This window comes from Vanessa atalanta, chromosome Z (assembly GCF_905147765.1).
Source record: "Vanessa atalanta chromosome Z, ilVanAtal1.2, whole genome shotgun sequence".
NCBI classification, from domain to species: domain Eukaryota; kingdom Metazoa; phylum Arthropoda; class Insecta; order Lepidoptera; family Nymphalidae; genus Vanessa; species Vanessa atalanta.
The window spans coordinates 6,929,332-7,031,510 of NC_061902.1; the positions used below are offsets into that span (position 1 = coordinate 6,929,332).

The 102,179-nt window shown below is 31.9% G+C and overlaps 6 protein-coding genes across 9 annotated transcripts; 3 read left to right on the top strand and 3 right to left on the bottom strand.

Moving 5' to 3' along the window:
• Positions 1 to 358: 358 nt before the first annotated feature.
• LOC125075901 (ER degradation-enhancing alpha-mannosidase-like protein 3) lies at positions 359 to 14,891 on the bottom strand. The gene is made up of 10 exons (XM_047687750.1): positions 14,630 to 14,891; positions 13,725 to 13,871; positions 8,048 to 8,200; positions 7,549 to 7,702; positions 5,229 to 5,398; positions 4,676 to 4,897; positions 3,996 to 4,161; positions 2,665 to 3,053; positions 2,063 to 2,264; positions 359 to 1,475 (listed from the first exon to the last, which is right to left on the bottom strand). The coding sequence occupies exons 1-10, from the start codon at positions 14,743 to 14,745 to the stop codon at positions 627 to 629; spliced, it is 2,568 nt and encodes an 855-aa protein (XP_047543706.1). The 5' UTR covers positions 14,746 to 14,891; the 3' UTR covers positions 359 to 626.
• Positions 14,892 to 28,364: 13,473 nt separating this feature from the next.
• Positions 28,365 to 40,637, top strand: LOC125075775 (FK506-binding protein 5-like). The gene is made up of 9 exons (XM_047687516.1): positions 28,365 to 28,626; positions 29,199 to 29,724; positions 33,089 to 34,130; positions 34,708 to 35,453; positions 35,617 to 35,874; positions 36,058 to 36,320; positions 36,613 to 36,733; positions 36,843 to 37,139; positions 38,671 to 40,637. Exons 2-8 carry the CDS (start codon positions 29,233 to 29,235, stop codon positions 37,137 to 37,139), a joined length of 3,219 nt encoding a protein of 1,072 aa, XP_047543472.1. The 5' UTR covers positions 28,365 to 28,626; positions 29,199 to 29,232; the 3' UTR covers positions 38,671 to 40,637.
• A 1,953-nt stretch (positions 40,638 to 42,590) lies between these two features.
• Positions 42,591 to 47,004, top strand: LOC125076075. Its single transcript, XM_047688023.1, has 3 exons — positions 42,591 to 42,837; positions 45,884 to 45,935; positions 46,046 to 47,004. Exons 1-3 carry the CDS (start codon positions 42,742 to 42,744, stop codon positions 46,591 to 46,593), a joined length of 696 nt encoding a protein of 231 aa, XP_047543979.1. The 5' UTR covers positions 42,591 to 42,741; the 3' UTR covers positions 46,594 to 47,004.
• Positions 47,005 to 50,061: 3,057 nt separating this feature from the next.
• On the bottom strand, positions 50,062 to 56,463 carry LOC125076037 (sodium/potassium/calcium exchanger 4-like). The gene is made up of 11 exons (XM_047687972.1): positions 56,145 to 56,463; positions 55,815 to 55,942; positions 55,194 to 55,296; positions 53,764 to 53,951; positions 53,292 to 53,439; positions 53,119 to 53,223; positions 52,886 to 52,996; positions 52,220 to 52,435; positions 51,177 to 51,278; positions 50,702 to 50,823; positions 50,062 to 50,459 (listed from the first exon to the last, which is right to left on the bottom strand). The coding sequence occupies exons 1-11, from the start codon at positions 56,287 to 56,289 to the stop codon at positions 50,244 to 50,246; spliced, it is 1,584 nt and encodes a 527-aa protein (XP_047543928.1). The 5' UTR covers positions 56,290 to 56,463; the 3' UTR covers positions 50,062 to 50,243.
• Positions 56,464 to 63,745: 7,282 nt separating this feature from the next.
• LOC125076038 (sodium/potassium/calcium exchanger 4) lies at positions 63,746 to 81,100 on the top strand. 4 transcript variants are annotated; one of them, XM_047687973.1, is made up of 10 exons: positions 63,746 to 63,937; positions 76,748 to 76,930; positions 77,900 to 78,087; positions 78,665 to 78,851; positions 78,928 to 79,002; positions 79,122 to 79,399; positions 79,682 to 79,844; positions 79,926 to 80,027; positions 80,135 to 80,256; positions 80,570 to 81,100. In XM_047687973.1, exons 1-10 carry the CDS (start codon positions 63,919 to 63,921, stop codon positions 80,795 to 80,797), a joined length of 1,545 nt encoding a protein of 514 aa, XP_047543929.1. In that variant the 5' UTR covers positions 63,746 to 63,918; the 3' UTR covers positions 80,798 to 81,100. The 4 variants fall into 4 exon arrangements, with proteins under 4 accessions (XP_047543929.1, XP_047543932.1, XP_047543930.1 ...); XM_047687976.1 differs by lacking the exon at positions 63,746 to 63,937 and adding an exon at positions 63,987 to 64,170; XM_047687974.1 differs by lacking the exon at positions 63,746 to 63,937 and adding an exon at positions 64,157 to 64,216.
• A 1,458-nt stretch (positions 81,101 to 82,558) lies between these two features.
• LOC125075867 (sodium-coupled monocarboxylate transporter 1-like) lies at positions 82,559 to 101,100 on the bottom strand. The gene is made up of 13 exons (XM_047687685.1): positions 100,895 to 101,100; positions 97,556 to 97,715; positions 95,575 to 95,692; positions 95,219 to 95,286; positions 93,293 to 93,447; positions 92,513 to 92,653; positions 91,317 to 91,535; positions 89,881 to 90,008; positions 85,200 to 85,342; positions 84,573 to 84,754; positions 84,030 to 84,150; positions 83,322 to 83,465; positions 82,559 to 82,651 (listed from the first exon to the last, which is right to left on the bottom strand). Exons 1-13 carry the CDS (start codon positions 101,074 to 101,076, stop codon positions 82,592 to 82,594), a joined length of 1,821 nt encoding a protein of 606 aa, XP_047543641.1. The 5' UTR covers positions 101,077 to 101,100; the 3' UTR covers positions 82,559 to 82,591.
• Between the last annotated feature and the right edge of the window lie 1,079 nt (positions 101,101 to 102,179).

Below are 102,179 nucleotides of genomic sequence, written 5' to 3' on the forward strand. Positions count from 1 at the left end.
AGCATGCGACGTTCCAATAACGACAACAAATACATGAATATGTAAGATGCACGCTCCCCGAATGCGTTTCTACAGACTAAAGAAAAGAGACATTTAAGCGTAAAGTTACATCCAGCTACATCGTCGACTATTTAAATTAAACTGAGCCTTAATATAACATTTCTGGTATATTAATCGATATAATATGATTTACTTTTAAGCTAACAGACGTTTTATAGACATCTGTTATTTATATATAATCTTTTATTTATAGATCATATTATTTAAATATTTTACATATCAATAGATGTATCAACATTCAAAGATAATAAATAAATACAGATTGATACTTTTTTAATATAAACTTTTCTTAATTAAATATTTTTACTTAAAAATTTATTTCAAATATTTCTACTTAATAATTTATGACATCATGAGTATTCATTAGTCATTTGACGTCTTCAATATATAATGTTATATATGATACAAACCCATGTAGACTGCATATACATAAAAAATCGTGGCTGAGTCGTTGTACAAGGCACGAAATCTCCTCAACGTATACCTTACATAATATGTACAATTTTATACAATAAACTTTGTCAATTTATATACAAAACATCCTTGTACAGAGCCCTCGGGTCGGGTCAGATATCACCAAATTTGTTTGTATTGGGAGGAGTCGTGTATACGTCGACAGTTTCGCTGCTACGTTCGTCTTCGTCGCAGCCGTTCGTGCAAACCTTGTGACTACGAACTTCTTCGTTCACAAATTTATTATCTTTGGATACTAACAAATCCTTCGGTTCCTCACTACAAGATTTTTGCGACGTTGCTTCGTTTGACAATGATAGTTCGAATTGGGCGACAATTTGGCTAAGTACTTTCTTGAGATGGTCGAACGATTCCTTGTCGCTTGGTACAGCATCGGTAACTGGTTCACAGTTTCCATTGTCACAACCAACCTCGTACTGCTGTTTAAGAGACCTCAGCTCACCTACAGTAACGACAAGCTCAGGATTCTGCTGCATGGAAGCTGTTAAGTACAAGCCTTCTCGCGAGAAAAGAAAAATGGCGGGAATTTCGATGTCGTCTTTGCCGTCGCCGGACATGGCGAAAAGAGCCGTCGTCTCATGAGAGGAACCTTTAACATTGTCCAATATAATAGCAAGCGTAGCGCCAGCTTCTTGAATGTATCGAACTTTCTGAGCGAATGTGCAGTCACCTCGCGTTGCTATAACGAACTTTCCTGCTACATCCTTACTATTCTCGATGGCGGTGCAAGCGTCTATCGGTATTGCGAAAGCTGGATTTCCTGAATACATAGTAGATCCCGTTAGATCTTTGCCAAAGTGTCCCGGTCCAGCTGGGAATATTTTATTGTTGATCTTAATACCGGCGGCTACTACGCCATTTTCGGTATCGCTTAGTGAATTAAACTTTGACATCTCACGCATGAAATTCAGGCCCTCTGCTGCGTCTTTAGCTGATTTCGCCTAAAACATTAAACAAGTACACTTAAACTATTGCAAAAGTACGCTGATTACAAACATGTGCTACGTAGTAGCATCCAACGAATTTGGAAAGATGTTTAAAATACTACTAGGTTTGTAATGTGTATGTATGGTTAAACACAACCTTTGTTTGACCATACATACCTCCTCACAACACCCATTCAATCATAATTAACATGATATACGCGACATCTTAATGTACTGATTAACGGAAGTAGCAACAATCATATAAATTTGCTAAGGCATCCTATCCTTTTTTTTAGGAGAAGGTTTGTGTATATTCCAGCACGCTACTCCAATACGGGTTGGTGAATACACATGTGGCAGAATTTATTTGAAATTAGATGCAGGTTTCCTCGCGATGTTTTCCTTCACCGCCGAACACGAGATGAATTATAAAAACAAATTAAGCACATAAAAATTTAGTGGTTCTTGCCTGGGTTTGAACCCACAATCATCGATTAAGATGTACCCGATTTAACCACTGGGTTATCTCGGCTTACATATATCTGTATATATCATCTTATAGTTGAGCTATTGTTTATCGTCATTATTTAAAATTAACTGACCGTGTTAACTGTATAGAGCAACTGCACTCTGCCATCTGGCAATGTAAGTACGGATATGCCCATGTCGGATAGTGCGTGTATCTGTCGCGGGTCGTTTAGGGGTCGGAGTCTCGCGGGCGGTCTCGCAGCTTTAGACCCAAGCATCTGTCTCATAGGCTGACGAACCTTCTCAGCCACAAGAGATGCTGTGTTCGGACATGTTCTGAAATCAGTTCGTTTTATTAAATAACTATATTGCGATTTGCATTTCCAACGGATATATTTTTTTAGCGTTTCTATCCAACCTTACTCTTATATATTTTCATACGTACTTCTTTGAATGCTGTAATTTTGATAAATAGTTTAGCTAAAGTTATGCTGTATCAAAACGAATTTTTAAAATAGTAACTATAGAAATTTACTCATTTTCCATATAAATTTTGTGAATCTAACAAATTTTATCAGCTTTCAATTAGAAAGTGAATCTGACCTGAGTTTTACGATCTACTAGCCAGGCGATGGTAATACTTTTTTGATATCATAAACCTAGCATGAGCGCTATTTAAAAGCGAAAAAAAAATAATCAGCAGTCACTTTCGACACCAATCTGAAATAATTTATACCGTTTATATTTATCGTCGTCTTCGTCGTCAATCTTTATAGTCATATAGGATCCATTCTTCCCATCTGTGGCCAGAGATAGCGGCAAGAAATGGGCCTCGGTGGTGAGAACGTAGTCTTCTAATTTCACTGGCAAGTCTTTGTCCTCTCCGAACAGCATGTATAAGTACTTGAACGTCTCGGCGATTACGAACGAATCCATTCTATCTTCGTGCACTCTAGTTCTTACGTCGTTGACCGCGGCGTAACCGCAGGGCACCTTCGTATGAACTTGAAGTGCTCTCAGGACCGTTTTACCGACTTGTAGGTAATGATCGTCTCCAGTTGCGCGGTGAAGAAAATAAGTTGATTCTAGGAACTCTGGACGGAGTGGGTGTTGACCCCAGTGGACCTAAATACCATATTATATTATAGAGGTATGTTTTAAAGAATTACTTTTCATTTAATAAGAATTTTGCTAATGAACATATTTCCTCATAGTCTTACATTATATCAGCATAGATTACAATATTGCTGTCCAGTCTTATTCTGTAAGAAGAAACTCGAAAAAGAACACGAACGTGCAATGAATGTGATATTATGTCATTGACAACAATAATTATAAAATTTAAAGGATACACGTATCAAAATTGAGTATCAGCGTATCAAATCAGTTGTCAACATTTCACAACTGGTTTACGAGTGTATGGACCGCGGGCTGTTATACTTGTAACACATGTATGTCGTCACAATACTTGTAATGTTTTTTTTTAAATGTGCGTAGCTGCTCAATTCTTTCTTCATATATTTTGCTATTGTATATGAGAACTGATTTTTTTTTTAAATTAAAAGCGTGTAACATAAATATATCTTTGTGTAATTATTTGTAATATAATCACTATGACAGTTCCGTAAAATACACGATAGTTTCATAGATTATATTTGACTTGAAGAACATTAAAAACCATTTGTAAATATCATAAATATTAGCTGGTACATATAACATAGGAACACAAATTGATAAGAAGAATCAATTAACACTAAAGTTTCTTGGTGGTAGGGCTTTTTGCAAGCCCGTCTGGGTAGGTACCACCCACTCATAAGATATTCTACCGCCAAATAGAAGTGCGAGTGAGCCAGTGTAACTACAGTCACAAGGGACGTAACATCTTAGTTCCCAAGGTTGGTGGCGCATTGGTTATGTAAAGAATGGTGAACATTTCTTACAGCACCATTGTCTATGGGCGGTGGTGACCACTTACCATCAGGTGACCCATTTGATCGTCCGCCTACCGTCATGATAAAAAAAATTCATAGTGATATCCAATAAAAATTTGAAATCTAATTTTAGTACCTGGAAGTCAGAAGTAAATGCCTCCGGTATGAACGTATGCCTTTGCATCACTTGATACAACATTTCATGTGTTTCAACAGCTGGACGTACGTCACCAAGTAAAACCTGCAGCCCCGGCCAGAAGGCGAGTAAGGCGTCCATGAAATTACGCGATTGAAGGTGTGGTCTGGAAGCAGTAAGCACATTTTAAATAGTAACTTTGCTATAAGCGACTACATTTTAATTGAATTTTTGAAAGGAATCTGTGAATGGCTTTTCAGCATTTTTTGCGTACAAGTGTTACGTACAGTTTTTGAAATACTGTCTTTAACCATATTTACTAATCAGGCACTCATTTCTCGTCTACAAATAATCTGATACAAGTCGTACTAACTTTCCTTTGTTGCCATTTTGTTGATCAATTTTTTCTGAAGATAAAACCAAGAACACAATCATTATACTTACCGTGTTTTATTCCCTAAATGAATAACTGGATTTCATTAAATATTTTAACGAACTCTTAGTGGTTGGTTATTCATAGCAGATTGTAAATAGTTTTGAAGAAAGTTTTTTTATATATTAAATCAACAATATTTTTTAACATAGTTGCTTTAGAGTAGAGAGTTAACAATAAAATGAAATATAATAAAATGCCAATTTCCAAAATACAACTCTCGTATTCAGGCGTATACTAATCTTACCTATGCATATGAACAGCCAGCATAATGGGACCCCTACTTATGTATTTCATGACAGCATTGTAGTGTCTGATAAATCTGGCCAGGTATTTTTCGTCTCCGAGAAGGATGTAGGCTTTGAGGCAGTATTCATAGTAAGAATCGATGCCTGCTCCGACACCTGAATCCTTCCTTACCCAGTCTCCGTTGTGAATATTTATAACTGTGCCCATCAGATCCGAAGTCCTAAAAATTTGTATAGGAGTATAAAGTACAAATGTAAATTATATAGAGTATGTATAATTTTTTTTTTTTTTATTTTGAAATCATTTTTGATGCTGATTTGATGAATAATATTTTTATACTTTAAAAGCTTTTATACTTTTTTTTAAATAATATTGTAGTAAATATTACTATCTATTCTCAAATAGACTCACAAAGGCCTTAAGTTATCGGCGTGCATTAGTGTGAGTGACTAATTGTAATTGTGAGAGATGCTTTGAGTAAGCAGATCTATTCTATATTAGGACTCAAGTGATACTACTTCATGTGTTTGTAAATACAATATTACTAATACCTATGCCGAATTTTCCATAGTCGATCCATAGCCTTGTGAGCCTTCTGTTCGAATACAGGATTACCACTTAGACGGGATAAGGCCGCCATTTCTAGGATCATCGTACCAGCGCACGCGGTACATGTCTCTCGCGACTCCGACAAACCGCGAATACCGTGTCGTAGGTTTATCTACAAATATTCAATATCTATGAAACATCTGCAAATAACACTTAGTACACAGATTTTGATACTGGATGCTCTTCCTGCCTTGTAGAACAGATTTTTGTATATTATAACCATGCAATTACGTAAGATATACAAAAAGTTTGTATGTAGTAACATTTTGCATTGCTTAGGATGATGTCTGTAAAAGTGTTCATTTATTATGAGCGTGAGTGTATGTTATGTATTTTTTTCACTTAAAACTTTACTACATATGTTATTTATTTATTTGAAACACCATCGGCATATACACAAAAACAATTCAATCAAAAGTACACGGACCAATTCAGTGTGATACACCACTACAGGTATTTACAGCACTATTGAATTACAATAAAAAGTAATACACTCTTAAATTAATAATAATAATAATAAAAGAAACTAAACAAGCATAAACTTAGGCAAAAGATACGGTTTAAGGCTTTTATGTTGTTCATAAATCTTAAATAAAATAAAACTAGCGACACGCCCTAGCTGCGCTCAGTTAAAATTTATTAATACAGATAATTATATGATATAAATCATTATAATTTAAATCAATCGGGAATAATGTAGATTTGAATTGGATCATAGGTCCGGAGATTACCCCCTTTATATTATTAGTTAATAAAGGCGACCCGTTTCACTTATAACTGTACTTTACATAGTCGAATAAGAGATTACTAATATCTAAATAAGAATAAGATTACTAATAATTAAATGGTATAAGTCATAAGGATAAAATGTACATTAATTGAACAGCGCCATCCGGTAATTGTTATTAATAATAATTATTTTTGAGTAATATATTTATGAAACCTTACTTTATTTAAAAAATCAGAGAATGATATTGTGTACCGAAATTAATTTATAAGATTAGATTGACTACTAAATCAATACTTTCACTTTGTATTTATATCTGGGTTCTGGTAAATAAAACAGTCATCCTAACTCAACGTTCGGTTAAGAAATGTTATAAGAACTAGACATGTGTCTGATATATCGAAACTAATCTAAGATCGGATGTCGTCGTTTTCACCGCATCTACAAAGATATGAATATCGTTTTGGTATGTCAAAGCATTCAAAGTACGATAGCATTAAACTCATGAAATATTCGTTCTATCTCTCTTCAACTTAACAGTAACCCAACTGTGAGAAAGAGATGGAGCGAAAGTTAAACCGATTTAGATATCACATTCATCTCTTTCTTACATATCGTACTATGCAAAGTTAAACAAAGACAGGGCGACATCTGAAATCGGTTGTCAACACCGATATTTAATCCAAATATCCGTTACACAACCGATGTTACAAAATTCGGATATCGCCCAAGCCTAATAAGAACCAACTAATGGATATGTTTGTTAAGCTTTAACCTTTTAAAACGCGAGTTGGTCACCCGTATGGTCACAATGAACCAATGAAAGCATTCTCAAGCGTTTTACTTTTAATTTGTACATACATATATTAATCATTTTGATATATTAGATGTAAAATTAGTCACGTAATAATGAGATAAACTAAAGGTCTTTGCCTACCAACGAAAAATAAATTTAGTACTCATAAACAATATTCGTTATTCAAAAAATCTCTTTTGTATAGTCACGGTACAGTATTGAATTAAGTTTAAAGCTACCACCGGTTCCGAATGTTATGAGTTATAGGTAGATTCTCTACCGAGAATAACCGGTAAGATACACAGCAGTTACTCTTTTCCACCATTTTAATTTACGGCAAACAAATGGAGGTATATTTAGCCTGCTAGGAAATCAACTTCACGCTTTTTATCGTTTATTACGTGATATGCCTTATTTGACAATTATTTTTTGACAAAAGATTTAAATTTAGGGCATTTTAAAAATTACTGGTAATCTGTTCCGATTTCGTATGGATGTTGTATCGTCGTATGCATTGTATAAGGTAAAATATTTTAATTTAATAAGGATTACTGAGCACATTACAATATAATTAAGGAAATCAAATGATAATTTTGTTCCATCGTTAACAATTGTTCCAATAATAAGTTTAAATGAAAATAAATTGTCCAATTACAGAAGAATTAAATTATTTTTCCCTAGAATGTACCAATCCATAGAAATTAAAAATTACATTCGAATGTATTTCTTGTGTACTCACTCTTCCATGCGGAATTCCAGTGGAAGTATTGAACGCTGGTAGCAGTCGCCGACCTAGATCTTCGGCCATTGCTAACAATTCACCGCCGTACCATTCCAAAACGGGAACATCGCCTTTCAGTGCTTCAGCTAACACATGAGCTGACAGTAACCCTCTGAAAATGAAACAAATTGTAAAGTAAATGCGCCATCTTTTGACAGGAAGATTTGATCTTATTCCACCACGTGATCCAATACGTGAATACAGTATACTACACCTGCCGGTATAACCCAGATATTTTCTTTCGCCGCGGAGAACGAGATGAATTATTATAAATACAAATTAAGCACAGGAAAATTCATAGATGCTTGCCCGGACCACCTCAGACCACCTCAGTTTCATATAAGTTAAATCACGCCAGTTAAATACGTCAATTTGATAAAATAGATTTTAAAAGGACATCTAAAGAACGGGAACTGGTAAAACTGGATGCTCAAAGTTAAACCGTTATGCGACCTACCCAAGCATCCGAATGTTTGTTTCGAATACGGACACGACAATGTCATGGTCGAATGTAACGTCGTTGATCACCAGCTTGATTGCTCGACTGAATTCGGCAAAGTCACCCATCACGACCAATGTGTCTAAGCTGTCGACGAGCGTCAATGAAAAGCTGGAAAAGAAACATTTATTATATTTACGAATACAAAAAATTAGATCTAATATATAATCACATTTCGTGATGATAGAAACGTATTAATGTAATACTTATTTATCATTTATTACCTTTGAATAATATACATATAAATTTAATTTCGTTTCAACGGGAAAAGGCCAATGCCAGCAATTGGCCACCATTTGAGAAGTAGTTATTTTTCATTTTTATTCATTTTGTTTAATACTGTTCTCCTTATTGTTATATAAATACGTTCTACGATATACGGGGTTATCAAAAAAACAATTAATTTCATATCTAGATTTTTCTTGAACCATGAAAATAAATCGTTATCGCAACTTTCACATAACAAACATATTTTTTTAAAACATTTATAACATAATAAAAGTAGAATATAAACAATAATTTCATTTGAAAAAAAAAAACATAAATATAATATATAATATGATCAATAAATGTATAAATATTAAGTTGTATACGAGAAAAATTGCATTTGTTTTAATTATTACGCGAAAATGCATTTTCAACGAAAAAAGCCGAACTGGCAAATTTCTTCATCTCCGCAATGTGCCACAAACATTGATAACCAAGATGGTTGTCCCTTGTGCTTGTAGCTATACTCGCTCAATCATCCTTTATATCCAAACAGAGCAAAACTAAGTATTGGTGCTTGGTGGTTGAAGACATGAATGGGTGGTACCTACCCAGGGAGGCTTGCACAAAGCCTGATGCACAAATTTTAATGATTAAATAAATAAGTCGGTTGGTCACAGAGTCTCGGTATCCAGAAGCAATAATCAATTTACGATTAAGTCTTTAAAAAAGAGAAGTGTTTATAGTGGATAAAGAGTTATGGTACCTTAAAGCGTATTCAGTTTTTCCTGGTTGTCTAAAGGGGAAAAGGTATCAAAGTGTTTATTAAGAGAATTCAAATCTAAATACTTATCTTACTTCCCAATATATTTTAAAATCTTCAGACACCAGTGGGACTTTGATATGCAATGGAGGACTGAATATAGCTCCGCTGAGTCTACAGGTTTCGTTGCATCGATTTCGTAGATTTATTTAAGGAGACTTTTGTCCGATGGATTGTTTGCATTTGGTTTTGGCTCTATTTAGCTACAACTTTGCCACTCGAATTTATTGGGTCAACCAGGGAGGAGGGAGATATTTTAATTAGATACATCGAAGATGTACGTTGCTATCAAACAAATCAGTGAGAAATAAATTGCATAGTGCTAATTTGTCCTCGATAGTATTATGATGATGGAATACCAGTCAATATCAACGAGCTCAATTAAAAAAACGATTATTTGAAGCAATGTCTTATAACAACTGTAGGCTTATATGGGCCAATTTTATATGATAAATATCAGGTCGTGTAGGTTACCACTAAGAAATAAGCCCATAGAATAAATGGATAAAATTATAAGTATATATTTTAACATATACGTTGTATTATTATATAAGTCTTACTATTCGGAAAAGCCTACACGGTTATACTGTATATGTACATCACCTACATTTATTGTTCTGACTAAATTATTGGAGTAAACATTCGAATAGTACTATTGACATCATAATTAATGGTTTCCGATAAAAAAATCTATCGGTCACACATTACCGGTAGTTCTGTAAGCAAATAAGGCGGCGATGCACCCAAGGTGCATAAAAAAATGGTCGTTTTTAAATTTTGAGCCAACAAAATCTGTTTCCAATAAATAACGTAATGTTTTGTAGGAAAAAAGGACGCTTTTTTTATATTGTTAGGGAGGCAATATTAGTCTGGTTGATTTTTCTTTCACCTGCCATCAATTAAGGTAGAAGCACGATATATAACGTCCTACAACATACCTGTCAATCCGACCTAACGCAAAACAGCTCTAAATATAGAGACTGTAAGACGTTTTATCCAATTTTGATTTACTCATCTATTGGTGGCAAGAACGATTCGTATTATGATCGTGACGGCATACGGCATGACGCTGTCTTATACCGTCATGTTCCCCCCGCCACTGTTTATTCCCTTGTTTGTGCATACCCACCATAATACATACTTCATTGCTTAACATAATAATAAGAAAATATGTTTATTTTACTAAATAAACTTTGTTTTTATTGTATTATTTATTGGTTTTCAGTAATTATAAACAGTTTCCTCAATTCCATCAATTATTATATTTCACCAGTGACGGGCACATTTTTTAGTTAATTTGCGTGTGCTGATATAAATTCATGAAAAACTCATCAAAAGACAATACGCATTTACAATTTAACATCTTTCAAATAATCTGATTCAAGGTCTTAACCGAGTAAAGTTTTTAATTTCATCATTCAATTGCAGTTCTGTTGACCTACTTTGTGTTTTTATAGTTACCCGAACGTTGTATTTGCACAGTTATGTCTGTTGTTGCCTTTTTTATTTTATTATTGGTTTTAATTATATAATTATGAGAAAGTATGCTACTTTGTTATTATATATTTTTGTGATTTAGTTATTATTTAAAAATAAAAATTAATTATTTTTTAAAAATTCACGACTGTTCCTTTTTATATTAATTGCAATTTTAACAACAAAATGTTAACGAATACAGAAAATAATTACTAAAATATTAAAACGATGTTTTGACTTGTTTTCAGTCAGTGTTATCATGTCAATATTACAACTAAATATAAATATTATAATATATGTTCTCTATATTCATTTATGATGAAAAACATTAAAACAATATTATGCAATAAAGATAACATGAAAATGTAAGAAAAGCGTAAAACTTATTCATATGAGTCGCACATGTCCAAGAAATGCTGGACAGGCGAACACCTAGAAATTATGATAATTATTTGGATCGGATATCGGCGGGAGATACGAAACAATATATTAAAAATAATTTGAATTCTGCATCCATAAGAGACATTTAGCTGTGGTCAAAGGGATTTAAAAAAACAGCAATTAACGTTCACACAAAAGAAGTACGTATGAAATTAGTCAGGTCAGTTTCAGCCGTTAGGTGTTAACCGAGCAATAGAGTAAGACATTTGTTGTGACATTTCAAGGGCAATATCGAAATCCAACAATCTGGATAAAAGTTTAAGTAGTCTCGATTTTTGTCGTAAAGTGGGTTTTTTGATAACTGTCTGTTTACCAAAAAGTTTTCAGCCAAAATCAAAACCGTAGAATTTCAATGTTGGTGCATACAAAGCTAAAGTCAGCGAAGCTGTCTGTTATCCAAAACCAGACTGTTTGAACAAAACTGTTTGAGCACCTGCACTTCTGACTTCTATCTCTTTCCTCGAGTTTGAAAACCACGCATGGGTGATGCCATTGTGGTATCATTTTGAGGAACAAGATAACAATTTATTGAAAGGGTATTCAAAATGAAGAAGGATATAGTCTATAATCATCTTAACATTGTTTCACTACATATGTATGTTAGGTAATTATTATTTTTAAAACAATTCATAATGTTTTACTTTTGTGGGAACTTATAAAACCCTTTTATTCATTCTATTCTTATAATATTTCGACCACATATATAATTGCTTTGTAATCTAGAATTTACAATTTGAGTTATCTTATCTTTTATCTTTTTTTACTTTTCCAATTTCGTGGTCACGGATTGATTTGTTTTAGAACATATTTTGTTTAATTAATTAATTAAGATTAAAAATGTATGTAAATGTATGTCAAATCATAGCGACAACTAAAGAGATGATTTTTTATTTATTAAGCACTAACTTTCATTTCAAATTAATAACAAGACAATATTTTCATTACAACTTTTCCCTTTTAAAATTTGTTCCAATTTATAATTAATCGAATTGGTCACTCGGAACTTGGAGCCCAGTTTTCCATCAACTGTCTAATTATATACAAAATACATATTGTTAATTACCTATAATGAGAATGAGTAAATCAAATACAGGAGAATTCCTTTTTGTTAAATATGTAAATTCAAATTTTTTTTAAACAACTCATAACTGCAATTTGCAACTTGGTATCGAATGATCACCAAGTCCCTATCTTTTCTATCAATTACGTTTCATTATATGTACACTTTTTTAATATAAAATTAGCCTAAAGAATCACCAATTTGAGATATATTGTATAATGATCTAACATAACTCCTGATCTTCCTGTCTGGAGACAATCATAGTATATCGGTCTGGGACCAGATTCTATTGATTTAAATTTTCTAAATGAATTAGTTCGTCGGTTACCTTTCTTTTTTTTATTCTTAACTATATACTTTTAGGTAAATTATTACATGTGTCAGTTCTTGCATGCTTGTTAATGAACTTTTTAGAATTACTATATATTAAATTTTATGATATTAATTACATATAATAACCAGTTTGAACCAGTTTTTTTTTTTTTAAACTAAATTTTAACAAATTTTAAACAAAAGCCACAGTTTCAAAATTTAATATTTACTTTAGATTATACTCTTTAAAGATTGTAGAAACTATATAGTATTTACAAGACTTAATTGGTTACAAGCTGTGATGATTCAACACTTTTACTGATAAGGTAGTAAAAAGTTTAATTACAGTTATTATTATTTTGTTATAATAAAAATTGAATCATAGGAAATATTTACATAAACATAATATTTAAAAAAATACTTTATATGACGCCTGAAGCCTGAGATGTTATGTAAGTATATTTCTAGAAGACGAATAATTATTTTATTATTTTTTTTTAAGCATCTAAATATAAAGTAAAGCCTTGTGCTTATGCTTTGACTGCATGGTACATAGACATGGTATGTACCATGCAGTCAAAGTGTCCGGTTGGAAATGTTATACAGCTATGTAAAGGCATTTTAAGAAGGTAAGTATCTTATTCCACTATCCTTTTGTAGATGTCCATGAGTCATTGAATGAATATGTGGCAGTTTTTCTACAGGCACATGCAGATTTCTTTATGTCTTTCACCATCAAGCATCAAATTAATCATAAATTAAATGTAAAAATTTAGTATGGCTTGCCTATTGTTATAGCCAATCATGGATTTAGATTCACTTGCTCTTCCCCACCACTCGGTTAAAAAAATAATAATCTTTACAATTATAATTGGTATAAAATCATACTATAATACCTAAGTTTCTTATAAGACAAAAGGAAAGAGAAAACTTGCTATTATTTATCTGAGACGGCATATAAAATTTACTAATATGCTGTTGTACCAAAAGAGACCCAAAGGATTTTATCTAATGTAAATACACTATTTTACTTGAATCAGAATACAGTTTTCCTTTAGATATAGCATAGGAAAGCTATAGCTTATTACTTATTATCAAAGAAGTAGAGATAAACAAACCTTAGTTTTACATATTCCATATGATTTGCTTACAAAACATAGTTAACAATTTTGATGACCTTTAAAACACCATCTTTAGGCTTTCGAGCATCAACCAATGATATCATTTTGATGTCAGAGTTGTTTATGTGTGATTCTTGTGATGGCAATAGTAGAATACTTGACCAAAAAAACAAATCAGTATGTTTTGTAACTTACTTTCCAAGTACATCGTCCATATCCCCACGGCTCGGAGTAACACCTCTCCATCTTCCTTTGCAGCTTAGGGGCATTAATTCATCAGCTGGGTATGCATTATCCATATATGCGTCATATGCATGATAGAACATCTGACGTGATTCCTCTCTATATAAAATAAAAAAAAAAGTGAGAACATGAATAATAATATAAATTTAGTAAAATCATAGAACATAATAAGTAGGGCACTTGAAATAAACATAAAAGCATAACTAAGTATGAAACAACATAAATAATATGTAGCATTTGTATGTGCGTGTGAATATTAAGAAAGATAAAAGAATTAGATTAGATTAATAATGTACGATTTATTAAGTATTAGTACTTAGCATGTCAAAAATAGGTATCAAATTAATTTAATGAAAGCAATTTTCATTTATATTTTAACTAAACAGCATAAGATGCATGATAGCAGTAAAATCCACCTACTGTTATAAAATTCATATATGTAACACATATTTTCTTTCTTTTAAAAATAGCAAAAAGTATTTAAAAAAAAGGAATTATTGATTTACATAATTTCATTTCTTGAATAATCTATTTCAATTAGATATATGGTAAAGGATCATACTTTTTTAACTCGAAGCCAACAATTTCAGGGGAAAATTAATACAACAAATGCTTAGACATAATTATATGTCATTTAGGGCAAAAATTTTCCTATATTACGTGTGCATCACGTCAGATTGCATTATTGTATAAAAAAAACAATAGAAAAGGCTATATATAAAATAATATTTAAGAAGTTATAGATTTTACATTGAGCACGAGATGAATTATCCAGGAATATGCAAGTAAACTTTGGCACAAAATGGCAAAGGAAATATCGTAATATTTATTAAAATAAAATTACATAAAAAATCTACCTCAAGCTTATTCTCTCTGTCTTCGACATATGCGACGAAGCCTCTTCATCAGTCTTAACGTATATAATCGCAAATATAAAAACTAATAAAATACTATAACATGGCATTTTCTCCATATCACTTTATTTTCAAATGACTAGTTTCCTAACTTAAATTCACACAATATAAAAAGATTTCGATATTGACATGAAATAAACTTAGGTATAACAAATTCGTCTTTAAAAAAAAATAAGTTTCACATCGCAAAACGATAAGAATAAAATATAAAACAAAACAGTATTATTCGTTTCAACACAATATTTTATACTATCTATACTCTCATATTTGTTGTACAGATAACAAAAATAAAACGTCATCAGGTCAATAATAATTTCGAATGAATGTTACCATGTCTTACTTTCACTTTACCCTATATTTATGTATTGTATAAAATATAACGATAATTTATACCATCATTATAATATGATAATGAAAAATCATAAATATAGGCTATCGGTAAAATATTTGTCTTTAATAATTTGTTCAAATTATTGTCGTATTTATAATCATAATATACATAAACATGTATTTTAAATCCTTCAAATAAAACATATGTCCCATTTTTAATACAAAATAGAACAAAAAGATCAAAGTAGAATATTATTTTTTATTCTAATGTGAACCATTAATTTTGAAATTCCTGGATATTTTGCTTATGGATTAAATTGGATTTAGTATCGCTCATTTACACGTGATATCTATATAATGTCAAAATAACTTTTAATAATTATATTAAGAAAACAATTATGATGTAATTTGAAGAACAAAAGTGCAAATACGGTTGTTATTTGATAATCGATATGTTGATAATATTGTAACTATTGTAAAGGATGAATTAAGACTTAAAAGACAACCAAATTAGTGCTTTTTGCTGTTTTTGTACGTTGGAATTGGAACGTTATTGGTCCTGTAACAGATTAAATACAAAACGGACAGAATATGAATTATATGCATTTTAAGAGCTTTAAATACCTATTAATATGAAATGACGTGTTTCAAATTGATTTGCGAAGGAATTTTTCCTGTGATTATTTGCGACTAATTATTGTAGTAGTATTATTTAGAATATGGCTGAGACGCGATTCTATCCCTTGCCATAAAAAAAATATTATTCCACAAGTTATGCGAACTTATTTTTAAATATAAATAAAAAATAAAATCATTAAAATCAAAATATTGTATATTATAATATTTTATATAAATATTTGAATAAAATTTATTCAAATAGGCTTTTAAAAGCAGTCTTGAATCGTCATTTTACAGAACTATATTAAGCAAAGCTACCACCGTGCACCGGTTCGAAATGTAGATTCTACCGAAAAGATCCGGCAAGAAATTCAGTAGTTACTCTTTTCTAATTTTTGAGATACATTATGTTAGTTAATTATAACTAATTATGTTAAATCATATTTTTATAATAATACATTCAGTAAGTATTAGCTCCACGCTTTTTATCATCTATATACTCTTGTGTTGAATAGTAGGTATGCTTAATTTAATAGTGTTTTTTTTAACAAATGATTTGAATGTATGCATCGGCAAAATTAAAAATATGTGAGGGTTTTTATTATAAAAACGAACACCTTGCTCTAAGAAGGCTTTATTGACTATGTGGAGTCGGAAACATGGCGTAATAAGCCTATTCTGACGTCTCGTATTCATACAATGATTATCACTGATTCTATCGAAGTTATCAATGTTCAACATCTCGAAGGGAAGCTTTAGTTCCGATATTATAAACAGATTCAATATTAGTAGCGTTAACCCAAAGATTACTATGAAAATAATCAAAATACACTACATGAACGATATCATAACTGTTAGGCGTCTAACCCTTCTAAGCGGTTATGCTGCAGAGCTGTCTTGATGTTAGGGGCGGTAAATGAGGATTCCACTGAAGTTAAGAATTAAATGTTATTAATAAAATTATCGTAATTTCGGTCACATCAAGATAGTTACTATTTACGAGATACTATATTATAATTTTGTGATTTTTTCCCGTAAAAATAGTAGTATGTAATAGTAAATCTTTGAGAAGTGCTATTTCCGCATCTCTTGTCGTCATATCGTAATGGACGAGAAATTGAATTAAATTATTGTTTTCAAATATTTTTCTTAAATATATATATATATACATATACTTTCAGTATAGAAATAGGCCTGTAATTACTGGGATCGCTTCTTCCAGTCTTAAGAAGTGATTAAACTTTAAAACAATTTACAAGTTAGGAAATAAAATCGTATACAAATTATTTTTAAAAATTACTCCATATACGGAGCAATTATATATATGATTTTATTCATGAATTTTACTGAAATAACCCATATGTCTTTATTTTTTTTTAATCATTATATTGAGTGCTTTAAATACCATTATGATATTTATTGCAGAGACTATTTCAATAGAAAAATCAATAACACATTTATTAACAATATTATCATCTATTATATTATCTATTATCATAGATAATAATAAAATTCAAAAATTAAAATGAAAGCATTAGCATTAGCAGCCCGTAAATGTCCCACTGCTGGGATCAAGGCCTCCTCTCCTTTGAGGAGAAGGTTTGGAGCATATTCCACCACGCTGCTTCTATGCGGGTTGGCGGAATACACATGTGGCAGAATTTCGTTGAAATTAGCCACATGCAGGTTTCCTCACGATGTTTTCCTTCACCGCCTAGTACGAGATGAATTATAAACACAAATTAAGCACATGAAATTTCAGTGGTGCCTGCCTGGGTTTGAACCCGAAATCATCGGTTAAGATGCACGCGTTCTAACCTCTGGGCCATCTCGACTCTAACTATCTCGACTAGAGTCGAGAAAATGAAAATTACATGTAAATTATTTTTACTTAATCTCTAAAAACAAGGGGTTTTTAGAGATTTTATATAAAAATAAGAATTAATTAAAATTCAGCAGAAGTTAAAAATATGATAGGTACATTCAATTTGCTTGGCCAATCCGCTTGCGCATCAAAAACTGACAATATTAGGCAAACCAAACATTGACCATTAACAAAATTACGATTGTAAGTGTTTTAAATCTACTATATCTAGATCTCCTTCCTCAATAGCATGGTGATCAAAGATCATAGAAGTAACTACGGCAACAACTATCGTTGCGTTAACGTATCTTATTTCCGTTTCTGTCGTCCAAAATGGTATTTTAAGGATGAAATAAAAAAAAACTATTCATCTCATTTTAAACTCTGACCAAAAATAATTATCTGTCAATCAACAGGCTAATAAACAGCGCATTCGATCATTCATCCTTTGTAGAGTTCCCTAAGTCTACATAGTCCAGTTTATAGTAGACAGTTTATGTACTATATAGCTAAAGCTGATGGTGATGAAACATATATTTAAATATCTATATAACTAAAATATTTAATAATTACTAATACTTTATTTCAGTACTATCCCGAAAAACGATGAAAAATATAATTTGATTAATAATATTCCGTCAGAGAACACACGGCTGACACAACTATTTATATATTTTATATGAACATGTGTGTGTCATACATTTTTGAAATTTCAAATACCTTCCTATCTTACTATTTCACACCCGTACGCTTTGACAACAAAAAAATAAGAAAATAATTCTGAAAATAAATAATAATGACATTAATAATTGTAACGCCTTGCAATATTCTAAGCCAGGCCGAGTCGAATCGAGTCCAACCAAGCCAAGACAAGCCAAAGCTACGTCACGACAATTAGTGCTGGAATTGTCCGCCAAGCCCGCCCGTGTTCTATTCTATTTTGTTTTGAGTTTATTTTTTTATTTTACTTTAGACAGTGTAATAACGTATTAATTTCAAATAAACCCATCAAACATACGATTCCTTCCCTTATTAAAATCAAAACTTAACTCTTTACTAAATCCGTACATATTTTTCTTTTATAATAACGTTGTCATTTTAATGTTAAATATTTGATTGTTATCAAAAGGATCAGATAGAGTCTATTATCAAAATATTATAATACTCAGAACATCAGAGTGGGATCAGACGACTTAGTCGCGATTGTATAATATTTATTAACGTAAACAAACGTCTAAGGTTATTCTTACTATCGTGTTTATGCTGAAGTAACTATGCGTATGAAAGCAATATATGCAGGGTTATTGGAAATTCATTGTATTCCTGTTAAAAGGTGATAGGAGTGACTATTTGCAATATTTTTAGCCTTTTTTCTATAAAAATGTATTAAAAACAAAAAAACAACCGTTATAAAACTTTTCTTGCAGGTTGTTTTAAAAACATTACAGTTTTCTTAGCTCTCCAAAAATGTATAACAACTAGGAACTTATACCAAAGCAACCGAAAACAACGATGGTAGAAATTCGTATTCGAACAAAACTTAAATTCGCTCTTTGAATGTCTCGCAAATATGTGTTAAAATTATTGCAAATAGTCACCACTATCATCTCCTAGCGGGAATACTTCGAATAACCAACACCACCTGTATATACATATATCTATACTTATAAAATAAGATGTCCTACCTGACTGATTAATCAACGCCATGCGTAAACTATTAAAATTAGGGCCATGAAATTTGGTGAGTAGGATCGTTTTATTGAGTAAACACCCACTAAAGAAGGATTTTTGGAAATTCTATTATTTTAAGGGGGTGACATAGGGGTTGAAAGTTTATATGGAAGTCGTCACTTTCGAAGTTAGAAGGATGAAATTTTATTTGTGTGCTCCTGATTCAATATGTAGATACGTTTTTAAGCGTTTCTGGATATTCTTTCCTAAGGGATGAAATACACGCCAATGTGGTATATAAATAGATCTTAAATTAACGTAATATTTTAAGTATTACGCTATTAAAATATATTCCACTTCCACGCGAGCAACGCCGCAGGCAACAGCTAAATACATACATTTAAAATAAGTAAAATTATCATTGGAAATTGAAAATCATTAATGAAATATCTTCATTCATCTATTTCCTGTTCCTCAGACGTGTGACTTATTTTGTCTGTAAATTATGTATTGTGCGCGAAAGATGGCCTTGTCCACTTTCATATCGCGCTATAAAATTATTTACAAAACAATTATAATTAGAATCGGGTATTATTTTCTGACATCGTATTAGCTTTATATATATTTTGATATACGTGCGAGTAATGTCTTTCGTAACTATAATTCTTTCGAAAAACAATAGTAATGATTATCTAATAAAAACATGGTCATTACTGGGTTGTGTAAATCTTAAAAAGCGAATGGTTTCTCCATAAACTTAATATGAAATATGCATCGATTGTTTTGTTGTATTAGTAATTAGAATTATGATTACAAAACACGTTTAATTAAGTATAATTATTAAGATTTTTAGCGAGAAGCGCGGAGATGAGTGTCCACTTCTTCGCTTACCGCGTAGAGCTTCGCCGAAACAAGAGCGGAGGGAAGCACGGGAGAACACGCAACCGTATTATAAGTATATGTAGATCGGATGTTTTAGTGTGTAACGAAAAACTGATCCCCTAAAAATTTTAAATTAACTTAAATTATAGCGGTTTGGATAACTATCAGTTAGTTTTGTCTGTCTGAAAAAAAATAATAAATCTTAAAGTTAAAACATAATATTATAACACGAATGCTTTACTTTGGTTTAATAAGAAGGAAAGTGCCGAGGCTAACTAAGGAAATAGTGTTCAGGGTATGAGTTGCCCAAATGGCCTTGAAGTCGGCTATGTCCGAACATTGGCTGTTTTTCGACATCTTGAACTTTCGTTTGAAACGGTCAACCGGTTTTTAACGGTCTTTGGTTTTCTGTGATTTTGAAGTACTGTTCCGAAATTAAAATGTCGTAGCCTGGCCAGCAATGGGAGATTCATAGATATCCAACAGTGGAAACTTTAGACTTGATTAATTGAAACAATTAACTATTGACAGGTTTTTGCAATAAAAGGTATAATCGTCGATACGTCGAAAATGCATTATTAAATTATTTAACTAGTGATCCCCTCTTTTTAGGTTTCGGTAGCTCAAAAGGAAAAAGCGAAAACCTTATAGGATGACTTCGTTCAATAGTCTGTCCGTCTGGCTGTCAAAACCCTTTACCTCGGGAACGCGTTAAGGTATCGTGTTGAAATTAAAATAATATACTCAGGGCCAGAGTTTCTCGAAGCTGTCAAAAATTCAAACACTTAAAATAGCGTAAAAAAAAGATACGGCCGTTTATGCCCATAAAACATAAATTTCGACACTCACAAGGGAATCTACTACACTATGAAATTTGGCAAGTAATATCATCTTATACTACAAGTATATGGAAAAATCTGAAAACTATACATTTGCAGAGCTGTGTTAAGCTATGCTGGGGCCCTTGGTACTAATGAATTTGGGGGCCTTTTGGTAGATATTTACTACCATGTACAAATAATTTGCTTATAGCCAGGCCTTAAGTATAATTTCAAATAAACGATGTGGTAATTTTCGTAAATTCGTAGAATTCTGATTGGTTGTACAATCTTAAGGATATAGTATATCTATTTATATCATGAGCAGAGCTCATGCAATATAGCAAGAGATGAAAGCACCTCTATAGCTTTCTATTTTTAAAATCTATCGAATATTAAATAAATATCAAATAAATGTTTTCATTTATCCTGTATATAATACCTACTTTTTTTCTTATTCCGAGACTACGTAGTCTATTTTAGAAAGCGTTATTTAGGATTATATTAAAGGATTTTAACCGAAGAAAGTTTAAACATACGCAAGCACAACAGGGTTTCATGTTCACCTGTATGCGTCGGATGAAATTCAGCCACATGTGTGTCCACGAACTTGAGCTTCGTAGTCGATTTAGCTTCAATCCTTCATAGGCCCCGTCTCTTAGGCCTTAGTCCCTGCTTGAGTCATTTACAGGCACCGCATAATGCACATTTTACTTTGTTCATATGCTACTATCGAACGGTTTATCGTTTCTAAGATTGAGTTGAAACTTTATAGGGAGCTATTGTTGACGCATGTCTATGTAAGTTTCTGACAAAATATCAAAACAAACTGCTGGTATAAGAACTAATTCATTAAAAAAGAGCCGTTAGGTTTATTTACAATCTCTGAGATCGAGACTCACTTTAGCCTTTTAACAAAGGTAGTATGCTTTACATTACATTTATATTAGTAGCCTGTAAATTTCCCTCTGCTGGGCTAAGGCCTCCTCTCCCTTTGAGGAGAAGGTTTGGAGCATATTCCACCACGATGTTTTCCTTCACCGCCGAGAATTATAAACACAAATTAAGCACATAGAAATTCAGTGGAGCTTGCCTGGGCTTGAACCCAAAATCATCGGTTAAGATGCACTCGTTCTAATCACTGGGCAATCTCAGCTCGGTAGTATGCTTACGGTGGAATAATCAGTTGGTATACCTGCAGCAATGTTTTATATATTCATAATAATATTAATTATTTCGGTAGAAACATTGTAAATACGCAAGTAACACAAGGTTTCCGTCACCTTACAGTCAATTTATTCCTTAGGCAAGGTTTGCTTCTGTAAAAATTATCCTCAAATAAATTTAGATCATTAGCTTATTTTACCTAATTACTTTACAACATTTTGCCATTTAATAAATTTAAATCACGAATTAAGAATACTTTGATTAATAAGGCTTATTACTCCATAAAGAGTGATAAAAAGTGTAAAGTAAATATTTGTTGATCTCCATACAGGAAGAATAATATTTTTAATTTATTTAATTATCTATGTAACTCGTTTGTCGGAATAGAGTAACAACTTATAATAGTAACTTTCCGGTTCTTCTCTTTATTCTAAGTCAGTGGTAGTTTGACAATGATAATTCAAAAGAGCCTACTTGAATAAGGTATATTTTGATTTGATTTTGAACTTACATATCATATATGTCGTATATGCATGAGTTTAATACTATACTAAAAGTTTTTACGCCGTTTTTTTACTGATAGATGTGACTTGTGTAGATACCACAAGGATTAATAATTTTTCAAAGAGCGATTTGTTCTGTCCACACTATTTACTTCTTATTTATCGCACTTAGAGTCGTATCATCAACATCTGAAGCAGTTTTTTTCAATGTACATATATTATAGGTATCAACTGAGGAGACTCACCGGATGACAAGTGACTACCACTGCCTATGGGCATTTGGAACCACGGGGGTGACTTGCAGGTGCGTTGCCGGCTTTTGATTAGTGGGTAGTAAAAAACCAGATTTATGCGTTATAATGAACATTTTATTTTCGTAATAAAAAAGTATAATCTTATATACTAATTGCGTAAGCTGATTTTTCCCAGTGATTATGGAACAAAAATATTATGAGGTGATATATTTATATGCACGATAGGTCCACATAAAAAATCGATTACGGTCTCATTTTGAAGAACTCCAGTCGTAGATGTGAAGAAAAATAAAGAGGATTCTTGATTATAATTTATTAAATCCTTACAATTTATTAAAGAATTAATTTTAGAGAACGGAAAAAGTACTGGTCGATTATAGAGAACTAATGTATTTGACATTAAAAATGTAATTTAAGAATGGTTTCATTAGTTTACAATGAAATGAAATCAAAACAAAACCCGTCATAGGTTTTGAAATACCTAAAACATCTTCGGAACGTCATCAACGGAAACTGATAAACATACTTATACACATACGGGCTGAAATGATTTACCCTCTGTAGTCGGTTTCCGTTAAACAAGTTATATGTTTTTTTCTATAAAATAATACTATTTTTTCTTTGCGTATATCTTAAATATTTTTATGATTTTTTATTGAAATAAATAATCTAATTGAAAGATTATAAAATCGTATTGAGTTGCCAACAAATACTGTTAGATGCTACACAGACTTGTGGTGATCAACGTCATAAGGAGGTTGACCGTTTACATAATACGCACATAATAAGGTGCGAATTACCTTCGTCATATAAAGAAAAGAAAAAAATTAAGAACAATCTATTTTTAAAAACTTTTAAGAATTTATTCGATAAAAGAATGACCAAATAAAAGTATAACATTGTTATTAAAAATATATTGACAAAGATATTAAAGACTACTTAATTATATTTATAATTATGTCACAATATAAAAGAAAAAACTCTCCCAAAATGTTTCATCTATGAATGAGTTTTGAAGCTTATTCTACCACGCTGTTATCCTTAACTGCCGAGCACGATATTAATAAAATTATAAACACAAATGCACTTGCAAACCCCTTCGGAATCCTGAGTTCTTTCGTGATAAATCTTAAAGTGAACTTGTCAATTATTTTCCTATCTAAAATCAACGATTTAAATCTTTGTAGTAGAGAAGTAATTGAAAAATACAGAAAAGGAGGCTTGTTATGTTACGCCAAATTTAAGCCAAATTAAATGTTCGCTTTTAGCCTACTCTCAACTGCGTCAAACTCTCCTAAATAACAATCCTGGATTTGAGGTTCTTTCTAACTTCGATAAATGTTGCACAAACAAGTGCAAAAAAAGATATCTTACTTATGTACTAAACAAATTGGTTCTGCCTGGTTTTCGCTAACACCTCAAATAATAAAAGAATAGGCATTAAAGGTAGGTATATAAGTAAACGTATATAAAAATAGTTTTTTAATAAATATGTGTAGGCGATTCCTAGCGACTTTTAGGCTATTAAGTAACAATCTCCTTTTGAAAAATTGTTAGGAGTTGAGTTATTGTTTAGAGAAAAAATAGGAAAGATCTTTTATTTCTCAATTTACATGGATACGCTCAAAGTAAAATCTATTCAACAAAATTGATCACACTTGATTGTGTGTGATCCACACACACAATCAAGTGTGAACTAGGAAAATTCCTAGTCCTACCTATGACCTATCCAATAAAAAGAATTAAGTACTGCAATGGGATTACAATAGGCGAAGATATCGCGAGTTTATACACACAGCAAGATGTAAAAGCAACAGATTTTTTTTCAATAATTCCAATAACTATTTCACTCTATACCAAACTATTTTTTTTTTAATTTACATAGGACCTCTGCCAATGTAACTTATTAATAGAAATAAGAATTATCAAAATCGGCGTACAATCGGTGAAGATTGTACCGACATATGCAAAAAATATAAATAAACCCTAATTGGTAACTGTTTTTTATCGGTCTAAACCAATGGTCTAAACACGAAAATCTCATATAATATTATGACAATGTTGTTATAATCGGGAAACCTGGCAACGGACGGGACGTGTCAATAGACCTGACAATAAGGACGTCTAGCGGACATTGGGACACCTGACAACGTTAAAAACAGACACAATAAACATGTTAACAATTATACCTACCTTCGATCACCTTACATTCATATTAATTTGTAAAATTAAGAAAATCGTATTACGTAATTGGATTTCTTGCCATAGTCGTGTGGAATGCAAACAAAATCTTTCTCTATGTGATACAAAAAAAAAAAGTTTGACATATTATTTCTGGAATTAAACTTGTATTAAGTTTAATTTAATTTCTAAGTTTGCATTGTATTAGTTTAAACGACATTTTTTATTTATTTTTTAGTTTTATAAGCAAAAGTAATTGACTCCATTCAATTTACGATGACTTTCATACTTACGTCGACTTGTAATCGAAGTTGCATAATGCGTAAATTCATTTGTAATGAATTTACGACATTTAATACAAAAATATGTTATAGGAAACAATACTACATAAAACTACATACATAGTACATACAAAACAATTTTGCTAAAATATAATTTAATTAGCTAGATAGATATTTTCAAAATAAGTCAATATTATTAATATGATGACGTTTATTCGTGCTTTAATTACAATACGTTCTCCTTTTGAAAAATTCTTTTCACTTTAAAATCCAGTTTCAACAATAACAGATTAAATGAGCTTTATACCTTACGCAATATTACCTCGAGCAATTTTTTTTTATTAAATCTAGTTTATGAAGTCTCTGGTTAGTGTATATACAATGTCTACATCGTCAAACATACACTTTTAAATTTGTGCTGTTTTTTTTGTTAAAATTTAAAGGTAGAATTAATTTGATTATTTATAACGTTACAAGTTCGAGGGTCGTACCAACTTAGATGGTTATGTTTATTTCGTGGTCAGAAATCACTTATTTATTTTCCCTTATGCCTTCCTGTTATATAAATTAAAAACAAAAAAATGTCACACCGAACGCCTTTCTATATTATAATTTTTTTTCAAACAAGTTTTACTGGCTCCTGAACATAAATGGTGAAATTAAAAAGTAAAATTTTATTTTATAGGTATATTTATAAATTAGGTACCTTACGTAAAATTTATAAATGAAATTTTCAAACCTAAAACTGAATAAATTTATTAATATATACTTTTTTTGTTGATATTAACAGTGTACAGCCTGCAAATGTTATTCCTTCTGTTTTAGGTTTGACAAAACACCTAAAGCGAATATTACTAGAAAAATATTTTCGAATTATAGCCACCTACCTAGAGCCTCTATGCAGTCTATACAAGTACAGAAACTGTAAGTTCTAACTATCACTACGAGAAAATCCCATATCATTCAGATAAATCATTTTATGTAATGTCCAAGTCAGCACAGCTAGTGAAAGAAAGAAAAGTACCTATCAAAAAAAAAATTCAAAATTCTTAGTTACAAAAAGAATATTATATATATAGGCCAGTCAATAAAGCCCGTTAAGGTCAAGTAATTAGTATCATTATGATTTTTTGATATGCGGTTTCGGACGTTAAAATAATAACAAATTAAAATTTTGAACCCTCTGGGGTGAACGCTGGGGGGTTGAGAGGGTGAAAAGCGTTTCTGCTTAAAACTTTGTGAAAAAAATTGTTAGATGGTTGAAAATTGGACAGAAGGTGTTAATAATTATAACTTACCTTGTATATTAAAATTTCAACCTTTTTTGTTTAGTGCAAAAAAAAATTATTAACAAAAAAGAATGTTTTTTGAACAGTGGTAAAAACTTGTTTAAGCGGGTTGAAATGTTTATAGAAAGTTGTTAATTATTAAGCCCTTTAAAATATAGAATCCCTGCCGAATTTAGTTACGCGATAATAATAAAATTAATTGCGCTCTTTTATTTTATATTTAAGTATAATAATGTCAAGCATAGGAATTTAGAAAGAGTCTGAAATTATAAAAGTCTGATATTTAAGGAACTAATAAATTTAAATATAAGTATTTGAAAAGTTTATAGAATGTAAATTAAATAGTATTGATGTTTTTAATATTGACTGTGTGTCTGTCTATACCTACCCACTTTATTCGTTATTTCATGTAATTGTTCGGGGATTAGATTTTCCTCCACTTTGCGTTTAAAACCCAGATAAGACCCAAATACAACATTCGTGAAATACTCAACATTATAATTAATAAATAAAAAATGCCACTATAATTAGTTTTGCCTGGCTTGCAGTTAATATTATTGAACGAACTTAATGAATTAAATCTATTACCTATATATTATAAAACATACTAAACATGGTATGGAAACATAAGAAAATATGGACACATAAGGTAATAAGTACAAGCAAGAATAATTCATAAATGTTCGGAATTTAATTATAGTTCCTGAACACTGAACTTGAAAATTGAACAAAATATATTGAAGTATATGATTCGCTATATATTTATCTCACTTTAAGTTTTTCTGCAATTAAGATAGTAATTATAAAAAATGACTACTTTTGCCATGCAAATCTCTTTACCAATATGTCGATATGTCGATAAAGTAACTAAGTAGTACTTATAGGTAATAAGTAGGTACGTTAAGATCTTAAAGGTGGTATAAAAACTCATACATACATTTTCCTACAAGTGAAACACATATACGTTATTTTTTTATATGATCTATAATAACCTTGGGCTTTTCTGTACAGAGGTCCAAATTTGAAAATTTAGGTCATTGAAATAGTAGCTCTTAAGTATATGTAAATAAGAACTATTTGCTTTGGTGTATTTCAATTAGTATAGCTGTATTTACTATACATACATAATATATGTTTTTCTGTCAGGCTTGCCCTGCCAGATAAGCATACCTATTCATAGAGTCTGAGTATAGAATTTGTATCTTTCTCTTTTTAGCAAACTAAACTAATATAAGGTAGAGTGAGAGGCACGGTTATGAATATTTGGTATTCGATATTTTAATACGTAATAGCCTACGCCCTAATTTTGGCACCTAATTTTTGAAATATATTAATATCAATGTATAAGACTAAGTTGACAAACCTAGATATTTAATTTTCATTAATATAAATCTGTGTGTGTAATCATAATACAGCAAAGTAAAATTATAACTTATTAATAATGAACTCAATTGCGATTTATTTGCTTATAGTTATGATTTTATTCCATCTCTGAGAAAATATGTGTCATTGTCATATGTATTAATTTTTGTTGAGAACTGTTTCCATTCCCAATATGATATCATAATCCTTTCATATTGTAGCTTGAAATTATTTTAATAATTTAGTCGTTGCCGCCTTTTCTTGTTTCAAAAAAGTATTTTTTATTTTTTTAATTTGAACATTGAATAAACGTAACAACCAAACCGTAAAGTTGTGAATCAGATATTAATTAATTTTTTTTATGAAATAAATATATTACTCTAAAATAGAAAATTATTTTCGATTTTGGCTGGAAGTCACGTGACTGACTTGACTCATCGCCGCCATATTGCGTTTGTGCTGTGGCGAGGGATAATGTCGCACTGTCCCTGATTTTTTAAATATTTATAATATTATTAAGTAGATCGACCTGATTGTTTGCAAAGTGAAGTTATAAGATTCCTTAGTGTTGTGTGTATTTTAACATTTAAATGACTTTTGGTGTTCGCTTATTTTGAAAAGTAAAATCGCCCTGGGTAATACCATTGAAATAACCAAGTTACTAGTGAACGTCGAACGAGTACCAGAAAAGTGTCAGCCACAGAACGGAGACTGGATGAGGTAGTGATTATCCTCTTTGGTTACTTTTATTTTACAGAAAGATATTCTAGTCATTATTTTAAAATAACTTGTAAACTTCATCTAAATACCGGCGTTGATTGTTTACTTTTACGAAAGTATAAAAAACTTATTGTATCGAATTGTTCTGTATAAAATATTTTCATGATGAATTTAAATATGATATTATAAACAGATCTAGTAACAGCTTTAAAAATAATTACGTTAAATCAGTTTGACAAAATTTTGAGCGAAAGTTTTTTCGTAACCTTCTGTTTGTTTTGTTTATGTGACGAATGTAAATAGTGAGATAATAAGTATTAAGACATTCATTTGTGTGGAAACCGATCATGATGATGTGACCTTTGAAGTCATATGCAAAGACGTGTACACGTAGCTCTACATAGTTGTACCATGGAACCGCCATTTTGATTGCTAGCGCCTTGCCAGGGGAGAGGGGACGGCGGGAGGGGGCGGTCTTCACTATAAAAAAATGTGACGCTCAGTTATTTGGTATCACTTCATGACCATCATTTTATTAAAAACATAACCTTATTGAATGATTGTTTTGACAGGTGCTTGCCACATGGAATGTAGCTTGGTATCAACATGAATGGGGGAGTGAATGGAATGATGGAGGAGTCAAAGGAAGTCTCTAACAATGACTCTCAAGAAGACTCAAAAGAGGTCAAAATAGATACCTCTGAAGAGGCTGATCCAGATAATAGCCAATGTGAAACGGTTGATTCAGATAGAACTTATCATGTAGACAGTGGTAATGAGCCTGCAGATAATTCAATCGCTGGTATAACTGAAAATACTAACAGTCTCTGCAGCGTTGAAAATGAACTTGATGAATATTCTACAGAAACTGCATCGTTACCTACACTACAGGAAAATAGCAGTACGAAATCCTTAACAAACCACTGTAGCAACAGCAATGAATCATTTGTAGACACTTTAGACAGTCAGTCCAAATCAGAAATCATGCCTGAACAAGAGAATTGCTTAACAACTCAACAAAATTTTAGTAATGATTTTAAAAATGACTGCTCTAGGGTTTTTGATGAAAACAGTAGTAAAATGGTTTCCAATAATGGGGTAAGTGAACAGTTCTATAATGTTTACTTAAGTTTTGTTTTATTTTGTATAATATTAAAATTAAAACAATGCAGGTATGATGACACCAAATTTCGTGTACTCTATGTATAAGAATTAGGTTTGAATGTGATGTTGTAAGTTGTTTACTTGGTAATGTATATTGAAATTGATATCATGAAGTACAAAACCGTCATAAGGTCAGTGTTCAGGATTCTCTTGTAAATGATAATTGTTAGATCCAAATAACTTACCGATTCCAATATTATAAAAAATCCTATCATATAAACAGAAATCAACAATTTCACTATGAATAGTAATGTAATGCTAAAATCAACTGTATCATTCAAAAACTAATAAGTTTTTTAGGGATTCCATACAAAAAAAAAAAACTTGGTAATTTTACCTTAATACATTTTTAGTATACTGAATGATTTGTGTCAGATATTTTTAAACTTTATCTTAATAATATAATAAACAACATACCTACCTTAACACATGCTATAACAACATATTATTGATGAATATCTACCTATTTGTTGGACAATGTATTTTACTTAAAGAATTTACTTTCATTTAAAGGTACCTTATTTAAGGTTTCTAATTTAAACATTATGTTTCATAATAATGATCCGAGTATGCCGGAACAAAAATACATTGGTAATGATATGATTTAGTTTTATGAATTTTTAACAAGCTATTCAATAATAAACCTAATTCTAATGTGTAATGGTTATTGTCTTAGTATTCTCTACTATGTACTGTAGAGTTATTTTATTATTTAACTCTACAATCAATTTTTATGTATGCATACTACTTAGAAAGAGAGCCCAACTCGAAAACGAAATTGTAGTTTATGTAACGTAAATTTCCCTTAAGTGTGATGAAAAAATATAAATAATTAAAGAATTTATTTGCTTTTATTAGGATCTTGATTTTTTTTAAAAGATTTTTGATATAATATATTGTTTACATTTTACTGATTAAAAAAAATATTCGTGTCCATTTAAAATAGTACAACAATATTCTTTTTATATTTTATTTTGATTAATTGCTTATAACCCGCCCATTCGATTGGCGTAAATAATAAATGAAATAAAAAGCCCCGTAGTCTATCACGACATTATCGACATCTATATCCGATTTTATTGGATGCATGATTGAGTACGAACATACAAAAATAAACTTTCGCATTGTATGAAATTACTAAAATTTTACATTTAAATTAGTTAGAAAATATATGTTTTAACATAAATCATATATTTCACGTCCACTCCTGACCCCATAAGTATGTTACACGGACTGCTTTACATGAGGCTATAAATTCACTTAAAGCAGATTTTCTGATTTCAGTTCGATTGTACGAAAATAAAAAAAATAAATGGGTTGAAACTTGGTTAATAACGATACCTATTATGTTGATTTCTTTATAAATTTTAATCAAAAGTTTGTCTGATCGAGACTTAAATTAACTTGTTTCTGAATATAGAATCCTAAAAATATAAACTTATGCAATTTATCTCACTCGCCTGACATAGTTATTCGTTTTCTGCATATCGATATATTGGCACAACGTAAGTGAATATTTTAAGCTCAATTCTAATTGACTATTGATTATGAATGAATTATTAATTATGTTTTGTTTTCGCGATATCGTAGCAGGGCAGAGCAGTTGTGAATAATTTATATAATAGATTTTACTTAATTACGACTTTCGTTACGATGTGAAACATGTGCCCATTTTACGAATAAAATCATAGTAAGGATATCTAAAGTATATCAATTATTCCTTTGTAAAGCCTAATTGTCACTTTAAGATGCTTTTTTATGTAATAGGTAGGCGGACCGGCAAATAAGCCTTCCGATGTTGAGTGGTCATCAGCGCCCATAGACACTGGCGCTGGCAGACATATTAATAATTGCGCCATTAACCTTGGGAACTAAGATGATATGATCCTTGTGCCTGTCGTGATACTGGTTCACTCGCGCTTCAAACTGGCATACAACAATACCAAGTATTAATTTAAGGCGGCGGAATACCTGATGAGTGGGTGGTACCTACAAAGAAGGGGGCCCTTCTTTGTAGGTACGACCAAAGTCAAGTCAATAAAGCAAATACCACCAAGTCTTAAATAAATTAAATAAAAAGAAAAGCCACTAAATATTTTTAACAATGGTAGGATGCACTGTTAATAAAAACTTCTTTGCGTATTAATTTAGTTTCATCAACATACATAATACATCAGTATTGTTAACTTTGACATACAAAGTTATAATAGAGGGAGGACGGGAGGTATATAGGGGAGGCAGGCGCAACGTTGTCCATGTTAATATACTATTAATATACTTTGCATGTTGGTATTATTATACGGTGACATTCTGCAAACCATGGATTTTATTGATTGGTACGCTGCCTACTCTTCTCTAGTGTCTTATAGTTGTATCTACATCTAAATTATCTAGAAATTATATTTACGTTCAGAAAATTTGTTAATTAAAAATAATAATAAATGCAAAGTAGTATTAATACATACGAAGTCGTGAGAATACTTAAACATTTTTTATGGTTAGTTTTTAGTTAAAAAGGTACTTAGGAAATGAAATAATGAATACATAATATTCATATGCAATGCTATGTTAATTATAAATAAATGATAAAGTTGTCATAAATACGAAAAGCTAAAACTTTAGTCCTTTTTGTTATAATGATAACGTGAGTTTTAGCAGTGGTAGGGCTTAGTGCAGGCCACCTACCAAATAGCAGTAATTATCTGGTTTGAGGGAGAAGTTAGCGAGTGTATTTAAAAACACGGACAAAACGACTTATGCAATGCCCCGCCGCAAAAGTTGTAAATGTGTATGCTCTAAGTCTAAGACTGAGGCTGCAGTGTCGGCTGACAATTTGGTATATTATACACTGTAACATGCAAATATGTAACGAGCATGTGTTTTTCTAAATTTGTAGGATTTCGTTTTAACTTTTTATATCAGCATATTTCAATTTTCGTAAATTAATCTAGTATGTTTATGTCATAAATGTTGTATGTCATAAGTGAGTCCTAATCTACTCCCGCTAGGCAATCACACCATTGACTAAAGGCATGATAAATGATTATGTCAATTATCTTTAAAATAAACGATCGCTTTTTGTTGACCATGCTGACGATCCATTCTTAATGATGTATATGCAAAGTATCACTTAATTACATTATAATTAAAATTTAATTTTTTAACAAAACATACAATTTATTTCTAACAAAATATGTTTACTATTGTTATACACATATCATACACTTATTTAGTATTTCGTAAAGAGATAAAATAAATCTGGAAATGTATTATGTACTTAAAACGTACTATATTTCAGGTATCTGATGAAGCGGATTCAGAAGCTGATTCCGATGAAGAAGAATTTTCTGAGGCTTCAGGCGAGCAAAGGGCAGAGGAAACAGTAAGCATTAATTCAGAATCCGAGGTGGACGCCCAAGATGAATCCTCGCAAGAAAGTCAAAATAAAAACAAAAATTTAATGTTATTAGAACATGACAGAACTGGTAGTCAAAATGGAAACGCAGATGATTGTTCCAGCCCTGAGGTACATGAAATTGTCAGTGATAATGAAGATTGTGTCGTAGAAGAAAAACAAAAACCTACGGAAACTCAAGTACAGTTACGTCGAAGTAGTAGAGCTATCAAAAGAAAGAGGTACGACGATGATATTGAAAACGGAGATTATGAATCAGATATTGAAGAAATTGCTATGGGGGACGCTTTAAGACGTAGATCTAAAGCAATTGTCATCAATGATACAAAAACTTTAGTCGAAATGGCAGCAAAACAAATAAAATCGGGAATTCAAAAAAAAGAACCAACTGTAGTTATTATAGATACTAATTCTATGTCTTCTGTTAAAGGGAATACAATTAGGAAAAATTACATTCCGCCAAGTAATTCGGCATTAAGCGCACAGAATTTATATCAGAGTATAGTTGCTCGAGGTACTACTGTGACTCCAATAAGTAATAAAAATAGCATGGCTTCTCAAAGTTCCTGCAACACTCAAACCTCAATATTGCCTTCTCTCACTGATGATATGTATGTTGTTGAGGCACCTTCTTTCATTGTACCTTATGTATATGAAAAACCTTCTGTTAAGCCGTTTAGAAAATTTGTAGATAATTTAGGTAATGAATTAAAAGAGCAAAGAGCCAAAGAAGAGGAGGAAGAGAGGGAGAGAGAAAAAGAAGAACAAGAAAAAAATGAACAAGAAAAAAGTGAACAAGAAAAAAATGAAAACAAGGAAAAAGAAGACGAAGAAGAAGCATCAGATGCAGAAACCGAAATTTCCACCAAAACAAAAGAAGATTTAGAAGAAGAAAATAAACAAAAAAAGAGAGAAGAAAAAAGGGGTAAGTATTCATTTGTTTCCTTTAAAGTAATGAAACGTGAATGTGTATAGCCTATTCCAAACGCAACAGGATTAAAAACACACTTACTTTACATTTACATATTTCATGCGATTTGTTAATGACTTATATTATACAGTAATACTAAAAACATTAATATATTTTCAAAAAATTAATATATTTTTTTTATAGTACAACACCACTTTATTTTTACTTTCAAGACCCGGATTGCCGACATCTTTAAAGAATACCGATGGTATTCAATATCTTGACCAATGTTAAAGTTGTATATTGGTCCTTCCTCATTTTTTATTTCTACTAGTTAGGCATATTAGCATATGGGCCTGCAAATGTTGGTAAGTGGCCTCCAACTTTAGACGATTGGAGCTAAGATATATTCACCATTCCTCGCATCACCAATACGCCACCAACCTTGGGAACTAAGAAGTAATTGGAATAGAAGAGTGTTAATTACTAGTTCAATATAATACATAACTTTATAATAGCTTTCTACTATAGAAATAATATTATAAACGATATATTTATAAGGAATATAAACATTAATGTAACATAATTTTAGAACGTCGAAGACGTAGAAACGATGACGACGATGCCTCTTGGGATGGTCAATCTTCGACAGATTCTGACGACGAAATAGGTAGTGATGAAGAAGATAAGACTGTTGTCATAAAGGACAAAGCAGATGTCATCGATGACATTAAGGGTGTGACTGACTTAACTGTTGATAAAGTAGTTACCGGAAAGTCTGATAATTACTTTGACCTTTCCCTCGGTAAGTTTTTTATGAATATTGGCCTAAACCTTGTTCAAGAATATGTACAAAATGATCTACTGAAGCAACAAAACAGGAAACTTTATAGAGAAAAAAAAGGAGGTCATAGTACAAAAATTACAGAATCTTCTATTGCATCACTTAAGAAGAACTTAGAGTTCAGTAAAGAAAATAATGCTCCATATGTCTTTAAGCAACATAAATGTGAATTTTGTAGTTTTAAAACTGAGTCTTCACTGGTGATGGCACATCATCTTGAGACTCCACACATGAAGAATAGTGTTTATAAATGTAACTTTTGTGTCTACGAAAGTCGAAGCCCACACGATATACTGTATCATATGGAAGCCGAACATAGTACTCGTGGAAAATTAGAAAGGGCACCGGCGTACCACCAGTGTGCGAACTGTCCCTTTGAAGACAATGGGAAAGGCAAACTGGCGCGCCATCTTATTCCATGCGCTAAGAAATTCAAGCCCGAACTGAATCTCGCGCCACCTATTGAATGGGAACCGCCAGCAAAAATACCAAAGGTGAATAGCCAATGTTTTATTCATTAGTTTATTTGATACAATTACGTCATTCATCTTAATATATTTTTGTTTCTATTAATTTTTGGTTAAAAATATTCTAAAACTGTACAATATATCTTAAAAAGAGCTGGACCTGTATGTTACAATAAAATGTAATTTTCAGATTGCTCGGGCTCGTAATGCTATGATGGGTTCATACCACAATACTTTCCATCGGGGTCAAGTAGGAAATAATATAGGAAGACCTCCAATGAGCGGCGTCATGGCGAGTACCAGCTTTCGTCCGCGAGGCCGATCCCCTATGGGTATTGCACCTAGATCTACACCTGTTCAAGGCATACCAATTCTTCGGAGTGGGGTAATGGTGAGGCACAACACACCCTCCCCTGTTTTGGTGTCACCAAATTATCCTTCGGGAGGTGTAAGTATATTTTCTTAATAAAGATAATAATATAAGATAATAGTTTAAGAAATGTGTTTAGTAATATGAATATACAAAGAGAAAAATTAATATCAAGTCATGAAAGTAAATGTATATAAAAATATTCATTTTAAATATTACTATTTACTTTACTGTACCCCTAATTTGTTTTTTTTTCAACAGAATAATGGAAAAAACGCATCTATACCTAAATCTTTGCACCAGCCATCCATTTCGATAACACCATTACCAAGGCAACCAGTTCCAACGCAACCTCAGCCTCCTCAGCAGAACAAGAGTTCATGTGTTATTTGTGAGATTTGTGATGGTTATATTAAGGATCTGGAGCAACTAAGAAATCATATGCAATGGATACATAAAGTTAAAATTCATCCAAAAATGATATACAACAGGCCTCCACTTAACTGCCAAAAGTGCCAGTTCAGGTAAGTTGATTTTTCAGATCAACATTATTAAGATTTAAATGACAAAATAAATCTTATAAAATAATAAAATGTTATAAAATTTCTTTTAAATAATATGCAGAAAAGGATAGTTCTAAACAATTATATATTTTAACAGGATACCTGTAGTTGGAAAATAGTTTCTCTTTGAAATCTTAAACATTTTTATTAGTATTTCTGTGAGTTGGAAAATTTCGGACAATGGAGGACCATTTTCTATTTTCTTAAAACAATTTTTAAACATTGTTTAATTCATTATTTTAAACAATTTCAGGTTCTTTACAGACCAAGGATTAGAAAGGCATTTACTAGGCTCACATGGCTTGGTTACTAGTTCTATGCAAGAAGCAGCGAACAAGGGTAAAGATGCTGGTCGATGTCCGGTGTGTGGCAGGGTAAGCAACAATTAAACATTACTAGCATACATTTTAATGAACAAACATACTCATTTCAGGTATTTCATAAAATAGCATAATTAATACGGAATATTTATTTAAATTGCAGGTATATCAGTGGAAACTTCTTAATCATGTCGCACGGGACCACAATCTTACATTAAAACCAGCCCATCTCTCATATAAGTGCACAGTATGTACAGCAACATTTGGCATGTACAAGCAGTTTGAAAATCACGTGTATTCCGCACACAGTGTTGTCGCCAAGCGTGTAATGGACAAAGGCAAGACGGCAGCACCAGTCAAAGCTGGTCAGTCGTTACTAAAACCGCTCAAAATTAACGACGAAATCACGATTATACCTCAACCAGTGAAATCAACTACGCCACCGATAAAAGAAAAATAGGTAAGAATGCCCATTTTTATCCTAGATAGAATAGAATTTTAACAATCTGTAAATATTGGATCTCTGTCCTGAATGATGAAATGTATTAATACTACTAATATTATATTCAGACTATAAATCATTAGCCGCATTTATATTTTTATTCATATAAATGTTCTCTGCATTATATTTTGAAATACATTCAAATTAAACAAACACCAGGCAGAAATAAATCTATTTTTTTTATATTAAATTAACAAATGTTGTTTGTTAATATATTGGTAAATAGTTACATAATAAAAATTTAAATTATGATGTTTGACAAATGTGTTCCATAAAATTATTCAGTATATTTTACAATATAATTACGTTAACATTTCTATTCTTTTTTTCTGAAAATAAAATTCCAGATTGCTACATTTTCTTGCGAATGTTTAATATACTTATATAGATTAGACCAACATTTTTGTTATTTGAAACTACATTTTAAAAGATATTATATGATTAATCACCAACAATAAGAAATTGAACTATAGTATCTTTTGAACTTTGCTTCTATAATTAGGACCATCTTGTACATTAATATTACTTTCTTAGTACTAATTAATATAAATTAGGGCCGATATGATAAACTATCGCTAAAAATTGCTTTGCGCTAGGCTATATTATGTTTGTATTGGAATATATATTATATTGTATTTAGCAAAAAAATTATGAAATCCTTCATTGTAACTGTGCGATGTATAGCAAGCTGCTTCTTTTTATTTAAATAAGTGTCGACTTTGCATTGCGATTGTTTCTTGGTTTGTGATGATTACACTCTTAAATAGAATAGAGCATAAATTTTACATTATACTGAATATGTCTCTTAATCTAAACATTAACTCTATGTGGTATTAAGCAACATACAGAAGCTGTTCAATTATATCAAATATTTAGTACTAATTTATCAAAACAAAGTTTTCTTTCTTTCAAAGTTTTCTTTAAATATTTTAGATATTAATTTAGATCCTGCTAAAGCAATAAATATTGTGTAATAACTGCTGAGCCTTGTAATAGCGTATATAATGTATATGAGCTAAAGTCGATCTTTGTCAAGTTACGTTCTTATCACAGCAATAATTATTACTTATCAGATGTTCGTTGCTGCTGCAATTATAATTATAATAAATTTACAATTGCATTAATTATTTTCACAACGCGAAGGCTCCGCGAACTATGTGACTTGCGCAGATTTCATGCAACAAATTAATATTATCTAACTTTTGTTTTTATTTGGCTTTAGATAAATATAGATAATATTGTTAGTTTATTATAATTGAAGCAAGCGCGAATTTTATAATTATTGTTGTTAAATGAAGAAAAACTAAATTTGAATGAAATCGAATTTGTTTAAATAAATAATGGCTCGTCACACAAAGTACATATGCTTTTATGTTATTTTAATATCAAAATCATTATAATGAATCTAACCTCGCAAACCTACATGTAATTGCAATAACAATAAAAGTTTATTTTCTAATTTTTTAATCATAAGTGAATTTTGTTTCAGATGTATGCAGTGCCGTTAGTGGCACAAAGCCGTGAGCTTGCCGATGTCTTCGCCGATTCTTAAGAATGGTTCGGGTCTTCAGGCCTTGTCATTACTAGTGTACATTCCAATGTTTCCTAGTGTACACCCACCAACAATGCGCTATGTCGCTGTGTGCAAGGACTAGTTTAAATTGAATTACATTTCCATAAACATAGGTCAAAAATGTGAAATAACAACGACCATTAGACTGACTGTTGTTATAGAGGTGTCTCATGTAAAATACTTTCAGTTTTCGCCAGCGATATCATTATTTCACACACATAACAGTTTCAAAAGTTTCATGATCAGCTCGTTACGAGTCGTATTACTAACACCGATTCTATACCTTTTTGGAGACTGATGTTCGAGTGCAAGAACGGCACACTATCGTAAAAAAATGCCCCGTAGATTAAGGCATATGTAAATTACTCATAAAACTATGGTAGATTATACAAAGCGTTTAAAGCACTATTATGTCACTGCCACGGCTTAAAGCCAGTGATATATTGAGCAAAATAAAATTTATACAATCAATGTGTTAAAATAATGAGTCATAACGAGCTCACAGGAGAGTTTAAATGTATGAATATTTATATATTCTAAATCTTTTTTCGATATTGCATTATGATAACTAATTATTCTGCATGGATATTTGAAGTTGAGTTTACACAACCAATGTGATATTTGAAGGTAACGAAAAAAATCATTAAAAGACACTTCTGGATAAAAATGTACATAAAATTGATGTACATAGACGAAAGTAAAGCGTATATCTATTCCCAAAGCGGAATACAAAAAGTATTAATTATTTAATTAATTTGATAAACGAGATTACAGAATATTGTAATATCAAGTGAACAAATGTTTTTGTTAAAAGACTTAAAATAGATCGCTATCATGGCTATTTCTATATGACAACAACACGCGGAAATAAATTTTAATCTAACGTCGATTATACTGTACCTTAGAAGGAAGGTTTACAATATTAAATTAACCAATGTATGCCTAGAACTATTTGGCGCCGATTTTAATGAAGAGTAACTTGTAGTAATCCGGCGGTACGAAAACGACCCCATGGGCAGAGAAAGTTTAAGGTTGATTAGCGGGCTAATTTGATCAAGGAATGTGTTACACTTATAGATAATGTATTTTAGGGCCCAGTTCATCCGAGGGGTTATATTTTTGCCAGATATATAAAGAAATGGAAACAGAATATAAAGAATTAAACTTCTAGCAAAAACTTTAGTTAATATTAGATAAATACTCGTAAAATGTTTAATATAATTTTAAATTATGTAACCATTTTGGAAAACAACTCCCATTCAAAATGGGGCTAATTGCTTACTATACCGTATTGTCAATATATAATGGAATCCTCATTCCTTTGCCTTTAACATAATGAATTACTGACGACTACCTAGTTGAAACATCCATCCAAAACGCTATATTTCCACATCGCCTTAAGAGACTAGATATATATAAATAATATATGTACTTTTGGAATGTATATCAACGTATAGTCGCAGCCCAGAAACGTACCTCAAGAATTTGTAACTGTTCTGAGAATCCCCCTCGAGTAAGATAACATATTCGAAAAGGTATATGTAGTTTAATATAAAAAAAGAATATATATATATATATATATATATATATATATATATATAGATAGTATTAACATATGTGAATGTTACCGTAAAAACCTGAAATCCGGCTTAACTAGAACGTACCTTCTCATCATTAAATATATTCAAGAGCATATTCTTATTAAAAGATAACGACTTGCGATTTCTGTATTCGGGATTTCGGTTATTACAGTAGCATAGATAAGTATATGTCGGATCCAAGTACCAAATTTAATATATATTATGATCCGATAGTTTTCTAATTTATATAATGTCAAATAATATTTAAGTATAGTCCGATATGATAAAATGCTTCTTGATACAGCACATTTTTCTTTTTTCAACATTGTTATGATATACATATTTTAGTATTGTTTTACGAATCGCTTATTTTATATAAAAGCATAGAATATGGAGGCTTAGTAGCATTAGCACCAGATTCGTGCACGTTTACCATTAATATAATAGATTATAAAAAATAATTTTGATTTCTGAGCGATGTTGCATCCATCTTAATTGTCGTTACAATAATTAATCGTCTGGTCCACTGAGGAAAGGATATAACTTTTGTTGCCAATTAAATATGAACTAATAATTGATTAGCTTATATAAAATAATAAATATATGAATTTAGTAGTTCTGAGCTACTAAATTTCAGTTTATATATTAAGTTAAAGGGCCAGTTGATTAATTGCATTGTTTATTCAATAAGATTGATCGACTTATAAGAATATCGAATAGCCTTGATCCCGGAAAATTGTATTTTCAGATTTTAAGCTAATGCATCCTTTGTTACATGCGTTAACTTCAAAAACAAGGTTCATCAATGCTGAATCTTATTTATATTTCTTCAAATGTTATATAGATTTAAAGCGGATTGCTTTAAAAAAAGGTGTATTATCGGGACATTAACTGTGCCTTTTTTGTGTGTATATATTTATCATATAATATATGAAAATTGAAATGTACCAAACAGATACTGCTTAAGCGGTTTGGTGTTTTTAATTTCCTAAGGATTTTCTCTCATTTGCGAAAAAGCGCATTTAGGCTACTACGTCAAGGAACTATAATATTTTTTTCTTATATAAGCATCGATTATTGGTACGATTTCCGTTCAGGATATGCTTATATTATGATTGCCATACGTTTTATGCAAACTTGAGTTTGAGAATACATATATTGGGTTGTATAGATTACACCATCGAGTTGTAATCCTACCTAAGGTACAAACTTATATAAGACCGTGTTCCTGCGGCTGAATTCTATAGGCTGTGTACTGAAATAGAAAATAATTATATATTTTTCTCTTATTAAAGAAATACAAATTTCGTTGTAATTATTAAACAGTTTTATATTGTTTTTGAACGAGCACCATGCTAGTTAAACTCACAGGTATAAATATAATTCATTGCTATAGACCAATCATATTTTACTTAGTTCACCCATTCATTACAACTTTTACATATACAAAAATAAACGGTGGGTATAAATGAATATCAGCCATTATGTCTTAAAGATTTATTTTCATCACCCGCAAACATTAATTAAATTAATAAGGCCGAATTGATAACCTCCTTAAAGTCGGCTAAAAATAAAAAAATATATATAAACTATTTTCTTGAACTTTAAATAGTTTTTTTTTAGTCGTAATTAATTAGTTGAGATATTTTTTGATCCATGGAGTATTTATTTGGCCTTACCGTCACTTATTTATTTTAAAATGTAATTTGTTACTAATAAGATATTCTACAAATGGGTAATGACTGAGATACCGCTTCATTTAAACTAATATGAGCATTGATTTGTTTTGACTGTTCACTATTTCATTTATATTACGATCTAGAATATCTAAACATAGCGAGAGACGGAGAAAGTAATGTCAAGGCATTCCTTAATAAAATTCTCTGTAGAATATCAAAGGTGCATGGTTTATATTTATTATTATTTAATTTAGATTGTTTAATATTAGTCTAAAGTCTAAAGATGTTTTTTCTTTTTCGATGTGTAGATACGGCGTATTCTGTTTTCGAACGTACGCCGTTTATGAAGATTTGTAACATTTTTGTTATCATGTAAATATTTGGTATCATTTAAGTATTTGTAATAAAGATACCTTACCATGATAAGTGTTTTATTAATAAAAAGGGTTGATTTAAATAGGTTATATAGAATTTTTTTCTAAATTCTGAGGAAAGTAATACTAAATACAAATAAATACAAAGTATTTTAGTGGTAGAAAATCGAATGAGTGTCACCGACTACATACATCGCCCTACCGCCAGTTTATGACTGTCCTGAGTGTGAAGTAACTTACATTAGTGGCTATCACGACAAGACAGTTCGAGAAATCAATGTTTAGGGAAAAAAGAGTAGGTATTAGAAGTGGTAGTGGTGTGGGGAAAGCACTGGTTAGTTAGTCTGTGTAATCATGTGGCGGTGGTTGGTGGTTTGGCAGGCGTCGTTGTTGTTAGTGAGTGGTACTTTGGACATGCGGTATTTGAACTCGCGCTATGCCAGTTCGCAGGTAAGATAAATTAACTTTTTTACCACTCTATTTTATTACGAAATATTTCGTTCTGATTAAAACGAAACTAGATATATGAGTATTTTACAATTTTAACTTTAATTAAAGGAAATATATTCTTTTAGCTCCATGGATGTATTCGTTTTTGGTTTGCAAAATATACGTACATATTAAATTTTTATGTAGTAAAAATGGTGTAGATAGATCCATCAGTCCTCAAAGGACAGATAGATCAATCACTTCGAAGTTAGTTCGGCCTATATTCAATTAGGACATCCGTGGTGCTGGGTGCAGACTACAACTAGCATCAATAACGATAGTGAAATTAAGGACATCAGAATCAGGACGCAATAACATATTTATAGTATGAAATATTTTATTGCGTTCTGATTCTGATTTTCTTTGAACTACGGTATCCCATCGTCGTGTTTGTTCGTCAGTTCGTTGGTTGTACCTTTAATTTCGCATTAATTATGATGAATGATTACAAGAATATCTAACCCTCATCTAAATGGAAAAACTGAAATCCTTAATAACATAAAGGACCGATTTCTGGTATGTTGGCGCCAGATATCTAAATATCTCCAAGTGAAAAATTCGCTTTTGTTACGTCAAGAAAAGTAAATTAGTAGTTCAAAGTAGCTTTGTATATAGAGCTACTAATAGCACTAATAAGTTATCCTAGCCCAATTGTTCGTATAGTTGGTAATACAGACTTAAAAAAATAACATTTTTTTATATTTTTAACGTTTAAAACAACAGTTACATTCAAACACAGCTATAACTATTAGATTGGGACTTACTTAATTTAAAATAATATACAAAATTGTATAAAGGTGGTATGTATATATATTATGCTGTTTACCAACATGTTAAATGGCAGGCAGTGTCCATTTACAAAAGGAATGTAATATTCTTAAATATAATATAATTGCTGAGTAATTGATAACGCTTGTTAAGTCTGCGTGCGGTTAATATAACGCACAAGAATGCGGAACACGCTTAGAATAGTTATATATATATATATATATATAAATAAATAAATATAATGTTTTATAAATATCTAAATGTAAACGTTCAATTAATTTAACAATAAAGACTAAATGTGTTATCGTTGCTAATAAATTAACAAAATTGACACGTACACAAAACTGCCAACCCGTAAATTTCTCACAGCTGATCAAGAAACCTCACAACATGAGCGTCATTGCACATTGTATTGTATTGTATTGTATTGTGAAAATGCATCTGTGAAAAGTTGTCATTAAGAATTATTGATGGTTACAACTTTGACTGACAGACATACAATATCCGGTAGATTCAAACGCACGAACACTATTGATATTGCACAAGAATTATCTTTAAAAAAATTAGCTCTATTTACCTTTAAAATAGACCATTAAAATTTGTACGAGAGTACGTCGGCTTTCGTCGAATTTTGAATATCGAAATCTTGTACATGTTTTTTGTTTATAATTAAAATTATATAATATGTATATCTAAGGGTTTTTGGACTTATTTTTGTTATAAATAAAACCCTGTTGTAAATAAAACCTTTTTAGAAATTCCTATCCTAAGGGAGTAAAATAAGGATAATAAGCTCGCATAGAGAGTGCTTTTTTTTTACATTAAAAACGTGGAGAATCCGTGGACTCGTTTGGTCTTTATTTGAATAAGCAGAACTTATTTTTTGTTACAAGCAAATAGTTAACCCCAACACTACGTTTCATAAAATTCCAATGATTCCTGCGATATTGGGAAACTAGAATAAAAACACAGTCATTATATATTGAATATAAAAATTGCCAATTTAAACAAATTGACCATCAGTTATTTTATTTTCTCATTTTATACATAATCTATATAGGATTCCGTTTGTATTATAATCTTTTAGACTTTTTATTGTTAATTCAAATTCATCTCCAGAGTCTGTCAGAAAGATTTGAATAATTATTTTTGCATCGGACATTCCCTTTATTTATTTATGTATAATTACATATATTACAAGCTTGATTTTACCCGGCCCAAATTATATAGTTTTTTTTTTAATTTTATCAATTGTTTAGTGGTTTTAGCGATATTTACTTAAAAAACTTTTATACTGAAATTGTAGCATTTATTTATGCAGTTTCCTGGATATTAGTTACAGTTATACATTGAAACGAAAATATTGACGCTATGATATTTCCATTTATGTTTATTTTACTTTTTTGCCTTTTTCAAGACGAATGCATTCATACGATAGGAATCTTTGAATATTCTTTACTCAATTTGGCAGAAAACATGACAATTTTACAATTTTAGTTAAAGTTTGCCATCTATCATCAGTTGTAAATAATTTATTAAATCAAAAATTAATATTATTTTTACTAATGGTTAAATATAATATTACTGGCATATTAATTATATGAATTAGTGTGTCTTCGTGGGCTAACAGCGGTTATGCGAAATTAAAATGGCAAAGCACCCCATTTGGGTATTGGCAATGTTTATAACACATGTCCACTGATGGCAAGTCTTCGGTATTGGAAAAATTAAACGAAATTCGATCGTTATCGGCATACACAATTATTATTCATTTATAGGTGTTTTCAGAATGACATGTATCGAGCTAGCGTTTTATTATTTCAGCTACTATAATACTGCTAATTAAGCGAAAAAATATTATATTTAGTAAAAGCTTGAGCGAGTTAATTGAAATGTAATGTTTGATGCTATTTATTAATTACTGCCGGAATATTATCCTTGCATGCGGTGCGTGAGTTTAAGCAAATTAATTAGTTATGTTTGCAAGTTTAAAAACATGTATAATTTAAAATTTAACTCTACCGGCAGTATACATGTTATTGCTGATATGTATGTTATTAAATGAGTAAATTGTGATTTATTCATAATTATGACAGGACTTTGCTTTGCTTGTAAATATATCATGTTCGCTGTAAAGGCGGAATTTGCGAATGTTTGCGTTTTGTAACGCATTGGTGTACGTTATAAACATTATAACCGTTCTGACAAAGAAGTTTAATTACAATTATTTTAATTTCAGTTCGACTGCTTCGACTACCCAGTTGCAATGCCAATGAGGTCATTTGAATCAGGTAATTAACTAAATAGATCAATGTAATTTATTAAATTAGAGAAATTATTTTAAATATTCTTATTAAATAATTGATTCTTTTATTAATAATATTAACAATTTCGTACACAGGCTGGGGTCTAGCGAGAAAACCTGCAATAGACAAGTACCGATCAATTCCAACACCGTATGTTCATGAATTATCAAGAAGAATCGACTTCCTCTTACCCAACCGCGAGGACATTGTGAAAGAACACGCTAAATTAGTCCAAGATATAAATGGTCTTCGGCAAGTCATGTTTGTTGCTCCGTTGGCTGACGAGCCAAAAGACTACGAGGACTCCATATTCCCTGAAATCATTGAGACATCTTCTACTACCACAAGCAGGCCGTCGACTACAAAACCCCCTAGACCGACGAAGGGTATTCCAATTGTCTTATTGGGTGGTGCAACTCGTAAACATACAATAAAAAGTCAGCCTCCAAAAAATCATAGGCAGACCTTAAGTTTGGTAGGAACCTCTGTGACTCCATTAGTGAGACATCCTTATCCATTTATCACGGCGGCATCTTCGCGTCAACCAGTAAGAATTTGTATGTCATCACCATTCTCGTATACCTCGACTACGCATCGTCCGAGCCTTTGGGAGCGTCTTTTTAAATCAATAATACCAAGATAGAGTATATAAGATGAATACCAGTTCTTTAACCAACGAGCGCTACGTAATCTAGTGCTAATAGCTCCACGTAACACTTAGTGATTTTATATTGTAAACTGATTTCTCATTGTTTTGTCGTTGCACGGAAAGCGAGAGTAATCTTGTTATTGCTGCAATTATAAAGGTTCTTGCACAGCTACCGTCTGTATATTAAGAGCGATTTGTAACAATATTTTAAATAGAAATACTATTTATTTGTACTTCTTATTATCATTCAATGTCCCTATATAAATGCAGGTTGTACCTAGATGCGACTATACCAAACTATAATAGACTGTATTTTGATGTTTTTGCGGCAAATATAGCTGTTTCGCTCCATTTGACCCGAGTTACCCAGTCCTATATTAAAAAATATAAATCCATAACAATCCGTTCGAGAATCCGTAGCAGTTTTCTAATAGCATTATATTATTTAAACATTATTTTAAGTTATTTATAATAAGAAACTTATTTAAATGTTTATAAATTCGTGTAAATCATATTTTGAATATTTAATAAGGTTTCGTTTCTGATAAAAATAATTGCAAACATGCCTCTGATTATCAATGTTCATAAAATATATTATAATTTACGCTCTTTATGAATACGCCTTTGCGATTTAAAAATTGCGATGCGTGTCGCGAACACAATATACAACGCCATATAATCGCATGTGCAGTTTGTAATTAGAGATACCAACTTTTTATTTTTATTGTTTATTTTTTTAGAACTTAGTTCAGAATGGAAAAGTTAAATGTTATATGATTTTTTTCATTTTTATTATTTGAGTAATTATAGTAAATGTGTTCATCTATTTATATTAAATTAAAAAAAGATATAAATACATAATACGTATGTAATTATTCAATGATATTATTAAATGCTTTTTTGTTGCTATTTAAAATATATAGTTTAAGTATATTAATGTGCATACATTATATTTTTTCTGGGATTTTTAAAATATTAAAAAAAAAAAGATAATTGTATATGTTTGGATATGTTTAGAAGGATTCGTTTTGTAATATTTTACGTATTAATTTTTTCAATCATGTCATGTCAATTAACTCAGTCTCTAGATCGAAATGTGAATAAAAGCGCATGTTCAACGATAAAAAGAAAGTAACGTATAATCCACACGATCTAAATTGGCCGGTCAGAATCTAGAAGTTACAAGAGAGAAAAGTTTTAAAATTTTATTTAAGTTGTCGGGATCAAAGCCAAGGGAGCAAGTTATTTAGAGTGATGTGATTTTTTACTGTTCTTTACTTTTACGGAGTTGAACGAATGTTTTTGTGTGAATAATTTCAGGGTGATCACTTTAGACTGCACACATTGTACGTGCCTTATACACGACAATGTTTTTCTCGTATTGACTTAATACTGCAGTATTATTATTAAGTAATATAAAATATTTTACGTCAGAGTTTATTAGATATTGAATATAATTATTAAAAATGAAACGAAGCATACAAGTGATTATTACTTAAGTAAACAAATAAAACACTAGACAATTCTAATTTGTTTCTTTTACTGTATGTTCCTGAAAATATTACTAACTTATTTTTAAGATTACCATGTATTCATAGAGATTTCAATTTCAGGCAATTACAATGGATACTTTTTATGAAATAAAATTGTGAAATAAAAAAATGTTGAATTAAATGTTAAGCAACCACCGGTTCAGAAAGCAGATTTTATAGAGAAGAACCCAATATTTATTAGCGAGTATGTAAATAAAGCATAATTCAATTTATATATGTATCTTGACTAGAAATCAACAAATACTAATCCACGCTTTTTTATCATTAATTCATTCTTTTAATGAAAAATATACCATTTTTTTTTTTTTACATGAGATTTTTTTTTAAATAACGTGCTCCGGGAAGGATGTATTAACTTTTCGAAGCCGGAAAGTAGGTAAGTGTTTTTAGTTTACCTTTACTCCTCGTGCCTGTACAATGATTGTCATCGTCTTTTTTAAAAAGATCTATATTACTGTGAATATACATAATATTGTTGGAACATATTGTGAAGCAACTGTAAGTATACCCACTTTATTAGAAACATCCCGAAGGGAGTCTCGATCTCCAAGATTATAAATAGACCGGACAGCTCATTTTTGCAGGATGAAAATTGTTTTAATATCTGTAGCATAACTCAAAGCAAAATGCTATTGAAAAAAGACATAATACTATGAAAATTACCAAATTATAGTATACTTTCGGCCAGAACAACATCATCAGTTAGTTGTCTAACTGTATTCTACGGAGCGGAGTCTCTGAAGGGACGGAGCTATTCAAAGTTTAGGTGTATAATTAATTAAGATTTCGTGTAAATTGGCTAAAATACAATGATGATTGTTGAAGTTGTCGGACAAAGTTATCCCGACCAATAGATGCATATTATGATATAAACGTTTTAAGTTCTAGATCTTTATTATCGTTATCGTGAGAAGTCGGTACTAGTACCTAGTACCTATATAGTACAACTTTACGTATGCTACGTCACGTCGCTGTTTTTTTGTAACTTTCATTAAAATTAATCTTATTCTTAAAATCGAGTCATTGGTGCTTTCACGGTGTTAAGTATGATGAGATTAGGATTAAAGATTGACGAGTTTTTTCCAGTAAGCCACTAAATTTAAAAATATAATATCTCCGATAAAACCTTCATTGTACTAATGTAAAATCGAGACGGGTAGTTATACCCTGTTCAAGTTAGCTTGATCTCTTTGACAGACGGGCTAGTGATGAGAAATAGAAAATATAACATATATAACAGTCGATGGAACGATGGAATGCGTAATTCAAATTAGAATTCAATTGTTTTCTACTTATTTTTCTAAAAAGATTTTTACCAGCTAAAAATCCCCAACTACTAGCCAAAGAGACTCCAACCAAAAGGACCCCCGTCCGTAACAATAACTTAACAATGATCTTTAATAAGGATTTTTGTAATCGATATTTGAAGCTGTTATTCGCGGCCCTACCGTCCAACCGATGTAACATTGTACAGGCGTCTATTATTTTCAGTGTTTCTATTTAAATATTACTTTGAAGCAGTACCTAATATATAGCAGAAAAAGTCTTAAAATTTTCGGATAACGTTTGAATCTTTAGGAACTTTTGTATTATATGTATTTTTATTTTTGAAATAATTATCGTCTATAAATAAAAACAAGGGTATTTTTACAAATGTTTTTTTTTTTAACTCTTATTAAAAAATATACACTCCAATACTATCTATACTTAAGGCTTATGCCTACGAATAGTTCCTACTGAACAATTTATGCACATTTATTAATTATTAAGTACGTACAAAAAATAACTCAAAGAAAATATAACTAATACTAAGTATAAAAAAAATATTCATTATATAAAATAGTCATGATTTATAAGAAAAAATAATTGTATTCTCTATTTTTATAAACACTAAAATCAATACCGTACAATGTGTTTTCTGTGTAATCTGTGTTTTTTTTAATTTGTCATCGGAAGAATTTGATGGTTGACATGTGCCTTAATATAAAATATTTCGTTTAAATTCCATGGCAATAGTATTATTTCACCTTAGTACTACTTACCCATGTATATTAGTACTAAAAACAAGTTGCTTTATATTTTATTCGATATTTATAAATGAGGACAGGTTGGTAAATTCACAACAAATAGTATATTAAGCTCAATAAGCGCAGCCATTGAAAGAAATCCTGCGTAAACTAACGCACATGTCAGCCCAACTTTCCAATCCAGCTGAAATTTATTTAGAGCTAGAGACCCGTATAGCGCAATTAACGTGGAGAGAAGGGAGACAGCACTGTAGGACAAGCCACTCGAGTTGATTTTAACCTGGAATAAAAAAAAAGATCTAAGATTTTGAATTTACAGATAATAAATTTAATGGGAATTTTATACAGAGAAAAAATAAATATTAGTCAACACATTTGTGTTAACAACAACACATCAAAAATCTGCATCTTTCTTATACTTTTAAAATCTTGACTGGTCTTTATCTTGATGGGTCTTAAAATTATAGGATAAAAAATAATTTACTTGTTATCTCGCATAAAAAACAACAAACTTTAACTTACCCAATGGTTATCAGGAAACGAAGGATAGAATAAGGACTTGATAAGCCACGGCAATCCTAAGCATAGTAGAATGTCGAATGTATTAGATCCTATTGAATTACTGATACCCATTGTACCATGACCTAGAAGATAATAATTTTATTACTTTATAGTATTTAAAAGATTGTATAAAAATAACATTTGATAGAAATGTTAAGTATCTTGGTCAAACATCTAAAAAGTGTCACGTCAGACATTAAAATTACGATAACCAATGAGAAATTTTGTAATTAATAATGTCTTTATACAAAAATCTGGAAACGCTTCTCAGATTAAGACATTCTGGGTTATGTGTTGTGTCAATATTTTTATCGAAGTGACTCTTAAAGCCTTCTCTACAAATTTATTTTTAATTTGGTAAATTTAACAAAGTTTTTATTTATATTTTAAATCGGCACTAATTTCTTCAAAAAAAAATATTTGTTTCACATTTTACCTTGATTTGTTACAAGAACGCTGGAAACGGCTTCGGGTAAACTGGTTCCAGCTGCTAATATAGTCAAACCTGTAATGCTGTCAGGTACGTTGAGGGTATCACCTGCAAATACACAAATTTACTGTAACGAAAAACGCTTGTAATTACATAATACATAGTAAATAATTTGCAAAATGAGCTCTGGCAAAAGTAATAAGAAATTAAAAACGAGAACTGTCATGAAACACTCGTTTGGAACGAAGTTGCTTTTTTAATATATATATATATATGTATGTATACGTTAAATAATACTTACAATAAAATACATAAACAACGTTGGAGAATAACGAAATTATAGTGATAAAATTATTAAAAAAAACCAGTGTGAATTAAAAAAACAAAAAATAAGTAAAATTAATATGATTTAAAATTAGAAAGAGAAGTAAAGGTACGGGGACGGTACGTCATCACGTTTTTTCCTTACGTGGTGATTTCTGCCAGTACTCACTACCGCAAGCCGCGAAAAAGAACTTTGTTCCAAAAAATTACATGGTTAATAAATATCACTATATAACTAAAATCTAGTTTATTATAATAAAATTGATGATAGATGTTGCTTTCGAATTTTTTAAAGAGGATTATTAACAATGATATGTTAAGGTATATATATTAATCGAATAAAAAGGTCAAAATGTTTTCGGATGCGGGACGTGTCGTTTCAGTTAATTTAAAGGATAACGTATCAACGTCACTGTTGAATGGCGATGATCACAACAACAGGGAAAATATAGGTCATACTAATAAAACCTGGAATAGTGTTAGCACTTTAAAAGTAGGTATGCCTTTATTAAGATATTAGCATATAGTTCAAGTGAGCCAAAGAAATATTTTACGATACTGTTTTTTAATTCCATAATTTATTAAATTATATATGACGATGATGTTTCTTATTGTAAATTACAGGCACAAATTATAATTAGAAAAGATGGAAAGTTATGACAAAAATATGCATAAAAATGAGTCTTATTTTCAACGTGATCGATTAGACAAGAATAATGTATTACCAACTATAGTTATTATCCAAGCCACCAGGTAGGAGACACCAGCAATCCACGTGACGCACATCACGAATGTAAGGGGGTACAGCCGTTGGTGCTTCCTACAGTCTGGTATCGTGGCCCATAACAGCAAGCCCATAGGCCAGGTGATGATCCAGAAGAACTTTTGCATTATTGATGATTTCTCGTCCGGCCATGACCATACGGAACTTGTACTGCACTCTAAAGTAATTCAAAAGAAAATAAAATTATTATTATTAAACAATGCCATAATAGTGTTATTGGAGTAAATAAACGAAATGTAACCGCGTATCCAAAAATGTTTTGAATCTGTGAAATACTTGCAACTAAATTTTATTTGAATATTTCCGACCTTAAACACCAATTTTGCAAAATATACTTTGTATTTTGGGTTTACTCAGAAATTACCAACAAAATAATATCTTACATGAATATTAATCATAACCAAATAATTTATCAACTAGTAAAGCCTATAAAAACAATGTATGATTTATGTGAGCAGCTGTTTTTATGTAATGTGTAATGTCAGTGTCATATCGTATAGTTACCAGAAATATTTTCAACATAGAACACCGTTAAATATGTTATCATTAAATATGTCAAAAAGACGTGGAGGTCTATCTTAAACAAAATAACGATGAGCGTTCGTACCAGAATCAGTTGAATTGTGCCTCTTCGTAATCACTATCCCCTGTTCAATGTCATTGACGTTTTGGTTTGAGTGGAGTATTTGATGCGACGCTTCTAAAGGATTTTTTTTATCTACAAATTGAATAGAAATAATAATACATATAAAGAAAATAATTATCACCATAATTAATGTTAAGTTTTTTTTTATGACGAATGCATTTATGTACAAAAAATAAAAATAATGGTAGCCATACCCTTGATAAGTAGAGGAGATATTTCGGTATATGTTTTCTTCTTCTTATTGATATAACAACAACCACTTTTAGCAAAATCTCCAAGACGGCCATTATACACCATAGCTAGAAAACATTACAAAAGTACAGAAGAGTCAATGTATAAAAACCGATAAGTTCGGTTATAACCTTACCTAGGATATAAAATGTGTACATAAGCACTAGCAGGAGAGCCTCGTGCCAATATACTTTATCATCTAGAAGCGTTAAGATCAGGGCCACCACAGCAACTGCGTACATCATACAGTCCCGAGATACCGACCACCAGTCCAACTCTATTACCTGTTTCAGAAAGTACGGTTTTTTAATGTAAATTTGAGGCATAACATGTTTAAATATCGAATATTATTGTAATATATTTATGTGTTTTTATAATATTTAAGTTTTTTCCAATTATTTTCCATGGAAAATAATCACTAATTAGAATTTCCCTAATAATAATATATCCCCATTATTATTTATATTTCCATCAAGATATTCAGTACGATTTACATTTAACGTGTAAAATAAGTTATAATTGTTGATGTCAAACACAATTATAATACAATCAAAATCGCTTCGGAAATATCATACAGACACGTACTAATGAGGAAGCATAATATTTACCCTTCCCGCAACAAGAGCGCAACACGCAGGTACTGCTAGGACATTAAACACAGCAGAACCCACAATGGCGCCAACACCCAGATCCCCTTCGGTGACAAAAGTCCCAATGCAATTGATAAATAATTCTGGACTTGAACTGGCAGCAGCCATGAACGTCGCACCAGCTATATCGGCTTCCATATTCAAGCCTAATGGAAATATATTGGATACAATAAAAAATGGTTATAGTATCGCACTATTCTGGTAAAATTTAAATTAAATAAAAAAAAAAAAATTCAGTTTTTATTTTTTTAATTAAAGTAACAGTTTTGCTTAATTGTGTTAGTTATATATCGTGTAGTACAAAGTATCGTTACCAAGAACGATTTATTGTCGTTTAGTGTTAAATAAATATTTTAAATGAAATAGAAGCATCATCTACGTTGTCGTCACGTAATTATTATCAATAACGACTACGATGTTTTAAAAAAACAAAGAAGCTAGATACGAAAAACTGTAACCAAAATTAGGTAACACTATTTTAAGGTAATCTTATACACGGACATATGTTTCTTTCTACAACTTTCATATCTGAAAAAGATGAGTACCTAGAGTAATTGAATTTGATTGGAAAAGTGGTAACGAGAGGGATTTCAAGATTCAATGGACGGGACGGTCAGTGTCCTGAGTTGCACTATGCCTACTTTGTGGACCGTTTGCGCTTTCATTCTACTGATAACTTGACTGATTGTTACTCATTTGAGCTGTTTATGAGAACCAGACGGCAATTCACTCACAATTATTATGCCTTTATTTTTTTTTCCTACGAATTCAAAGTTGCTATGATATATAAATGTCTACAGTTTTTTGATGACTTTTATATCATTTAAATAACATAAAAATGTTCTACATGAAAAACGCATACTATAAAGGATGGTACTTTTGATTTAGTATTGGTTTGACTAGAAGAATGCATATCATATTTTGTTAACTATGCAACTATAGAAAACTTTAAAGAATAATCAAATTATATGGTGCAATTTTTAATTTTATCGCAATTATTTACGCTTAATGAGCTCTATTAATATTTATATCGTGTTTGAATCAACGATATAATCATACAACAAAAGTATTTTTAAATGTTATATTATTATTGCGTGTTAGTTGATATCTATTTACTTTATATGTGCCACCTGTCGCGACTAACGACAATATTACTAATAAATAATTTAAAACGATAGAAATCACTTACATATGATATCTAACTTTATTTGTAAGATGAACTATGTTTATTAAAATATCTATTTGTATATAGATATCTGATCTATTTACATCTATCGTTTGTGTAGAGTGTTTTATAAATGTTTGAAATGAAAGATAAATTTATAAGTACCATATTATCAGGTACATATATTTATGTAAGAAAGTAAATTATGCAATGTGACACCTACGTTCACAGATAATCTCGATCGCCGGCACGAAATATTGTTCACAGACAGTGCCGAGCAGGAGGAAGCAGTACACCGCCAGCAAGCAATGAATTAAAATAAAGCCCTGAGAAAACAATGTCAATTATGCTAAAGTTACATATTCTGTAAATACATCGCATCGGCTTAGAACATTCAATATTGTAAAATCATTCGCAAATTAATACTAAGCTTTACATAATTGTATTCATATGTGTTATGATTTCGAATTTATTATCATTTATACATTAATTACATGAATGAATTAATTGGTCTTAATGAATGAAATGAGAAAAAAAGACCTTATAAAGATTATTTCATGCTTTATAAAATTCTTGGCAATCAATATCACAATTAAATAAAAAGAAACATTCATCGACTACATATTTAATCATTTACAATTTGATATAAAAAGATCTCATATCTTAAAATATATATTTTTTAATTCGAACTTATCTTCTAGGCATTATTTATGTTATAAAAAAATGTTATGTACAAACACAATGAAAATTTAAAATCGCCTGCTGTTATAAAAACAATTAAAACTACTGCATTAAATACAGGAACACCTTTTATTGATTATATGGATTTATAAAATAATCTTACATGCTGTCTCTGAAATCTTGTGAGACCATCCGAAGGAAATTCAAGAATGGCAGGTGGAGTGCAGTTCTTATTCGGATTATCAATGATGGCTAACAGATGTCGAACAGGAAGCGCCATGTAATCATCTGCTGAAAATAAAGCTTTTAATTTCATATAATTAAAAAAAAAAACCTTTATTGTTTCTTAAAAATATATATATTTATTAAAACAATTTATAAGTGTAATATTTTCCATACGAAACATAATAATATTTAAAACAATTTATATATTTTATTTTTTTTGTCTTTTTTTGTATGGAATTATTTCAAAATGATTTAATTCAAAATTTACCTGAATCTATATCGTTTACGAACACTTGTTTATTATCGTTCGCAATGAAATACAGTAATGGTATACTGAAGAAGAATAGCACTCTAACAAGCGCAGCCACCCTGTATTTACACGCACTACTAGTCCTTAACAGCATGGCAGCCATTAAAAAAATAATAACAGAATGTGACTAGAATATGAAATATAAAAAAAATTAAATAACTGATTTTAATTCTAATTTGATCGTTTGTCAAATAAAAAATTCGTATATTTCCCCGTATTCACAGCTCAATTTCATTGGCAAATATATTATTGTATTGGAGCAGAAATTCATAGACGAGTAATTTGTAAGCCGATGAAAATACTACTGTTCTCATCAAGCAGGCCAAGAAACTGTTTATCGATATAAATTATCGATTAGGTCTCCTTTATCTAGCTTATCACTTGTAAGGTAAACAAAAAAAAATCTCAGGTAATCGATATCTTATTGGTAGGTTTATTCCGTTGACTAACAGTTGACTTTCAAAATGTTTTCGTCACTCGAATTGCTGGGATTAAAGCTATCACACACTGCTCTGTTGACACATTTATTTCAAAATATTTTATGTAAGTTAGTTCTTGCGGCTTCGCTTATGTGTATATACAAATGTACGAGTTCCCAAAATTAGGAGGAATGGAATGAAAAAACCTACCTTACAACCATCAACTTCTAAAACTCGTCAATACCAAAACATGTGTATAACGCATTAATACGTTTTTATTAAAAATTACATACCTACTACCTACTTTGATTATTTATATACCTAGTTCCTAGATATTATGTCAAAGCAGAGTAGGTACACGTAGAGAAAAAGAGTGGCCAATAGTTAGCTACAGGGTACACACACTTTAGTAAAGTAGTATGACATTGGACGAGGGCAAGCGTAGCTTTCACGCACACCAAGATAAAATAGTCGACTCGTTTGTTTTAGTTCTTTTGTTGTGCGACACTATCTAGATATATTACATAGTGTCGTATATATACTGTTAATGAACATTCACATTTTGTAAAATCAGTAAATCGAGATACATTGAAATTGCAAATGTTATATTGTTATTTATTTCTTTTTGGTTATATTAACCAAAATAATCTTATCAACGTAGTAAAAATAGAACCGCTCAATAGATATTTTAATTATTTATAAGGATATAAAATTTATTTAATGAAGACTTTTATTTAACATATTGATTAATTTGGTATACGGTTCATAATGTTATTATTTTATTAATCTGTAACGCATGTATTGTTTACGCTAATTACAACCACTTTTTTGATTTACTGAGAGTCCTTCCAAGCTATATAACTACGGAGGCACATATAAAATGAATATACATTATACATATATTTCCAATTACTCAGAACATAAACAAAGATTTATACAAAACTAAACAAATAACATTTGTAACAGTAAGTATTTCCAAAAATCAAAAATATCCTCGATACAAAGTTGTCCGAAATTTTATTACAAACAAACTTACAAATGTCTTTCTGTCACTTGTAACGTTCGTATAGTAGGTACTTTTAAAATAAAGTGTGTTTTGCGTATCTATATATTTATGATCGGTAAATAAGTTAATCAAAACAGTAACCACACGAATTCATATTAGAGGATGAAATGAGTACTGAGAAAAAAAATACATGAACAGTCCACTCTCCTCAATATTTACGGCCCCACTTAAAAACGTTTTTAGCGGGTGATTACTTAAACAACTGCCTGTCTTCTACGTTTGAATGTCAAATTAATAATGACGGAACGGAAGAAATAAGAGTTTACTTAACAGCTTCATAAGCAAAACCGTTAATTTTAGTGATGTAGTTGTTAGCTTAGCCGTTAAACTTTAAGCGATCTTAAAAAGGATTTTTCATTAAAAATATAGCGATGGATTAAACAGTTAAACTAAATGCATTGTTAAAATTATAACAGACCAATTCCTATCAAATTTTTTCAAGGTTTTAATGTCGTTATCTTTTAAAAATATTCCATTAAAAACAGTAGTTAATCAGCAGATTATGAGAATCTTAAGTGGGTAACATTCCGCCACTTAAGCGCGTATCCGTCAGCTTGTACACAACGGATGTTACCGTATTAAACTAGCTCCTACCACTAACTTTGGCTCATATTTAAAAATATTTCATTACTTTCTTAAACATAGTCTATAACGAAATATATACAAAGAAACTACTTTCAGACTAAATTTTCTAAAATCTAAATTATTTCTTCCATATTTAATGTCCTAAAAATTTCAGGATCTAAGATTTGTGTATAATATGTCATTTATATACTATACATATGAGACTTATCACATTATAATTATATATTGTATCATTTTTATACATATATATTAATAAAATAGCATAGAATGACCTATTTCACCTTTGATTACTGTATTATTATTTGTAGTAAGCATGTTTAAAATTTGATAATTTAAAAATTCTTGGCAAATAAAAAAAATGACATTCAAGTTAAAGTCGAGTCAATCATTTACATATTTATCAATAATCCATATCCATAACGTTGTTTAAATATTTACCGTAATCGTTACGTCAACAAGTAATTATTTATTTTGGTAATTATTTAATAAATTAAATTTTGTTTCTTTATTTTTCTTTAATAAAGCCCTCCTTGATCGTGCAACACTGTCGTGTAAGTATGATTACAATGAACGCAAAAAAAAATGACTTGCGAATGTAAACTGAATACACCTTAGAAAAGGGAGAGCTTTAGATCATTGGGCAATTTTATCATATATTTAAATGGATAATATTAACCACGTTGATTGATTGTACAGAAGATTGTCGCCTGGTATTGTTGAGTCGATTGCGTTGTCAGTTTGTATCTGGGTCAAACATACAACGCCACAAATAGTACGAGCGACGCACCGCAACAGATTTCACTTGCTAAGATATTTAATGCAGTTACTTCTTCTCTACTCATGACTTATTTTCAATATAAATACTATGTAAAAACTCTTTTGAGCTCGAATGACATTTTTGGGAATGAAATGATCGCCTCCAGGCTGTTTCAAATAACTTAAATATAATTATCATTGTACATGGAAAATGGTTAAAAAAAAAAAAATCCCGCTGAGTTTCTTTCGCCGGTTCTTCTCAGGTCCGAGGTGCTAAATTCCGAACCGGTGGTAGATTTTTGACAATCAATAAGCAAGTGTAAACACTTCTATATTGAATAAAGATTTTTGACTTTGACTTTGACTATGTGAAATAATTTATGACCTATGTTTGTAATCAAACTAACTTGAGTAACTCAATACTAATCGACTTGTTGCTCTAATGACTAGTTGGAAATCAATAGATTTGCTCTAGGAATAAAATGCAGATAGCTTACAAGACCGCAGATCTCAAAGTTCAGGGTTAAAACTCCGGGTCAGGTCAATAGAAAGTTATTTGGTTTTTCCGTTGAGTTTACACTTTCGTATCTCTGTGAGGAGATGACTGAGGAAATAGAGTGCACTTCTGTTTTTGCACACACTTGTGCTGCAGTTGGCTTTTCTCCCTTGAATGGCCGGCGTATCCGTATTCGTAAGGAGTACAGAACTATTAAGCATTATAAGAAAAGAGACTAGGTTTGTTTAAAAAAAATTACACCTTATATTAATAGTACAGTCAAAGGCCGAGTTAATGTTGTTAAATAAAAACTGCAAATCACGCTGAATAATTCCTTAAATTAAATCTTTGTAAAATATTATTCGTTAATGGTTAAAAAAATATTAGAATATTTTTAAGATTGGATGTGCGTCGGTCATGAACAATAGAGGCACGTAAGAAGTAACTCACCGCACCAGTGTGATTCTAAAAGAATTCAATTCGTATCTCACTAGTGTAATTTTGACAACCGCCATACAACGATCCGCCATTTTGATACTTGTATCGTATAAATTTTATAATTATTTTAGTCCATGTTGCGTATCATACTTTGAAATTTGACGTTTGTTTTCGGCAGTGAGTTTCGACTCTCTTCTTACAGAATGTCTCTACAGATCTGAAATGTCAGAATATGATATGCGACATTGACAACAATAATTATAAAATTTATAGGATACACGTATCAAAATTGCGTATCACCATGATTTTCTAGTGTTTTAAAATTCTCCAAATATATACCATGTCACTATTACTTAAAACGCTGAGTCTTCAAATTGCCTTACAGATAAAGATATCCAGGCATTTTTAAAATTGTTGATATAATTTCAATCCCCTCGAATATCATTTACCTTAATTACCTTCAACTTACTTGTGTGCTTGCCCTGCGTGAGGTGCAGATCTCAGAAGCCACTATGCTCGTTTTGAGCATACTAAAAATAAACTTGTAGCACGAGTAGGTATCATTTCTACCGAAATCAAGAAATTCTCCCTGAGACGAATTACTTACCAACTAATCAATTTTAGTTTTAAGTTCAGAAATTATTTATAAACAATATTTATTTTGTTATTAATAACAATACTGTACAGATGATAAAAGGCATGGATGTAGTATTTAGTTGTGTTTTATTAACATAATTAATATAGAAATGACTCAATAGAGCTTTTAGGAGCCTACTTGAATACAGTAAAACCAACACGCGATTGTTGACAGTTGTTGCGACATTTCTAGTAAAGTGTAGCATCTATGTCTTCGTAGAAAGCTTAACCTCATGCTATGCACGCGTATGTTCTGGAGTTTGTAACGGACGAAAATAACGTACTATTGGCCCTGTATGTTAAGTAAAGTGTCGTGGCTACAAATGTATCTATTATCGAGATGGTTGGATATGTCCAGGATAACTATAATTTAACAACTGTTGTTTACGTGACTTTACACACATATGTATCGAAATGCGAAAAATTAATAAAAAATAACATATTAAAGTGTTTGTAAAATATGGTGTAGGCGTCCAAAATGTACTGAATTTTTTAAACTCATCATCTATTTCTTTATTTTCTATCTTTACGTATTCTGAGAAAAAAACCTTTTCCTTACTAATATATTAAAATCACTAACCACTAGAGATTTAATGCAACTTTTGGTATCCCTTATCATAGTTTACGTATTTTTTATTATTGTAACAGAATCGTTAACAATTCATAATTTTACAATTCTACAACCGCCAAATTGGTTATTACGAGCATGTATCATCTTTATGTTCTTTACTTTATCTTTAGTTGAGGATGATAGACGTAACTGATAAATTGTTCAAGACACTCGCGTATTAAATCGAGACAATTACGTAAGGGACGTCATAGTTTAATTGAGCAAGTAAAATCCCGTTGTTGATTGAATGAAATTACTATAATTAAATATAAAAAAAATCTTTTAATTTGACCATTAAATCATTTTAATTACTTTATTATCGTTTCTTGGCAAAGCTTGTTGACAACGTGGGGTTAGTATTTTTGGATTTCCAGGCAGGATGTCGTCCTCTTAGTCGATTACGGTTACGGCGGTCATTTCAAGGGGGACCACCCAGCTACTCAGGGCATATTACAATGCACAAGTGTGTCCGCACACACAGGTGCACTCTCGTTCCATCACTTGCTTAATCCTATAGGACGGAAAATCCAACACGACCTGATAGAGTTCAGGTGGATTTACGTTCATTTTTTTTATAAAAAAATTTTAGTAGCAGTCCGTATTTTTAAAGTTGACACACAAAACACGTAATGCCTTTTAACCTTGCTTTGAAACTTATATGGACATATCGGATTTGCTGAACCATCACACTCATTTGCACCATAATAAATCCCGTGTAGTTATCTAGTCTCTCTGGACATCGATCAGAAGGATATCAATATCATCATTTATTTACGATACTGGTATAAACAAGCACTTACTATTATTATGTACAACCACACGTATAATACACAATACTCACAATCTTTTTTCTTGTAACAGACATAAAACTAATTTCAAACTCTCTCATAGGCCTCCTTGATGTGGTCGTGATTAAAATATTTATTTCGAGCAATTAGAAATCCGTTAAGCCGAGTTAACTCCATCAATATAATTCATTAATTGTTCTATTGTGCGTTGGAAATAAACGGAATATTAGCTAAACCAAACAATAGTCCATTGTAGCATATAAGCTTTTTTGATTCATCATCCTTAAAGAAAGATAACAAAACTATACCAAACTTTAAAATTTCGCTGATAAGTTTTCTATATGGGAAATTGTATAATAGTCTAAATATAGAACTTTGTTTAGTATACCTGGTCTAATCGCAAGTATGGGTTAAAAGTAGTATTATCGGAACGATCCTCTTTCCAACGAACTGTAAAAAAAATCAAAAAGAGAGAGATTATTATTTTATATATTTAGATTTACAAGCAGTAATTATACCAACTAAAGTATATATATATATATATTTTATAACTTTGTATAACTTATATAAGTATAGGATATATCGCCTATTATGGTACTCATTCAACATAAAAGGTGAAATAATTTTTATGGCCGAATATTATATAAGGTTAAGGGTCGACGGGAAAGCCGACATTGTATTTTCATACACTTAATTTGTATTTGTATTTGATCTCCTGCTATATGGCGGAGGAAATAAATCACGATGAAACTTGCATCTATCGGATGCTACCACCGTCATCAACCCGCTTAGGAGCACCTTGGTGTCATCAGTTATAAAGTCTTCTAAAAACCAATAGGCTATAAGTTATATTTCCGTAAGAATAAGACAACATAACGAAAAACTATATTAAGGTACATAGTGGTAACTCTAGTTTCTCATTCCTCTTATAATTGTAATTGTCGCTTGAGTCTGAACTGTGATACGTTACTACTCAATCTGATGCAATTAAATGTAATTGTGTTGTCGCGTGCCGGTGCAGGGTGGGTGCAGGTGGGGGGAGGTGGACGAACTCTTAACCCGGTAGATTAGTGAAATCGCTGTTGGTGTCCGTTACATATATCATGTTCTTGAAGCTCGGACCGTATATGATGTTCTTGTGATTTAGAATAATTTGTTGTCATACACTTCTTAAATCTGAAACGTAGTGGAACTCACCCAAAACGTGCTGCGTTCCAATCTAGTTAATTTAATATTTGCATTAGTTGTGGAGAGTTTTATCTTTAAATTATTAGTTACAGGAAATATACAAAATGATATATAATAAATATATAAGCATTATTTCCAAACCACGGAACAAAATTTGAAATAACGGACATTATGTCTGCAGTTTGGTTGACATGATTCCAAGTCGATATATGAGATAAAGCAGTTAGTAATGTACCGTCAATTACTGACTGAGACGAGGACTGAAAAAATCGTTATATATCTTTTATTATAATATATATAATAATACACACAAATAATTATACAACAGTATATTATATATATTTATTTTTAATTTACTTTTGAGGAAGATTTTGCTGATCAACATGCAACCATTCATTACCTATTTTCTTGAATTCTTAGTCACACCTGTAAATAATAATTAATTAGCCTAATGTACCTATGACATTTAATACTACAAAACGATCTCAATTACTTATGAAGTTAAAAAATCGTAGCCAGCTCATATACAATATGTGGTAAGGCAGAAGCTGCGTTCGGAGTCACTTCATCACTGCGCCCGTGCGCCGCCCGACGTACGTGTATTGTATGAGAATATATAATTGGATCCCGTATTCTTCTTTTGACGAGCTCTCCGCCCGGTCCATTATGTACCGTCGAGCGCTGGCCGCGGCATTTGGACGCCACTGACGACGCTCTCGGTCGTCTCCGCGCGATCCCTCCGCCACCACGATGAATGCCTCCGAACGAGGTACGTTACATTAAACGAGTAGCCGTCCCCAGCGGGGACTGTGAAGTGCACACCGCGTACCGGCAAGGTTATACATCGAAACAGGTCGGAAGTGCGTCCTATTCTCTGTGAATGGCTAGGTCACACTATTGCGAAGCTAATGGGCAGGGGAGAAGATTATATCAGCGGCCCGAGTGCCTGTTATTCGAAGTGAATGTAGTGGCTTGTGGCATCCGAGACGCCGGCTGGGGCCCGTAAGTATGGAAGAGTGAAGACGCGACATGGCTTACCATGCGACAGGTATGTGCTGTCGCGATCGCGTCCGACATCCCTGCGGTTCCAAGAACGCGTTAAAATTTCAAGAATATTGAAAGCCAAAAAAAATCGTATTTAATTGACCCGAAAATAGTAGTCAGCACATGTAACTCACAAATTACGGGTGTGGCTATCAGCCTGGACAATGACTATTCGTAAACGAATTAGTACCGATTATGGCGCAACGATCTAATACAAGCATTTTATCGCGTTTTATTATTATGTCCTCATGAATATTTAAGGTTACTTAACAATATCAACAAATACACAAATATACTATGTGAAGTATGTATTAATGATACCTAATGCTAATTGTCTTCAATATTGCTTAGGTAAAATCGTGAAAAATATTATCTGTAAATTTAAATACCTATATATTTCATAATTGGCTTGATTCTCAATTGTTATTTTTAGCCGGCACACGAATTGTTGCTAGTGGATAACTATGACAGGTACAATTTGTACTCGGAAAAAAAACCACATGATTAATTACACGAACATCTTCACGATCGACACATTCTATTGTATTACAATACCGACTAATATCATTTAGTCTTATAACTTTGTATATTTTATAAGTTGCTAATTAATTGTTATTTATAAAGTTTGTTTTAACTTTATCACTTGTCTTGTTATGTAAATTATGTTGTAAGTATGAATTAGTAACAAGTAAGTATTTTTGACATTTTGTGTAGAATTTAGGCACTCAGTTTGACTTACGTATTAAGTATTAACGTTTAGTGTAAATATTAAATACCTCACTGGTTTACCAGCACCTCATTTAAACTTTAATATATCTCAATCTAGTTTTATACATGTTTGTCGAAAATTCATCAAAAACGTTCTAAGAGTAACAAAATAACATATAAATCTGGTTTCTTTATTTGTTTTTTTTTTTTTAAATAATATTTCATTATCGTCAATTTTAACAATTATACATATTTGTTTTGCGAATAAAGCAATAAATATGTAGTTTATTTTAGTGGAATATGTTTTACTGAACTATTTGTTTCTTGTACATATGTGTTTTATTCCAAACTGTGAATATGTTTACAATTTTGTTTCGTTATATTTTTTACTTTGATCATTGTCATTTGGTTAAAATTCTTCCATATAACTTTGGATGAGTTTCGACTTCAATAAAATATATTTACCATGGTGAAAAACTTATACAATTTCATTATTTACATGTTTTGTATTGCAAATTTGATTTACTTTAAAACCTACATTATTTGCTGTGCGCTAGCCAACATTTTAAGCTTATTAAATGTATAAAATTTATAAACCCTATTATACAATTTATATTTTAGATTTCGTAACAAATATATTTCATATTGACGATATTGTTGTTTATCGTCCATTGTTCGCGAGAGTTCGAACAGAAGATAAGAACGTTTTATTTGAGGTTAATATTAAAATTGTTTAATTTCATCATGTTACATTTAATAATTTTTAAAGTGTAGCAATTTTCTTGTCCGCGGCTAATTTTACGGTCGTTTGCGTCGGCAAGCGTTCCTAAAGTTAGAAGTAGGGGAGGCACAGGATTAGCGCCTCATCCGGTTAACAATTGACAAATTGTCAGGGCTGGCGATGGTGGAATCATCGTTCATCTTACTGCCTAAATTTCTATTGTTTCCACCTGAAATTCATCTATCGATCATAACTAAGTAAGGAGTAATGATATATATAAGACTTTAAGCCAAATTAAGCTTCCGTTTTACTTCAGCTGATTTTATTGATAATACGTTTAGTTATGCCTGTGAATTATTTTAAGATGTTCCCAGCGCAAATATACAAAAGAAATCTTTTGAACAGACATTTCATCCTTTTCCGAACTTTGGAATAGTCGTATTTTAGTAATAACCTCGAAAAATAAACCTGTTACATCGCTGTTTTTACGATTCTACGACAAAAATAATTACATTAAAATTTATAGATATTTTTGTAGATATAATCTATATAACGATGAGAAAAAAATCTAGAGGCGTCACCGAATCTTTACAATATAAATAATTGGCGTATTTCATGACACAACCGTTAAAGGAAATAATATTTATTTTTGCGAAATATTAAATTATAATATTATATTCATTGTATATTAACTACATATTACGCAATAGTAGGCTATAGGAGTTTAAAAGAGAGATGGAAAGAGTTACTACTAAATTGCTTGCCGGCTCTTCTTTGTAGAGTCTACGTTCAGAAACGGTGCCTTATATTTATTACGATTCAATATTATTTGAAAAATGTATATTATGAATTTAATTTTGAAATAGGAATATCCTCAACCTCAAAAAAAGTAGATAAAATAATAATTTGAGCTTACTATTACTAATTGGAGATACGTCATTATGACAAGGCCCGCTGAACGGTCTGTCGTAAGGAGCCGTGGAATTACGTTTGAGTGAATATGAACAAATTTAGCTTATATTTATAAGTTACGAGCTAACTCAGATCAACCGAAAATTAAATAAGATTACGCCAGTAACTTGTACAAATTTGCCAAGATTCGTCCGTGTTAAACAAATATTTTGTATTTGATATTGATGCTATCAAATTGCTATTAAAAATAAGTCGTAAAATGATTAAAAAATAATTGATTAAATTTTTTTACTTGTTAAATGATTATTCTATTGGCTTTAATACTTTTTATACGCGTTGTGTATTTTATGATCTTCAACTATAAACTTTGTAATATATATATATATATATATATTTTCATTGTGTTTCTGTTAATTTTAAATTGTGAGAAATCGGAAAAAATTAAATTGGCATCCAATATCGCATTAGCGAGATTGTTGTTGTGTATAAGATTTCAAAGTGCTTACGGAATAGTACGACCTCGAAAGCTTTGAGTGTACTTTACAGACGTCCTGAGCTATTTATTAGATTGAGAAATTGTTTTATAAATATTATATGAAGGACTCTCTTGGCTGCGATTTCGAGATGGCTGGTAGTAAATCTATTTATACGCAATAGATGTTTTATTGTTATATCTTATGTCTGAGATTAGGATTTACTATTAACTTTTTCTTGAACTATGTGTTTGATTTTTTTTCCGGAAACAAATGGTAATAGAATATTTGGCGCTCGTGAGTGTCTCTTCAAATGCTTATTACATTATCTGTTTTATTCAAAGCTGTAAATAAGAAATAACCTGGTTGTTTCCGTAAAACAGTAAGGGTTACACAATAATCATTTCCTCATATCTGCATTTGATCTTGATGGTTTTATGTTCAAAATAATGATCGAAAACGCAGATAATTCAATAATGGGGCGTTCAGGACTCTTTTTGTCGTCATCAAAATCAGTTTTTCTTTCGAGAAATGGCCGCAGCAGCTCAAATTTTGAATGTAATTTATTATTAGTTTTATTTTTCCAAGTAACCTAGACTTGACACACATGTATACTATTACATTTTTCTTCCCATTGGCTCTCTTGACATTGTAGCGAGAGGTGCCTAGAGGAATATGGTGTTCTTCTTCTGCGTTAAGGTTGTGTCATAGAAGGAGCGCTGACCCACTTCGCCAAAGAATACTGGCGTCGGTGCTCTGCACTCCTTTTTCCCCCACCACAAACATCCTACGCCTTCATGAAGAGCTGATATTGATACCGCTGGTTTTTAGGGGTAATCGCAGTGCACACTGTGTACAGTCCAGAATTTCGTCCACATTCGTATGGCAGAAAAACGAAAATGCATTTTCCGGCAAAAGAGGGTACCGATAGAAGCGGTGTGCAGCTCTGTGTACTACATGTTAAATATTCTACCGCCAATTAGTAATGAATACTTTATCTTTCTGCGTTTTGATTAGAAAGCTGGTCTAGAAGTTCGTAATATTTACAATACCGTTGTTCCTATGCCTGAACACTTTTCGCTCGAATCAGCTATGCCCCCAGAATATTATAAGAAAACTTTTGTGAAAACTATATTCTCTCACTGTATTATGCGTAGTGGGACACTCTCCTTTCGGAATAGTCGCAGTTTTTAGAGGACTTACTTAAATATTTTATCTGAGATCAAATAATTGCAATTTTCCTTTCTCTATGATTCTTAACCCTATTTACTTTAAATGTAAATCAATCTCATTGACTATAACTATTTAATGTTGTAGTCAAACCTTTATTCTATATACAGGCACTTTCTTAAGTGACTGACTGTTAATTCATATATAAACAATTAAGATTTTAAATTTATATATTTTCGGACGACCGCTATAACTCAACTTCGTTCAATTCATTCGTTAAAATGTACATTATTTTTAACACACCAAGACAAATAAATCTGTCATATACTATGTTATTCAGTTTAGATGTCGCACTGCAAACGTGCTGATATATTTTTTTAACTTCCCGTAGCGACGTGTAGTGATTCGTAGAAGCTAATGCGTCTGTAGTCATGACAACAATTTAAATTTATACTATTGTACATGAGTTATATAATGAGTTTCGTATCCGTAACCATTACTTTAAAAAGAAGCGTTCATTTGTTTTCAGTTTAATCTTATAAAGTAACTTTATTAATTCTACTTCGCAAGTAAAACTAAGAGCAAACGCTTGCATATCGTACGTCACTACATTGATCAAAGTCCTTTCATTCATTCTTTCAAAGTGAATACGTTGTTTGTAGTTACATTACATGTACATACACACGAACACGTATTATAAGACAAAGAGATTACATGGTATAGACAATAGAGGATAGATATTTATTTTTAAATAAATTGATCTAGATTAAAAATGTACGTTTTTTTTATGTATTAATTTGTGATGAAATAATTGATTTCGTGATGGAAAATAGTTACATTTGCGATCTATTCAAATTTTATCGTCGTGCATTAGTATGACTGACATTCGTGCTTACAAGATGTCGACGAGACGACTAAAAAGCACAGATTATATTATATAATTAAAATTTATAAAATACTTTGTCATTAACACGCCTTCTTTAATAATAGATAGTGTCATTGCAAAAGGAACAAATAAACCATTCCTAAAACCTTCAAAGCGTTGGTCATAAATGAAATAACCCATGTGCTTATAATACTAACTCATTAAAACTTGGACCCTTGGTTTAACAACGTATATGGATTGGTGATGGAATATTTAGTAGTAGTTTTATTAAATTCAAATATATAAAAGTTAATATAGCCGTTATAAATGAATACTTTTATTTATTTGAAGCAGCTGAAAAACTACGAAACCAATATTTATAAAAAAATATACCAGAAATTGAGCGCGTTTCGGAGAAGATATATAATATTATTAAATAAGTAGGTAGGTATCACAATATCACGCGCTTTATGTTAAGAATATTGACGTGACAAGCGTGAATACCTACGTGTTGTCCGTAACCATTGACTATACATACATATAAAACGGTTTCAAACATTCATTGGTCTATAGGTACGTTTACGTTTGTAGCTAACTGGCGGTATATCGAAAGAAGCTAATATCAAAGACGTCTTAATGCGGACTTCCTGCCTTCTTTCATATGTCAATTTCCTTCGTAATGCATTCGATGATATCTCAACGAGTGGAGGCACGCACTATTCCTCAAACGTAGTATGTCACGTTAAAGCTATTAGATCTAGTTTACGTCAACAAAGCTTAATTCATTATACGTCGTAGCATTGAAACATCGGATAAGTGGAATACGTTCTTGGACTTGGACATTTAACGAAACTACCGGTTCACATGTTTAACTATTACATAAGTTCCTAGTACGATGTTGACGGAGTTTTCGTTATGTAATTATTTTACGATACATTAATGGATTTCTGAAAACACTAGTTTATTGAGAACAGTTCTCCATTTTTCCGCTATTACGGAGTTTGCATTAGATTATTATATTTATTATTGGCGACTAATAGTTTCCATTTATAGTATAAAAATATGTGAGTATGTACTCAATCAAACAAACAAACAAACTGTTTCAAACGAATTATATTTAAGTGTCGACCGTTTTTGATAAAAATATCCTAAATATAGTATTAATCCAAAAAACGAGGTAGCTTTTATTAGTATTTTGAATTGAGTTTATTAAAATCAATTATTTCCAAGTGGTTAACCACTTACAACTATTTGGTTAAATGAGTTTTAATATATTGATTAAGATAATACAAGAGCGTCGTTAACGCCATAATTTTGATACAATACAATAATTTAATAGCGGACATATTTTTTAACTTGTCGACAAGCAAGCGTAAACGACATCATAGATTTATGTATATAATTAGATAGTAATCGAGAAATGTAATGTTATATTAAAAAATAATGCTTGTTTATGTGGGTACTCCGCGCGATCGCGACTCGTTCTTCTGATTGAGTTGTATATTTCTGGCATAATATGATCAACGCACAATAGGCGATGCATCTTCTATGCGTTCGTATAAGGCATCGTGATTTGAAGCCGAGGAGATTTTTTTTAAGGCTTTTTTTATGACATGTCATTTTTTCAAGAATAGTAAAATTAATTTATAAAACTTGTAGCTTAAGTCTTTTGTATAAAGTCATTGCAATTCTAAAACCTCGACTTCGTTTGGTCGCCAGGCTCTACATTTATCGTCTTATGTTGTCAAATTATGCGAAGTAGAAGAAATGCAACAACAATAATAATCCATAATAAAACATACACTAACACATTTTTCAACAGATAAAACATACCATACATACAGTAATATTAGCATACAATTGGCGGAGCGCGAGCAATAACAAAGTATTTACAAAAAAAAAAGTAATTATGACTTATTGGTAAAATATGCTAACGAGTTCTTTGAGCACTTGTTATGTATGAAATTTTCTGAGGTAAATATATAAATATCAAAGTTATAGACAAACGTTTCCTCACCGATGTTGATGTTATTAGTAAATGTCAAAATTCAAAAATACAATAAATTACTTATTCTATAAGTCATTATCACTTTATAAAATAAATTAGGCAAAATAAAGAAACTACAGGTAGATAAACTTTTATTAAGGCATCGCTCGCATGTACATTGATCTACTAATATGATAATAGCATCCATAAAAAAAAATAGTTGAATAGGTTTTCTAATTAATGATATTAAAAAAAAACACAGTTACTCCAATAATTTTCTTAATTCCAGAAAAATCAACTTGTCACTTGAAGTGAGATCCTATGCGAAAATAAATGAGTTAGTTAAAAAAAACTCTGCGTATTCTTCTTCTTTTTATTAGACACACGTTTTGTATGTATAAATAAGAGGTTGACGTTATTTTCTAAAATCGGTTAATCCGGTTAGTCAAGTTGTCGCAGTGGTCATTTGAGTTAATTTGCCTGTTGACTTTGCTATTTGTCGGAGCGTTTTTAGTGAGGAAGTCACTTTGTTTGTTTGTCTTCAGCAATGCGTTCGCTCCTACGTACGTACAATGTTCGTTATTTTTTAAATGTTTTTTTTATCCAGTCTTTCGGTTGTCTGGATAATATTTACCAGTGAATAAATTGATATTAAAAGTGAAATATTATTTTAATAATAAAATATCTTAGTGGCACGTTTAAATATTCCAAATAAAAACCAAAAACTTATTCAATAATACATCAACATTTCTAATATTAATTTATAATACAACAATATTACAATGAATTCATTGCAATACCATTGTATTGTTTTAAAAGAAAAAAAAAACACGTGTGTGTTTTGAGCTTTTAAGCCAGTTGTGCTGACATCTGTTGGTGATTTTAGCGCTTTTGGCGCTTACTGGTAATATTATAAATCTCTTATTATACTAAGAGTAGAGAGTCATATATATATATATGTGATTATATATGTGATATATATATGTGATTTTTATAAATCTTCAACCACTTTTTTTTCGCGATATTGTGTCTTTTATATGTGACCGTATTATAAATGTTTTCTCTGTAAAATAATGCAATAAATTTACATAATTTAAATAAGTTTATATGAACCTATTACCACAAGTGTTTTCTAATTATAAAAAAAACAACGGATCAGTTGTATTCCATTTGCGTGTCTCCTATGAAAAGGAAAGTAACAAAGAAAAAATGTCATTCGACCTTTGAGATGCCTGAAGATAAATGAATATCGATAAAAAAAATAAGTTTAAAAATTATTTATTGCTCGGTCTTTGAAGTTCTAAGTGTCCGCGATTTGTTATAACAGTGAACAGCCATGTCAGTGTACCACAACATAAATTGCTGCGTCTAATAACTTCAAGTTATCTCGAGTATGGAGGAAATGGATCAATGAGAGGACGTCTTACTAAACAATACTTATTACTTTGTATTTTGAAATCAGAAAGTCTAATATTTTTGTCAATTATATATTATTCGTACTAGACATAATTTTAATTGCTCGACCTTATATATCGTAAATGCTATACAATTACAATTAAACAAGAATTCTAGAGGTGATATATTTTTTTTTAATTTTATAAATGTACGTGAAAATGTTAGTTAAGAGTGTTAAAACGCGTAATAAAGTAATTTGATTTTTATAGTGATTAAAGACTTATTTCAATAAATTCAATATACGATTTCAATAAATAATTCGTGTTTATATTCGAAACACAAAAGGCTTAAAATAAATCCTTTATACTTTAATATATTTAAGACAACTCGCGTAAAGGTTTGGAGAGAGGTTTATTTCAATAATAATGTGTATTATATCTCGATTCTGATTACTACTTTAAAGCTATAAAATTTTTTAAAGAGGAGTCTTCTCCTTCCCTAGCCTTGGTAACCATGTGGATGTGTTAATTTTAATTTCAAAATGAAACTTTAAAAATATTCCCTAAAAAGTAAAATAACAGCCTGTACCTGTATGACTACGGCAAAGGCTCTTCTCTTTTAGCAGAAGGTTTGGAGTTAATTCAAACACGTTGCTCAAATAGTGGTATAAACAATGGAAAATTTTCATTGAAATTAGACACATGAAAGTTTATTTACAACGTTACCGCTGAGCACATGATGAAATATATTGAAATTCAATGGTGCTTGTTCGGGTTAGAACCTGTAATAATCAGTTAAGATGCACACTTTCTAGCCACTGGATCATCTCAGCTCAACTATATGAATATAAATAATGATTGTTTTTAATTAAATAAAAAGAAACAACAAGTAACATTTCCGATTGAACTATTTGATTTCATTCAGGCAAGTCCAAGGACAATACCTATTATTCTAATACGGGTTAACAATCAGAGTCGTTTAAATGATTATTTCAAGAGGCAGGTCGCTGAACTATTCTGACCCACAAAAAAGTCAATTGGTGTGCCCTTACTAATATATAATTAATTTTGGCTACGTTCCGTTCTTGAGACTAATTCGCAATTCGATGAAATATTAAGTGGTACTATACTTTGTTTGTGTTATATATACAATATACATTTTCTTAGTATCATAATACTAAGAAAATGTATGAAAATGTTTTTATGTTTTTCTTAAAATATAAATTCTTACAATAACTACCAATTTATGTTTCAAATTTACTGAATGTCTTGGAGAGGCTGGCCTAACAATTCATAGGTCTTAGAAGTTGATGTTCAATGAAATGTTATATAATATGTTATTGTATTGTTAATTATGAATGTTAAGTCGTTTATTTTATCGTAATCGTTTATTAATCGAACTCTGATGAAACTATACATGGGGCAGCAGTTCTGTTCTGTTATGATATCTAGCCCCGTTTTAAGATCTTCCCATTGCATAGTCGATAATGGTTAAGTCACACAGACTTGACTTAACCTGCTTGATTAGAATTGAACTACCAGTATCGCCTAGGAACTCCCAGATTTTTTGCATCCCCTGTACCCGTTGGTTAAAAAGGGACCAATGATACCTTGATTTGAAATGTTTTCCTTTAAATGTTTTAATTAAATCAGCAAAAGTCGTATATATATTTTTCCTGATATTTAACAAAACGGTTGGACGAAGACAGTGTTAAGTTCTTACAGAAGATACCAGTATCTACTGTACGGAAAAATGTATGTTTATGACGAATATTTAGGTATTACTTATAAAGATTTTTTAAAATGTTTTTGCAAGTATTAATCACTAAATACAACCACAATATAGTCGATTTGCATTTAAATTTAAAACGTAAGTGAGTAAAGATGATAATTTAAAAAAAAATAATGCGAATAACAATAAATTAAAATAATTATTTTTTCACTTTCAAATATAGTTTTAACACGTGACAAATTGCGTGATTAAATGAGTTTTCGTGACAATCATTAAGAAACTTACATACTGATGATATATGTTTGTACGTTGTATTTAAATTAACGACTAACATTGTAATTATTCATGGATTTCTTATTTTATTTCGATTACTTTTAGGTTTGTATTTTTAGTTATATGTTATAATAATAACTTATATAAGTAAATAATTATCATCTAATAGGAAAAGTTAGATTTTACGATACCTACGGCTTGAGAAGGAGTGCCTGTATTTTACGCTGGCGAACCTTAGGCTATTCTCACATACATAAGTCAGAATGTATTAAAAACATATTATTTTGTGGATACTTTCCTTTACAGTGGATCATGAAATTAGAAACATTAACAAATTAAAATTATTTTTTGATTAAATTTCAACGCGAGATCCGAAACCTTTATAACATACGCTCTACACTAAACTATTACATCTAATAGAATTATAAAAGCCTTATCGGGTAACTGTTATAAATATCAGTATTTTTTTACCAGAAGAAATACTTCGTGTTCATTCGATATCAGATTACTTTATAAATGAAAGTGTTCCATGCGACATCCACGCGAAAATAATAAACGTCGTCAAACTATAGTTACAACTAATTAAATGTTTTCGATAATAATAAAGCATATTATCTTGTAAATGAAATGTATTGCGTGTTTTAAGTTAATGAGTTTCGCATTTTAAGTTCCTAGTTGAGATTCTCACTTTTTTATGAATATAAAGCAGATATGCTAATTGTTACGGCTTAATGTTATGCGTACACGCACGTTGCCGTGAATATACCGGTGTGAACTGCAATATTGTCTTTAATTCAATTGCTTCTTATGTATGCAATATTCTTAAATGGATGATGATTATTATTATCATAAAAACGTACAATATTTAAAAACGATTAACTAATTACAATTTACAAATATGTAAATCTACGCAACGTTATGTACATACTTATATATTATATACTAAATATTTCTAATTGTTTATTTGTAAGAATAATGACTTTCTATATATATATTTATATATATATGTCGTAGGATTGTAATTCGACTATTCTCGTATACCCGGATAACTAGAAAATAGAGATATCGGTAAAATGAAAACTTAAAATGATGTTGTTTATCGCATATATATGATTCATGATGAATTTTACGTATTTTATATATATCTGTAACATACAACGAATTTGTGGCATGATCGAAAATATACAAGTTTTATTATTTATTATTTAAAATTGAAACTAAAATAATACAAAAGTTTTAAATAAATCGTATGAATAGTCCGGAAGATATTTATATATTTGTACAGAATACACAGGAAATTTGGATCGGAAGTAAACCTTAAAGAATTCAGTGCTACAAAATGTTCAAATAAATAACAACTAATTGGACTTATTTTATTAATTGTTGCTTGTTAGTGAACCGTTTTTTGCTTTTAAATCAATTGATTAAAAAATGCAAAAAAAATGTATTTGTAACGTTATCGGTTCATGTTTCACGATATTCATTCGTAATATATTGTATTAATAATAAAAAAAAATGTCCTCTTCCTTCTCCCAAGAGAGTGTTACTATTATTTATTTATTTAATTCCTACGTCACTGTAAATTTTTACTGTGTAAAGTCCGGAATTATTGCTAATATACTCTACCAGACATATTTCAAGAAGTGTTGAAAAGACTGTAAGACTGTTGTTATAAGCGTATATTTAAACGAAAAACAATTTACTTGTAATCATACAAATAAATACGACAATATAGATGTTGTATGCTTAAAATTACGTTACAAACATCAAACCTATGTATTATTATGTTTCGATGTTAGCTCAAAGAGAGACAGTGTTATTACAGGCGCAACAACATGGTAATGGCGTATAATTACAATGTTTGTATACAATGTTCTAACACCTAATACAACTGGTAATATTTCTTACAGCAATAGTGTCTGAGTTTTGTGCAGTGGTTGGTGATTGGGAATAGTTGACCAATCATTGATGTTCTTTATTAATTTTTTCCTCGTTTGCTGTCCTAATCTTAATAAAGAAGAGAGCGTATGGTCGAAGTAATAAGATTTATTTTAAATTAACAAAATATTTACCGTATTACAAAATATTGCTACCTCTGTTTCATTCCTCTACCTTGAGGTTGCCTGGAAGAGATCGCTGTTTTAGCGATAAGGCCGCCTCTTGTGCATCTTTTTTGAATGTGACTTATGTATATGTTTATTGGTGTACAATTTTGATTTGATTTATTCAATAAGAATATTTATACGTAACATTGTGATAATATTTTTATTTCATCTGTGTTTATTTTCTTATTCATATAGACGGGTATCTCCGCAATTGCACGCCGCCGGCCATCGACGATTTTCCAGCGGGCTTCTTCACGGAGATACAGAGGCAGCATGGCGCAATCGTTCTACATGCATTTATTTCCATCTATCTTTTCTTGGCACTCGCTGTCGTTTGCGATAAATTTTTTGTACCAGCCGTTGATAGAATATGCACGGGTAAGTAAATGCTAAGCTTTTTTATTTTAAGTTTCCGTAAAGTTTTTGCTGAATCATGTACTGTATGGACCATATACAGTACATGATACATACTATTCTGTAAGAACTCATTTTGTATCTCAGTTTCTTATTATTATCCATTGTTACATTTTTTACATTAGCAGCCTGTAAATTTCCCACTGTTGTGCTAAGGCCTCCTCTCCCTTTGAGGATAAGGTTTGGAGCATAATCCACCACGCTGCTCCAATGCGGGTTAGTGGAATACAATGGCATGTGGCAGAATTTCGACACATGAAATTAGACACATGCATGTTTTCTCACGATGTTTTCCTTCACCGCCGAGCACGAGATGAATTATAAACACAAATTAATCACGTGAAATTCAGTGGTGTTTGCCTGGGTTTGAACCCGAAATCATCGGTTAAGATGCACGCGTTCGAACCACTGGGCCATATCGACTCTCGGCTATCCATTGTATCTTATCATAACTGTTATAGTCAATATAATATAACACTTTCGAATTTGATCATCGTATTGTACGGTGGGTTTTGAGTTTGTTCATACAGAATAGATCTGTGAATGTTCACATTTTAAAACCCCTGCTAAGTTGCCATACTTAGTATTGTTGTGTTTCGGTTTGAAAGGTGAATGAAATAGTGTAACTAAAGGCACAAGGGCTTTTTGATTGTATAAGGGAAGAGCGGGGCCTCCTACTACAGGTATTGATATAATTAAAATTGATATAATTAACCCAACGATGTATAAACAAGTGTCCTACTTTGAATGAAATAAATTATTTTTATTTTTATTTATATAACATCATAGGACACAATATAAGAATAGAGTTAATTGTTTTACGGCGCCAATATAAATAGACAGCGGTCACCATTTACCATCAGATGGTCCGTTTGCCCGTCCGCATATAATAGCATAAAAACTTTTTTTTTAATAATTTGCTTATACTTTCAGCTTTAAATATGACAAATGATGTGGCTGGTGCCACTTTTATGGCAGCAGCTACGTCAGCGCCGGAATTGTTTGTGAACGTCATCGGGACTTTTATAACTGAGGGTGATATCGGCGTGGGAACTATCGTTGGTTCAGCCGTATTCAATATTCTGGCTGTGGCCGCCTGCTGTGGCATAGGCGCAGGAATGGTACGTATAATATAATCATTAATCACAATTTGCTAGTTTTTAGATTAGATACGTCAACAGTTTCATAGAGCTTTTTCAGAACTATACTTAGTTTGGTTTACACGCACCGATTTTTTCATTTCTGTGATCATTGATTACACATTCGAAAGAAAAAGGCATTGCATTGTTTAATCATAAAGGCGCGTACAGACACCTTCCATATTTAAATTATCTTTCATTATTATTTAATTATATTAAAAAATATATATATATTATTTACATAAGAATTTTTAACATTAAGTCCTTAAATATATACATACATATGAATTAAAAATAGTTATTGCATAAATATTGACCGCGTGGAATGGTTGCAAGAATGCTAGCAGCATTTCACCGTTGAATCGCAATTCCGATCCTCTGAACAAAAAACGAACCAGCCCTCCTGTCACCAGTGGAGACAATAGGAAGAGGTGTTATATTTTCAATGAAGCTTTTTGCACTACTACTCCAAGGTCCAAATGTTTCAACAGCAAATGGAAAACTTCATAGACGATAAAAAAAATATAGTAAGGTAATTTTTTATACTATTTTATTTTAGGTGGTACCTCTTGATTGGTGGCCGTTAACCAGGGATTGTCTAGCGTATGGAATTACAGTATCTATACTTATTTGTATCATGCATGACGAATACGTGCAGTGGTACGAAGCTTTTCTTCTCGTTTTATTGTATGGAGTTTATATCTGCATTATGTATTACGACAAATCTATTCAAAACTTTGCTAAAGGTAATTTATTTATGATATATTTATAAATGGATTTTACTTATAACCGGTCCTGATTGTATTATTATTTTTACAACAGGAAGTTGGATCTGTGTTTCAAATTTTTTGAAGAAAGATAACGAAAAACAAGACTCCGTTTTACCAGTAGACAATGGTATGTATACTTGTAGAGATTTATATATTTACTAACATTAGAAAAAACAATAATATTATTAATTATTTTACATTGTATTTAAAATTTAAAATTAAAGTTCCAAATACAATTTTCAATAGATCACCATCAGCACAACGGGAATGTCAAGAGTGCATCCTTATTTACGGATACGAATGAAAAGAAACTCTCCGCGGATGCCTCTCTTCAAGTCGAAAAGATTAAAAATGATGATGATAAAAGTGTGAGTGGTGAAAACGATCCCAAGGTCAGTGATATGGAAATCGCATGTCAAGAAGAAACTAATCAAGGTAACGTTGAAGAAGGGAACAAAGAAGTAGTAGAAGAATATCGTCATTCTTTATGGAAGTGGCCATCTGGAAGAAGCAAACTTACAAAGGTATAATTTAAGAATATTTCCTTCAAAATGTCTGAGAGGAAAGGAAAATAAGATTATTTGCAATAAAATGCCAATTCGTATCATATATGTTTGTGTAATATAAAATAAGAGTATTTAGGTTTTCACGATATATTATGTTTATGACGACCAACCCCTAAAAAGCGAACGAAGTCGCGGTTGACAACTAGTATTGAATACAAACCCCAGCAATACTTTCTTCTGTAAGCTAGTTTTGATACTGATTTATTTCTTTTCCAATAATATTTAAGCCGTTTATTTCAGACGACCTGGATTATAACATGGCCGATACATCTGGTGTATCTCTTCACGATACCTGATTGCGAGAAACCTCGTTTTAAGAACTGGTTTCCACTAACATTCATCATGTGCATTGTCTGGATAGGATCGTTGTCGTATATCGTTGCGTGGATGATCACCATTATCGGTAGGAAGTTATAAATTTACCACCTTTGCTTTTAAATTAACAATTACAAATAATAACTGTGTGATATAAAAAAAATCCTAGGTGATACGCTGATGATACCAGATTCAGTTATGGGGATTACCTTCTTAGCGGCTGGAACGTCGGTCCCAGAAGCTGTCTCCAGTGTGATCGTAGCAAAACAAGGTAAAATCAGTAGAAACTATTCAAATCTCAAAGGGTTAATGTAAAACAAATCAATCTTATTCATTCTGGTGTTTTAAATATTAAAACCCGTTTATATATATTTTCAGGCCATGGATCAATGGGAATAAGCAACTCAATAGGATCAAACACATTCGATATACTCTTGTGTTTGGGTCTCCCTTGGTTAATCAAAGCTTCTTTGACTCCAGCTGAACCTGGCAACTATTGGGTTAGACCGTTATTGTATATGAATATTACAAATGCGAATTATATCATACAAAGCGAATGTATTTAGCGAAAATATATTGCCGAGCGATTTGGGCCCGTAGTTTGATTATGTATAATCACTCACAAAACATCGATTAATATGTCATTCTATTATATTTTTAAAAATAATTAATTATAGTTTTTAATTCAGACTGGAAAATATTAATATTCGAGTGATTATCACAATTGGACGACTCTTTTCAATTTCGAAGTGTTTTGCTACGCACGTAATTGTAATAATAATATATTTGTTAAAACTTTTGTTCTTCCATTAGGTGAAGATAAATTCGATGGGTCTAGAATATTCTGCGATATCGCTGTTGTCTACGCTTCTGCTACTGTACCTCACTTTCTGGTTCAACAAGTTTAAGCTGGACGCGGCGGTAGGGCGGGCGTGCTTGGCTATGTACGCTATGTTCTTGGTACTAGCCACTCTCATCGAGTTGAATGTTTTCTTCCCGGTGAACGTGCGTACTTGCAGGAGAACCGAACTGAAATCTTAACTACTAAACAAACGCAGTGATATGAATGAAACCTCACCAGTGATGTCATTCACGTCAGATCCATAGGAAGCACCAGCTTTCTAACACGATGTTGTTCGCAAACCGTACTAAATTTTTACTCTTAGTTTTAAAGTGATATCGATGATCACAAATTTACAAACAAAGATTAATAAAGTTAAGTTTATTATTAATGATATTATTAATTTTACCTTTTTGATTGGGAACTAAGCGGCATAGTTTTTTAGATTTCGTTTTATTTTTATTAATTTACATTATTTTTTCGGTCTTAAAATATAATTTGATATTTGACATGATAAGAGTTTGGAATTATATAGAATATTATCTGAATTTAATGCCAAATATTTTTTATAGATTACATATTATCAACTAATGGTCAGAGAGCGAAGTCAATGCTAATACTTTGTATACCTTTTAACTTACCTTTGTAACAGAGGTACATTGTATTTTTAAGTCGGAAAAATTGTTTTGTAAATAAATACGTACGATGTTAATGTATCAGCAATTAAGAAATATAAAATATATAGATTTTTATTTTCATTATTATTTCAGTTGAAAATAATCCTAAGCTCCACCATATTTAATCCTAAACAATATTAAGGACAGAATATATTATACAATTAAAAAGTCAGACAAGTGCTAGAAATATTTTAGTGATTAAAAAAACTGAAACGGCATTTTTTTTCCTGTTTAGGTACTAAGATATCATTTTATAATTTTCATTTATATAAATACTTTTCACTTAAATTTTCTTTGCATTATTAGCCTAAGGACTAACACCACCAATTTAAAATTTGGTTTTGAGACAAATAAAGCATAAATTGCATAATATATAAGTATTACACATAGCCAGAAAACTGCATTAGCATTAGCAGCCTGTAAATTTCCTACTGCTGGGCTAAAGGCTTCCTCTCCCTTGAGGAGAAGGTTTGGAGCATATTCCACCACGCTGCTCCAATGTGGGTTGGTGGAATACACATGTGGCAGAATTTCGTTGAAATTAGACACATGCAGGTTTCCTCACGATGTTTTCCTTCACCGAGATAAATTATAAACACAAATTAAGCACATGAAAATTCAGTGGTGCCTGCCTGGTTTTGAACCCGAAATCATCGGTTAAGATGAACGTGTTCTAACCACTGGGCCATCTCGGCTCTGCCAGAAAACTGAATATGTAAAAATTACAAAATAAAAAAAAAATAAGTAAGTTTATGTGAATAATTAAATCAAAATATACTTTACTCAAGTTGATATTTACAAGAATTTGCATCGTCATTTAGCAAACTGTATTAGTATAAGTGAAGCTACTACCGTTTCGGAATGCAGATTCAACCGAGAAAAATCGGCAAGAAAATCAGTAGTTACTCTTTTTCAACATTTAAAAATACGAAGTCATCTTAGTTAACTTAATAAAATATATTATCAATTATTCTTATATGTATGTAAAAAAACAGTTTTCAGGTTACAACTTAACAGGAAATGAAACGATCACCTTCAGGCCGTTTCTAAAAGAATATAATAATTACAAATGTATTGTAAATAGCAATATATAATCCCGCTAAGTTTCTTTCGCCGGTTCTTCAGTTTTTGACAGTCAATAAGTCAGAAATGCTTGATGTGTTGAAAAAAGATCGTGTCTTTGACTTAGAAAGGATCATTAACTCTTCAAAACGAATAAATTAAAGATTTTTTTAATTCCAAAAATCATTTATTTTTTTATGAAATTGTAAATATGTAATATTTGAACATATCAGGAAAAATAATAATAAAAATCAATCAACTATAAATATTATTTCTTGGAGATAGAAGCTCGTTATCAATACTGTTGTCATCCTTCTGAAAATAAAACGTATACATGTTAACAAACATACAATCGCGTATTAAAAAGAATATCCTTTGAATTAAATCCAAGAAGCGATAAATACCCCAGTTCACCTTAATATTATATAATAAACGTGCATTATATTAATAGTAGTATTAATTAGTTTGTTCAATATTTGTATTAACATAAATTTAAGGTTGTATTCTATTTTTATCTGTGAAATGATTACAATTAGCAAAGTAACACTTATAGGTTTGATAATGTTTGAGTTAACATTTTAAGTTACACATCAATTAAGACCAAAGACTTTTAGAAATTTAATCATAGTCAATTAAATAATTTTAAAGATTTCTGCGGGTTCATATGAAATTAGCCTTAATAAGCAGCTTTTAGGAATTGAATCATAGACAATAAAGCACTTAAAAAAGTAACAGCTATTAAATTTCCCACTTCTTCTCTCGTTCTTCTGCTCTTCTGAGGACACGCTATACAAATCCGTGTTTGTGGACAAGTATGTGGCGGAGTTTTATTGACATTACACATGCAGGTTTCCTCACAATATTTTCTACAACGCCGACCAGGAAAATGTTTTAAAAATACTAAACATTATCATAAAATATAATTCATCGCATAATGTAGCAACAGCAATGCGTGGCCAGATATGGTAGTTTATTTATAATTTACCAAATATGCTGTACGAAGATGTAATAGTTCCATCTCCCTCGCGTGCAAGTCGATGTCATGCTGCGTGAGACGCGGTCGACGACAGTGGATATTCTGCGGTGGCAGCCAGCGATGAATAACTGGAGTCAGGAGGTCACGATGAACCTGTAATTTTGTTGCCTTCCTTTGACATTGTTTGAGATAAGAGGCTGGTTATGTAATGATATGAGCACTGCTGGATAATTTTTGTGTTGCAATGTAGGCTGGTGATGTACGAATATACTTACATATTAGAAATCACCTTGTTTTTACGCGATGTTTTCCGTACCGATAGGAGTCATAAACATAAATATTGTATCCACTAGGATATTCTCATTGATATTATTCTTTTAATTTAGAAAAAACAATTGACATCAATTTTGCTGGGACAGCAGTAAAATGCATTATATTTTAGCGGTTGTGATATAATTTACGTTTTTTAATTTATAATTTATATATACCAGGAGGATTATTATTGTATTGTATAATAATAAACATACTTACACATACATATTTTTTTAAAAGTTTGAGTATGATACGTAGATTCGTTTATTTTACTTGACAAGAAGAAATTATTGAAAAAAAATAAAGTATTAAATTATTATTATATAACGAATGAGTACGACCTAAAACTAAAGTAAGACGTTCGCTTAACTATACATAGACAAACATAGATGTATAATAAATTACCATTGAAGAATCATTAGGTTGAGTGAAGTATGACACAAGAGCGCCTGTAACGGTGCACACCACCATTCCTACAAACGTATAGTACAAGTAGCTTAACCTGTACATGAAGAAAGTTCCAGACCTGGGAAAAGAAATTTAATCAAAAAGTAAGTTCGAATAATTAGAAGCAATGAGTTGAAATTTGTAAAACAAAAATCCGCTTTACATTTACTATGACTGAACGGGCATTAGTTATCCTATGGAACGTGTGAACAGAGTGTTAGGCCGATCATTCTCACTAGAAATCCCATTTTGAATCTATTTTACTTTAATTTAATTAAAATAAAACAACATAATTATGAAACGTTTTGAAATTATTTGTAAGCATACTTGAAAAAACTGAGCATAATAAATTTAATAATAGTAATGTATTTTTTGAAATTATTAAACATATACTAGAAGATGCACTTATAGAGTTTCGAAGAAAATTTAGTATATAATATATGCCAGAAAACTGTAATGAAAGTGTCACATCTTCTTAGATGAAATAAACACTAGGAGTACCTGTCAAATTCTACAGTAGTCTCCGGAGTAGGGGAAGCATGAAATGTGTAATTTGCCGCGCAACCAGACACATCCACTGGTTTTGCCGCTATTACGATCTCTCCCCGCAACATAGCCGCCTGAGTCCCCAAAGATATCCATCCAACCAGAATTGTCGAAGTAATACCACCAACTAATGCACCCTGAATAAAATACCAACGATATATGTCAATTTACAGAAATTTACCTGGATTGATACAATTATTCTGTTTTTGTCTGTTTCTGTTTTCACTGTAAGAAAATAAATAAAATAGATAATATTTTCAAAGTTTTATTTAACTCTAAAATAAATATATTCCATATTTGACATGCCATAATATAATCGAATAATATGACTTTTTGGTAATTAGTATTTAAGAGCATTCATTAGAATGTGAAATTCTAGTAGGTATTCAAATATAGATTATGTAATGTGTTCTAAATTTATCTTATATTCCTGATTATGATAACAATTTGAAGTTCTTCTATATCCGTTTCCTTGTAATTAATGCTAAATGTCCAAATTTTAAAGTAAATATGATACTAATTTTTAAACCAAAATAAGGAAATCCGTAAATATATAAAACAATAAAATTATATTTGACTCACGGTAGCATTAATCCAGGGTAAAAACAGTCCCATTGTAAACAAACCCAGTAGGCTGCCAGCAGTAATTCCAGCTAGACTTTTCCCAGCTTGGATGAGAGCTCCCATGTGTTCCACCAGGAATACGAGGGCCACGCAAATACCGCCTTGAAGGCAAGGATTCAAGAATTAAAGATAACAGACTGTCACTAGTATTTGCTCCGTATTCATAATACTATATAAATATAGTTAGCGAATTGAACCTTTTTATTATTATTGGTTTTTGTTTTCATTTCAAGCTGTCTTTATTTGTACAGTGGATTTATTTTTTAATTTTGATTTTAAATCATGATTAATATAATATTTGAATTAAAACTGTTTTTATTTGATATATTATTATTGCATACTATGTTATTTTACAAAATATTTTTAGTCCGTATAAGTGTACTATATAATAATAAACTATTTTTTTTTTTTTTTTTTTTTTATTGCCCGGGAGGGCAAATGACTCTGCTCCACCTGATGGTAAGTGGTAGCAGAGTCCAAACGCGACGACGGCTAGTGCAGTTGGGAAAGGTGATCTGCTCTAGCCGCCCCCGCCTTGCCGGCCCGCAAGATGCCTCTTCACGCCTCGCTTGAAGGAACCCAGGTCATAAGAGGAGGGGAATACGTGCGCTGGTAAAGAATTCCATGTTTTGGAAGTGCGACAAAGAAAAGAGTTGCCAAATTTCTTTGTACGCGATGGAATTGATGTCACAGTTAGGCGGTGACATCGAGAACCAGCACGCGTGGACTTGTGAAGGAAAGGGGAAGCAGGAATAAGGGAGAATAGTTCCTCTGAGCACTCGCCGTGACACATTCGATAGAAAGCGCTGAGTGCCGCTATCTCTCGACGCAATTGTAAAGGCTCGAGGGTGTTGGTGACCTTTACATCGCCAATAATGCGAACCGCACGTCGCTGCAACCGATCCAAGGCCTCCAGTAGGTACTTAGCGGAGCCATCCCAGAGGTGCGAGCAATATTCAACGCAGGACCGTACCTGTGTTTTATACAGCAGGAGCAGTTGAGCAGGCGTGAAAAAACGCCGCACCTTGTTCAGGACTCCGAGTTTACGTGAGGCTGTTTTTATAACAGCCTCGATGTGATCCCTTGGATTGAGGTCGCACCGAACGTCGATTCCCAGTATGGCGACTTTGCTATGTATCTCCAGCGTGGTGCCACAGAGGGAAGGAGGAGGGGAAAATGGTGACTTTTTCGCTGTGAGAGCGCACACCTGTGTTTTCTTGGCGTTAAACTCAACAAGATTGTCAGAGCCCCATTTAGCGATGAGTCCTAACGTCCTATCGAGCTCAACAACAAGATCCCTCCGTCTCTCCTCAGTTTCCGCCCGTCCAGCCGCTGCGCGTCCGTGGTATCCCCCGTGCACTGTACTGTCATCTGCATAGCAATGTATGTTCCCGAGAGAGAGCATATCATTGATATGCAGAAGAAAGAGCGTGGGGGATATCACAGACCCCTGGGGGACTCCAGCATTCACTACATGGGATTTTGAAGCGAAACCATCAACTAGAACGCGAAGGCTGCGCTTGTGTAGGAAGCTAGCAATCCAGGTGCAGAGCTGAACCGGCAGACCGTATGCCGGCAGCTTGGAGAGAAGACTTCTGTGCCAGACTCTGTCGAAAGCCTTGGAGATATCGAGGCTGACGGCCAACGACTCTCCACGCTTATCGATAGCTTCACCCCAGAGGTGTGTTACGTACGCTAGAAGATCACCTGTGGACCGTTTTGGTCGAAACCCGTACTGACGATCATTAATTAGACAGTGATCTTCTAGGTAATGGATCAGTTGGTTGTTTAAGATCCGTTCCATCACCTTACAAAGAACTGAGGTGATAGCTATTGGCCGATAATTTGCCGGGTCAGATCGATCCCCTTTTTTGGGAACCGCTTGCACATTAGCTTCTCTCCAAGAATCCGGCACACATCCTGTAGAAAGAGACAGCTGGAACAGGCGCGTTAACACAGGAGACAGCTCCGCTGCACACTTCATCAGCACTATGGCTGGTATTCCATCGGGACCGCTAGCTTTCCGCACATCAAGTGATTGTAGCTCTGCACGTACATCACGTTGCCTGATTTTGATGTCAGGCATCGTGTAGCCACATGAAGGAATTGTTGGTGGCAGCGCACTACAATCATTGATTACGGAGTTATCCGCAAAGAGTTTTGCCAGAAGATCAGCTTTCTCCTGCGGACTGTGAGCTAGCGATCCGTCCGGATACCTGAGTGGTGGCAGCGAAGGTTGACAGAAATTGCTTTGCACAGATTTGGTCAGACGCCAGAAGCTACGGGAGCCTCTAGGTTGTGAAATAAGGTCATGGCCAAACCGCGCAATGCGCTGTGCATCCGCTCTTGTGTATGCCTTCCTACAAGACTTGGAAGTTTTATTGTAGGTTGCTTTCAGTGAGTCAATGTTAGATGCCCCACTAACGCAGCCATTGATCCACGCGCGATAAGCCGCCTGCTTAGAAGACACAGCATCGGCACATTCGCGAGTGAACCAACGGTTACGCGTACCCTTACTGGCGAGGTCAGAGTTAGGAATGTAGTATTCCATCCCCAACAGGATCTCACCAGCAATAGCAGCGGCGCTAGCTGTCGGGTCATTCTCACTGAAGCAACGCTCCTTCCAAGGGACTGACGCATAGTAATCGCGCAAACCGTCCCAATCTGCCGACTTATAGTGCCAAATGCGACGTTTGCTTACCGTTGGTGGCGGCAGCTTGGCCTGTGGCACTTTGGTAGATATCAGGCAGTGATCCGAAGAACCAAGTGGAGCCCGAACCTCAACCTGATATTCCACCGGGTGGCTAGTCAGCAGAAGGTCCAGTAGGGAAGGCGCTTGCCCGTCAATGTCTGGGATCCTGGTGGGCTGATCAACCAACTGGGTCAAGTCATGCGTGAGAGCGAAAGCATGGGCAGTCCTTCCTGCATGGTCAGTTTTGGAGGACTTCAACCATGATTCATGGTGAGCGTTAAAGTCCCCCAAAAACACCAGTTCCGCGTTAGGAAACTGCTCTTGCGCAGCATCTGCCACCCGACTAAGATGGTCAAATAGTCGGCTTGTCTCCAAGTCACCATTGTGGGATCTGTAGAGGCACACGTAGACCCGACTCTGACGAACCAAGTCCACACGTACCACTAACAGGGAGAAGGAAGGGTCCTCCAAGCAGCGCAGACGGTGACAACAAACATCCGTCCTGACGAACAAGCATACTCCGGCTTTCGCTTTGAAGGATTCTTCAAGCATGTAGCCGGGATAATTAAGGTAGCTGGTATCGACAGGACGGAGTATTTGAGTCTCCGTCAGAAACAACATTGCTGGCCGTGCTGTCTCGAGATGGTGGTGGACAGCATTGAGGTTAGCGTGGAGTCCACGGATGTTAACGAACTCAACCTCAAACAGCGTGGGAATGGTGGGGGTGTGCACCGCTGTACGACCGTCATTTCTTTTATGCACTGTCATGGATAGGGGGAAAAAAGAGGAAGAGACGTGAAGCGAGCGATGCGTTGCCACGATAAGGACGGTCAAAGTGTGGAGCTGTGTTTCCCCAATAAGTTGCCAGAAGAGAAAATAAACCGACCCGCCGGGCGGAAGGGCCCCCGAACCCTCCCGGTAGTGGCCGCCGGGACCCCACCGTCCGGTCACCAACCGGCACGACGGTCCACACCGGGATTATGCGTGGCCTGGTGGGGCAGCCTCGCGAGCTGGTTAGGAACGCTTGGGCCCCTGTACTCTGCCACGGGCGGCCAGCGGAACAACCGTTTCTACGGGTCTCCCTGACCGGCGGGTCAATATACTTTCCTCCAGCATTGGTTCAACAGCAACATCCACCGGACCAACACTTATCGCGACAATGCGCGCTCGGGCACTGGCTGTACGCCGGCTGATCTCGAAACGCGGCTGCAAGCAGCCACTTCACGAGTGTTTCACCATGCGTACGGTGGTAACAAGCCAGGCGGATGATTGACATCCTACCACCAGATGAGCAGATGGTCGCTCAGATGTCCCTTAGTCGCCTCTTACGACACCCATGGGAGAGAGAGGGGCAGTGAATTGTATTCTTACTCCGTCACTGCACGGAAAAATTCATTCGTCATTTTTAACAAAATGTATTGTATAATGTTCTAAAATATAGTATCAGTCTAGTTAGCGTAATAGCAGTTTAATGTTCGCAAATTGTTTCATTATAGCATCTCACATCTCGTTCTAACCACGTAAATGATAAGAGAATTGCACTTGAACTGGCTAAATTATAACACAGTCTAAAAATAACTGATACTGCATTTGATTATCCTTATTACCAAGCTACTTTACACCGTGTGTGGTCGCGGTATATTGTTTTCAGTGTTAAAGTCAGGGAGTTTACTCTCACTCGTATACACTGATGTCACACTACTTTGCAAAGCTTTGTTTTTTCTTAAGGAAAAGATTTTAAGTTTTTTTTTCGATAAAGCAGCTGCAGCGCTGTTCCTCCGATTCCAACGAGTTTCATAGATATTATCCGTCGCCGCTGAGTATGAGATATATTGTACGCAAATTAAGCAAATGAAAAGTCGTTTTGCTCGGACTGGGTAATGATATATATTTAGAATCTTATTGTACTTTTAAATATTTTATCGTCAATTAAGATTTCACACATACCAATAATCACAACAATGACTTTCATGATGAAGCTGGCAGTTCTCTCCGATATGGGCTTATTGTACGCTGGCCTGATCAAGTCCTCAAATATTACACCACACATTGAATTCAAGCCCGTTGACATTGAACTGTAAATTTATAGAAATAGAGAGTTTATGTTTTACTATTCTCATTTTATCCCTTAATTAATTACTAGTGGGTCGGCGTTCTATTCTATTCTTATGTATAACTATTCTATTATATAACTTCGCGTTTATTCAATAGATTTTTTAGGTATTTCGAAACCTATGACAGATTTTGTTTTGAATTAATTACGTTGTAAAATGCAAGTCACTCATCTACATTTGAGTAGAAAACAACTTCTTCTCGTTCTCTAAAATTAATTCTTTGTTAAATCGTAACAATTTAGTTAATTGCAATCAAGAATCCTCTTTATTTTTCTGCACATCTATGGCTGAAGCTCTTCGAAATGAGACCATAATCGTTTTTTTTTATTTTTACATATCGTCCCATAAACACTGGAACAAAACTCGGCTTACGCTATCCATTCATTAATTAAATTCATTAAGTAAATTAAAAATAATCCACTTATATATAATACTCGTGTGTCAGTTGATTTAGGAAAATATTTCTAAAATAATATATAGAAGTTACGCAATTATTGTACCGTATCAGTTTAATAATTTAATATTTTATATAATAATAAAATGAAGATTGAAATGTTTTAAAGATTGAATTATTATAAATACAACTTTTCTTAGTTCATAACATAATATGTAAGGCTTTGTAAATGTACGCGTTTTTAACTATCGCAAGAGATATTTAAGTTAAAACGGTGTACAATTACTAGAAGATTACTTAAGCTTTTATTTTCAAACGAATAAAATTAACTATTCAGAAAGACATATTTCGTTTTTGGAAGATATCAATAGTTAATTAATAGATTAAAATATAACAATGTCTCTTATATAAACACCCTGATAGAAAACAACGAGCAATCGCATTAGAAATTGCTAAGTTGGCTTATTTAGTCAGTTAACATGTCGTGTAATTTTTCAAGCAATATAACTGTATGTACTTTAAGGGTCAAACTATATAATCAAAACAGTAACAGCCTGTAAATTTCCCACTGCTGGGCTAAAGCTTGCTCTCCCTTTGAAGAGGTTTGGAGCTTATTGCACCACGCTCCTCCAATGCGGGTTGATAAACATGTGGCAGAAATTCGTTGAAATTAAACACATGCAGGTTTCCTCACGATGTTTTCCTTCACCACCGAGCACAAGATAAATTATAAACAAAAATTAAGCACAGGAAAATTTAGAAATGCTTGCTTGCCCAGGTTAGAACCCGCAATCATCGGTTAAAATGCAAGTGTTCTAACCACTGGGCAATCTCGGTTCCTTCATATATAAATTCATATATTACCAAGACTGTACCTCAAAGCAGCACTGAAGACTCCACTCATGAAAATTCCTGGCAAAGCAGGAATGGTACCAGTTATCGTCATCACGAAGTATGGCAGGAGCTGGTCACTTTTCTTTATAGCTCCAATGCTAAGTGGATCGCATTTTGCAAATGTGGCGTAGATTACAAGACCCGTGTAACAGCAGAGTGATACGATGACGAATATACCCGCAGCCATTATGAAGATTGTTCTGAATTTTTATTAATTAGTTCATATATTTTTTTAAATTATAAAATGTTAAAGATTAAGTTCAGTTTTAGACGAAAGAAAGAAAGAAAGAAAGAAAGAAAGAAAGAATGCTGATACATTCTTTTAAAATAAAATTGTATTTTCAAGATGAAAACCCAAATCTCAATGAAACATAAATATATTTTGGTTTTAAAGCAATTTTGTATTTTGTCTTTTTTAACTATTTATTGTTACATTAATAATATTGTACTTAACAAAATTGACCTTCTGTATTTTACAGTAAAAGATCCATTCAATGACGCGCCCCTCCCTTTGATTAAATTATTTTTTAATCAAATAAACTTAATAAATATAATCTAATTGATATTTTTTGTTGTACATACAAACATAGCTTATAAGCATTATCGTTACTTATTCACATTTATGTGCGTCAGTAAATATATTAGGGAAGATCGCACCTTCTTTTGTTAATAGATCTATCTATATATTAATAGGTACATCTAGACATTAATAGGTCTCTGTTAAAAAAAAAATGGATTGCACATTAAATGTCGTCTGATCGCAAAATAGACGATGGAACTTGAATAATTTTCACACCTCTAATGCAAATATTTAAGCTCTAGGCTGCCATATATAGACAGCACTATCAAATTAAAAAACTTAAAGCATCATAAAAATCCCGGTTAAATATTTTCTGCGTCTCGTTTTATATCGTATCGTACTCTTCGTTTTTTGTTAATAAGCAATCGAAGGTTTTTCCATGGTATTTTTTGGGTTATGTTGGATTTATAAAGATTGATAAAAGAAATATTAATACATTTCTTAAAACATTAAAAGCTATTTTTTGGCACGGGTGCATATCCTTGTAACTAAATTTACTTGATTGTTATTGTTTTTGGTGAGATTGGTATTTTTAGAACAGATAGTAAATTTTTGTGAAGTTGATGTCATCGTATGTGATGGTATGGTAGAACTTACATCCTCGCTTTCCTGAGAGAGGAGAGGGCGAGACAGCGCTGTATCATAGCTTGGTTGACTGAACATGAAGCCAGCCAACTAAAGTAGTTCCCAAAGACGGTTGTCCAAAAAGTGTGACGTATGGTTGGATCTATATCCATTCTGTAATTATTTTAACATTTCAACTATATATAATTGTATCAATAATGACAACTTTAATGAATAATTTGTCTTCGTAATACTATTTTGTATCTTATGCGATTCATTAAATGGTTTGATAAGGAATACAAATCAAAATTTTATTCTCTTACAATTTTTGCTTTTTATGACTCGTGTTTATTTTGGACGACGTAAATAGATATTGACACTTTTATAACAATGATCCATCCTTACGTAGTAAACGCGCCAACAACTATTTGGACTAAGATTTTATGTCCCCTATGCCCGTATTTACACAAGCTCACTCACCCTTCAAACTGAAACACATTCAATCCAACTTTCGCTGGTATGAGATAGAATATGTGATAAAAATAGCCTATCCAAATGGGTTTGCACAATGTCCATTAACATCACAACTTAACTCCTAAGAATGGTGGTGTACTGGCGATGTAGAGTGGTTAAAAATAATATGACTATGTGCAGTACATACGTAACATATATCTCACGCGGTCAGGATTTGTACAGTTACTATTTTTCATATTTGTATATATTTAAGAACTTAAAGTAAATAATTCTTATGTAATTAAAAGCTAAAAAGATATAGTACTAATGATATGACATAAATATAAAAGAAAAACTTACATAAAGAAGTCCAGTCGATCCCCTTCTTGGTTTATTCGTATGACTTCTCGAATGCCACCGAGTCGACAAGTTCCATAAATCAGTACGAAAATCACCCCGAAATACATAAAAATAGTTTGCAAAGCATCAGTCCACACTACTGCTTTTAATCCACCCTGAAAAATAGTTTCCAAATTTATATAAATAAAAATTACATCATACATACATTATATTTTTTTATTCCTCGGTAGCTTTGGTGCACTTTAGGAGAGCCTGCTGGGTAAGAGGGGATAATAATGATGATGAATTGTATGATTGAATTGTATTTTTATTGAATTAAAACATCAACTAGGCAAAGTAGAACGTCATTCTCAAAATTCAAATAAATAAACAGGAATATATAAGTACAATATAGAATAATTTAGTTTATTTAAATAATTATTTATGTAATCGGAAATGTATGTATAGTGAAGCGCTTTAAGCCTTATACCTCGGAATCCGGGGCCAGTCAATGAATCTTTATAAAAACTTTGGAAATTTGTTTTTAATAGTATATAGAAAAATTTAAAAAAAAAAGAGAAATATGTTAAATTCGGCATTATGTATGGAGCTATTCATTTATTAAGTAAGACGATTTAGAGGGGAGGGGTTGATCATGTCTTATGTTTTCTTACAAGGGTGTGGGAAGGAGTCTAGATAGTTCTTACGTAAGATCAAAAAAATGCACAAAGTTAAAATTATTTGAAAATGTACGATTGTTAAAAGTAAAAATTAATTGAAAAATTCGCAGGATCGATCCTTACCCCCTTGGACTATTGCCGTACCCACTCCTAACACAAGTGATAAGCATAAAAGGAAGGGAAAATAGGAATATTAGTAATTCCTTAATTAATTGTGGGCATTGCTACTATACTTTTTTTAAATAATAATAATATTCATTCAAAAATGGCTACGAGGCAAATTATGATCGAGTGAAATGATAAGAATATAAGCAGCGTTTTCATTTTGGATCGCAATTCTGGTTTTCTAGGCAAATAACGTTGCTTACTCACATAATTATTTGAACTATCGAATATTTTTTTTACAACTTGAAATTCTACGTAAAATCAAGAAAATAATATCCTAATCGACCTTCAGACTGTTGTAATCCCTGGCTTACTGAAATACAAGTAACAGATGGGATGGGACTCGTGTCATTATATAATATATTAAAAATAATAAGATGGACAATGAGAGGAATTCTGAAAACAGAATTCAGTGATTGTAAATTACCTACTTCTATAATTTATATAGTTGTAAACAAATATCTAAGTAAATTTTATTTTTTTATAGTTTCTTATAATAATAATCTCTGTAATAATATTAAAACGCTGAGTTCCTTTTCTATTCGGGTCTGAGGTGTATTTTTTTAAAGATTATTCCGAACAAACAGACGCATATAAATTATGCATATATAGAGTAACTTTTGATAAGTAGATAGTATATAGTATAAAATTCTGTTATAATATTGTTCACGCGGAGTTATTGGACTATTCAATGTAGTATCAGTGCGGATCACAATAGGTCTATTTTGAACATGGTAAGTATTTACTCGACCCCATTCTATTAAGAGTCCTGTCTCGTAACGGCTAGCTTATAAGGCCAGTAGATCCCCAGTTACTGGGTCAAAAGTTATTGGGTAGATCCCCAACACTCTCTCAACAATCACGTAAAGTCATTGAATTGTTCCGCGTCTGCACTCCTTCCGTACGACTTTCGGTGTCGGATTGGCTGTCTTATTTGAACAAGAGAGTGATCTTAACTTTTGCACTATAATAGGGTCACAGATGTTTAGTCCCCCTTGTGAATTGCACGTCGTGGCCAAAATTAGTCTGAAGGACATCATATCGTTACAATTAAGGGTCCAAGGAAATAAGCAATGATTTCCAGTGTACGAATTAAACTCACCACCGTCGTGTAGAAGATACATACGATGCTTACGATTGGTGTTATCATGTGAAGATTAATCCCAGTCACTGTAAACACACACATATAACGTTATTTACTTTGAATTTATTGCCATTATTCATATAAGAGAAATATAAATATACAAAACTGATTTAAGCTACCTTCTATCCTTAGTTATAGCTTAAAAAATATGTAAGTGATTGTCTGATCAAATTCGAGAAGTTGAGCAACAAATAAACAAAAACACATATACGCACTTATTGGTTGACAACGAGATCATTACATTGAACAAATTTTATTAAGAGTAGCTTTAAGTTATTGCTTAACAATATAACTATATAGATATAATACAATACCTTGACTTAATGCTAAAGCAGGTACATATATAACAATTGGTATATACAGCAACATTTTGATAATAAATATTATAGATCCAAGTAAACGAACGTGTTGATTGAAACGTAAGCGTAAATACTGAAAATAAAATGAAAATACACTATTTATTGCCTTGCTCACGGTATAATATAATACATGCTCTCAATATAATATAAAAAGAAAAAAACGAATGCACGGGCGCGGCCTTATCGCTAACTTGAAGATTCTTTTTTTAGAAAAGCGACCACAATGTAGAGAAAAGGATTGAATCGAATGTAACCAGACGAAACCCGGACTATAAATGGAAAGTCTGTACTGAAAGTGAAATCAATCATATTGAAGTACGTTTAAGGATTACACTTTGCTCTCATCAGAGGCAACCGATATGAGTCTAAAAATTCTTATATCTCGATTCGTAGCTCATCAAACTTAGTCAGTCATTTAAATTGACTCGCTATGGAATTAATAGGATTGGTCGAAAATATAAACTGGCTAAGGAGTAATTTTATAAAGCCTTTCCAATTCCATTATGATCTCCACATAATACACATGTTAGTTTATATTTAATATATTGTATAAGGAGTTATATTGGCAACCTTATTACTTAACAACTTCGCGTGAAGTGAATATTATGAATCAGCTGGGATCGCGTTTCCAGACTCCAAAATTGCCCGTCTAAAAATAACGTAGAGGTAGGCACGTAGGCGATTCGCAACAAACCTATTGTTCATACAAATGATTTTGTTGCTTCTGCGGGTTTGAAATTACAAAAAAAATATTGAAATATCTATTATTACATTTGACTGCCTTGTTTGTCTGGTGACTAGATATAAGGCCGCAGATTCTGAGGTCCTGGGATCAAATCCTGGGTTATAAAAAGTTATTGGGTTTATCTTTGAAAAAAGTCTCGGTAACAGCCCGGAGTCTGGGAGTTGAAGGTGTATACACATCGGTGCCTAAGAAAGCACCTAAAGCTGTTGGTCCTACGCCTGAACTCTTTCCAGTCATGTCAGACTTGCCGTCCTATCAGATTATGAGAGTGAGGGTAGAGAGTGCACCTGTGCTTGCACACAGACTTGTGTATTATGATATATCTGCGTCTTTGCTTGGTCTCACTTGCCAATGACCGCCGTAGCCGATATGGACGGTCTGGACGAGCTAATTACATTTTAAATCAAACCTTTATATTTTTTAAATAGTGCCTTAATACTTAAATTGATTGCTAATTTACAATTCGTGAAAGCTGTAGAGAATTATTAACGAAATGACGGTCAATTCGTAATATTCTGTGAAAAGACCTTTTTTATTATAAAAATGCTAAATCTTTAGATAAACATAAGCAAATAGAACTTGAATGAATTTACTTGGAATTCTGCAAGTGAAAAATTATTAACATAAAAGACCACTTGAAACGGTGGCAAAAATGCTAACAACGTTTAATTAACCCTTTGAATAATAACATAAATAGTTAAAGTATTTAAAATCGTGAGTGATCTTCTGTTTCCATGAAAACCAAGACTTGAAAGGCTAAATATTTTTTTATGGACAACAATTAATTTGTGCAAATGCTTAACATTTTTTTGGATGATTTAAATAATATTCTTCTATTTGTTCGTAACCTTATGTGGTCACAAATTCTCAAAGAGAAAAATATATATTACACAAATTAGCTTGACTCACATTAAAAATATATATAAAAATATGTTTTTTGTAAAAAAAAATGGAATATTAACGTTGTCCGTTTTAACACGTGTTACTTAAAAACTAAGCGGGCCCATTATAAAAGTTGGGTAAGTTCTGATCATTTTATAATAGTTGTTTTTATATCTTTATTAACATATACATTTATATCGTCGTGAAGGCCTACTAAACATTTTGTTTTTAAAATAAATAAAAATACCGCTTCGGTAATTCGGCAAACTATTTATCAAAGTAAGTACTTAATAAACAAAAGTTGTTTACCTCATAAGAGGATGTGATCTGTAGATTGTAGAAAACAGGAAGGTAGATCACAGATATAGTTACTGATACGATCCACTCTGACAGCACTATTGTCCAGAGCTGAGTTCCGTATGTATACATCTCAGCTGGCAGACCCAGAAGTGAAATTCCAGATATATAACTGAAATAAAAAGATCACATCAAATAAAAAGATCATAAGTTAGATGATTTTCAGTGCATTTTGCTGAATATAATTCGCGTCTGACGTGAAATAGTAACATAATTATAATATAATAATTTACAGGGAAAATATACCATTTGACTCACCAGCTACAAACATATATCAGGACCAAGGGTTGTAAAGAAAGGCATACACATATTTCTTACAGCGATATGATCTAATGGATCACCAACTGAGTTAAGCTAGGCAAGTGCAGATAATTATCTTCTTTTAATAAATACGGTAACATTCATAAGACTATTCCAATTGGCATTTACTTTTATAAGATTTTATATGAAAAACATATCTATGCATATTAATATATGAGGAGACGTTTTTATTTTGTATTTCTTAATTTAAAATACTTAATATACATAAAACTAGATGAGACAGCGTGTTTCGTTGATGTTCTACACCTTAAGTGTTTAATACATAGCAAACAACGTTTGTCAACGGTTATGCCTACGGTATATACATAATTATAATAGTAAAATGTTTTTTTTTTTTTTTTAATTTAGAACATCTATTGGCGCGTCTTGAGGTAAGTTTTATTCGTTTGCCGTAACGGTTAACGGCATGACGCTCTCTTGTAAGATCATGCTCTCTCTTCGCCGCTGCTCTCTTCCATTTTTAAAATATATTTCGTTGCTTTTTATTATATATTTTTTTGGTGTAACTATATTTTTTATTTCATTTACTGCATATCATTTCATTAACCAGAAATTTCGATGTTAATTTTGTGAGTTTTTTTAGTTTATCCGAGGAGTATGAATTGGCCCTGTAAGAATATTTCCTAGAAAATTTCCTATGAAATATAACTCTTATGACTTGATTGTCCCGTACAGACAGGTAGTGTGATATTTCATGCGAGCAATTCCTTCCTGGATCCAATTATTTTTAAATATGATATATTCTCGTTGGTTTCCATCAGAACTCTTTCCCGGCTAAAGTTTTCAATGTCTAGATCAAAATAGTTTAATATATTTGTATTGATTAATTATTAGTTGTTAAAATCTAATTATGGATTTTAAAGAAATACTTTGGGCCTAGAAAAAACCGCTGAAAGATGTACCCAACCTCTACCTAGATTTTTCAGGGCGAATTGTTTCTCTCCGGTCCTGTAGATATGCCTCGATCAGCCTCTTGGGGTAGGAAAGCGCCCTGTTGTATCGGAGTGCCTCCCCTGTAGTCATGAAGTAGTTCTCTACGTCCAACGATATCGCCAGGACCACATGCTCTCGGCCCACTGTCTTCATGGTCTGGTTCATCAGGGCGTCCAGGGTTTCGACGATTGATCGACTTGCCCTAAGTCAGTACTTCGCTTCCAAGTTAGTTGGTGCATTACGATGTAAGTATGATGGCAGAGGTGGAACTTAGTTTTAAATGTTTATATTTACGGCCTACATTTTGCTCGTCTGTATTTAACGTTGGAACTTAATAGGACGAATGAACAAATTTACAAAGGTATTATAATTTTTCAAAAATAAATTCATTATTAATTATTTGTTTTATTTTGAAATTGGTAAGTGAATTGGCAAATGGACCAACACATGACAAGTGGTCACCAAGCCCACCTTTCAATGAACCATCAATCTTGGGTTACGTTCTTTGTATTAACTTAAATTTTATTTTATACTATCATACTCCTTTTTATAAGGCTCGCAACCAATAAATATATAAAGCTGTTTAGCGCAGAGTATTCTCGTGCAAGCTTCAGTTGCAACATACATCAGGCTCAAACACGTGAGTAGACGTTTAAGAAAATATTGACTATGAGTACTGCGCATTGAATTGTCTGTGCTGCTGACGTGCGTATATACGCATTGCTCTGCACTAATTTAATAATAATAATATTGATTCCACACAAAAATCATCTTTAAAAACAATTACATGGTTGAACTATGACAAAAGTCTTAATGTATAATAACATGGTCATCAAACGAAACAAAGATCAAGTACTGGCTATCTTAGCTAGGCTAATTAAATAACCTGCGTTAAGGATAATCAGTCCTCTCCCCGAAAGTTGAAATAATTAAAATACATTAGAAATATACAAAACGTATCTTATGTAAACTGATTGTAGTTAAATAATATAGAATTATTGCTCGTCTTTCAGCTTTGATGCTCTTTTTTAAGGATATTCGTTTACTTTATTAATGCCAGCAATTATTTTAACGTAACATATCAGGTTTATTGATTAGCTGTAAGTTACACCAGTTGCGCTCGGCTTGAGTCTGCACAATATGTATACAGTTGTATCACTTTTATGTTCTTATATTTATATAGGGCTTAGATATTCATGAGATATAACATAAACATTGATTTTAAAGGTAACGGTAATCGATCGTGTAATCAATATTAATAATTAATGGATCATAGGAGATAAGCTATCTTATTATATTATATTCTTCCATAAATACTGCAAGTGAAACCGGAATCGTTAGTAATAATAAATCCTTAATAAGTTACAATTTCATGTAGTCAATAGGTCCCTTACACAATACCCACGCTCAGTGATTGCATTCAAGACTTCCGTATGAATCAGTAATAAGGGTGCGTGGAAATAACTGATTAAGTTAATTCAAACATGCAATCAAATGTACCGGATAAATATTTTGGTTTTGATATTTTAATATCTTATAGTGTATAATAATATTGGTATACCGGACATTATATAGGAGATTAATAAACTTCGACACCGTCTGACGGGTCACCGTATATATATTTATTTATGAAAATGACGCTAAAGGCACATCGACATCAACCGATATATTTGGTGTATACACATGCAATATAAATCATATAACTATGTTGAGTTCACTATTCAGTGATCTAGGTTATAAAATACACTACATGTTAGATTTTAATACAATTAATTTACCTATTCCCAAAAACAAAAGTGTCTTATATGAAATAAATGACATGCTACAAAAATATAAGTGGGTAAGTGAAAACATTGACCGTTTTATTAAGAAGCTATTTCTAACATTGTAATGTAAAAAATCACATATGAATGAACACTTTCGCACAAAATTCGCCAGCTTTTCTTAATAAACTTATAAATATTTTTTTTATTTAAAAATACAGTATCTTTTGTATCCATAACTGTTTGCAACTATAATACGATTTGAATCAAATACCTGGAAATCAAGGACATTGAGATGGGAAAAACTCCCATCGTCTTTCCACCCATAAGATATTCTGCCGTAGTATTCTGTTTCTTCGCAGCAAAGAATGCAAAATAAACTCCAATGAGAGCGGAAAGGAGAAGCATCAGTCCGAATACCAGATAATCCAACCAATCAAAATATTCCAATGCCATTTTGAAGGCGTCCGCGTTCGTCCAGCGCCACGCGACAATTTAATAAATTTTTCTCGGTCAATAGTACCCGAGAGGTACTGGAATCAGTTCTATTGCTATATTTATCCTCCGAAGGATCTCGGACGGGACCATTAGAGGGATGAGGTTCACTAATTGACTATTTACCGGTCTGTTGCGTCTTGCACTCGTGACACGTACTTTAATCTTTCTGCCGGTGATTGTTGACTACGAAGTTAAGACCTTGGAGAAATTCATCCATTTGTACATACAAAATATTTTATGGTATTCAGTGAAAGTTAGACCTATTAAATGTATTCTATTGTAGAATAATGTACTTACGTATGTACTTAAGTGATCTTGTTCTCTGCTAGCCGTCTGAATGAGCAAAACTTTATATAAGTACAGTAAATAATAATCGCTGTATCGCTATGAATATTTAAAAAAAAAAAAAGTTCTTATCACGTCAATTAAGTTGATATATTATGTGATAAAGCAATATAAGGATGCGAGAAGGCAGGGGGCGGGCAAATTCTTTAATAGATTGACTAAATGAAATGAACATAGACAATATTAGAGACAGCTTTAAATTTTTTTATTTAATGTTTTTATGATTTGACTGATTTTTTTATGTATGTCTAGCTTACAAGGCTGATAATCCAGATCTCCTGCGATAAATAAAATTATATTAAGTTCTGTTCTCAGTAGGAGCCAGAAGTTTAGAAGTTGGCGGCGTTAAACTCTGCCTCAACTCTCTCTGGTCACGTCGCAATAATATCCCATCGGATTGTAAGATCTTGCTCAAGTACCAGACCACTATAATACCTTATCACTTACTTTTAGGTAGAAATAAAAGACAATAAATTTTTGTCGTGCTTTTAATGTTAGTGTAACACATCGGCGTAAATACTGACATATCACACATATCTAGATAAATATGTCAATATTTAGGCGAACGTGTAGAAGAAGTTACGCGTGACAAATTTGCAAAGTTTTAAATTATATCTAATGATATGATAGTTATGATAATGATTATAAACTACATACTAATGATAATCATGATGTAAACATATATTGTAAATGATTTAATCTAGAAATGCTGATAT

Coding starts and splice junctions, on each gene's coding strand:
- LOC125075901 (XM_047687750.1), bottom strand. CDS start 14,745: ATGGAGAAAATGCCATGTTATAGTATTTTATTAGTTTTTATATTTGCG. Junction 13,872..14,629: donor ACAGAGAGAATAAGCTTGAG/GTAGATTTTTTA, acceptor TATTTTATATAG/AGAGGAATCACGTCAGATGT. Junction 3,054..3,995: donor CATTTACTTCTGACTTCCAG/GTACTAAAATTA, acceptor TATGGTATTTAG/GTCCACTGGGGTCAACACCC.
- LOC125075775 (XM_047687516.1), top strand. CDS start 29,233: ATGAATGGGGGAGTGAATGGAATGATGGAGGAGTCAAAGGAAGTCTCT. Junction 29,725..33,088: donor AAATGGTTTCCAATAATGGG/GTAAGTGAACAG, acceptor ACTATATTTCAG/GTATCTGATGAAGCGGATTC. Junction 36,321..36,612: donor TGCCAAAAGTGCCAGTTCAG/GTAAGTTGATTT, acceptor AAACAATTTCAG/GTTCTTTACAGACCAAGGAT.
- LOC125076075 (XM_047688023.1), top strand. CDS start 42,742: ATGTGGCGGTGGTTGGTGGTTTGGCAGGCGTCGTTGTTGTTAGTGAGT. Junction 42,838..45,883: donor CGCGCTATGCCAGTTCGCAG/GTAAGATAAATT, acceptor TTTTAATTTCAG/TTCGACTGCTTCGACTACCC. Junction 45,936..46,045: donor AATGAGGTCATTTGAATCAG/GTAATTAACTAA, acceptor TTTCGTACACAG/GCTGGGGTCTAGCGAGAAAA.
- LOC125076037 (XM_047687972.1), bottom strand. CDS start 56,289: ATGGCTGCCATGCTGTTAAGGACTAGTAGTGCGTGTAAATACAGGGTG. Junction 53,224..53,291: donor GTACACATTTTATATCCTAG/GTAAGGTTATAA, acceptor AATGTTTTCTAG/CTATGGTGTATAATGGCCGT. Junction 52,436..52,885: donor GCACAATTCAACTGATTCTG/GTACGAACGCTC, acceptor GAATTACTTTAG/AGTGCAGTACAAGTTCCGTA.
- LOC125076038 (XM_047687973.1), top strand. Junction 78,088..78,664: donor GTGGCATAGGCGCAGGAATG/GTACGTATAATA, acceptor ATTTTATTTTAG/GTGGTACCTCTTGATTGGTG. Junction 78,852..78,927: donor TATTCAAAACTTTGCTAAAG/GTAATTTATTTA, acceptor TTTTTACAACAG/GAAGTTGGATCTGTGTTTCA.
- LOC125075867 (XM_047687685.1), bottom strand. CDS start 101,076: ATGGCATTGGAATATTTTGATTGGTTGGATTATCTGGTATTCGGACTG. Junction 92,654..93,292: donor GATCGACTGGACTTCTTTAT/GTAAGTTTTTCT, acceptor AAATAATTACAG/AATGGATATAGATCCAACCA. Junction 83,466..84,029: donor AACCTAATGATTCTTCAATG/GTAATTTATTAT, acceptor ACAAAATTACAG/GTTCATCGTGACCTCCTGAC.